The 137,824-nt window shown below is 43.0% G+C and overlaps 7 protein-coding genes across 10 annotated transcripts; 1 reads left to right on the top strand and 6 right to left on the bottom strand.

Moving 5' to 3' along the window:
• Positions 1-2,523: 2,523 nt before the first annotated feature.
• Positions 2,524-10,838, bottom strand: rhbdl2 (rhomboid, veinlet-like 2 (Drosophila)). 3 transcript variants are annotated; one of them, XM_066717548.1, is made up of 10 exons: positions 10,773-10,790; positions 10,191-10,294; positions 9,161-9,241; positions 8,376-8,553; positions 6,944-7,092; positions 6,424-6,536; positions 5,866-5,966; positions 5,621-5,681; positions 4,954-5,015; positions 2,524-3,566 (listed from the first exon to the last, which is right to left on the bottom strand). In XM_066717548.1, exons 3-10 carry the CDS (start codon positions 9,223-9,225, stop codon positions 3,384-3,386), a joined length of 912 nt encoding a protein of 303 aa, XP_066573645.1. In that variant the 5' UTR covers positions 9,226-9,241; positions 10,191-10,294; positions 10,773-10,790; the 3' UTR covers positions 2,524-3,383. The 3 variants fall into 3 exon arrangements, with proteins under 3 accessions (XP_066573645.1, XP_066573646.1, XP_066573644.1); XM_066717549.1 differs by lacking the exon at positions 10,191-10,294 and having other exon boundaries at positions 10,773-10,838; XM_066717547.1 differs by lacking the exon at positions 10,773-10,790 and having other exon boundaries at positions 10,191-10,555.
• A 2,377-nt stretch (positions 10,839-13,215) lies between these two features.
• On the bottom strand, positions 13,216-24,845 carry akirin1 (akirin 1). The gene is made up of 5 exons (XM_066717545.1): positions 24,219-24,845; positions 16,984-17,130; positions 15,593-15,727; positions 15,176-15,247; positions 13,216-15,051 (listed from the first exon to the last, which is right to left on the bottom strand). Exons 1-5 carry the CDS (start codon positions 24,421-24,423, stop codon positions 15,041-15,043), a joined length of 570 nt encoding a protein of 189 aa, XP_066573642.1. The 5' UTR covers positions 24,424-24,845; the 3' UTR covers positions 13,216-15,040.
• A 9,395-nt stretch (positions 24,846-34,240) lies between these two features.
• Positions 34,241-44,410, bottom strand: cnr2 (cannabinoid receptor 2). The gene is made up of 2 exons (XM_066717543.1): positions 44,286-44,410; positions 34,241-38,802 (listed from the first exon to the last, which is right to left on the bottom strand). Exon 2 carries the CDS (start codon positions 38,683-38,685, stop codon positions 37,594-37,596), a length of 1,092 nt encoding a protein of 363 aa, XP_066573640.1. The 5' UTR covers positions 38,686-38,802; positions 44,286-44,410; the 3' UTR covers positions 34,241-37,593.
• A 14,144-nt stretch (positions 44,411-58,554) lies between these two features.
• pnrc2 (proline-rich nuclear receptor coactivator 2) lies at positions 58,555-62,494 on the top strand. Its single transcript, XM_066717542.1, has 3 exons — positions 58,555-58,761; positions 59,154-59,359; positions 59,865-62,494. Exon 3 carries the CDS (start codon positions 59,888-59,890, stop codon positions 60,311-60,313), a length of 426 nt encoding a protein of 141 aa, XP_066573639.1. The 5' UTR covers positions 58,555-58,761; positions 59,154-59,359; positions 59,865-59,887; the 3' UTR covers positions 60,314-62,494.
• Positions 62,495-64,215: 1,721 nt separating this feature from the next.
• LOC136763493 (serine/arginine-rich splicing factor 10) lies at positions 64,216-70,279 on the bottom strand. Of its 2 annotated transcripts, none has more exons than XM_066717541.1 (6): positions 70,102-70,279; positions 68,550-68,654; positions 66,216-66,319; positions 65,854-66,007; positions 65,560-65,616; positions 64,216-65,298 (listed from the first exon to the last, which is right to left on the bottom strand). In XM_066717541.1, the coding sequence occupies exons 1-6, from the start codon at positions 70,164-70,166 to the stop codon at positions 65,073-65,075; spliced, it is 711 nt and encodes a 236-aa protein (XP_066573638.1). In that variant the 5' UTR covers positions 70,167-70,279; the 3' UTR covers positions 64,216-65,072. The 2 variants fall into 2 exon arrangements, with proteins under 2 accessions (XP_066573638.1, XP_066573637.1); XM_066717540.1 differs by having other exon boundaries at positions 65,836-66,007; positions 70,102-70,278.
• Positions 70,280-73,967: 3,688 nt separating this feature from the next.
• On the bottom strand, positions 73,968-78,580 carry fabp10a (fatty acid binding protein 10a, liver basic). The gene is made up of 4 exons (XM_066717537.1): positions 78,422-78,580; positions 75,742-75,914; positions 74,705-74,794; positions 73,968-74,115 (listed from the first exon to the last, which is right to left on the bottom strand). Exons 1-4 carry the CDS (start codon positions 78,495-78,497, stop codon positions 74,065-74,067), a joined length of 390 nt encoding a protein of 129 aa, XP_066573634.1. The 5' UTR covers positions 78,498-78,580; the 3' UTR covers positions 73,968-74,064.
• A 3,656-nt stretch (positions 78,581-82,236) lies between these two features.
• On the bottom strand, positions 82,237-136,047 carry myom3 (myomesin 3). The gene is made up of 37 exons (XM_066717536.1): positions 135,887-136,047; positions 134,654-134,782; positions 127,837-127,941; positions 122,296-122,446; positions 121,355-121,512; positions 118,182-118,277; positions 116,923-117,011; positions 116,210-116,254; positions 110,716-110,856; positions 110,344-110,505; positions 108,977-109,118; positions 105,303-105,502; positions 104,687-104,740; positions 104,100-104,227; positions 103,101-103,284; positions 101,772-101,946; positions 101,195-101,316; positions 99,198-99,385; positions 96,357-96,483; positions 95,519-95,700; positions 94,262-94,376; positions 93,277-93,433; positions 92,745-92,851; positions 92,581-92,625; positions 91,717-91,853; positions 90,551-90,695; positions 89,785-89,844; positions 89,034-89,101; positions 88,794-88,904; positions 87,928-88,015; positions 86,836-86,874; positions 85,820-85,925; positions 85,438-85,601; positions 85,277-85,313; positions 84,819-84,841; positions 84,385-84,440; positions 82,237-83,712 (listed from the first exon to the last, which is right to left on the bottom strand). Exons 2-37 carry the CDS (start codon positions 134,758-134,760, stop codon positions 83,446-83,448), a joined length of 4,281 nt encoding a protein of 1,426 aa, XP_066573633.1. The 5' UTR covers positions 134,761-134,782; positions 135,887-136,047; the 3' UTR covers positions 82,237-83,445.
• Between the last annotated feature and the right edge of the window lie 1,777 nt (positions 136,048-137,824).

The raw sequence follows: 137,824 nt of genomic DNA, 5'->3' as shown, positions 1-137,824 counted from the left end.
TAGTAGCTGCTGGTGATCAGTTGTAGTGCTAAAACAGGAAACTACACTAATCAATACACTATAGGATTCCAGAGCAAAAAAAACAGAACTAAAAATATTTGTACATATACTCTCATTCTCATTTTTACATATACTCCCAGACAGGGGAGTGTTGTTCTGGTTTGTTTTGTTATTGTACTTTAATATATAAAAATAAGTAATGTTTGCATGACATTAAAATGTTCTAAGCATATATACACACACATCCTGTTGGTCATTGTAAGTTGTACCTCCTATAGGGCTCTCAGGCCTGGGTTTGCAGGGTGATACACTTTGAGCATCGATACGTTTTCACCCATGCTTTAATCAATCGGTCATGTCCGATTTCATAGTCAGATGGATCGCGCTGGATGTAATTAATTTATTCCTCCCAGCAACAGTGTTGTTTTATTCCATTTACTAGAAATCAATCACTGTGGCTTTTTGCATTTCCACCCCATGCAGGTTCATTTTAGCAAGGGGCAGCCTCTGTTTTATAAATGGGGAATCTTCCCTCTTTCCATTTTGTTCACTTCAATGGCTGGTACGGTCTTACTTTTCTTTATTTACCTGGTAGAGATATATTACCATTTGATGAATTTGAGACACACCTTTGCTGGCAGAGTCTTTGTTATAAACGGCAAACCCTCTCTCTTATGAAGTGTACGGTCACGCAGAAAGCAGTGAAGAATTTTCACATTTTGCAGTTGACTTGTATGACACTAATGTACATTTTATTCCCCCGTTTAACCTTTTCGATCAGCAGTGGATCTTCCTGTGCACTATTTTTAAATCCGAGGTCTAGATAGATGCCTTCAGATTAGTACCGGACCGATAAACGGATCAAACACTGAACAAGCACAGCAAACAAACGGACGAGACCGAGCAGATTTTCCGTCAAAAGCCCCTGCCTCGCTGCTGGATTTAAAAGGGGTCATTGTGCAACAAATTACTGAGAAATAGTCAGAGATATGGACAATTGAAAACCGAGTCGATACGCTGACTTGTTATTACTCGACTTAGCTTATAGACAAGCTTTCAAGCCATTTGGCCTTAGTGTTTTTCTGTGGGATGGGGGTGCTTAAAAGACAATAACAAACCCCCTATCGATATAACAATGGAAACAATGGAAAGTTTCACACAAATTGGTGGCAGTGGAGTCTGTTAGAGCACCAGGATCAATGTTCTCCATTAAAGCTCTCAACTAATTAAAAGCGATGGTTGCAATAACAAAATGTCACCCAGGGTTAGAGACAGCTGGCATTTGAGGATTGCAGTACCGAGCATCAACCTGGGTTCAACATCACAATGTTTGTTTGCTTTTTTGAATGCCCTTCTGCTGTTCTTAAATATTAATAATATAATATAATGATACATGAGCAGCCTTGATAGTGATCTGGATCCTTGAGCGTGAGGCTGGACTTGACACAGAACCACACAGAAGGCTGATATTTCTATTTTTATATTCATTTTTGTATACATATATAAAGCTGGGCTGTGTGTCAATCTCTCAAGGGGAACCAAGGGCAGTTTAAGAAGCACAATTTAACATCCCCATGTTAAATTAGTCCACTGAGAATTCAAATCCAGGCAGAATAAACAAAACCAGCAACAGGACAAAATGTCTGCCAAATACATTACAAAAACATGACACAATGAGAAGAAAAAGATCTACATCTACGTGAACTTCATGCATAACCATGTTCCAAAGGTTTGAAAGCTGAGTTACTAGTCTGAAGGATTTTATAAGCCATACAACACTTACAACAAGTATCTTCACAGCTGTACCATCATGGAAAGATATCTGTGGATATAAATCACTCTGTACTGGAGTAATGCACAACCAACGAGCTTGTAACAATATGCTTGGGATCCCCAAATTGGATGAGGTGTAGTTTCCCCAATGCACTATATTAACTCAATGTTTATATTATATATAAACAAAATGAAACCTGGGCATTACATCTCACATGTCGTCATATGGCACGACATAAACAATGCCACTGAGGTGCGAATCTGCTTCCTATACAACACACCCTTTTGTTAAACAGTAATGCTGCGACTCACATGAAACAATAATGTAAAGACTGGTCAGATTAATCAACATATTAATAAATGCATGACAAGATTACCAGGAAACAAAACACAGTAACCATGAAAATTAACTGATTGTCACTGGCACCTTCTCTAGCTTTTTAATTTATAGGCATTAGCCACACACAAAGCAGAGAACCTTATTTGCATCTTTTTCATCCTCTACATTTTTAGTTTCCCAATTACAACCCACTGATGGGAAGGTGTCAATGTGCCGATGATACCGTGCTGAACATCATCATACAAAGGGAAAAAAAAACGAATACTGGTAAGTGCTGCCCTCTACTGCGATTAAACACAACACACTGTAAACCTTCACCAAGTTAAATGTGATGCCAGTTCAACCTCCTTCCCGCCGAACAGATCAGGCCGCTGTCAGAGAGCAGACCAAAGAGAGAACTCAGATCGAGGTCAGCATTCGTACAGTTTATTAAAATCTGCTTCCTTTGGTTTATCCATCAACGTACAGCGAATCAACAACACGGTACAGGAAATGTGCATTTACTTTAATAATCACTGAACTGATAGACTGTTTGGCAACGATTGCAAAATGCAAACTTCTTCAGGTTTGAAATCAATAAACCTTCAGTAAACCAAACTGGAGACCTGGAATCAACATCCGTGTCTTGTATAAAAGGAGACTTGTTAGTGCTACACTACCCACTGTGGGGAGTTTGTTTTACACCCCATTTACACAACACAGGGATAACCTTCCCAACAGCTTATACCCTGTATGGAGTATCATAATTAAGAATAATTTCCCCCAGTTTTCACTTACCCCCCAAAATAACTATAGTGTCGGTTTTCAACAAGATTAGGTGTATTTTTAAAAGGTAGTATTCCTAGCACCAATATCTTGGTGAGGTAGATCAATAATAGTCTTCAGTATAAAATAAACAGGAGACAAATTAAGACCAGCTGAACATGCAACAAAAAAATGCTTATTAATCCAAGACACACACACAAAAAAACTATTCTAAAATCAGTTTTACAACATCATAAATTCAACAAAGTATTTTACAGCTGGTTGTTTTATATATAAAATTCTGGTCTAAAAGTCCAGACTTTTAACAGTCTAATTAACAGTCCAATTTAATGCTAGAATATCTTCCTGAGGAGATGGAAAGGGCATCGTCTGGAGGAGAAACGCAGACACAACCGGGTCAAATAAAAGTGATCTTGTCTCGTATGACCCGAGAGTTTGTAACACAAACTTGCTTCCAAACCTCTCCCTCTTCCTTCCTGACGATGCAGATTGCAGGGAGGGGAGGTCAGACTGGAGCTGGAGATAAAAAGATGTTGAAAAGCACGGCGAAGAGGAAGAAGACGATGTAGCCCACTATGCAGACCCAGAACTTGGGGTCTTTGAGGAGTTTCTGGTTGTAGTTGCTGAAGAACACGTAGCCCACCGTCATTCCAGCCACGCCGCCCCCGATGTGAGCCACGAAGGACACCTGCAAGATGCGAGGGGAAAATGAGACATCTCCTCCATCTGAAAGAGTCATTACTGCAGCTTCCTGGTTGATAAAGAGACTTCCCATCCCCCCATGATTTTGACATCACAATACAATTTGCCTACACATCCAGTGTGCCTATTCAACAACTGTGTGTAAGAGTTTTTCAGTTGTGTGGGGAGAGGGGTGGCTCTAATCGTTTTCCTCCAGAGTGAATTGCACTCCTCGTCTTCTGAAAATAACACTTAACGTTTAAAAGGGCACCTCCAGCAAAGTAGATATGCAGATATGGGACACAGAATGAATTGATCAGTCAGTTTATGTAAACAGAGTTGTGAAATTGGTGCCAGAATGGGATAAAGTGCGTCAGGTTCAGAGCCGGTGCAAATATCTTTCAAAACTGATATTTTCCAACTGCACACATTCTTCAAGGTTAGGATTGAGTAAAGAGAAACATCAGATGCTTACCTGAATGCACTAAAGCTGCAATAGTGTAGGACAGTAGCAGAGAGCGAACCGAGAAGACCGCAGATTAAAGGGATAGCTTTTTCATTTCGGAAAAAGGAAGAGAAGGTCACACAGGGGATGACTACCAGGAGAAGAAGAAAAGCAGCATTGGAGGAAATACAAAGTCAGTTTTTAGGAAAGCAGTGGTCAGAGGAGGCTCACTATGGTTGCGTTTTTTCTCATGCATTTAGGCACAGGTGCCTTAATCGGAATGTGACTCATATTCAACATGACACGCCCGTCAGACAGGAAGGGTTCGAGCAAATACACACTGCGCTACGAGCCCCGTGCGAGTTAAATCCCAGGGCTGACCTTACATGAAAAGCATCCTTCAGCGAAAGCAGCGTGCGTATAAACGAGTTCTCCTGGAAGCTGTGGTTGTTCATGTGCGGACACGTTTCTGCGAGATGGCAGCAGCACAAACACAAGAGCCCCAGGAGTGCGACCAAACAGGTTCTGCCTGCCCCTCCCTGCCAAATCTTTCCCTTTGTGTGTACTTTTTCCCCAAAACTTTATTTGCATTTCAAGTGGGCATAGGGGGGAAGGCAGAAAAATGGCTGAAGCGAGAGGGATTGGGAATGCGTGTCAGTGGGGTAGAGTTCAGGGTGTCGGCAGGGGGACGTCTGCTAGCGAGTCCGTGTCATAGCGGTCGTTCCATCCGTACACAACGACAGCGCATTGGCTTCAAACCGTAGAGCTGTCAGATATACTAACCAGCTTTGTGGTTCTGCAAAACTGCCATCTGTCTGCTATTCAACGCCTCGCTGTGTTAAAACTTGCATTCATCTCCGTCACTACACACAAGGACATGAACTTCTTCAACAGATGTCCAAGGATAGTAAATCTGACTCTTCTCGGGTATATTCTGTGGTGTTCTTACCGCAAGTCCGGCCTCGTGAACCACAAATCTCCTGTACAGAGCGAATCCCACATCTGTCCCCACTGGAATACAAATGGAACATCGACAGGAGAGAGATTACGACTTTAGTCAAAGTAAATAAAATAAATAAATGAAATACACTAGTGTTTTTCACATCATTTTTCACTCTGCTTTAATACCATTAGTTGTAATGCCTCATCTTACTTAAGATAAAAGTAAATTCTCAATTTACTTACTTTCCTAATAGTCATTTTGTTTTTCACACTGGGGGCACGACAGAATAACCCACAACCTAATACAGCCTTTTTCATGTCAACAAAACTGAGTCATTAGAAGTGCTTTAGACTCTGAGGCAGAGCTGACAGACGCATCAAGTCGCAGGTAATTTCCTTGCAGTTTCGTAACATCCTTCATTAACAATAAAAGGACTGTGGCTTGTGCTTCATCGCTGGGATAAGGAGACAAGCTTTCACAAACACACAGGTTTAAAGATGAGGCTTTTCATTTCATGTCACACCCCGTTTATGCATTGATATGCATACAAATAATATTGTAATGAAACAAGCTTTTAAGTCATCTGAAAGATAACATAACAAAACCAAAGCTTTTTATAAATGCAGGTTTCAATAAAAAAACTAAAATAGTACGGCATTTTAAACACACATACCGATGAGAACAATTGCTGAAATTCTGAAAATTCCAAGCAGCGGAATCATCTCCCTGAAATTCTGGAATAGAAATAATGGCAACACACGTCAGTAACAATTGTCATTTCATCAGGACTACAAACAGCACACAACCATCCCAGTTACCAGACTGTTAGCTTGCAAATAATGGTCTTAACCCCAATTGTCATCAAATAGAAAACATATTTGACTCCTACATTCATAACCAGAAATAAAACAGACTTACCACAACAGCATTCATAAAGTACCCCCCCATGAGGGCGTACACACCGCCTGATGCCCCTACGAGGGCATTTAAGGGGTCAAAGATGGAGCTGGCAAGTGAACCTGTGTGAAAAAGAATGAAGAAATAGGGAATTTTAATGCTTCACTAAAAAGAAAAACCACACGAGATGATAATGCATGTGCTGCGGAAATGCAAAAGAGACGGGATGACAGGGTTACGATTACCGGGGATAATCAGAATAGAATAATGAATCGAGATAAGTGGGTACATTAGCATGTTTGAAAGGGATCGGCAATGAAGAGTAGTGTGTGAGATATTAAGCGTTTCCCAGATTGAATTCCCTGTGTGAATTCAGAGACAGTGGCTTAGGAGGGAAGGGAATCGCCGGTAATGGAGGAATTACCGGTGGTGGGTTGGATTTGGAGTGGAAGCCATGTCATCAGCTCCCCTTGTTATTGATTAAGTAAGAAGTTGTCCCTTAATGAGTATACTATTATTATTAATAACAACCACCACCCTGAACAGCACCCACAGGAAGCGCCAGGGTTCGATCCGCACCTGCGATGACTCCCGAGAGGTACACCATGCCCACTTCGAAGCCCTTGTGGACGAGCTCCAGAGGGATGCCCAGCAACAGCTGCATGATCAGATTGCCCACAATGTGCTCCACCCTGTCAAGACAAGACACACCACATCTCAAACACGGATGTCTTTGGAGGGTGGAGAGGGAGAAGCTGTTGGTTTGTTATTGTGGACTGATAATACAGGAATGGTTTCCAAAACTGATTCAGGATTGTAATGTCATGTTGACCAGTATGGGTTTTAAACTAAATTATTAGGTTGGGCGAGACACACAGGACTGCCGGTTTGCCCGCTGGATTATTCAGCTACAGCCTGGATGCATTTTACAATTGTCTTCTCCAGCCAAAATAAAACAAAAACAATCAAGCCCAGGGGTGGCAACCACATCATGCTTTCAGGAAACAAGAGTTTATTTTGAATCTTCCGAAGGGGAAATGTTTGTTTACATAGTATCCGTTTAAACCCGGACAAATGTCATTTAACTACATGGCCTTACCCAGCGTGGACAAACATGTACGAGACGAAGCGCCAGGCCTCCTTTCTCATATCCGGCCGGTAGGTCAGCGGACTGTTCCAGATGCCCACGCCGAGGGTGATCCACTGCTTTTGGGGCTTCCAAACAGCATAGTAGATAAACACGGCCAGCTGTGAGGACAAGGAGTGAGTCTGTGACTTAAACATCATCATCATAATGAATTTGGCCGATGCCTTTGTCCCCAGGTGACCCATATTGAAGAAGGAACTCGGGAGGCAGTAAATGTTTACACCACCTGATCTTAATTCAGCTCATTTAACTGGAATCTTCTCTGTTCTCTCTAGGCTGCGTTAGACCGGGTTAAACAAGCTTTAAAAACATGTCATTCATCAATGAGTATGAGGCGATTCCCACTCAGCCAGAAAGGAGGCATTGTGTTGCATAACCACCTCCTGGGGGGTTTTCAGGCCTGATCACTTTTTTTATTAGGATTTATTTTAATGTCCCTTCAAGCGGTGATGATCAACCTGAAGTGGATCATCCTTAGTGTAGAATTGAGCACAAGGGCAGTGATGTTCAGACTGTACAATGCACTAGTTAGAGCTCATCTGGATACTGTGGACAGTTCTGGGCTCCACACTTCAAGAAAGATATTGCTGCTCTAGAGGCAGTTCAGAGGAGAGCAACCAGACTTATTCCAGGTCTGAAGGGAATGTCCTACTGAGAGACTGAGGACCCGAACCTTTTCACCCTGGAACAGAGGAGACTACGTGGGGACTTGATCCAAGTCTTCAAAATCATGAAAGGCATCGACCACATCAAACCAGAGGAGCTTTTCCAGATCAGCAGGGACGCACGCACCCGGGGACACAAATGGAAATTGGGCTTCAAGGCATTCAAGACAGAAAACAGGAGACACTTCTTCACACAGAGAGGCGTCACAATCTGAACAAACTCCCCAGCGATGTGGCTGAAGAGACAATATGGGAACATTCAGAAACAGACTGGATAGGATCCTTGATCACTTAGTTATTAATGGACACCAAACGAGCACGATGGGGCGAATGGCCTCCTCTCGATTGGACACTTTCTCATGTTCTTAAGTAAAACTGATTTGGACTAGAAAAATCACAAAAAGTAACATGGAGGGACATCCCACAAAAAAATACACACACAGGAATATATTTGTGGATAGATGTTGATGAGATCCACAAGAATCTGTCAATTTGCGATCTGTAGAGGATTTGAAGGAGTGAGAACGAGGAGTTATGAACACGCATGTGGGACTTGGGTTCTTGGATACGGTTACATATTTCAAATCACTAACTGAATGACCGTTTCCAGTGAAGGGTGTGAAAACTTTCAGGCACGACCAATAAACAGACTACTGGCCTGTGACTCAGGCGGTCACAGTATTCGATTCAAAGTTGACTTAAAATGGAAGAGAACTCACCTCCGCGATGCTGATGAGAATAATGAAAATGGGAGGGGGGAAGCAGTTGGCTCTTTCCAGATACCTCTCTCTGTGGTCTTCCGGAAGAATCCACTTGGAGACAGAGATGTGGAAGCGTTCGCACCACCCACACCCTGCATCGGTCTCTTCCTCGGGGTCCGTACGGGTCTTGGAATCCCTGGAATATCAGGGAAAATCACATCAGACAAGTTACATCGCCACGTGTGCAAATGACTTCTTTATTTTTCTCCCCAACTATTAGGGTTAAACATTTCCCCGGCACATTTATTATCAAGCGTTACCTAATGGTTAGCACTAGTTTCCTGTTTCCAGTCAGTGTATATTATTTGTAGCCACTGACCAAGTGAAGGTTGCATACCGATTTATTTAGCAGAAAGTATACCTGGAAAACTTGTGGTTTGCCGAGGAGAAACGCATCATGGGTGGCCTGAACAGATTATAGCAATGCTAAACTGATGGTCAGTACAGACAAACTAGTTCTGTTGTTTGAAAAAGTAGTTTTTATTTTACAGTACAATTTCACCAGTGACTTTGTCTTGTGGTCGTTCTAAACATCTCATTTCAGTCCCCTGCAGTTTTAAAGATATATTTTTCCTTGATCTAATTAGAAAGCACAGCAGCATAATATTGTCTTTGTTCTGTGTCCACTAATTTAGTGTGTGTAGGCAAATGTGTTAATGGGAAGCATGTGCGTTGATGGGTAAAATGGTCATGGACAATCAGGGAAAATTCGTGGAATTCTACATTCCCCAAAGCGTACGAACCCGACATCGTCCGCCTCGACCCGCTCTGCGTCTGGAGTAAATGGACTCCCTTCTTCTGGATCCATAGTTCCTGGGTTAATACTGGTCAATAAAAAACAAAAGCACATACTCTTACTTCAGTAACAATTGTGTTTTATTCTTCACTAGAATAAGTTTGCTTATGTGGGTGTACTGCTACAGCACGCTCCACTTGTGCATACGTGTTACTCTGTAAATCACAGCAGTCGTATTTGCTCCACAATTTATCAGAATTTGAACTATACCTCGAATAACCAAGAGAAAGTTCCTCTCCTCCCTAAATGTGTGTTATGCTGAGGTTTCTACATTGGCATACAAAAATAAAAGGTTAAATCTAAATATAGACAAGCAGCTTTGATGACAGAAGCACAATTTAGGATATATTTTACAAAGCAGGCATCTGAAAAAGGCATGAATCACACTCAGCATGAGTTCTGGGGATTTTGACAGAAAGCTCTTTTTTGGTTTTGAACAAAAAGAGAAGGAATAGAAATCTGAACTCTATTACATTGAATGTTAGATTTTTCCACTGTACTTTGTTGTGGAACATTATTATTATTGTTTTTACTAATTAGTATTCATCTGATGTTTCTTTAAATGTGCCCAATGAGTAACTAGATCCCCCCCAAAAAAGCTACCTTATCTTTTGGAAAAAAATGTTTTGCTCTCAGTTCCTTATATTTGATATCTTGAAACAACTTATATCTTGTTAATAAATAGATAAACTTACTAACAAAATGCCATACTCAGTCACAAAACAACATGGGTTTCCTTTAAATACATGAATGAACTCTAATACAAGACAGGAGCACAGCCAAAGCAAATACCACTCTGAAAAACAGTGTGTACTGTGCAATACCCGTTTCATCACAGACAATTACCCAAAACGGCCACCTTTCTGTAAAATGAAGTTTATCAGACCAGGGTGCATCAGTGGGAAATCCGGCGACTCCACACTTTTGAGCCTCTTTATCTTTATTCCCGGAGAGCAGAGGAGGGAGCGGAGACTTACCTTCAGTCCAGACGGCAGACTTTTACACATGCAATCCCATCCCTGTTCACTGCGTTTGCATCTGATAACAATGATTCAAATCATCCTGCTATCTGGGCAGGAACCTACACACACAGGAGGACCGCGTCAGGGCTGATACTTTTTTTCCTTCTTCCTGCCATCTTAATTATGGGTCCTGGCTGTTTTTTCCTTGCAGTTTCCTCCCCCTTCACACACAAACAGGCGACTGTTTGTTTAGCCTTCCCGAGTACAGCTACAGAGCCGTGCATTTCCCTTTGCACAGACACACACGGATTTATGATGAAGTCGCATTAATGAAGAAGTTATTTGGATGGAATACTTTTGTAAAAACCCGGCAAATGTCTGTTCCTCTTGTTTCTCCCGCGGAGTAACTTAAATAGACTGTTCTCTCTCTCTCTCATACACACAATCATACACACAATCATATATATATATATATATATATATATATATACATAGACATGTTTATAATGTCACTCGAGAATCAATACCCGCCGATAAAGCGCTTATTGATGCAATATTTATGGGTTTTTTGCATTTCATTTCAAGCGGCAGCCTCACCTGTTCCCCGCGGCTCTGAACAGCAGAAGACACACCTGTACACGTCACTCCCAGGAAGTGGAGAGGACACGCCCCCTCCCAGGTAGTCCTCTCTCCACACTTCAGCTGCTGCTCCAGGGCCACCCGCCACCAAGCCCAGAGAGGAGACCCGCCACCAAGCCCAGAGAGGAGACCCGCCACCAAGCCCAGAGAGGAGACCCGCCACCAAGCCCAGAGAGGAGACCCGCCACCAAGCCCAGCGAGGAGACCCGCCACCAAGCCCAGAGAGGAGACCCGCCACCAAGCCCAGCGAGGAGACCCGCCACCAAGCCCAGAGAGGAGACCCGCCACCAAGCCCAGAGAGGAGACCCGCCACCAAGCCCAGCGAGGAGACCCGCCACCAAGCCCAGAGAGGAGACCCGCCACCAAGCCCAGCGAGGAGACCCGCCACCAAGCCCAGCGAGGAGACCCGCCACCAAGCCCAGAGAGGAGACCCGCCACCAAGCCCAGAGAGGAGACCCGCCACCAAGCCCAGCGAGGAGACCCGCCGCCCAGAGAGGAGACCCGCCACCAAGCCCAGCGAGGAGACCCGCCACCAAGCCCAGCGAGGAGACCCGCCACCAAGCCCAGCGAGGAGACCCGCCACCAAGCCCAGCGAGGAGACCCGCCACCCACACAAAGTCAAGCGCCAGTCAACTCTTGCCCAACTCATGTAAAGACCAACAGTGCCATATAAACAAAACAAAATCTGATACTTTTCCAGAACAGACATGTGGAATTTGTCCGTAAACACTGTCCTGCAGCTCACACTCTGCACGCCCTCATACATCAACATGTACATAAGACAGGAGAGGGAAAGATTTTGCTTGCTTTGTAGACTTTAAAAAGGCATTTGACTCCATCTGGCACCCAGGACTCGACCTTAAAATCCTTCAGAGTGGCATAGGGGGCAGGGGGTCTGATGTCATTAGATCCACGTCCACACAGGGACCACATGCAGTGTGAAGATAAACAGCAGCCGAAGTGAGCTTTTTAACATCTATATTGTAAAACCTGGGACCTTGACCTCAATCTGGACAAAAGTCAAATGAAGACTTTCCCCAAAAATTCCACATTACAGGGGAAATTATACCAATTTAGGATAAACAACCACACACGGCAAGTTACTGCTATCTGGGCCTGTTCATCAGCTCTTCTGGGAACCTTAAATCACTGACCAAAAAAGCATGCAGGGCTGAGTCATAAAGAAAAGGATTTATGAGCTGAAAGCATCAGTAAAGATCTGGATTAAACTCTGGCAGTGCGATTGCGTATATCCTGTTGCACGGCAGCGAGGTCTGGGACCGCACTCCAAACTCTGACTGGAAAAAGGTCCAGTAGAAAAAATAATTTTGATTTTTATACAAACATCCTGAAGCTCCTCAGATACGCTGTAAAAAATGGATGACAAGGCGAACCCGGGTGATTCCCACGCTGTGTCTCAGTCCAAAGAGCCCTTAATTACTGGCTGCACTTGAAGCAGGGCGACCCAGACTCCTACCACCACAGCTCTCCCAAACATCTGGAGATCAACCGAGAAAGGGACTGAAATACAGACTATGTGAGCACTGCCTGGGGGTGAAGACCAGACAAACCTGGAGACACGCTTTGCCCCAGACGGTGTTGAATACAAACAGGACAGATGCTTTAGAAATCCCAGTCAGGTTCCCAATTTCTCAGCTACACAAAACAGAACAAATTAAAAATAGTTTGAGGGGAACAGAGACCGCTGACATTGCAGAAGAGGTAACAGCCACAACACGAGGGAAAATGTAGCCACAAATGCACACAGGTCTCCAAACTGTGCTCGAGTTTCTCCCCTTCCTTTGAACGTGTTGTATTAATTATTCTTGTAAATGTACAATCTGTATCCTACATATTGTTTTATATCGAATGTTACTTTTGTTTTGTAACAAATGCGGGCATGCCAATAAAGTGGTTGAATATACAGCTCTGGAAAAAAAATCAAAATCTGAATTTTTGTATGTGCAATATGGTGAAAGTGTCTCTCTTCAGCTGCTAAAGCTGCCTTTCAAAATCAACACTGAAAAGTATTCTAGTGGAATTCAGGAGACTTATTTGAATGTTGACCTTTTGGGACTGAAACCTGTGGAGACACCACTGACCCGTGGAACTAGGGGCACAAAGACCCTCAGAATCAAAACCAATTTGGAGCCTTTTCTGCAGAATTGCGAAGAATCTAATTTGCAACATGGAGTGAAGTGCATTATCGCAGCAGCAGCGGGGGTGAAGGACTATATGCACTCTAGTCCAAAGAACCGATTTGAGTAAAACTTCAAAACAAACCCTCTGAATTCAGACACCAGATGAATGTCTAAATAAACCAAATTGCTCTAAAAAGTGTTAGATACTGCTTTAATTAAATGACTTTACACACACAATTAGACAAAAACACACCAAGCTGTAGTTTTTAATGTATTTATTTTTTTTCGCTCAACTAAACCTGTTAACACTACACAATAAAAAGAAAATCTGTACAAAGAAAAGGTCGCTGTTTTTTGGTAAGATGTCCTCCAAAAGCCATCGATCGGTAGGTGTACATCGCTTCCATCAACCAAAGAAACTGCATCCACAATCCGATGTGATGGCATCGTCTGCTACAAAATGACAGCCTGTCCTCCCCCCCCAACTACCATATGCATCAAATATATATATGTACACACTACAATTCAAATAATTCCATTATCTAAAAACAAACTGGGGGAAAATAAAAATACTGCATCATTGAGACAGAAGGCATTGCTATGACATTGTGGTCCTTAAAGTTTGTTTGCATTGTTACAACTATACCTAAATGGCCTTTTTAAAACCCAGCTAGTCTTGGTTGGGGCTTTTAAACTTCAAGCTGCATTAATGCTGGCCTGAACAGAAAGCAGAGCATAACGTTTTAACTGAAGGTATACAAGGTAGTCTTGTTTACATTCGAGAGTATGATGTCATAGGGACATTTTCTTCAGACTCCAAAACAAAATAAGTCAGTGATACCGTAGCACTCGAGAGGAGTGAAAACCAATACTGTTGGAATGTACTTCACGGGCAGGTATAACACTTTTACCCGTGTAAATACATTCCAAACTACAACAAAATAAGTAGAAAAATGACATTCAATTAATGTAAAGTGTAAGAAAAACAAAATACAAACCGAAAAGAAAAAGCATACAAACGTATCCAAACTGGGTTCACAGCGGTTTCACAAACACTGAGGTTTGTCAGAAGGACCTGGTCCCTGCAAAAAGCCTCAAACAAAATCTGTACACATGAATCCGTCTCTGAAGCCAGTCGTTCCTCTCTCGCCTCGTCGTGCCGTTTCAAGATCGGACTCTCCACTGGGGTACATTCAAACTGTCCCTTCCATCGCAAGCCCACGGCCCCCGCAGCAGGGCTTCAACACCAGGCCCAGCTTTCCGTTTTTGGTTGCGTCACACGTCTTAAAAGGGCCTGTATGCACATTTAAGAATCAGTCCTTTCCCAACTTGTGATTCTGCAGTTTATGATAACATGTTAAACAATCCCCCCCCCTCCCCCCTCCCCCAATCTACACAAAAGCACAAGACCAGCCGTTTCCAGATCGTAGGAGAACAGAGCGACGTCGAGGTCTTGGGTCAGTATTCACCGAGAAGCAAGCGCTAAAAACCTGGTATATGCTTGAACCCTAAAGTTCAGATAAGTATTTCTACAGCATTAGAACAATCATTTAAAAGGATGAACTTCAATCTCGATATAGCGTGCGGTCCTCCCTTTCTTGGCCAGAGAAAGATCAAACAAAAACGAGGGGAAAACTGTACAAGTAACTGTAGTGCACTGAATTACAGAATCTGAAAAAGTATCTACATAAAAAAAAAAAAGACTATTTGCAGAGTAAAAGGAAGGGAAGAATCCACATCTTCAGGGTGACCTCCGACATAAAAAAGGCTGCAGCAAAACCAGTGAATTTGGCAGGTTATAGAGAAGAGTCACAGTAGCAAAAGTTCGAAGCCTTGGGGTGGGGGGGGATTCGCTCCCTCTCTCTCTCTCTCTCTCTCTCTCTCCAGTGAGCACTCTTTTAGTTTCCTTCTTTTTGGTAACATGGGCAGCAAATTTTTATCTTCCAGGAATTAAAAACGTGGATAAATCATGGCACCAGACAGTTTGCAAAAATAAACAAGAAAAAAAGAGGGGGGTGGGGGGGGAGAAGTACAGCAGCCATCTTGTCGAGGTGAGAGCCGGTACCTATCGACTGACGGGATCCTTCAAGAGACGTCTGCAAGAGAAGGAGAAATCGGATTAAATCGATGGCAGATGTAATCCGAGAGGGGAGGGGAACACTTAAGACATTTCAGTCTTTAACGTTAATGAATATACCCATACGGGACGTTTATACTTACAACTGGCCGGCCTCGCTCCGTATCGCCGCATGATCTGGTCTTGTGTGAATTTCACAAACGATTCATATTGTTCTGATTAAAAAGGAGAGAGAGGGTGAGAGTCAACTGTAGCATCTCAACACACATCCAGGGACAGCACAGACTACAACCGATCAGATCAAATCTGTCAAATGGCACCTAGATCTCTGTTGCCGCTATCGGGGCCGGACTCTCAGCCCATCTCTGCCGTGCGACAAACGGGGAGGATTGAAGCACGGGAGCCAGGGCCGCTAAATCAAAAGGACAGGATGGGATGGTGTACGAGGAGGAGGAGGCTGACCGTGTGCATCCTCGGCAAAAGCCGGCACGTTATGGAGGGGGGGGGGGCGAGACACGGATGTTAGTAGTTGCCGACGGAGCCAGAACCCCTTGCCATACCTGCGAGCTTCGAGTTTAAGATCTGCTCGTACTCTTCACGGATCTTCTCTTCGTGGTCTTTGAGGAGCCGTTCGCACAGGAATCCCACCTGCCGCAACGTGAACGAGGGCTGGTCCTTCTTAACCGAGGGGGCACCTGGGCACAAACAGCACACGGCACTCAGAGGTCGGATTTGGGTTACGGTCCCATTAGGGATGAACATCGAAGTCCATCTCATACTTAGTGAAATCCTCAGCAACACAAGGATTCACTTTGGGAACCCCTGGTTCATGTAAATACAGGTATTTATTGAAGGCCTCACAGGTCATGGTTATTAAGGTTTCTGCTGCCATCTACTGGGCTTTCCAGGGAACTCACTGAACTGGGATATTTCCTGCGGTCACATCCGGTTTCTTGCGAAAAAGATGTTGTGACATCATGAATTAGATTTTTACTAAATCCATAGGGTAGTAATTGTGTATTAATATGTACCTCTGGTTACATTTCTTTATGTAATATCAAATCACAGTAAAAATGTGACCTTTAAAAGGCTGCCACCGGATTCATCACAGCCCTGACTGTACTCTGAAACAGCGGAGGGGATTGGTTTAATTGGGTTTGTTTATTGGCCAATTATGGTGGGGCTGAAGGAGAGCAGGATGTACACAAACTCTGGACTATGTTAACATAGCGCTTTTCTGTAGTTAAGAGGGTATCTGGACTTGTGGAAGGAATCAGAGGGGATAAATATCCTGGCATAAGACAAATCTTTGCCCCCTTGTGCGTTATTAAATAAAACTGATCTCCTGCAAGAAAGGAAAAACTCTGGACAGGTTAAAAGTGGGAAAAGGAGGCTGTAGCCACTCCTAGGAAAACCTTAAAATCAGAAAATATGCCCTTTAATTTCCCCAACACAAAAACAAATGTAGCTTTATAGCAATGCCTTATAGTGGAAGCTGCACAGAGCACTACAACTCCACTTGCGCACAACATTGCGAGACAGCCGCCCAAATCACAGAACGGGAGCTTTCTTTGGGAGAGAAATCAGGGTGACGCTGCCAACACCCAGGGCTGTGAAACATCCCTTGGCAGGACCCCAGATGGGAATGTCAACTCCCATCAACGGAGCAACCACAGAATGAGTCCTAAAGCTCAACCTAACTAACACATCAGCTCCAAACACAGGGGTTGAAAGAATAAGCGTGTATTAGACATCAGCTACTCGCCAATTATGGATCATTCCCTTGTGTGAGGCTCAAACACGAGTCTTATAGCACGTGCTGAAAAACAAGGTTTCACTTATACGTAGGACTAATCAAGGGACGTGTATAAGCCTCCAGTCTTTCAGGCGGTGAATGAGAAGCAGGGGTTAGCCCTGCTGCACGTAGGCATCTCTCCCTCCGGGGTCTCACCTGGGGGGGAGCTGGGCGAGGGGAGCGCAGCGCTGTGAGAGGGTCCGTCGCCCGAGCTGCCGCCCTCGCTCTGGTTGAAGGACACCTCCAGCTGCCGTCTCCTCTGGTAGCGGGTGTACTCCTGCTTGATGTTCTGAAAGATCTGTTCTGTAAAAAGCAGAGAGAGAGAGAAGAGAGATGAGATCGAGGAGCCGGTGCCTGTTCTGCGCCGTCTCGGCCGTGCCCCGGCACTCCCCCACACGAGGCGAGCGTCCAGCAGCTCGGATTATAAATCACGCCAGCGTATCTGGAACAGCTCGAGGGCTGTCGGCGATAACTGATAGTTATTTACCTGGGAATCCATAGCGGAGGATTAAGAGAAGGGGGGATGCAATACCAGTACATGCAACTACAACACACTGGATATGATGTCCACGGAAAACTGCAGGGCGAACCTGTGCCATCATGTCAAAGCCACACTAAACTACACTCACCCACAGGACTAGCCTGCAGGTCTCATACAGACATGCTCTATCCAAACAGGTGACCTAAACAACGGTGTGGTTTACAGGTATTAACTGAAAATTATTTGATTTGTTGAAGCCGGCCATCCCTGCCTTTTAACTAGTATTCCTGCAAATCTGTAAGTGGAACCCTTGAGCCCCGAGAAGATGCCAGGCCGATGCCCAACCTCAACCGATCCAGCACTGCAATGCGGACTACTGTAACTCGGCACCATCGCGATACCTTCTTGTCCTGGAAGGTTCCCCCCCACCCCATTAGAGATGTCAATGGACACCACACAACCCCCCACCGCCCCCAGCCTGAATACTGCATCCTCTCACTCACTTCTGTTTTATCACATTTGCTATCAGGTGAGAGAAACCCAACACCAACTTAAATAATGCATGTCGAGAAAGCAACCACTCCCAGATAAAATCAGGATTTCAGCTGATAACAGGCTGAGGATGCTCCCAGAGTAGTGTGGAGGAAAGTGGGCCGTAGAGACACCAGCCAAGCAGAACGGACACTGAACACACAAGACGCAAACAAAGGCTGCTTCCTGCATCTATACAGCATCGCTCGGCAGTGCCAACCTGTCGGCAACTTTCAGGTCTTGGGGAATGCTGGGCTGATAAGTGCACCGTCCCTGCTTTTTACTGGAGAAGCAGGCCTGGCCGTCCCCCTCCCCTCACTGGAGCTGCCAGTGATGCCCGACACATACAAACCACCCGAGTCTAGCCACGCACAACATGGACCAGCTCTCCTGTGGCCGGACCACACATTCCATCTGTGACAGTACCAGCCAGGGCAGGCGGGGGAACAGTTAAGATGGTCTGAAACTGCGCTAAACAAACAAAAACTTGTCAAATGAGCTAAAAAATATACACATTATAGTGGCACAGTAATTAACGGGTTTCTCCCACCACCAGTGTATGTTGTGCCATTTTCTCTGGGCCAAATAAGAAATAAGTGGATTGCGGGGGGACTGCGCACCATTAGGATTTGAGGCAGATTCTTTCCAGCCTTTTAAACAGCTACAATATTGAGAAACGGCCAATTAAGTTATCTTTTTGGGCCGTGTAATGCCCCCTAATCCCACCTCCAAAGTGAGAAGTCTACCCGGTCGGTTTTGGCTGGGGGTTAATGCAACACGCTCCCAGGAACAGCGGCGAGGCGTTTCAGTGGACGTCCCTCCCCCGCGCACCACAGCCCTAGCAACAGGGTGACCTCCCAACGGTCCAACAGGAAGATCAATCACAGACTCTTCCACCGAGAGAGACTCGTGATGCAATGCTCCATGCAGAAGAGATTGGCAAGATAAAATCAGACTCCAGCCCCCTCCCCCTCTGAGAGAAAGCCTCACACTCATTTTCCCCCTGAGTGCTGAAGCAAAATGAGGGGAGTTTGGGACACTAAAGAGTTCAGGAAGTGTTTTGTACTGTAGATCAGGCAAGAGTTCACACAGGCAGAGAAAAGGACTGAACTGGAAATCCGTCAGTGCTGACTCAATCACTGTCAGTTTGCACAGTACAGCACACCGGCACTGGACTGAGGTTTTGGGTTTCAACAATTATTCATGATTAAATTTTCACTTGGTTCCCCCCCCCCCCCCCCCCCAATAAGTGGAAATTAAACCTATAACACCATTTGGATACGGCTGCATCTTCACATTAACTTGATGATCCCATATTTCGATGAACTAATCTTAAACGCAGTCGTCCGATTTTCCCTCGATTGTGACTCTTAAAGAAAGGAGGAAACTGCTAGACCATGAGGCATGATGTCATTTAGACAGCAAACCTAATAAGAGGAACAGACTGGTTTTTAAACTGCGTTACAGAAGCTGTAACTATATAGCTAGAATCCAAAATGTAACCATATGGAATAGTTGAGATGCCTTTAAATAGTTTTTTGTATCTTGCACAGTATTTTGCAATCGGGTTGCGAGGGAAGAGGTAGGAGTAATTCTGGCAGTCTTAAGCCAGAGGCAACAAACTCATCTGTCATTTTTGCACAAGCATGCCCCGACTGGAGTTGTGGGAATTCAGAATATTGGGCCAAAATGCAGAACGGGCATAAATCAAGGAGACCATTAATCTCTGGAACAATATACATTACACAGACCTATTAAAAGGATTTGTTTGTGTACAGGAAATTACACGCCTTTTTAAAAAATATGACGCATGTTCCAATTAGGTTGTTAGAAAATGGGGAGTTCTGGACATGTAGATTTAATTTTTAAAACTTCCTCCAATGTCAGATAAAGGGTTTTTAATAATATATCTCAGCTATCAGACACTGGATTTAAATCTAATGTGATGCTATAAACCACATGATGGAGCAACACCGCCATTAGGGCCGTGGGGGAGAAGCTCGCATCTGGAATTATTCAGTGCAGGGCGAGATCCTGGGGGTCTCACCTCCTGGGACGTACTCACAGACACACACACCTGAGAGCTGCGATCTCGGGTTACAGGGGGCTCCGCCAACTTACGCACATCTTAACTGCAACTAGTCTTTCACAGCCGGCATTTTCATTTGAACAAGAGGAAGAGAAATAAGGCCTGGCTCCTTTGCGATCGTAAACGAATCTAATTGGACAGGAAAGATACGGATCTCGTAGCATTTCAAGCACGTTGCAAGGCCACTATTGCAAGACATGATGAAGGACTTTCCAAACGCAATACAGAACCCCTGTACTGCGGTCAAGTCGCACAATAACTCGAATGTGTAAAAGGTGGTAAAAAGCCATCTTTCTTGCCAGGAACATCTCCATAGAAACCGAAGCAATGTAATCTGCTGCTACACAAACCTCTCCTCGTTTCAGTTCTGGTATTACTTTCCAACTCATGATCAGTTTGCTTTCAATTTGGATTTTAAAACTAGTAGCAACACTCCCCTGCCAAGCACACCTCGGTGTAGAGACTGAAAAACATGCACACAATGCACAAAGGGGGTTTACACAATAAGCTCAATACATAAGAATATAAATATACCCCGAGGTTCATACCAGCAGAGAAATACAAATGACCTCAAACCTGAACACATCAAAACGAGTGCGTCACATTTTCCCCGGGAACCTGACTGTTGAGCAGCCAGAAAAGGAGGACGTACTGGTACCAGCAAGAAACCTCAGTCCAGTACGTGACTTCTGCGGGAAACTGCAAGGGCACTGGTGCTACGAAATCTACTGCAACCCTTTCCCTAAAGCCAGGCCTCCACCTATCGGGCGAGTTACCCGTGCCACTGCTTGAAGCACAACAAGCACAAAGCACCGGCCCGGCTACAGGAAGCGATCACACATGCATTCACAGAAGTGCACCAAAGGAAATGCAACGTTGCATCCTTCCGCTGGAGAACGAAAGAAAAGCCTACATATGATCATAGAGAGCTAATTCTGCCTGCTTGTGCGAAATCCTATCTAGGCAGTTTTGATTGCTTACTCTCCAGGCCTGAGCGTGGCGAACAGACACCGTTTAAATACAAAAAAAGCAATACAACCTGCCAAAAACAAACATTAGTGACCATCCATTTCCGACTTCATATAAAGCTCATATCGTTGCATTTTATAGGCCAATATAGCCATGTAACTGCCATGGGTATTTATGCCAAACATGTTTCAACACAATTAACAACCATCCCTCCCAGCGGATGACAAGATCTAGGGGGACCACTGGCCATAATAGACAATCGGATAATGGACTATAAAGATGTTGGTGTGGGGGGGGGGGGGGGGGGATGCAAGGAAGGAGGTGAATTTATAAGCAGATGTTTCATGGTCTTATTGCTTGAATCCTACTGCTTTGCAAAACTCACATTTTCTTTTGTTTTGAAGAATAAGGGGAGGGTTTGACAATTATGCTACACAGCGTTGAGCAGACCTTATCACCAGTACTTATGGATACTGAAAAATTACAAAACATCACAAGAGCTTGGTTTGTAATCCGTCACCTGATTATAAATAAAATTGCATCAACAAACAGAGTTTATGTACAAATGTACCAATTTAAATTTCTAAAATCTGAAATGCATCAACCTTCTTACCAAAAAAATGCCTAAACATTTAATTCAGCCTAATCATAATTGGATAAGCATTATTCTGTCCAATAAAGACTCTGTGGGGAATTTGCCTCAAGTAGGGCATCCAAACTCATCTTTGAATTCCTACCACTCACCCCCCATTGACTACCATTGGCAAACAAGCCAGTATATTTGCAGATGTTTTGACCTCCCCCTTCTCCCGAACAAGACTGTGAAGTGGTTGCCATTGCTACATGGTTAAATATGTCGAGGAGTGGCCATTGAGTCCCACAGAGCCGATATAGTACCCCTGTGGGACTGACACAAATATTTATTGCGCCGATGCTGAACAGCCACAGAAACGCAGTAAACTGGATAGCAGCAGAGGAGCGGGACGAACTCAAACATCAGCAGATCACGAGTCAAGTCGAGTCCTAGGGGTTTATAAACTCGGGGTCCAAATAAGAGAACCCCAAAACTGAACTGACTTTGCCACCCAAAACTCAAGACACACCAGAGCCTTAACGAGTTGTCCGTCTTACATTCGTTAAAATCCCTCCTGCAAGATTAGCCTTATATCAAAACTGACTATTAGGAACGGGTGACCGTTTTTAAAAGAATCTCTCTGTGATGCGAGGAGCTCTTATTCACACTAAAGCAGGCCCCGCACCCTCCTTTTCTTCCTCTTAAAGTCCTTTAACACTAATTGCCAACCCTTACTGCGGTGGCTGGCTAACATGCTAATTCAGAAATCCATCAGTGCTAAATTAAAGCAGATGTCTCTTCGCCAATAGTGGCCTTTTCACCACAGAGAAGACGAACTGCGAGGCCATGGTTTGTGCATTCAAACCCCACACTCGCCGCTTATCGGCACGTCGTTACAGCCCTCACTGACTAAGACAGCATCCGAGTCCAGAGAATTCCAACACACATGGCACTAGGGCAGAAGAATCTAAAAAGTTATTTATAATTCCAATAATATTTATTTCAGTCTGCTGGATAATGACTAGAATAAAACTCTGAATGACAGTTTTGGCTCTGGCAGTTGCCTCTCTCGGACTATAGTGAATCCTTCTTCAGTTCTAGTCAATGTAAGTTAAAGACTATCCTGATTTAAGATAACAAAATGGTGTATAGAAAAACTAAAATGTCCCTGGGATTCAGACTGGGGTGGGTGAAGTCCCTGAGGAATCAGTCCTGCCAATAAGTCTTTTGCACATTTATTCTCCAGGAACTCTTCCGCAAGATTCAGGTAATTATCTCCAGCAGCTCCGGCCCCAGTGGACTCCCATCCGTCCAATTCTCACAGGAGGCTGCTTTTCATAGCGCGTGGGCAATGGGGCTGAGAGAGACACCATCTGAATCATGGACGGCGAGAATTAACTAAACAAGCTCCTAAATCAAGCAAATGTCAGCGTGTCTGGAAAGATAGAGCAGTGCACAGTTTAGCCAGAGAGGACATCAGCTGCAGATGAGCTACAGTCAAGTGGAAGTGACAAGACACAACAGCCCAAGGACTGAGCACAAGATCAGCTACTCAGCGTCATATTGATCGCCCACTGTGACCCCACCACCCTGCAGACGGGCTGGACAATCGTTTAGATTTTTAAAACACGGTAGTTGGGCACCCTTTATTGTAATCCTTTGTAAACTGTACACATATATATATATATATGTGTACAGTTTACAAAGGATTATATATATAAATAAAAAGAACGTAACAAAAGAAATCAGCTTATTAAAAAGCAGCAACAATGCATGCTTTTGTGCAATGACAAAACCGCCCTCGATGCCAGACTATTCTCTCCCACGAATTGGCTCTTCTTCCCTCAAACTGAATCGCATTGTGCGCCTCCAATGCACGGCACAGAAAGGCCGGAATTTAAAGTGCGACATTCTTCAAGTGCAGGAAGAAGCGGCTGAAACAGAGCCGCTTCTCCACCCCACCCCCACCGGCCTCCATTAGCACCCACAGCAGACGCGCAGGGCCGGCTGGAGTCGCGGCTGGACGCCGTGCAGAAGGAGAGGCTCGTTTGCGAGACGAAAAAGCGCTTTCCGAGGCGGCCGATCAAAGCCAGGCGCGGAGATTCGAGAACGGACGCGGCTCTATTGATCTGTACCGAGGCGGACTGAAGGGCGGCATTCATCCAGGAGGAGGAGGGGGGGCAAAAAAAAATGGTTTCGATTGCACAAATGCCCGTCTCGGACCAGTTTCATTTTGGAGCATGCTTTGTGAAGTTTGCACCCCGCCCCCCCCCCCAAAAAAAAAAAAACACTAACCCGAACAAAGGCCGCCGGGGTGGAGAAGTTTCGATTCGAGCAGCACGGGAAACTCTTAATGGTGCAAATCAGGGTCGACTTCCAGACGCCAATGCAAGAGCCCGAACCCCAGCATCGCACCTCCTGGTCGGGGCAAAACGACAGCGATGCGGGCTAGTCTTACCCTGGAGCAGCTCAGAAAAACACCCACAATGCACCCCGGCGAGCCAGACGGTTCGGGAGCAGAGTCCAGTCGGGGACGGACGGGTACAATCTCCCTCCAAGGGGCGAGCAGAGATAGTCCGTTAACAGAAGCTGCGCGTCCAGCGTTGCGACCCCCCCACTCCACTCTACTCTACTCTCTCTCTACTCCACCCTTACTCCCCTCCCCCCCGACCACCACCACCCCAGCCAGATACAAGTCACTTTACGGTCCGTACGTTCACATGTAAATAAACAGGTTTGCGTCTTACCCGGAGTCAGCCGGTGCTCCCCCCCCATCGGCTGGGGCGACATCGAGTGCTGGGGGCTCTCCGTGGCCCCGCGGAGGCTGCAGCGCTGCGGGGACGGGGTGCCCGGAGTGCCCGGCAGCGGGTTGCACCTCCGCCGCTTCGGGGACTGGGGGCTGAGCAGGGCCTCGAACTCCATCGAGCGCTTCAACGTGGCTCCGCACGCCATGACTGCCGCGATGAACAAGGGGGGAGCGACGCGCAGGGATCGGCACCGAAAAGCGGAGGGTAAGAGCCACGACCACCTGAGGGGGGGAAGAAATGAGCCAAACTCCCCTCCGTCCGCCTTCCCTTTGCTGCCGACAATGGCGTCTCCGGCCGGGTTGAGCTGCCAACTGCCGAGCCTCTCACCAAAATTGACGACGTCACAATGGAGGACCGAGCCACTTCCGAGCCAAGGGGGGACCAGGAGCGTAAAAGGAAGTTCATGTAGTTGTATTTGTCTCCAGGCGTGAGGTGCTGCTTTTCCACCACAAATTGAAAAGGTGTATGTGGACGGAGAAATACTAATATTAAAAATAATCCCTCTCAGAACGAGTGTTGAAATGGGTGGAATGAGTGCGCACCCCCCTGGAGGAAGTGCTGTTGTTCACGGTCAAACTCAAACTGTAACTCTGGAGGCTGAAACGGATTTAAATAGAGCCAGGTTTACTTAGCGAGGTGTGAAGTGCATTGTGCGCGAATTGGGACATTGTGTCAAATCCACATCTCTTCACGGGGCTTTCAAATCGTATGACCTGTGTTTATTTTAGCGAGATCGTCATGTCGGGGGGGGGGGGGGATGTCAACTCATCTGAACCCACTTGTCCCTGCTGGCGCTGGGAGCTTGAATCGTTAGTATAGCAGAGACAACAACATAACGCACACAAATGCCACTATAAAAAATATGTACATTTACATGAAAATGGATAGGCCTATACATTGTTATTAATATGAGAAATTGTACAGCCTAGGATATCAATAAGAAATGAATTAATTAATTAATTAATTAATTAATTAATTGAGAAGTACAGCTACATCACTGATGCGATATAGGTGTTAATATATTAAAACTCAAGTTTAATTACGTATTTTCTCCAGTACAGTAGATCCATTTAGGTCACTGGTTGAGTCCAGTTAAACTTTTATTTTCTTAACAAGGGAACAATATAATGAAATGACGTCTATGAGAATTTGTGCATGTGCGTTTCTGTAAGAGTACCACAGCCCCACATGTTTAAATGGGTCTTTGTGATGCATGTCAAAGGCATGCCAGACGAAAGAGTGGGCTGAATGAATGGAGCTTCCCCCCCAGACCATGAGTTTTTCAAATGGGCGATCCTCTCTCTCTCTCCCTCTCTCCCTCCCCTGATTGATGGGGGTAGGATGTATTTGCGGCAGGGAGTTTTTCTTTAGAAAGCAGGGCTGTCTGTGGACTCGCCAAGTACTTTCTCTTACTCACAGGGTCATATATAACTGTTTTGTCTGATGTGTTGTGCTCTGTGTCTATTAAAGGGAGAGGAAAAAAAACCAAAGGTTAACAAGATGCCAGGTTTCATGCTGTAAACAGGTTAATGACTCGGCCTGGTTGTTGGCAGAGCAATATGCAACTTATGACTGCATGGAGGGGGAAAATATGCTTTTAATAATAATAATAATAATAATAATAATAATAATAATGTGTTCAACCTTGAGAAACATCAACATTTGTACTGACAGAGGAAGAACAGAACACACAATCAAAAAGCTACTCATCCATTTCTGCTCTTCAAAAGGTCTAAAGCAATGATCTTTGGTGAGCTTCTCCTATATCAGGATCAGTGACATGAAATTAGGACTGAGACTTAAGAGCTGTAGTACATTTAGGTCTCAAAACCTGCACAAATCTATTCTTCCCATTATTTTCTTTACAGGATGTGCATCATGGTGAAGTGCTTTCCAGCAGTAAAATCCATAAACAGCATACTTTAGAAAACTCTAAAAATATTTTGTCTTCCCACAGTCCAAGGAAAACACGTCACCCATCTGTTCTAACGCCCACTCCAGAGTACCTCCTTTCCTGCAGAGGACGGTCTCTACCTCTGTGATTACAGGCCGGCATTTGGACGGATAGACAGGTAGTGTCAGTTTCAGTACAAAAACAAAACAAAAGAAACATACTATTCTCACTGGGTAATCATCCTGGAGGAAAAGCCCCAGAGAAGAACTTGTCTGCTGAAGTATTATTCTAGTAATTTTATCATCATAATTTAGTTACTTATTCCCAATAAGATCAGAGTAAATAATCTGGGGTGTCACAATACTCATGTTTGATTGATGAGTTGTTGTAATAGCAGAGAGATGTTGCAAGGGCCGGCATGTTCTCTGGAAAAGACCAGTTCATCTGCAATCTCTTACACAATAGCTTATCATTTCATTTTATCAAGACAACAAAATGTGAGAAACATGAACTGTATACTCCATTATATATGTGTCATTAGACCCAGAAGGAGTTTCTTTTTCTTTTAACATACAGAATTGCAGAACCATCCCGAACCACTTTCATTTTGAAATTGTCTAACACTTAATTGTACACACTAGGCAAGTGGTAGGCATTTTTTGTTAATTAAAATCAAGAAAATTGGGGCATTTCATACAGGACTGCCAATGGAAAAAAACATTTTAATTGCTACTTCTAATCAAAACATCTATGAACTGATAGGAGTCTGATAATAGAGTGGAAATATTCCCCAAGACCAATTAAGCAGATTTTAAATCATAAATCTGACCCACTATCTTCATCCCAAATTTCAAGTGGGTCCACATATACTTTTACAAATCCATAATCTACCAGTTTGTCAATTACCCAGAGGGCAGTAAGCTTCCTGGGAAAGCATTACAATACAATTGTGACTTATCTATTTGTAAAAAACAAACTTTTTGTGACAAAACAAAACAGCAGTCACTTCAGTCATTTTAAACTGATAGAAAAACTTTATTAATTCACATTAGGATCCAAGTCATAGTCAAGAACATATCCCCTGGGCAGTGGCATATCGTGACCATTACAAAGACCAGGGACTGTCGCACACCAACCCCTCAAAACATTTACAAACCTCACGAAAATGCGCTGAATCAAATTGATTTGTACTTGTTTTATCGCATTCTATGTTGTTTTTAAGTGAAATGGGTAACTATGCCTGACAGTATTAGAAAAGTGCAGTAGATGTCAACTCTATTTTAGGTAAGTTGCTTGATCCACATAACCTCACATATCAGGCAAATAAAATATCTTAATAAGAGTCCAAAATGCGTAATATTTATTGAGAATTTCTAAACCTAAAGAAAATGCTTCTCACATTATCAACGATCAACGTGTTTTGAAACCCTAAACGATTCTTGAGAAATTAGGAACATTACATGAAACATTATGACACATATTTGTTTTAATTCTGAGCAAATACAGTTCATCTAGGAAACTAGTATTTATTTTCTTGATACTTTCTTGTAACAATTAATTGCTCTGATACATTGCTGTCATACAGGACATGTACAGCACACTTTACAGTACAGGCATTAAAATGTGATGTCAGCATTTTGTAATTCACGACCGCAGTTGCAAGTGGGGTGTTTCTGTCTGTGAATTACATTTGGAAAAAACAAAATCCATGGCTATAGCAGAGACAATAATTGTGGATGTGCACACTTTGAATCCTCTAATGTCGAGAATGATTTCACTTCTTCACTTTCCACAGCCTCCCTGGCCTATCTGTTCTAGTCTTTGTTTTACATTCATAAAGCTCTCCCATGCCTCTGTGTAATTGTAAGCTGTGTTTTACTGTCTTTCTTCTGAATAATGGCCCACAAAATAAAGCAATTAGGCTCTCCTTTATGATATATCTCCCTGTGAAAGAATGTCACTGGATTCACCTCCGATTTTAGGGTTCCTCACACCGTTGCATGCAAATGATGGCCTGGTATTTGTTTTATGACAGCAATAAAATAGCTGGCTGACCAAATCACTTTGGCATTTGTAATTTCCGCATTGGAAGTTCCACGGAATGGCCCATATAGTTTAATTTGAGTTAAGAATGATCACCTCAAAAGCACGATTTGCTGTTAATTGAGCTGGAGCGTAACTCATTATGAAAAGGAACTGAGCGAGTTTAAATATAGCACGGACTTGTGATTAGTTCAGTCAAAGTGAGTCATTTGTTTTACGCATGAATCCAGTTTAACTGTGAAATTCTATCCGCCTTTTTCTCATGGGGCAGTGTTTCATGACTTTGAAGGTTCACAAGTTGTTAGTCTCCATTTCTTGCTAATGTCATTAAGTCCAGGGCCACGCTGCACAGCTAGCATGATCTACACCAGCATGGTAATGAAAAATTGATTGGGAAAAATCCTTCCAACAACTGCTGAATTAGATCTTTCTCCCTCCCTCTCTCTGGAGCTAGTTTAAATCACAGTATTACAGATGGATTGATAATGCTAGGCTCTGGCAACTGTGATGGCTTAGGACAATGCAGGCATCTCTGAGCAGGACATATGCCACATATCATATTAATTCCATTAATTCCCAAGACTCTTCCAAAGCTGCCTGTGCATGAATCACTATGACATTTTGTGACGCCCTCAGACATCACATTTGTGGTCGGTAATCCGGGTCTTAAATCAAATAAATAGCCTGGGCTTTCTTTAATTCTGTGTCTGAGGTGTCTTGATCCACTAGGAGATGCACTTCCGGCCCCTGTTTTGAGTTGTGAAACTTTCTGAACGATGTTGAAATCGGATGACGTGTTTGCCGTTGCTTTCTGCTCTCCCACTCTACAGTGTGTAACATCTTGTTCGTCGTTAATTTGACCCTTCCGCGTTGAATGTGAGTCTATATGGACAAAGGCATCAGACAAATAATAATAATAGGAAGAAGAATTAAAAGAAGATGATAACCCAGAGGGAATACTTTCGTAGTGATAATGTAATAATATTTATGCTTAAAAAATAGGAGAGAGGGCTGGGATGGTTTCTAAATCCAATGGAAACTGGAAGCAAGACTAGAAGAACTGGAATGTTAAGCTCAAGGTAAACTGACCATGACTTTCTGTATACGGGCCTGAGTATACCATCTGGGTTAGTGATATGTGTAAAATAAAGCTCAAAACAAGCTTGACGTGGTATCCAGAGGGTTAAGAAACGTAAGGCGAACAAAACTGTGTGGAATCCAGAGGCCGTAAAGATATTCCGAGAGCTCAATTGTTGCAGCCCGCGTTCCTGTGCCAATCTCATTATCCCCTGGCATTATCCTCACCTGGAGCTGGCACACTGCGGCACAACACCGGTGCCACATACAGTTTCCTTCACAACCTCATTGTTAACACAACAGAAGGAAACTGTGTCGAGTTCCTCAAGACGGGCGGCTGCAGTGTTTGGATTGTGCGATTAGTTTGACGAGTGGAGAGAGAAAATGACACGAAGCATACCGGATCGTCAGTGTAATCCCGTCGGGTTACGTTTACAAGATTCCAAAAATGAAATGCCAGGATCACAGCTTACACCTTTAAACTTCATTTCATGTTTCTAACCTCTTTGAACCAACCAATGCCACTGAGATAAAGACCTTTTCTTTCTCACAAAGTTGGGTTGGGCTAGGAAAACATATGGGAGGAGACTGCATGGGGACTTGATTCAAGTCTTCAAAATCATGAAGGGCATCGACCACATCAAACCAGAGGAGCTTTTCCAGATCAGCAGGGACACACGCACCCGGGACACAAATGGAAATTGGGCTTCAAGGCATTCAAAACGGAAAACAGGAGACACTTCTTCACACAGAGAGGCGTCACAACCTGAACAAACTCCCCAGCGATGTGGCTGAAGAGACAGTTTGGGAACATTTAAAAACACTGGATAGGATCCTTGATCACTTAGTTATTAATGGACACCAAACGAGCACGATGGGGCGAACGGCCTCCTCTCGACTGGACACTGTCTTATGTTCTGATGTTCTGATATTACCTTTTGTTGGATTTGACCACGATTCGTTTCTCATCACCAGTCTTGTGAAAAAAAAACACACAGTGGGGATCTTTAATATCCAAACTTTAAACCATGAACTTTTAGGAGCAACACCTTATGAGAAAGCTTCCTTCAGGGCTGCAGGAGGGGAGTCTGTCACAACACTGGGGAATGGGTTCGTCCTTTGTGGTCCAGAGGGAATAGTGCCTCCTACTGGCACATCAACACCACAACCACCCTGATGTGCATGTGTCGTCTACCACCCCCGTGCCTTGGTGGCTTGGCCCAGATCAGGTCAGTCTAGGCCATGAGGCGGCGAAGTTCAATCCTTAAACCACGTGTTCATATCCACAGAGGGATGTCCTTGAGAAAACAAACTGAGAGGAAATCAATAAGTGTTTAAAAAACAATAAGACACTGCAGTAAATACCAAATGCGGTCTTATATTCCTCATCATAAAATGAAACAGCTTATTGAGTTAAAGATCTGCACAGTGATGATTTATCCACCTCCTGCTGAGCTCCTTCAGCTGCCAATGTCTCTTCCTGTACCTCTAGATTGACTTTTCACTTGAGCGTGACAACTGCCCGACAAGAGGTATTCACACTTTCTTACTTAAAGTCTCACCTAGCGCTGTTTGTGGCTTTTAGCGGCTTTATTGACCTGCAAGTTGATAACTACTTCTTAAACTGCTGCTTCACATTTGGTTACTGCTTCTTGAGGAGATAGTAAGAGGGGTTATGATGATGTCAAAAGTATTTAAAACAATTTGGTCAGATAATATCAACAACAACAAATTATCATTATAATTGTAACGGTGGACAATGTCATTATGTTACACTTGAAGGAGAGAAGCTTTTTTCTTTCTTTCTAGAGTTTTAGAGATGAGCAATTCAGTAGGAGACAGAACCCCCTGGACGTGTCACATATTTGTCAAGTGCTTTCTGTCTTCTTGCTGTCCAAATTGTTTCTCTCTTGCGCTCTTTCAGTTTGCGGACAGTCATGTTATTCCAGGACAGTTCATTTTTGCGGCCGAATGCCTCACAAATCAATCCATATGAACAAAAACATACTTCTCCCTTTAATTCACTCTGGGTCAAAGGTGCTTGTGTTGTGGTATTGTTTTGATGGGAACGCATTCAGTACTGCAGAGCCGAAGATAGATGTAATTGCAGCAGAATGGAGCTTGTTTTTCAAAAGGAGACACTTTGACAGTTGGCATTTCGAACAGACTTATAGAAAACCAGATAGATCCTGTTCTAGTACAGTATTCAATGTTGTCTTTCCATTACAGGCCAAGTAAGACTTTGATTCCCATCGGGTTTTATTTTAAGTCTAAGGCTGGGATTAAATAAAAACTTTGACCCACCCACTAATAGCAAACTACAGAACTGTACTCAGTTGTGGCTTCATTTTTATTAAGATGCCACTTTCTTCTAATCTTCTATGATGTACAGGTCTGTAGTTTGCTATTAGTGGGTGGGTCAAAGTTTTATTTAATCCTGCCCTTTGTCTAAGTCTTACTTTTGTCTGTCTTTAACTGATTTAAAAATAATCTGTGAAACATTCTCATTCACTTATGTAGCTGAACTTTCACTTATCAAAGGACGTGATCGGTTCTAATAACTACATTTAAAAAGATTACACGTATACTGAACAAAAATATAAACACAACATGTAGAGAGATGTATCCATGTTTCAAGAGCTGACATTTAAGGTAGATTAGGGCCTAATTCATTTATTTCAGTTGACTGATTTCCTTATTTGAACTGGAACTGAGTAAAATCTTTGAAATTGTTGTGTGTTGCATTTATAATATTCAGTAAAGCTAATTAAACGGAAAATTGGAGCAAGCTCCCCAACCGCATAGTTGAAGTCTAAGCCCTGGACCGACATTTGGAACAGTACTACTAAACAAAACATTCGTTGATCTCTTTATAAAATGCGGTGACTTGTCGTCACATCAAGACAAACAGGATACCGTCTTCCACACACGTATGATTTGTGGCCGTCTTGAGGAACCTTTGGAATACGCAAGCCCACAAATGAGAACCTCCAAGTCAAAGTCTTCACCACGGCTCCAGGAACTCGCTCCCACACGACTGCCTGCTTTCCTGGCACTCCCGGCTCGGCAAGAATCAGGCCAACGAGAGGAGAGAGCTGCTAGAAGGAAGTCCATGTCCCTCAGCGGCTCAATCCATCAGCCCCTGTAAATGGCTGGGATCTGAAAGCACAGCTCATTAGACCTGGTGTCTGAAGTCCAGGAGGAAGAAAGCTATAGACTCTGGCAAATGGAGGCCAGTGCCACACAAAGGCTGTGTTGCTTTTGGATCCAAATACAAGCAAAACAGTTTGTTTTCTTGCATTGATTCCTGTATATGGATTACTATGAAATGTGTTTTATTTCCCATTTCTTTGTGCTCTTGAGGGGCTTTCTCGCAGGAGAAACCTATCTATTCCTCTCCTCTCCTCAGTCCTCATCCTCCTTGACCTCTCCGCAGCATATGACACCGTCAATCACTCCATCCTCCTCTCCTGCCTCGCTGACCTAGGTATCTCTGGGACTCTCACCTGGTTCTCCTCTTACCTCAGCACCTACCAAGTGACATGGCGAGGCTCCTCATCCACCCCCCAACCTCTCCTCGCAGGCGTACCCCAAGGCTCCATCCTGGGTCCCCTCCTGTTCTCTCTCTACACTCGCTCCCTGGGCCCCCTCTTCGCATCCCTTGGTTTCTCCTACCACTTCAATGCAGATGATGCCCAGATATTCCTGTCTTTTCCCTCTTCTGACCCTCTCATCCCCTCTCGCATCTCTTCCTGTTTGTCTGCTATCTCTGCCTGGATGCACTCACACCACCTCAAGTTTAACCTCTTCATATTGGATCTCCTCTTTTTTCCCCTCTTCCTCACCCTCTGCTGACCTCTCCACTTCAATCCCCTTGGAATCCACCACACTCTCTCCTTCTTCTTCGACTAAGATTCTAGGAGTCACTCTCGATCCTACGCTCTCCTACACCCAGCACATCACCACGCTGACACGCACCTGTAGATTCTTCCTGAGCAACATACGCCGGATCCGTCCCTTCCTCACCGACTACTCGACTCGTCCAGTCACTGGTCCTCTCCCGCCTGGACTTCTGCAACTCCCTCCTGGCCGGCCTGCCTGCAACTACTACCTGCCTACTACTACTACTACTACTGGTGCCAGAAGACTAACTCTGCCTCCTCTCCACTCCCCTTCCTCCAAAGCCACTCCTTCTCATCCCTGGCCCCTACATGTTGGAACGACCTGCCCACCGAAGTCAAAACAGCAGTCTCTGACCTCATTCCAGCGCTTACTCAAGACGCATCTTTTCAGACAGTACTTGTAATTTTAGTCCTTTACTCTCCTGTAGGATAGCACTATACAACATTTTATCATGCTTGTACTCCTATTATTTTGATTTTCCCTTTCCTGTAGCCCTTGACCTAAGATCTTGTCCGCACTTAGCTTGTACTATCCAAGATGTAAGACCTCATCTATTGAATTTGCTTGTGTAAATTGGAATTTGTAAAATGTATTATGCTTTGAATTGCTTTGTATTATGTAAATCTGAATTTGCCTTGTACTGAACTGTATTTTGGCACTTTTTTGGCGTTCTGATTTAAGTGATGTGTTATCTCTGTGTTAAGGCAGGGCTTCTGGAGCACACAGGGGACATTTTCCAGAGATTCTCATACTTGACTTCTCATCGGGACTGATTTGCCCGTCCTGAACCAACATGACATCAGCCTACACTGCAAACATTGAACAGCAGCTCCCCTCGTCGACAGGAAGCCTGTTTGTTCGCCCTGCTGTTTATGGGCAGGACGATTATATGTTGTGGCAGAAAGTGGCCAAACTGACCAGACTAACAATATACTTTATTTCTATTTACACACGCTTTTCCTATAAAACAATGACAAAACACACACACACACAGAAATACCTTTTAAAAAGGCAATGTTACTGAAGGTCAGAGAGAAACCAAATGTAATTTTCAAAAATGTCTACTTTAATTCCTACTTTAAACACATCCTTTTTCACAGTATTCCTGTGCACAGCTGGTTTAATAATCATCACCATCCCTATCATATGCAAATGAGCACTTCCAAAGACAGTTGAATCGACCAGTGTTTGAAACTCTTCTACCTGAGATCAGTCTGAATGTCTGAGTGTCTGTCAGTCCGTGCGTGACACACAAGACTGGGCTACTGGTAGCTCTGTTTTGTGCTCAGTGTTGTGTCATCTACATATGATCTCCATATAGCTCCCTCTCCTCTCTCTGCAGCGGGGGAGTGAGTTGCCAGTGAACATTAGGACTGTGGTGTCTTACTGCCTTTCGACACTTTTAAGATTACTCCCGTAGGCCATCTAATTTTTATAAATGAATTCTGTTAATTATGTTGTAATCCTTATATGATTGTGGGTATGTAGTATGTAAGCGATTGTTCATGCAAGTGTGTTGCGTTGGATAAAGTTGAATACTAATATGCAGTAGCTAATGTAACAGAGACTGCTCATTGTAATATGACATGGCTCTGGGATCATAAAGCTTTGTAGGTACTTCCAAATGAAACTTTATAAAATAAACGATACAGTGTTTTAAGACAATGATACACTGTGGTTTATCATACATGGGAATACTGAAGAAAGTGTAAAAAACTAAAATATATGTTTTTATATACATCATCATCATCATCATCAGCCCCAAACAGTCCACTGCTGGATGAAGGCTCCGCAAGATGGTTCCACTTGCTTTGATCTACAGCTTCCCTTTTCCATGTCACGCCTTCAAAGTTTATTATTTTATCTTCCCTTTTTTCTAGGTCATTTTTCATCTCATGGGATGTGTTTGTTCGCTTCGCTTTGATCTGTTCTTCTTGCAGTGTGTCCGTCCCAGTGCCATTTTAACATTGTCACTCTTTCAATGATGTCACATTTTGGTTTGTTCTCAGATCCATTCATTTATTTTTTTCTCTCTTCTCTTTATTCCAAATATACATCTTTCCATGCTCCATTGTGTCATCACAGTTTCAGTAACATTTATGCATTAAGTGACCTGGTTTCATAAGTGAGCACTGGTAGTGTGCATTGAAGAAATACTTTTCTCTTCAGGAAAATGGGTAGATTTCCTTTCAACGGTGTGCTACTCCTTACAAATGTGTGTGTATATATATATATATATATATATATATATATATATATATGGGGCTCGATATACAGGCGGGGTCTAGGAAGTAGCAACTCAGACAGGGATGCAGTGAAAGGAGGTGATATATTTTACAGTGAGGAGGTGATCAAAATAGAAGGACATAGAAAAACTAAATTAACACCTAGTGCCTTGTTGAGCCTACCTAAACACAATGGGTCCCTCTCTAAACATGTGCCTTATTTAACACAAACAACAAAACAGCAACCAAGCCAGCATCCGTAGTCCAACGATCCAGTTCAAGCCCAAAGTTGGTTACCAGTCCATTCCTGTTTCTTCTTTTCACTGTACTTCCGCAGGCCCTCCGTGCTGGCCCATCAGGGGCGTCCTGCAAGTCAGCCGTTTCTCCTCCGTGATCGTTCTAACTATCTGGGAGATGTAGTGCCGGGCAACAGTCTCTCGCCCAGCCCATTGTGCCACGCACCCTCCCCCTCACGGGAGAAGCCAGCGTTGAGCCGTCCGGCGGCTTTAGTGGGCCACTGCATCCTCCTGGTCCTGGGGGTGGCCAAACTGCTGCCGTCTTTTCCTTCTCTTTTGGCCTAGCGGTGATGTATATATACAGTAGGGTGCAAGAAGATGTACTAATTCAGGCTGTCAAGTTATGACACACAATAACATGCCGTTCCAGAGAGCTCAAAAGTATCCAACAGGCACGAGTGTCAGGGGCTAAACCCACCTTTGGGTGTTTAAATTATTGCTCTGAGAGAGGACAGCTGTCGGGAAATTAATTCTGTGTATGTCAAAGAAATAGAGCTGGCACTAAAAAAGCCATTATTTTTATGTTGCACTACACAAGTGTAGCATCAATCTCAAATGAAAAGATCATTTTCGTATAAAGACTAATTGTTTTGTTACCATTTAAATGATCTGATACCAGTTCTTGTTTATTTTTTTACTTTGCGTATTGATCATTTTAAATAGACCAGTTGGAAAATTAATTCTGTACGTTTTAAATGTACGTACAATGTTGTATTATTCCTACTGCAACAACTATGACAAGTTGTGAGAAAATTGTTATCCCAAAACGCGACCTGTAGCTGGACCTACAGTCTGAAAAATATAGTACTTGTACTTTTCAGTGTCATTACAGAGTGAGTTGTTGTGTTGCTGTATCAATTAATCTGAACTATGGTAAAAGTATACATCACTACACAAACATATAAATAACATATTTCACCACAACATACATATGTAGTTATACTTAAAAGGTTTAATATCGTTTTAAACGTCTTCTAATACTGACAGTATTGTGTGGACTGACACAGTTATATACACAATATTGTATTTCTAAACCTTTTGTAGCAAATAGCTTGATGGTAGAAGTTTTTTGTTTGTTTGTTTTTGAAATAAATAGTATGATCTCCTTTAGGAGAAATCTGCTGTGTTACTGAGGGACTGATAAATGGTCTTGAAATTAAATACCACTATTAATTACTAATTAAATAACTACTATTACTACTACTAATTAAATTGCTATTTTCTTGGATGAGAAGAAAGAACCTATAACCTTTAACCTATAAAATGTACTTACATTGGTCAGGGTGGTTAACTTACTATTAACAACAAGTTATATTTATATATTTAATTTGATCTCTAATTTGTAAGACAATAACGAGCTCATTTTTGTTCTACTGGGTGTAAATTACCAAAGTAGATTTTATATTTAAATAAAACGATGGTGTTCGAAATCATATAGGTGAAAAGGATGGTATAATAATAATAATAATAATAAAGGTATGACGAATAAAAAATAAAAAGAAATATAAAAGATTCTCTTTTGCAATAAACGATAAACAACAACATTCACTCTGAATAAAATTATATTAGATGTTTTTCACCAGAATTTTTTTTTTTCTAGGAAGACGTGGTGAGTCTGTAGCAGCCACTGCAGTGTATTTGCATGGGATGCTGTTTCCAGACCCAAAACTGTACAATTTGTGGGACCAACAATCGTTTCCACATGTCCTTGTGGCCCCATGTCAACCACAGGTGAGTGACCCCTGCAATGGCTCTCCAACGGAGATCTGATCTCAACCCCACTACTGCGGCACTGTTTATTTCTAGAGAAAAGTCATTCCTTGGGGTTTCGTGCACCAACGTAACACAGTCCTGGGTTTTCTTCTCGCCCCTTTGATTCACATCCCGTCAATATCCATCTGTTGCTTCTCCACCCTCTCGGACACCGTGTCCTGGTGGGGCATCTTGTTTTGCCCCTCGGACTCCTGGCTGCTCTCCATGAAGACACCCGTCCGGTGACAGCAGGGCAGCAGCCCGAGCATCACCTCCCGGATGTCCCGGCTGCGCAGGGCGTAGATGAGGGGGTTGACGGAGGAGTTGACAAGGCACAGGGTGCTGCAGAAGGCGAAGGCCCGCTGCTGATCCACGTTCAGGAGGGTGAAGACGTCCACGAGCATGAAGGAGAGCACGGGGACCCAGCAGGTCACCAGGATGGCCAGGATCAGGCCAAACATCTTGGCCAGGCGGATGTCCATCCTCATCCGGGCCTGGCCGGGGCGGATGCTGTGCCGGGCCATGTACACGGTGTGCTTGTGTGCTTTCCAGAGGATGTGGATGTAGGCATAGACGATCAGAGCCAGCAGGGCCATGGCGAAGACCGTCCAGCAGGCCAGGTAGCGGTGGTCCACGTACGGGAAGAGCTGGGAGCACAGCTCCATCAGATTCATGCATCGCCAGCCCATGAGCGGCAGGAAGGCGATGACGGTAGTGAGCAGCCACAGCACCAACAGGCACCAGAGCGCCCTGCGCCGCGTCAGGATGGTCTTGTACTCGGAGGGTCGACTGATGCAGATGTAGCGGTCCAAGGCAGTCAGGAGCAGACTGCCCACCGAGGAGGTGAAGGCCAGGGTCACCCCCCCCAGCTTGAAGAGGTAGATGGCCGGGTTGTCCTTGCGTTTGAACAGGTGGAAGTCCAAGAAGCTGAACGTGAAGAAGATGCTGGCGCAGATGTCGGCCAGAGCCATGCTGCTGATGAACAGGTAAGAGGGCCGGCGTCTCAGGGCGGGCGTGAACAGGATGAGGCAGAAGACCAGGAGGTTCTCCAGGAAGGTCAGCGGCCCCGCGATGAAGCAGATGGTCCCGATCACCGTTTGCTCGCTGTTGGACAGCACCATGTAGCATGTCAGATCTGCGCAGGAGTGGTTCGCCATCCCCGTGTTGCTGTTGCCGTGCCCAGCCGTGAAGAGTGCCTCCGGCCGCGCGTCCTCCATGGGGTCTCAGAGACGGCTGTGTCCCCCTCTGCCGCCACGGGCATGCGGCTGCTGGAGCCGAGAGCTGACAGATGCAGTCCCTTCTGCGCCGGGCGGAGACTGCGGAGGGTTTCCTGCCTATGGGGGGGATAGAAAGAACAGCTGTGCGTAAATGCAAAGTGGTGAGAAAGCAGTGATTAATAAGAGATCGTCCACAATACGTCTTCTGTCGCATTACGCTGTTCATATAGGATGGCCCGGTGTTTCATTACAACGCAGAATCCCAATCTTGCATTTGATAATGACTGATTCCAAGGACCTGTTTGTTTGTCTTTTCTTGATTAAATAAACAAATACGGTGCTCAGTGATTTGCTTGGAAACTTAAAACATACTCCCACTCCTCTTGATGTAAAGTGTGACTCCTGATGTGTCATTTGAAAACCCCAGTTACCGACTGTATATGCTCTATGAAAAGATTGCATTGAACACAGGCTGTTGTACAGAGTGCTGTGTGTGTATTTTTATTGTTACAGCGCCCCACACTGTGCCAGTCTTCACACTGCAAAGCTGATAATATCTATGAACACCCAGAAATGACGATCCTAAGTAATACAAATTGTAATTGGTTTTTGCTTATAGTATTATACAATGAAAGGAGTAGTACTTTTGAGCAGTATTGTTGGGTTTAAGAGACAGTCCATGCGAATAAGGGATGTTACACTGATGGCAAAAATTGCATGTTTGTGTTTGTTAGACACCGCTGGGAAATACCGAAGATGCCTGTAGGAAAACCGCAATCACTCGATTCTCATTGCTCGCACATTTTCCTGCGAAGCAACAGAACCCACTTCCTTCAAATAACCGTTTGCACCAAAACAAGGCCAGAAGGAATAAAACACGCCTGGGGACTGATGGAAAGGAAATAACACCTACAAGATATATTGTACGTGTTTGTTGAAAGAATATACAGCGATCTGCAGGGCGATGCAGTGTACTGAAACACCGGCACAGTAGATATACGAATCTCCCCCTAATAAAAATAAACAACGCAAAAACACAGAGCACATCACGGAGAAGGCACAAACTCCACAGTATCTAGTAATCCTTTTGTATTCCACAGGGCGCTCTCTCTCTCTCTCTCTCTTTCTCTCTCCTGTCTTGACAGAAGTTTATGACCTGGTCAGTGAACACAATCATGTCTGATCTTTTGGCAGTAGAGCCGTGTTTAGTTTAGGCCATGTAGTGCTTCATCTCTGTGACTCTTCTCACGCAACGAGTGTGAAAACTGCAGACGTAACTGTGGAAGAACAGTCGCTCGGGCCAAACTGACTGTCAGATAGTCAGCAAATGATGTTACTGTGTTGTGCAACATCTAAGAATGATACGGCGTCTTTATAACATGTTCAATATCACGCCCAGCTTCTTATTTTTTTATTACGAAAGCTCAGATTCAGCTCAGGCTCGGGCTCTGAGACCTGGAAGAGTCTGGTCTAACCTCTCCTTTGTAATGGAGGCCGTGCTGTGATGCAATGTTTGTCTCTCCTACACATTGTACTGTACACATCTGCGAGCTCGATTGGTTTGTGTGTAACGTTTGTGCTTCTGATCATTTTCCTGTTTCCTGTTGCAGAAATTCTTGTCTCACAAGTGACAGTGGTCTGAGCACCAGACAGGTTGTTTATATAGATCTGTCATCCGCTGTACTGAAGCTCAAATCTCACATTGCGGAGGATTCAAAGGACTCAAAAACGAAACAAAATGTGGAGAGTGGGTAATGTTGCCCTTGATGGTTGCTCTGTAACTGAACTGAAGAAGAGCAGGAATAATCTCCAGGACATTTTGAAATATCACTTTGCGATAAACCTTCCTGGAAGACAAACCAAACAGGTCTTGGATACTTGTATGACAACAGAAAGAAAAATAAATAAACGAATAACACGCGAGTTAAACAAGTTGTTTTGCTGCTACCCTGCTGAAGTTAGACTAGGACAGATTATTGTAGAATTTAATTAAAGCGAGCCAAATTAGTGTGACTGAACAACACAATTACCACCGCAGCATAAAGTTAATTGTCTCAATTGAAAAATGTCCAAGCCATCAAGATAATTAGTGCTGTGACCTTTCTCGTAGGAAATAAAAAGGACAGTTATGTCAGAGATATCAGATTCTACCTCCAGACACAGTATCACAGTATCTTCTGGACTTGGTCTGATTTCCAATGTACTGCTGCTTGATGTGCCGAGTAATTAATGAACCGCAATGTTCCGTGTGAGCAGCCGGGAAAGTGCGCCGCCTGGCGGGAAATGCACACATTACTTGCGTCAGTGATGAACAATAGTATGTGATAAGAGATAAGACTCCTTTCTGGGGAGTTCCAGCTCGGTTATTAAAACTGCTAACGGGTTAAGGCCAACGAGAGAATAAAAGTGCTTTGGTGATAATAATAATAATAATAATAATAATAATAATAATAATAATAATAATAATTGAGGTCTAGGGTGGTCACCCTATTAACCCATTCAATACACAGTGTCTGTAAGTTTTCTATTGTCCCAGGTCAAGCAGTAATATAGTTTTGTTATATACTGGCAGTGAAAAATGTTAAAAGTATATATATTAGATGTTCCTTTGATGTTTATTTTACATATTTACATAGATTTAAAAGGCAGTTTTCTCATCAAATGTAATTTTGAGGCATCATTTATGTGTTTTATTGTTTAACAATTTTACTGATGTAGGCAAGATGGGCGGGACTCACTTGCATGTTAACTAAGCCTTTACATTTAGATGTAACATTTGGATTTAAGCTAAACATTTATTTAAAAGCTCAGAGAGTCAGAGATTAAAGATTTAAGTTATATATTTATTTCAAGGTTAAATGTTTAGGATTTAGTAAAATATTTAGTCAAAGTGGAGATGTAGCATCTAATTAAGTATTTATTTGAAATTTTAAAATATTTATAAATGTGGGGGGAGAATACTTAAAGTTAAATCTGTGAAACAAGACAATGAAAAAAAAAATGTGTGCCCCATAGGTTAATTGCAGAGAAACACATGAAGAGTGAAATTAAGTGGCTGTTTCTTATTAAGTAAAATTGTTATTAAGACAACTGCACAATAAATTGAAGAGGATCATCTTGAAGAAGTTGGGAAACTAGGAGCTCTCTTTGAAATATAAGTGGCAGTTAATCTGTTAATTACGCTCACATATACACATAGATTTTGGCTGTATTGAGAGCACGTCTATCAGAATAAATATATTACGTATAACTAGCCATTGCGAGTGGAACATTTGTGCAATATCCAGCAGTGCCCTGTGTGTAGAAATGTGTATTGGGAAGTGGTTAGTAATAGCAAAAAATGAAAATGGCAATATTTCCCTTTTTGACATATTGCAATATCCTCATTAATCTGACAAAGGTTTTAGTTTCCAACTCATGATATTTTCCCTAAATCCACACTGGATTAAATTACTTTAAATTAAAATTAAATCATGAATAGTAAAAACTGTTTTTAGATGAATGCACTAGCCTTCCTAGTTAGACCTTAAGCCCACTGAACTGTTGTGGGATGATCTTGACAGGAGGATGACGATTGCAGCGCATGTAGTCATTCTCTGGGCGGATGGGGCGTGTTGTACTGTAACAAATATGTGATTTAATGGCTAGTATAGTTTAGTTAGTATAGTTGTGATTCCTAAGCAAGCAAAGACAGCAGGGCATGTTACAGCAACTCCTCACATCCCGTGTCGTGGTCTGATATTCCCTCCTGAAGTTAAATATAGCTGACAACGCCAAGATGCTCCAATAAAGTGTGCCACGGTGTTCAATTATACATGGAGATCTAGCTGATGTCACGAGAAGCATTTTATACTTAACAGATTGAGATGTTTTAATGGGTAGCTGGGTTTAAAGGAACAAAACCCTGGTACCTTTACTCCAAACCCCAACAATATGGGGGTACTATAAGAAGCACGTGTCCGGTGACCCTCTGGCCCATGTCTGAAGTGTCTGTTGCAGGATTCAGAGACTTAACAGGCTGATGACTCAGATAACCACATCAGTCTCTTCTTTTCTTTTTCTAAAATATTGAAGAAGTGAAGCCATTTAACGTCGACTGGGAACCACGCATGAGAGCACAGCTTCTCAACTGAACGAAGTGCTCGGGAGGAGGGGGTCCAGGCCTGGCGAGAGTACGGGGAGGTCAGATTTTCTGGGACAGCGAGCTTCTGCGTTTGGAAGTGAAACTGGGAAAAGCGCCGTCTTTCTCTTGGGACGGCATTCACGGCACTAATGCTCTCGACATGCTTGCATCACCGAAGTGTGATAACTTGCAAGCCTTTCCGCACACGCTAGTAATGGTTGCATATGGCATCTCAGATTAAACGCTCTTTTGAGTTTTTTTTTTTTTTGAGGTTGGATGTTCAGGTTAGTATGCAGAGGTTTCATACACACATGCAGGCACAGAAACACACATACAGGCACACGTGAAACGGACCGTTCTCTAAAACTGTGGCTGAATTTCTTATTTTTTTAATCTGAAGAGCATTGTGTGTGTGTGTGTGTGTGTGTGTGTTGCTTTTCTCTATTTTTGAAGGCCATTCATGTTTAATTCTGTGGTGATTCTGCACAGTCCAAACTTTGGCCCTGTCATGCACCCACTCCAGATCACTTTGGGCGCTTCCTCTGGTTTCTGTTTCCCAGCACTTTCATTGCAAACTTTCAGTCTTTGCTCTGTAAAAATGAAACCCTACTAGAAATGAAACGGTTTGACACAGACTTTTCTGAATGAAAGTTGTGGGCTGCATTCCTTTTTTAGACAATGAAAGAACCCTATCAAATGTCGAGACAGTTTCAGATTCAAAGGCACTCATCTCCTCACGTGTTTGCTCCATACAGGTGTCTCAATCAGTAAAATAATTACCCAAATGTAGAAATAACACTGTGTGCGAAGCTTGTTTAAAATGTTCTAACTCTTTTTTTGAATCAGTGCTGTGGTTAAGATGCATATTGGAGTGACGCTTCATTATGAACGATTATTCATACGAAGCTTGTTTTCTAATGGATACCAAGGCAGCTAACTGTTTCAGCTCTCTTTCTCCTCACACCTCACAAATAATTATTTTAAATTCAGGTAGAAACTGTGCTTTGGTTTGTGTGGTATAACTCGAGCTGTCTCCACCACACAGACACTGTAATCGGTGAATCTGAAGAAATGTAAACCCAAAATAGATTAAAACCCTTTTCTCGCACCGGAGAATAAACTATCTGACATGAACGTACTTAAGACACTACTTATTAACATCATACACACTGGGAATAGTGATAATTATTCAGTCCCCTGAGTTTGAAACTGTCCAAATTCCCTTTAACTGCCTTAAAAAACTAAAAACCATCACCAACCCCTTTGCATTTCGAGTGTTGAGCTGTCTTTTGCACAGATGCACCTGCAAAATCACAACTCAATTATTGAATCTCAAAGGGATATCTTCATCAATATGTCAAGTAATCAATACAATAACACATGCAAAGGTACAGTTTCCATTCAAACTAAACGCTACTGGTACCCACCACCTCTGCCCTTTTGCTCAGGGTGCAGATTCAAACAGTCAGGTCTTTACCTTGCGCTATTGCTAGACTCTGGGTCTGTCCAGTGTTTCACGCTGCACTCCTCTGGTCTCCAGCAGATGAGTCGTCCTTGTGCATTTTGTGTGAGTCAGTCTGCTCAATCGGGTCTGATTTCTTCTTAACCAACAGGAGCAAGAGTGTGCCAATGTTTCCTGTAGCAAGCTAGCTGTAGAGAGAGAGAGTGGAAAAGCCCTCCCGCCCTCCCTCCCTCCCCCTCTCTCTCTCTCTCTCTCTCTCTGTGTGTGACACTGACCGCACCAACCAAACGGTTTTATTCATTTGACTCTTTTATTGGTAGCACAAGTGTAGTGTGTTTTTTCTTGAGGTTTTTAAGGTTGGACATGTTTTTGATACATCTTGTTTTTTATATATTTAACCTTTTGTATGTGGTTTGCTTATGGGCAAAGGTTGTTTTGGTGTTTTGTTGTGCATATTCAGTCGTAAGGCTTGTGTATGTGTAACTGTGCAGAAATACTTTAGCTACGCCCTCCCAAAATCCATAAAGCAACTGTGACATTTAATAGTTACAGCTACGATAAATCACTTGAGATTTCACAACACACTTGAAGTTGCTGTGCAGTATACTTAAATCACATTATTGAGCTATGAAGGACAATGTTTGTTTCCCATACTTCATGGTCCTAATTTGTTAGTATTACATGACAATTGCTATAAAGTAACTTAAAACTGAGTCATTGTCAAAATTATAGTTTTAAGTGGCGCTCAGAAAATGACTGTTGTAAAATAGCTGATGCCATCCATGTTCAATATGTTGATTTTGAAAAATAAAATAAAATACTGAGACCCTATAAAATAAAATAAAACCATGTTCTGTTGCAGTTTTTCCAGTTTTAAACATCTTGTACCCATAACCCGTGTGGTTTTTCTGTTTCTGTAGATCCCTCGCACTTACTGTGGATGTGTGTAAGCCAGTCTCTGTGTTTTGGCCATATTTAGTTTCTAGTTCATTCATAGTCTGGTGTAAATTACAAATTGAAGTACATTGATCTGACTGCTGAGTTTATTGTGCGCTTTATTCTCAGAGTTTAAGGAAGACTGTTTACACTGTACCCACTGTGAATCTCTGTAAAGATAGATTGTGATAAAAATATAGATTGATCGGCAAACAGATCGTTAAGACTGTTGTCAAGACTTCAAAATTGTCTTATTTGATCATTTTTATATCTCCAAGGACCGGTATTCAATTTCACCATCCTGCAAGAGATTTAAAATGTTAAAAAACGTGCAAGAATGACGGTACTGTAATGTATGTTTGTGTGTGTGAGTGTGAAAAAGGCAGGGTTTCTGTTAGTTTGTGGGGGTTTTTTAGATGCACTTTTCAGTTGTGCACTCCTTGAGAGGCGTACTTGTTTGTTACAGCAGAAGCAGATGTACTTTTTGTTGTTTTGTGATAAAAAGACACTCCTGAAAGTTTGGCCTTTTTGCGAAATAACTGCATATATTGCGAACTCTTTGTGGTCACCGCTGTGCAAGAGCCCTCTCTGCAGCAGTCTGTCCCTGTGTACTGTGGCACCGGTCTCCAGGTGTCCCCCCTGTCCTGCTTTCTTATATTTTCCCACAATTCACTGCCAAACAGTTGATACACCTGGATCAATTATAATCAATCATCGCAAGCTGTTTGTCCCAAGAGAAGTTGACCACTGCTTTGAAATACACAAAGTAGCACCTACAGCAGCCTGATCTTGTGCTTCAGCAACTTTTTAAGATGTGTTATTTCTTTTGAACACAGAGAGCAACTTCCAACTTCACGTGCCGATAGCGGTTTGTATTAAAGGATTGAAAATAAGAGGAACTACTGTCCAGAAAGGGCTGAGCGGAGGTGTTCGGTTTTCTGCATGAAAGTCTAGAATTTATTTGCTACTATAAACCCATCTAGCAAGAAGCGCTGAATTTTGCATGCCTCTGTATTATCTTAAAATAACCCTCTTAAATTGCCTTGGATGAATAAATCAAGCCAAATAATAATTTTGAAATAGGCACGGTTCTGAACACAGTCTAGCACAGTTTTCACTGGTTCCTGCCCTGGGGAACGACATGCAGACGTTTTATTTTCGCAGTTCCCAGGTGGGTGGCGCACAGGGAATAATAGCATGCGAGGGTTTCAAATGCTATGCAAAGGAGTGCAGTTTTAAGATGAATGATTAAGTGCAGGCCAGGAGCCGGAGCACGAGACGTCCCAGGAGCTGGACGGTGGAATAACGGCCCGAGAACGAGGCCAGGGGTGAAGCTCCGAACACCAGGGGTGGATATGAGGAACTGGGCTCCAACCAGGTCTTGACTTACAGCTGCAGAAATCTGGGTTATATCTCCACTGAACCCAAGCCATCATGTCTTACTTAAGGCATTTCCTTCCCTGCTCTCATGTACATGTGCATCTAAATCAGGATAGTTTAAGCCATGAATACATACCAAAAAAGGCTGGAGCCCAATCTGGAACTCAAATGTGGGTCGCCCTGTGTTTACATTCAGTTTGCAGCTGAATATTTTTTCTGAGTTGTGCCGGTACTGGTGTCCCCACGCTGTGCAGAAAAGCACATTTAATGGCACTAAAGGCTGAGTTTATACAGCCTTTATATGGTGAGGAGAAGAGATTGCTGCTGTGTGTAGTCGTTTTGTAACCTCCTAGCATGTAAGCCATAGACGTAAAGGGAACTGAATTGGATTATCAGTTTAATACACATTTCAACAGATGAAGTAAGCGAAAAATAATTGATTAAAATACAGAAGTACAGAATTAAAAAAACAACAAAGTGCAAAACCGCCGGTGAACAGTTTTTGTATATAATTTACCCTGGATAATGATAACACTGTGATGTACATTAGTAAACCTTCAGAAAAGCATTGTGACAGCGGTGTGGTATATTATTTTTAGGGGAGTTAATGGTTAGATTTGCATATTATTGTATTGTGCTCTGTGCAAACTCTCAGGCAGAGCCTGGGGCTGACACTCTTCAACGTTCTCCTATCTCAGTGTCTCAGTTCTGTTGTGAAATAGCTCACAGACTATAGATATTAACACCGCCACAACCCGAATATATCCATGAACACCGAGGTCAACATGCTGCATAGCTCTCAAGTTGTCAAAACGTCAATGCATGAGATTCAAACATAAATGCGGTGACTGAAACTGCTCCCACTGTCAAAAACTGCAGCCTGCCATACTCTACTATGTTTCATTTTACACAGTAGTGCGTCCACACTGAACTGGCTCAGCGTCAAGACCGAGCCTGATGCGCTCGCCTGTGGGAGCCAGCTGCTAATGAAGGCTGGGTTTTCTGGGGAGCGCGCCAGCGTCTTGGGACACGTCTGAAATCTGGGAACATCACGGCCTGTCACTGGGGGGTAGGCTCTCATGCCCAGGCTTGGGGAGAGCCGCTGTGTGTGTGACGAAGACTGGCCGTCCCATGCAGGAAGGCCTGTCCAGACTCATTTTCGCCTCCAGCTGTCCGTGCTGAAAGTCATTGTTTTAAATCAGCAGCAGTTTAGCCACCATGGCCATGCTGAGACACACTAAGTGATAGTGTCGCTTGTCATACTTGGAGAGACTGAGGGAACTGGAAATATTCACCCTGGAACAGAGGAGACTCCGTGGGGACTTGATTCAAGTCTTCAAAATCATGAAAGGCATCGACCACATCAAACCAGAGGAGCGATGTGGCTGAAGAGACAATTTGGGAACATTCAAAAATAGACTGGATAGGATCCTTGGATCACTTAGTTATTAATGGACACCAAACGAGCACGATGGGGTGAATGGCCTCCTCTCGATTGGACACTGTCTTATGTTTTTATGTTCTCATTGTGAAATAAAATATTGTCTGCTTATGTGCATCGGACTGATGACTCTAATGTCAGATGCACACACATCTTTGTACTACACTGATGATCCTGGAAGATGGACAGTCGTATGTCCCAAAATAATTTCCCAATCCCATTCTGAACAACAACAAGAAACACAAGGCACATATCACCTTAAATATTCTACTAATAATTATAATCCAAATAGACAGAGAATAACTGTGACAAACCAAACCAGAAGATAGAAAACATTTCCGTTTTGTTAGCTAAGGGAGTTGACTTCTCACACGCTCGCTCCGCACGTAATTGTACTTATTGTAGTGACAGATATAAGACATCCTGCTGAAAATAATTACCATCTTCGTTTAAGGTGAAGTTGTACTGGCAGATCACCGAATGTGGTCTTAAACTCTCATAGCAATATGACTGAATTAATTTGGCTTCATCTGTGGAGATCTGTCAAGTTATAGGTATAGAATAAGAATACATTGTTGCCAAGCCTTTAGACAACCCTTCATAGAATACAGGATGTGCTCACAGACTTGTGAAATGTGACTGTTATTGGGTTTGCTCTCTCCCATGCTGATCTCAGTTAGTAACGAAGCTGATGCCTTTTTAGATAGTGATGAGTAGAAACTGCAAAAATTACGGTTTCTAAAGGTTTTCATAAGTGTTTCAAACAGGACTGTCACTACAGGAAGCTGAGGGGGTCACGTTAATGTGTTGATTAGTGAAAATGGAGCGTACAACATCAATATTGCTGTCTTGATATCTTTAAAAGCCTATAATTCCTATAATTTCTATTATGTTTAGAATTTATAGTCTGCTCTCCAAAATGCAGATTTCACAGCGCCCTACAGCATCACCATATAGATCCCCAGAAGACTAACTTAGAGCATCTTATATTGAGACCCACTGACTTACAGCAGAAACCAATACAAATAGCCACACAGATCTTTCAATACTTGGACTCAAGAGAAACGTTTGCACCTGAGTTTCGGAAAGCTATTGCAAAAGTTTAAAGGTGTGAATCTAGAAACAGACTTTATTACCAAAAGTACTGGGACAACAGACAAATATTAAGTATACTGTATAGGTTCTGTGCCAACCCTTGGTCTTAATAAATCCTTTTGACGGATAGATTGAGTAACTGTGCCATCCTCCACTATGTGACATCATCAGCTTTATGACCTGGTGTTGTCGTGCTGATAGATGTGTGGGTCCATAAAATAACACTGATACTGTCAGTACCGTGTTGTCCAGATGCTATCCAGACACACACCGGCTGTGCCACACAAACACAGCCCGGCTCCGACTGGCGGCAGTCTCTCACTGTAGGTAACCGATGCCATTAGTTAAAGCGCTGTGAGTAATTACAATGTCAGGATTCAGAACAGTATAATTAGAGGCGAGGAGATTCATTATTGAGAAATGGCAGAGTGGAATCCCAGGCTGTGACATACACACACACACACACACACGCACACACAACACACGCACACACACACACACACACACACACACGCGAGCTGGGATTCGTCTCTGGGTGGCACTTTGGTGAAGTGCACAAATTTATTTAAACCATTTTTTCCCCACATAGAATTACACAGTGTAAAAAGTTAAAACCCAGCAGAGTTTCCCTAAAAGTGTTTAATACAGACGAGCACATCCTGCAGCTGAAGTTCTTGGAGCTGACCTAATTACATCCCCTTAAAGCTACCTGAGATTTCTCTGCCATAGAATCCAACAACTGCTTTAAGACATCAAACCGAACTCCGTATGAAGACCTGTGTCCTAGTGACACGACCCGGCTCGTTGTCCTGATGGATGTTGTCTCTTCCCGGAGATCTGAGCCACAGAGGGGAGATAAGAGAAAATTAAATCACAAGCAGAGGAGCTGGCGGTACTGTGTCCCACTGTTGCTGCCCGGGGCCGTGCACAACTCAGACAGATTATCAGCTCATGTGCGCTAAATGAAACACCACAGTGCTTAGCTGTGTAAATGCAGCTCCATTACAGCGGTAATGTGTCATTCGAGAGATGGAGGATGCGAAGTACATAATATAATAACATCTGTGCCCAGCTTTCGTACTTGGGTGAGGTTAAGTTAAGTGGATCAGAGGAGCAATCACATGTCAAGGCAAATTGACAGCGTGACCCTGCAAAAGAAAATCTTATTTAAGAAGTCTACTCAAAGATACTGCAAAACAAGGGTCGCACAACTAATGGCAGGTGTTGGTGAAGCTTCCAGTTGGGTGTGTACGCTTTCATGTGCCTATGTGTGTCTGTATGTATTTAAGCATGCGGGCATGGAAAAACATCCGAATGACCTCGTCCTCGTCCTTGCTTCTTCTCCGGCTCAGACTGGGTCAGGGCAGATCCGTCCTGCCCCAGATTCCAAACATAGCGTCCCCGGTGAGCGCAGTACAGACCCTGATTTGCTTCAGAGGCGGAGGGAAGAGAAACTAGGCTAGGATGTTATGCACAAACTTTTAAAATGATAAATATCCCCCTGCAACTCTCACCACAAAGGTGTCAGATGGGAAGAGAGATTGTCCTATATAGCAGGGAACAGTGTAGTCTCTGTACACGGTGTGTCCTGTTATTCTGTTATTACTCCGGGCAATGGGCCTGGACCATTGATTGACGGTTGTCAGATGTTGTGCACCGTGTCTGGATGTGCTGCAGAATCTTTGACGCTAGACCTGTTCCTCTGGTAGTAATAATCACCTAAAAATGCCCAGGTGCTTGTGGTTAAAATGTTGAAATCTACTGTTTAACCTATATTATAGCGTGTTTCTGTTCCCTACTGGCAATGAGAACAGAATGTGTAAGAAGCCCTCTGTGTCAGAATCACTGTTTTGTTTTATTGTGATAGGATATAACTTTGTAGATATCACGGAAAGAATCACATTTAATAAAAGGTTAAAAAAAAAAAACATAAACCAGACGTGATCTAAATCAACAGGATGTTTCGTCTGGCTGTCCCATGTAATTGAAATTGATCTGACTAAGATTCACAGCAGGCTTTTCTTGGCTTTAGAGATCGTGACCATTAGTGGGTGGGTGCAGGGGATTCGGTTATTAAAAATATTTGGGGAATTAGAGCTGAAAACAGTTCTATTAATCCAGCACTGATTTCATTCATATTATCGTGGGATGCGCCCCTGTTATACAGTGACATCTGCTGGCAAACCACAGCACAGGTTGCAGGGACAGTCTACTTCCACCCTGAACTTGGCAAGCCATAGACATCATATGAATGCGACACAACAACAGGCATTAAGAGGAGCTGTTACAGACAGAATCTGACAGGTTGGACTTCAAGCGGGGCGCTTTGTAGATGCTTATGCAAAAGGGTAAAGTTCAAATTGGCAGGATAATACTAGTGCATACTTGCGATTGCCTACTCTGTTCATTTTCTGCCAGAGATTTGGAAGATTTGGTCTGAAGCTGGGTACAGTCTCACAGTCTCCTTCTCACCTCCCACTTCTGTCAGTTTCCCTCTCCCTCGGGGGAACGCCATCGTGAAATAAAGTGTGCCTGAGCAACAGCAGACAGTCTTAATATCACACGGTGGCTGGAACACGCCTCCGTTTCAAAAGACCAGCTACCGTAGGCCCCGCTCAGCATTGTTTTGCCTCAGATCCAATTGAACAGCTTTTATACGCATTTAAAATTAAAAATCCTCCAGAAGAGTTCTGATTGAAGACCAACAACAAAGACACAAAAGAAGACAACAATCAAAAGCTGGGTGCCCATTCAACCCCTGAAACAAAGTGCAGTTACATTTGTTCAGTTTCTGGAAAATGGTTTATCCACCATAACTTGAATAGGTTGCAGGTTTTATTGTTTACAGCCATCCCAGTGTAATCTGAAATATAAAGAGCGCTGTTACTTATGACAGTGAGCAGCCCTGAGTAAAGAACAAACTCAAAGCAACCGCACGAACAGCTGTAGCAAACAGCTTGTCATTGCAGTCTGTTCTCCCTGATGGAGAGCCTCTCACAGTAGGGTAATATTTATACCTCCTCCTTAGTCAGGGTGTGGTTTTATTATTACTAAGAGAAGTGCAGATTTGTATTTTATTTAAAGAATCAACAGTGAAATGCGGAAATGCAGTTCTGATTCCTGCAACTCAGGCAATGAAAGAACGCAGTGTTTCGCAATAATACGTGTGCAGCTCAAGGTAAAGAAAGTGAACAGATAGAAGAAGAGAGGATAATACTTTCCTGTGGAGACTCGCAGAGTGAGAACGGCAGGGAAACCACGAGTCTGTTGAATTCAAAAGTGAAAACAGGTGCTATTTTTAAATTCGCGATCACAATGATTATAATAAACATATAGTTCATTAGACATATTGTACTTGATTTTGCTCGACTGATTTATTTAGTAACAACAGGGGGTTTGGGTTTTAAGTGAAGCGAGATCACCCCCCCTCCTCATACAAGATGCTTTTCTGCACTTTGTTTATTATGACAGTTAACTGATAGACTCATTTCATGCCTGGAAGCTCTTTAGCTTTTTTAAATTGCTGCAGGCACGTCATGATCAAAGAGACCAGAGCTGTGATCGAACCCCTAACTGCCCCCCTGCAGGTATCCCACCACCTGGAGAGTGGGGAACAGTCTGCCTTGGATTTTTAATTGTTTTAATTAAATCATAGGGAACGATAAGGGAGTGTGACAGAACACGAGGTGAAGACAATCCACGAGTCCCAACCCCATTCACAGAGAGATCAAAATCAATAGCTGTGCTTGAAAAACTTCGACATCCGTTTGGCTTTGGACACAAAACGAAGTCTATCTAATATTGCCGTGGGCTGAAGACGCTTGATGAGATTACTTAAATGTGGAAAACCAAGATGTGCACCGGCAGCAGAGGATGGGACACTTTATATGTGTTGTTTTTAATTGCAAATGCTGTACAATTGTCTGCTGGGTGAATCACAGCCAGCACAATTGTGCAGCCAGTGTTGTGGCTCAATGCTAATGTGTTTTTGCTGGAGGTGACTCAGAGTTTTAGTGCCTGTGGTTCAGATGCTGCAGCTCAGATGGTTTCACTTACAGATGCTAATGTGTTGCTGCTTCATGAAGATCAAGTTGTATGCAAGAAATCCATTGCAATCATTTCAAGATGTTTTATTTTTATCAGCATAAATAATACTAATAAGACCAATTCTTACCCATTTGTAAGTGGCCACATCTAGTGGCACACAAATAGTATTACAGCCTGTAACTATATGATGCAAGGTTGGGGCCAAAACAAGTTTAATGTGCGTTGTATTAATTTAGAAAGTTCCCTCATATGGTAATAATCTAATCTGTAATATTAAATCTTAAATATAAAATAAATGTTGTAGTTGTTGTTTTAAATTCAAAACAAATGTCCTGTGATGTTTAATAGGGGGAAATTATTTCAATATTTGCCCAGTTGTTCTATAGTAGACTGACATTTCAGTTAAACTGCTGTAATTATTTTTTAAAATATAATAAGTGTTACAAAATGACAGTAGCACATGTGCCACATTCCTCACCAATACTGTCCAATGCACTGAATGCACTTTCTACTATTTATTAATAAAAAATAATAAAATAAAATAAACTTTGTAATTTGCGATTCACATTTGGGTCCAAGTTTTGATTTGGTCTAGCCTTTAGTCTCAGAAACTATTGTTGATAGGTCTGCAAGAAAGTGTGTTGTTAGAAATAAACTTCATATAGGCTACAGGGACTCTAAGAATTATTATTATTATTATTATTATTATTATTATTAAGAAATCACATATGACTGAATACAGAATTGTAATGTAACCTGAGGTATGAACACACTTCATGTTTGTTTTCAACCACCTGTAACTGAGTTTCACTTTTGGATTGGTCACTGATGAACAGAGTCACTGCATTATTCATTGCTGCACCTTTGACATGCAGATGTTTAATTACCAGAGCAGTTGCTAGGTACTTTAAATAGTCATTTGCTACACCTGCCCAAGATTAGGCGTGTTTTCCTTCTTATGGTTAAATGGTCTACAGGGGAATGTTTTAATATGCTAATTACCACACTCCCATTAAATAAGTCAATACATACAGTGCATCCATGCATACATAAATATGTAGCAGGTGATTTAATTGTCTAATTGTTCTGGCTTCACTCTTGGCGGTTTAGAGCCTTTTAAATGACACAGGGCCATTGGTTCAGGGAGGGGACCGTGCTGTTTCATTTCAGTCTCACCGCTGCAGGTGCTGTGTAATACTCTGCGCATGTGCAGTTGTAGGTCCTGACTGATTGCCCAGCACTGCACGCATGCGTGAGGAGGAATTGGCTTCCCTGCAACCCATATAACTTAAAAAATATTCGCATTGTTTTGCACATAATTTAAATCTAAATCGCACACGTTCTGACAAATTAAAATAAAGCTACATTGTGATCTTAATGATTTTAATGACTGTTCACAATAGCAATTGTCTTGTTTGAAACTGCGCATGCGCAATCTCTCAAGGGGATGCGGGATGCTGGAGATCACACCGGTAAGAACAACGTCACATCTTACCTGCTTTTAAGTGCTTTTATTTTATGTTATGTTTTGGGTATTTGTATGGTGAACGAGTCGGGGAGTTTAAGTAGTTTGATATTTTTGTAGAGTTGTTTTAATACGAGATTTGTTTGTGTTCTTTTTTATAGATTTTGTGCGTTTTTATAATTTCTTGGTTTGCTTCAGAAATGCTGTGTGTGTATATATTTGTATAGTGCATTACTACAATGCTAATAACTTCGACTGTATCCGTTTGTGGTAAATAAATGTGATGTGAAGTGCGGCTAATTGGGAGCCAGTTTGGACCGCCTGCCCTGGTGTCGCTGCCCCCTGGTGGCCGGGAGGTGCGTGGTCATTGGTTTTGACTTCAACAGGATTAAGATTTGCTAGCACGAACTGGAACAAGCACATTGATGGTATTTTGGGTTTTGACTGGAAGCACTTCATCTGTATTTGTTGATCTTTTATTTTGAGCATGTTTTATTGGCTGCAGTGGGTCTAGAGATGCTGTGCTGACTCTATCGGAGAGATTCCTGTCCCATAAGAGCTGGTAGTTCCCAACACGCACACTTGTAATACAAAAAACAAGTTTGCTTCCATTTTGAAGAATGTGCGTTGCCTTGCCTACCTGGGGCACGGCTGAAACTATGCACTTACCTTTTCTATGTATTCTTCCATTTCATTGGAAGAGATCCAAGATGACAAAATAGATCTATTTATTTGCAGTTCCCTCTAGTCCTTCAATAATTAGAAGATGGTGTAGTCGTCTCCATGTAGGCTGGGTGCCACAATCATGCATACAGAAATGTTTGTCTGGATCTGTTCTAGTAAGAGTCGGAGTCTTGACACTAAATAGTTCATTTGAAATATTCTGGAAAAACATGCAGTGCTTTACAGTTGCAACTAACTAAACTCTGCTATTTAATTTGATTATCTTTGCACTGTCTTTATAGGTTGGTATAGGTGGACAATTCAGCTAATTTAACTCATTGTAGGTGATGTGCTGTAGACAGACTCCCCAGTATCCGGTGTTAATCTAGTTGTTTTTCTTTTTAAAATGCCAGAACTTGTTATGAATAAATCTGTGCTTCAAAGGCAGAACGACTCCTTTTCATATGAAAGGAACTCTACTTCAGTTTTATAAAATTATCATTTGCATGAAGGAGAGGGCTTTGGCAAATGCACAGTAAAAGCACCTTAATCCATTATCACATCCCAGATTGAGCACTAATGCACTCCTTTCTATTCCTGCCCTTTTATTATCTGTAATCTTTCAGGGGAAAAACATGATTTGCATAATAAACAACCCCCCCCCCCAGCATGGACATTAGTTTCAGCTCTGCATGAGTTCCCGCTGTGTTTTGCATCACATTTTTCTTTGCAATGGACTTGTAGGAGGATCATGCTTTAAAATCTGTTTGGCTGAGGTGTGATTGCATTAAAGGCAAGACCATTTTCACTTCTAAACAATGCAATATAATTGTTGTAGATCCTATCAATAGCACATATTCCTAATAGGGGATAGATTCCTGTCAGCTCTTGCATACTATCCTTCAGAGGTGACTGATGGCTTTCTGACATATTTGAATGCTTGTGTGAAGGCCCTCCTGTGATTGTAACACATTTAAGGTGAAGCACTGCAATATATTTATTGGTATGTAAACATGGCATCTGCTTTGCTTTCCCATGGAGAAGTGAACAACTTGCTTTAGAATCTATGCAGCAAATATTGACCATCGTCGAAGAAAAATAAATGGCACTAGACGCAAAAACTAAGCCTTGATTTCGACAGCAGTGCTGGTTATAAATGTGCAACAATGTGACATGCACTACCTAGACCTAACCTGCACAAACTGCTAAGGGAAGCACATGTGCAATCTTCCAACACTTGTAGAATATTTTGTGGTGCTTTCCTGGCGATGCTAATCAAAAGATTAACAGGTGGTGACTGCTATTGCCTGACTGTGTCTGTCCTACTGCAGCTGCTGTCTGCAGAAGTGCTAAAGCGGCAGACGAACGGGATGGCATTCCCTGCTTTATTATCATCTTTTCATTCCCAAAACCCCCCACAGTAAGGTGAGCATTGTAACACAGAAGAGGGGAGTGGGTGAGGAGGCAGGACCTTTTGTTTGTGGGCTTTTTTGATCTCCGTCAGCACCCGCCTTGTCCTCTCGGGGAAGTCTGTCTCAACAGGGGGTTTCTAACCGTTTGCTCCAGACTTCCTCATTCAGATGAAACTAGAAACTTCCCAGAGCCGAGCAAGAATTTTTAAGGCTGATTTTTGGTGGACACCCAAGCCTGGGAAAGTACAACGGTTGTCCTCCATTAAGGATTGAGATTCACACCAAATACATTTTTGTTTCTGCCGTGACTCTTGTCTGGTTGTGTTCGAGTTTAAGAGACAGCTGTTTAACAAACTTGTGGCTGCTGCATCAGTGCTGTAGTAAAACCCTGCTGAGTGAAACCTCACAGACAGACGGTTATGCACGAATGGCCTCAGCCCCCCAATTGTGTGCTTAGTGTGAGACGCGGCCCCTTTACAAGTGCCATTGTCTGACTGCTTGTGGTAATCTTGTCTAGAGAGGCGGGGGTGCACTTGTTGTTCTTCGATTTCTTCCAAAAGTTAAAGTATCCCTTAATCTTTTGGTGGAAAACTAGATCCCTTGTGGGAATCTAATGTCATTATATATACAAACTTTTAAATGGAGGTTTTAATGGTGTAAGGCTAACCTTTTAAGTTTAAAAAAATAAATTAAAAATAAAAATTCATACATCCTTCATCCTACATACATACATCATACATGTAAAGCCTTTGATTATAGGTGATCTAATGAGTACAGTTCTGGTTTATGTAACTTCAACATGTCTAGCAAAAACATTGATATCCGTCTACATGATCAGGATCAAAAGTCACACACATGTCACCGAAATTAAAGAATGTATGATGGATCATTATTATTTATGTCATGTTAACTCGCATGAAGAAACTGAAAATGTGCAGTTTCTTCATTTAATTTACAATGTGCATCATACATGATACACAACCCTACATACGATTTTGGGTTAAAATAAATTTACAGTTTAAAAACAAATCTCTCAAAAGACCAACAACCATTTATGTCTTTATATTAACCGAGATGAACCCTCAGGGCTTTCAAAACTGAGTGGACAGTCTTGTTTAGTTAACTTGGTGTTTGAAAGCAAGAATTACTGGCGATAAAATAAAGTATTGACATGAAACAGATTTTATTTTGCTGTGTGTGAATCGTGTTGCCAAAACCCACTTTTCTGAAACATCCAACACACCCAGAAAACGGCATGTAGAATCAAACGACACGCAACAATGCATTTAATTTTCATTTGATAAAACTATTTTTAGCAGTGTTCGTCTAGTTTGTCAGTAATGTCAATATTAAACGTTTAAAATGTTGAGGATTACAAATCATTATCCAATGTTGAATGCGCTGGACTGTGGCTAAAGTTGCACTATTATTAATAACTTATTTAATCACTTTCTTAAACTGCCAAAGATTTGAATGCTGGCTGCTTTGTTCCGTGCAACAGGCGCTTCCTGCTCTCCTCCCCTTTTTCCATTACTAGTGGGGGAAAGTCTAAACTTAAACACGTGCAATGTAGAGAACTGAAATAAAAGCACAGTAACCGATATGTCGATATGCTCTCCCGATATAATGCACTGTATTGTAAATGAAAGCAGTTTAATAAGAAAATATCCAGCGCCTTTCCACTCGAATCTGAGAGTAAACACCACATCCGGGCTCCGGCCCCAGCGCCGTGTTTTCCCCTGACGTCACCGGTGTGGCAACAGGCGTCTGCGCGAAACAAAAGCCGCTCAGCGATTGGCTGGCCGCCCGCAGAGCCGCTCTCCCATTGGCCGGCGCCGAGGCACTGCTTGGTACATGATCGGAGTCGGGCAGCCATTTTGTACCAAACAACTCGGAGAGAGGAAGAAGGAGCAGCACTACAACTTCACTTCAGTGCTCAGCGCTTCCACTGGGGTTTATTCTTGTACACCGACCACCGCACCAGAGATATACCTAATCTGACACAACACCGCCAGACGAGGGGATCCGTGAACGGCCAGCCTGAGGAAGTCGGTAAGCGGGTCTCTGCGCTGCCGTTGTTGTTGCTGTGACACTTGGCCGCCATGTTGAGGAGCCCAGCTCTTTGTTTTGGTTCGGTGCCAGAAAGTATGACCTCATTTGTTTTGTAGGAAGGAAAATAACCTGTAAAGTGCATTTATAGCGCCTTACACCGTGTCCGCAGTTCAGTGTTGAGCTCTGAATACGTGACCGCTTTTCAATGTTGTTTGAACCCTTAGTTTTTGCGTGTTAAAGGGGAAACTGTCCGCCAGTCGTTGTTTGCGCGGCGGAGGACGTGTAATGTCCGTCTCTGGCGCAGGAGATATTTCGGTGTTTCGGTGGCAGCCGTCACTGAGCCTCCGGCAGCTGCGGCGTTAGACTAACCCCCGTCCCGTCCTCCCCCTCAGTTCCGCGGCTTCTGCTACAGCCGAGCGCCGGGAGGATTGATGTTCGGCTCGGCGGCACGGCCCGACACCGCTGTACGGCACATGAGCGCCCCGAGTCCCGCAGGCCCCACAAGAGCAACCCGAAGCGGCTTCATTTCGACATCGAGGACCTGGAGCCCGGTGGGAGAGGAGAAATTAAAGCGACCCGACTTCTGCACAACGAAGAGGTGAGGGGGAGGGGCTCTTTGTCCGGCCAATGCGGGCCGGCGGGGCGGCGGCAGATTAATAATAATAATAATAATACACTGAGATTGCCATGTGCTAAAGATCAGTCCTGACAAAGGGACATTACTACAGTCTTACACTGTACACCAGTGGCTACTGGTCCCGGAGGACCTGCCCTCCTGGGGTCTGTTCCAAGGGAGCCCCCAATTACTTAATTGGACCCTTAATTGAACTTGATTTACTAAACCAGTGCCAAGTATAGAATTGTATACGTTTTATAAAAGATGGTTCTTTAATTACACTTTAAAAAGTCCAATAGAAGCAGATTGTTAGTTCAATTAAATCATTAACAGCTCTGGACCCAGCAGGACCAGTGCTGGGAACCGCTGATGTTTATGATTCCCAACTGCTCCCTGGATGTAGGAAGACCAATGGCAGGTGTCCGTTTAGCTGTTTTCATGCCTGGTGTGAATTGATGAACTGAGCAGTGCTTTTCTTCCCTCCTAGGTGACAGCTGGTATAAGAGCAGGATGGGAGGAGGCGAGAGATACAACATTCCAGTTTCCCACCCGGAGCACGGGCTGCTGGTGAAGAACCACCATTTGAACGGCAGCAAGCAGCGCCACAAGGACCAGAACGCGCCGGTGGCGAGAGCCGGTCAGCCCAGGAAGGGCCTCCCCCGCGGGGCTGACGTGCGGCAGGCCGCACACGCAGAGAGGAACACTGTGCGCTTTGCCACGTACAACCAGAACTGGGACACCGCCATGGCCCACTTCAACACTCTGCTTAAGTCCCAGTGCAACCAGAACTACGCCGGGGCCAAGTTCAGCGAGCCGCCGTCACCAAGTGTTCTTCCAAAGCCGCCCAGCCACTGGGTCTCTCTTCCCCTAGCGCCTTGTGATCACCGTGAGGTCATGACCTTCCAGCTCAAGAGCCTCCTGAAGGTCCAGGCCTGAGGAGCTCGGTCAGTCGATGCGACTCTCCCATGTGTCCGCCTGCCAGTAACGCTGCAGAGCTGTGTGTGGATGAGTGTGTGTGTGTGGGATGAGTGCGTGAGGCGTGTGTGTGTGTGTGTACAGATATTTGACGGTGTGGGTAAAAAAGTTCGGTGAGTCTCAGTCTCTGAGCGTTTTAAACTGTGTGGTTTAGTATTGCAGCGGCGCAGACTTACTGACTGGTCAGCACCGGGGAGAGCGCATTCTCATTAAGAACTGGATTTGCTAAGCTTTTGCTTGCCTTTTCTTTCCCAAACTGGCCATAGTTACTTAAAGATGGAGGGTAGGCTTCTCAAAATCTACCCCCCGCCCAATCTTTTTCTTTTTTCTTTTTTTAATTCTCAGATCAGTTTTTCAAACCTTGGATTTTATTCACTTAAATGTAAAGAGAGAAAAAGGAAGATGGAAAGCATAGCAACTCTGTCCCATGAACTTGAACAGGGCTCAAAATTAATATTTTCCTTAGATGGGTAGGTAACAGGAGCCACTTGACGATCACAACCAGCAGATGGTAGACGAGCTCGCTGTCCCGTGCACAGATGACACTTTAAACCTCCGAGCTGACGTCTCGAGAGCCTTGCCTGCTCCACGGACTCACTGCAACTCTTGTATTTTTATTTTTTTAAGGCGCTGTGCGCACTGCACTATAGGAGTTGCTTGGGTACAAGTCTGTAAGTGTTCTGCAATCACTTCCCCTTTTATCTAGGCCAATTTATATCAAAGTACACGCACTAGTGTGTTTACCAAAGCAATACACGTTTCCCTCTCAGACTCAGTTTGAAGTGCCATACAGACCAGTACTGAAATTAGAGTAAGTCTAGAGTTATTTAAGCCTCTGGGACTTTGTGTGTTTTATCTTTTGTATATTTTTTCCTTTTAAAAAGCTTAATCGCAGATAATTTGCAAGAGGACACGGTTGTAGAGATGAACTCTGTCAGCACGGTCTCTGCAGCATTGTTTGCTTTCAAGCATTTTGAAGGGAATGTATTTGTGTGAATGTTTAATATGGCACAGAGGACTAAAGCTGTTGGTTGTGAATTCAGCACTTACGTTTACATAAGACGGTCTCAAGGTGGCTTGCCAATATGCTCTAACTTCTCACTGCCTTGAACTTGTATTCTTCTTGCACTGGTATCGGATTATGTACAAATGCTAGCGTGCTCAATCACCCCTCAGAGACTGTTCTCTCATTGTACGAATCCCTCTAATAACGTTTTAATTTTGAGCCTTGTAAACCAGAGTTGGACACGTGTCTTTTCTTTGCAAGTTGGTAGCTATTGCACCCATGAAGTGCAAGCCTGTTTCTAAAGAGCCATGTAAATGAAATGTAAAACTTGTAGCATATATATATATTTTGCAGGGATTTTGACCTGCAGCATAAGTATTTTTTAGTAAGAATGTAATGGTCATGCCAAGGACGTGACTAGAAAAAATGCTGAAGATATTTTGTTTATATAAAAAAGAAAAAAAGAAAAAAGAAAAAGATTGCGATGAGCACGTGAGCTGATGCCCCTGCACTGTGTAGCGTTCCCAGCGCTCTTGCACATACGTTTTTTAATTTTTAAAAGATGTTTTGTATTGTGGTCAGTGCAAAAGTTTTTTTAAGTAAAAATGATTTTTAACTAACATTTTGCATGTATGAAAAAAACATTTTATCAGCCCGAAAAATAGCACAAAAATCTTTCGCTCACCGTCGAGTTGATGAGGACCTATGCTGGAATTTTAACAATCTGTGGCCTTAGTGTGTCACTGGCTGTCGGGGCGGGTTAGTACACTCGATCCCAGCCGCCTTTTATAATGAGTTTTTCATATTGTAGTGTTTTGTAGTTGTAGCAATTAATTTAATTGTTCATCTTTTGGTTATTAGGGTAGAATTGTAATTGTCTGGTGAGTTCAGCCATCACAACACTGAAGTACTTATGTTTTTTGTTTTTTTTGTACTTGTTCTCTTCATACATGCGAAATAGCGTTGAAAATGTAAACAATTGGCTGCAAATTAGAATCCCCAACTATTGTCACATCGATGTAAACCTGGGTCCCACAACCAAATTCGTTTCAAAATCTAAACCTCAATTGAAATATTGCACTATCGATTTAAATTGGCTGCTAAAATCAATAAAATCCCTTTCCTTGCCCCCCTAATACTTGTCTGGTGTTTCATTGTGCTTGATGTGATATTTCCAGTCCATTGATTTGGAGCAGCAGCCTGGAAAAGGTGAGTCGTGGTTTAAGTGTGTATTGATCAGCACCTATATTGAGCATCTACCAGAGAGGAGGGGTAGTACTGAGATTGCAAGATAAAAATACTGAAAGAAAGGTACAGATGGCAAGATTAAAAAACGTTTTTATCTGTAGGAATCTGTATACACACACAATGGACTGCTGCTGTATACACTAAGCAGCGCCATCATTGCTTATTAACATTCAGAAAATAATACCATCTGTACTAAACACACACATATATAATTCAGTGTGTATTTATATGTATATACACACACGCAACATGGTCTATGGTTACATGGTCATTTCTATGTAACTCCCAACTTAAGTATACCTTCCTTCTGAAGATTTGTCATTTTCTTAACAATCATTTCCATTGGTGTGTAATAAAGGAATTTATTCATTTAGATTTCCATTTAAAAACGGTGGACAATAAAACATGCGTAGAGAGAATTGTCAAGAAAAACCTTTACTGAAAGTTACAGAGGGTGACAAGACAATTCTAGGACAAGTATATACAGTTGCTGCAAGCTCTTGAGCTTAGTATGTGTGTAGAAAAGGTCCACTACTGTACAGTTGTGTGTATATATATCTGCACTGATGGAGAGTAAAAGGAATTCTTACAGGATGGAGGCAGGCTTCTATCTACAGGAGATGCATTGCATAAGATCTGCTTTCCTACACAAAAAGTAAAGTGTGAATATTTACAGTGTTCTTGTGTTTAAGGTAACCCAAACATTGGATACTCTCAGCTCTTCCATCACAAGTTATAACGTGCCTGCCCTTACGCTCAGGAGTGGAGTCGATTGCGGAACTAAAGCGCAGTTTGTTGTGAGAGACTAAATGCACGATCCGGTGTGAAATCTTTAATGTGGTGGAAATGAGACGCGTGTTAACCAGACTGCGGGTCCTGGGACCAAGTGGAGTTGTTTAATTTAGCGGGCAGGTCATAAAAACATTTAAAATTCGATGTGTACAAGGTATTTCAGAAGGATGTGGGGTGTGTGAAGATTGAGCACTTGTGTCCTGTACTATAACAGCCCCTGGCCTGGGTCTGCAGCAGCAAGAGTTAACTGTCATGTTTATTATCACAAGGTTTAATATATTCCAGTGTTTCACCCCTTTACTCCATACACCACCCTCCCATTCAACCCCCTCCTGTAATCAAGCAGGGTTGTAGTTCTCTCCTTGAATCGATACACACTTATAGAACGGGGAAGTGTTCTTAGATGGGTCCTCTTAAGCCAAAAAGTCCAATTAGGCCACAGTGCGAATGGAGAGCTCTGCTGACGCTGCAGCTTGGGGTTGCACACCGCTGGTCTACACTCGATTAGGTCTGTGGATTACTTATTAATAAAGCAGACCGATTGTGATGCACAGAGCTGCTGTACTTCCACATGAATGCAAGAGCTCTGAACATCAGGATGGGTCAGTATTTTGCCCCTTTCCAAAACAATCCCCAGCCCAGATTTATTTTCCTTTCCTTTCGCTTCTTCACAAATCATTGGCATTCACCCTGCTGAGGCCACTGAATCTACACATTGAGAACTTTCATCCACATCCCCCTATTAAACAGCACCACGGCCATTGATTTAAATCACTGTAACTGACCAGCTTCCGACACACGCGTATGCCACACACTGTAACTGAAAAATACAGTATTTTAATAGATTGAGTGTTACAAAATTGAAAATCTCTCCCCCAAAAACTAAAAATGCAATTATGGAGAACAAACAAACAACACTTGAAATCAGCCCCAGCATAATCTCCCTCCTTGTCCCAGGCTAACAATATAGAGCACAACCGAAAAACAGGAATATTCATCTTCCTACTTGAATTCTTACATAGATCTCTATCATTTACACAAAAACAGGGGCACAATAATGAATACAATTAAGTGAATACTTGTCACAATCTAGGTATATATATATAGATTTATATATATAAAAACAAAAAAAAACCTGTTCATTTTAAATGGAAGACCACGATTCCGTGTTTACACGAAGCAAAAGACAAAAAAAAAAAAGTTCCTTAAGTGTCGACAGCTGTAAAATACTTTTAAATGTAGCCTCTTTAGGGAATAGTCTGTTAAATACAAACATATTTTACGTTTGCACACAAGGAACCAAACATCATACAGGTTAGCATAAAAGGTGGCCCATTAAAAAACAACCGTACAGTTTAGATTCCAGCTCCGGCTAACCGCTCCTCAGAGGTTTGTTCCCGGAAACGTTGCTCACTTTATTAATACTTCCCCGGATCGCGGTGCTGGTCGGGCCCATCTTTAGAGCAGCATTCGCTTTAAACCCGAAACAAAAAAACATCAGACCGGCGTGTGGAACAAAAATACTGCGGGTCTCCTCCGGTCCGATGCGTATTCAAGACATCGTGACACATTTGGTGGGGGGGGGAAGAAACAAAAATTAAAACCGAAGCCGTGACCGATACGTCAAAACGAAAGCAAATGGGTCAGGGGGTGGGGGGGGGGATTAAGATCCGTCTAATGGCCGCCGGACTTGCGACCCGCCCAGGACCGGGACCTGGAGCGCGATCTGGACAGGGACCTGGAGCGGGAGCGGGAGGGCGACCTCAAGCGGGAATCTTTCTGGGACTCGGAGCGGGAGCGGGAGTTGGCCGCGGGCTGGAAGTCCTCCACGGGCGGGGTCGGGGACTTGGACCTGGACCGGGATTTGACCTTGGCCTCCTTCTTAGCCTTCGATCTGGGTCTGGAAAGAGAGAGAGAGATCTGGGTTTGGATCTGAAGTGAGAGAGACAGACGTTCCTCCGGGCTTGAGACCCAAATCAAATCCAGTTCCTAACACACAACCTAGTTATTGTGGAACGGTTCACTGAGGGCCACTTTAAAGACGCGTTCAAACCCAAAATACGGTTTTCCAATAACAGGATGTCGGCGTCACAAAAAAAAAAAAAAAGTACAAAATCCCAACAATTCAACAACCTTCAAATGCTCCAAAAGGAGAACCTACCTCTCATTCTCATGGCTTTTGCTTCGTCTGTGTTTCCCGTACGATCGGCCGTGGGAGCTGGGGAGAGAACATTAAAATTCAGACTCAGCGCAGTCGTTCTTCGGCTCCACGTGCAAGACGAGCGGAATGTTGCACAGACCGATTAATTCTTATTTGGAACATGGAAAGAATGCAGAACAAAAAAAAAAAAAAAAAGAGGGGCTGCATCTGAAAGAGGCGAGAGAAACCGTCTGCGATGGTCATCTCTCGCCTGCGCGGAGGGAGAATGGCTCTTACTCTCCGGGGCTCTCTGACCTCCGCGGCCGCCTCTCGTAGGAGTGGCTCCGGGAGCGTCTCCTCTCGTAGCTCCTGCTCCTGGAGCGCCTGCGCCGGCCATCCCGGTCGTAGTCGTCATAGCGGGAGAAGCTGCGCGGGGATCTGCGCTCTTTCATCTTCATCTGATTGGGCGCTGTCGGAAAAGAGCGAAGCGGGAGGAACTCGGTGAGGGAGGGCTGGATTTTTGGGGGAAGGATTCATCACCCAACGTCTTCCTGGTACTGTAATTGCTCTGCTTTTTTTTTTTTTTTTTAAATGATTGACAAGACCTAGGCCTGCATATCAGACAGCACAGAAGAGACTGTGGAACGAGGGAAGAGAAAACAGAAGCGTCTCCTTACTTTTTCGGTCGCCCTGCGCAAACTGGATCTCGATCTGGCGGCCGCACACCCACTTCCTGTCCAGATTGTGCAGAGCGTCTTCTGCATCGCGCACATCTTCAAACATACTGAGCTGTTAAGGCTTTATTGTTTACAGGTTTTGAGATCATGGGATGGGGGTAGAATACTACGGTTGCACACACACAACTACACACTTAACAGCTACAGGTTTGGGGTGTTGCTTTATCACTACGCCACTGGTTTATACAGAAATCATTAGACATTAAACATGCGGTTCTTCTGGGGATTAAAGAAAAGGCAAACAGGTTTTATAACAAACATTCTTGTGAAGTTTAAGCTCCATTAGGGCTCACTTTAGGAAAAACAACAGAATACAAGAGGTTGAAATAAAAACAATAGGTAGTTGAAAAGTTACGGGGCTCGTGAGTTTACGGTTCATAGTTTACAAACTCCAAGGTTGTACAGTATCTAAAGTCATCTGCAAAAATTAACAAATTAAATATAATTTTGGGTAGGATACAAAAATTAGGTTTGTTACCTTAAACATGCTTGACTTTCACCTTCATCTTGACCTTTAACTCTTTAAACGCTTTCCAGAAGAACTTGGTTTCCTGCTTGGCTTTGACCAATAATCTTTTTTTCTCTTTTGCAGACAAATCGAAGCCTTGACGCCCATTTTGGTCCCTTTTTCCTCTTTGTCTCTTCAAGCTTTAAATTCTCTTTATTTTCAACCTTTCCCTCTCTCTTTTCCTTGAGGCCTGATCCTTAAGTGGTCTTTGGCTTGTCTTAATTCTTGGAATCTACTCTAATAGGTTCTCGCTTACTTTCTTTGTGGGGTCTCCAGAACTGTAAGGCTTTATATAGTCTGGGGCAACAACAGAAGAAATTTAAGTTAGGAGACAGGACTTGTAATTTTCGTTTTGTGAATCCCTAAATACAAACACAGCTACAATCAATCATTCATAAAACACTTTCATATTCCCCTTTTCCCAACCCACCCCCATTACCGAAATCATGTAAAAACTACTCAACCCATGAACAACATTTATCTCAGTCCAAATCCAGGGATGGAAATCTCATTTTATACCACACTGACTCATTACAGGTTTTAAAAGATGTAACAAATGTAACCGAATATGGTTTTATATACAAACGGTGACAAATTAAAGGAAAAACCTGAATAAATGAGTGGAGGAACATAGTGAATGCACCTCCAAACAGGTGTACTGCATGATACAATTAAGCAATTAACATCCTATCATGCTCTGTGGCATGTATACAAATGCTGAGCATGCCCAGCTGACCTCAATTTTGGATCAAGGTGCCAGTGCATAAAGCCCTCATTACAAAGACAAATTTGAGAGTTCAGTGGTGCAAAAACTGCACTGGTCTACAGAGACGTGGAAAAAAAGTGATCTGGTCAGAGGAGTCATCCTTCACCACATTCTGGACAAGTGGGCGAGTGCATGTGTGGGCCACCAAGAGAACGGGACAGGCCTGACTGCTGGACCCTACAGTGAGGGGGTCCGGAGGCTCTGTTATGCTGTAGGGGGCATTTTCCTGGCATGGTTTGGGTCCACTTGTCCCCTTAGAGGGAAGGGTCACTGCAAATCATGACAAAGTTACTCTGAGTGATCACCTTTATGTGGTGACACATTTCTATCCTGATGGGAGTGGTCTCTTCCAGGATGACAATGCACCATCCATTGGGCACGAGGGGTCACACAATGGTGTGATGAATATGAAAATGATGCAACTCATATGTTATGGCCTTCACAGTCACCACATCTCAACCCAGATGAACACCTATGGAAGATTGTGGACCGACGTGTTAAGACAGCACTCTCCACCACCATACCGAGACACTTTAAGTTGGTTTTTCGTTTAATTTGTCACCCGTTTGTACATTGTGGTTACTCTGGAAGTCTAAGGTTGGCAGGTGTATGAAAAATGATATAAATATCAGAACCAGTTATTGACTTAAATTACCAACAGCTATTAAGACCTGAAATGGGTCACCCGGCTTTCCAATTGTGTTCTTTCTTCCATCCCTGAAAGCAGCCCAACTTTTACGATTATTAATTTTTGTTTACAAACTCTGCCTTAAGCAATTCCCACATGTGTCTGAGAGTGGAAGCTTGAATCAATAAAGCTTTAAATGTCAAAAAGACAAACTGTGGTTAAATATATAGGCCTATATTTACCTAAAAGGGAAAAATCTCTAGACAAGAAAACCAAAACATTTCACATTTTGCATCACATCCCCCCTTGCAGATAAAATCATTGCTTTTACCCCCTGCAAAGGTTAGTAGTTTATTTGTGAAGAAAGGATATTGAATGTATGCAAATCCTCTTGACCGGCGAGTATAGAAGTCAACTGGAATGTAGACATCTACTATTGGCCCATAACGACCAAACTCACGACGTAAATCCTCAGGCCTAAAGCACCGTAAAATGATAGCAGCTTTATTTTACTGGTTGGTACATAATGTGCCTTATCAGTGAAACACATCTACACGGTTAGTGGTCCACAGGGTTCACTTACCACGCAGAGGAATCACACACATGTGGACACAAGCCCATGCATTTTTTTTTATTTTGTATTTAACAGAAGTGCCAGCATGCCAGTGTCTGAATGTCAGATAATGCAGTTTCCACAATCATATTTGACTGATATGCACTGCATTTGCAGGATTTCAATTCTGCAGTTGGATGAACGGTCAATTCCCCATAATAATGAGGGGTATATGGGACATTCCAAGTCGTGAAACCACTGTACTTTTTATTGGTTTGATTTTGAGAGGGAGGCGATGGTTTTAAAGATGAATCATTGCAAATGACGTTTGTGTCACTGCATGCAGTAATAGATTAGGAAAAGTGCCTTCATGTTAGATCAAGATAAAAATAAAATCATGTCACTGCACACCACTCTTGTAAAGTCCCACCCATGTCAATTTCTGATCACATATCTGCATGCCTTGGAGTCCCAGTGAACACAACCCACCTCTCCCACCACCCCACTGTCACCAACCCTCTCGCATTACAGCTGTTCAACCAGATCCCCTTTAGTGAAACTGAAGCTACTTTTATACTTCCTACGTGCACAATATCACGACGAGTGGCCGAAAACTATATTCACTTATTCTGCAGAATCGTGGTTGATTATTCTTAACATAAAACGGTTTGTGTCTGTATGTGTCAGACAGAGAGAGAGATGCTTTGTGGTGGATATTAATCCGGTCAAAGCTTAAAATAACAGGGTCGCTACTGTGCACTGATGTACGTCTTTGGGCATGCAAGTACAGGCAGACGCCCCCTTCCCCACTATTGGTGTAACGCTCGTTTTAATGAAGGCAATCTGCTGGTGCATTGCTTCAGCGGAGATCTACACTTTAATATAATACAAGCATCACAAAACACGCACAAGCGATGGTTACTCGCTCGGTGTTTGTAGAAAATAAGAATAAAACGCAGATTCACGGATTCCCAGCACTTCTTCAATTGATACATCGATAATGTGAGATTTTAAAACGATGGCCTCCTAACTGCACACTTGCGAGGCGGAGAAAGTGTTAATGTGTGAATGCGGGCCTGCACGCGGCGGGAGATGCCGATGCCACGCACGCACGCACGCACGCGCGCCCCGCACAGCACGCGACTGCGCGGCGGACAGGAGCGCGCGGGTCCATGCGTGGCCAAAAAGTCGTCCTGCGACGAATAAACACAGAAACACAGGAACACACGAACACACGAACACATACAGCCGAGTCCCTCCCGCGTCACAGGCCCTCCGCCCCCCGTCCGACCGAGAGGCCCGCGCCGCTGCAGCCCGGGCCCGGTCACATTCCTGCGGAGAAGAGCAGCACAGCGCACGGCCATCGCTCACCTGGATTCGTCGGAGATATTCCTTATGAACAGAGACGTGTTTGGAGGCCGCAGGTACCTGGCCATGGCCACAAAAGTCTCCCCAACGAGCGCTATCGGAGCGAGAGAGGCCGGCGCCGAAACAATCGCAGTTAAAAAAAAACACAGCGAGGAGCGCACTGCGCAGGCGCGGTAAAGACGTAGCGCAAGGGCAGCGGAGACACGTGATTTCCGCTGCAGAGCCGCAGACGTTGGAATGTGGGCGGGGTCAGTGTTGCAGGCAGCCAATCGCTTCGCAATGACGGCTTGTCACTCATTTGTTATGCGACCAATCCCCTGCAGAAGACTCCTGTCAGTGCTTTTTATGCGGCCAAGGTTTGTCTATATGTACGGATCGCCGTTCGGGACATACGGATGTTAATGCCACTCTTGTCAAAATGCGAATTCTAGATGCTTACTGTAAAACGACACTATAAAACATCCAAAAAGTGCACAAAGCAATGTGCCAATAGTTGTTAAACTTATTTCTGTGTGGAAATAAATGTATAATTTGATAAATGTTTAATGTTGGTTGATTCCCTTTATAATCATTAATAAAGTACAATATATTTAGCTGATTTAATATGTTGTTTATTTTATTCAGCCTTTTTTGCTCAACTTTAATTTTGATGGTGACTGAGAATAGCTATTTTGCATTTTATTTATGATAATAGTTAATGTATGTGGTGGTTCTCTGGTGCACAAGGTAGGTCTACAAAATATGTTTTATGTTAAGGAAACATAGGCTGCTAAAACTCAAATAACAATGTATCATTATCTGGCAAAGTGACAGGATTTGGCATCTGCTGTGTCCCAAACCAACAGTGCCTATCTGGTGCTCAATATTGCCAGGTGACACTATTTGGCATTAAATACCTATTAGCTCAATCGGAAAAGCACCAGACTCTTATCCTCAGATTTTAATATTTTAAGATTAATTAAATATACCAATGCATAAATAGCTCTATATATGTATCTGTCCTCAATAAGAAGTTCCCAACTATAAATTCTCTCAGAGGGATATATACACTGATCAGCCATAACATTATGACTAGTGACAGGTGAAGTGAATATCACTGATAATCTCGTCATCATGGCACCTGTCAGTGGGTGGGATATATTAGGCAGCAAGTGAACATTTTGTCTTCAAAGTTGATGTGTTAGAAGCAGGAGCTACTGTAGGTCAAATTGCTGAACAAGTGAATGCTGGTTCTGATAGAAAGGTGTCAGAACACACAGTGCATCGCAGTCTGTTGCGTCTGGGGCTGCGTAGCCGCAGACCAGTCAGGGTGCTCATGCTGACCCCTGTCCACTGCCGAAAGCACCTACAATGGGCACGTGAGCATCAGAACTGGACCACAGAGCAATGGAAGAAGGTGGCCTGGTCTGATGAATCAGGAGTTCAAGGTGTTGATTTGGCCTCCAAATTCCCCAGATCTCAATCCAATCGAGCATCTGTGGGATGTGCTGGACAAACAAGTCCGATCCATGGAGGCCGCACCTCGCAACTTACAGGACTTAAAGGATCTGCTGCTAATGTCTTGGTGCCAGATACCACAGCACACCTTCAGAGGTCTAGTGGAGTCCATGCCTCGACGGGTCAGGGCTGTTTTGGCGGCAAAAGGGGGACCTACACAATATTAGACAGGTGGTCATAATGTTATGGTTGATTGATATGTATATATACAGTGAGGGAAAAAAGTATTTGATCCCCTGCTGATTTTGTACGTTTGCTCACTGACAAAGAAATGATCAGTCTATAATTTTAATGGTAGGTGTATTTTAACAGTGAGAGACAGAATAACAACAACAAAAATCCAGAAAAACGCATTTCAAAAAAGTTATAAATTGATTTGCATGTTAATGAGGGAAATAAGTATTTGACCCCTTCGACTTAGTACTTGGTGGCAAAACCCTTGTTTGCAATCACAGAGGTCAGACGTTTCTTGTAGTTGGCCACCAGGTTTGCACACATCTCAGGAGGGATTTTGTCCCACTCCTCTTTGCAGATCCTCTCCAAGTCATTAAGGTTTCGAGGCTGACGTTTGGCAACTCGAACCTTCATCTCCCTCCACAGATTTTCTATGGGATTAAGGTCTGGAGACTGGCTAGGCCACTCCAGGACCTTAATGTGCTTTTTCTTGAGCCACTCCTTTGTTGCCTTGGCTGTGTGTCTTGGGTCATTGTCATGCTGGAATACCCATCCACGACCCATTTTCAATGCCCTGGCTGAGGGAAGGAGGTTCTCACCCAAGATTTGACGGTGCATGGCCCCGTCCATCGTCCCTTTGATGCGGTGCAGTTGTCCCCTTAGCAGAAAAACACCCCCAAAGTATAATGTTTCCACCTCCATGTTTGACGGTGGGGATGGTGTTCTTGGGGTCATTCCTCCTCCTCCAAACACGGCGAGTTGAGTTGATGCCAAAGAGCTCGATTTTGGTCTCATCTGACCACAACACTTTCACCCAGTTCTCCTCTGAATCATTCAGATGTTCATTGGCAAACTTCAGACGGGCCTGTACATGTGCTTTCTTGAGCAGGGGGACCTTGCGGGCGCTGCAGGATTTCAGGCCTTCACGGCATAGTGTGTTACCAATTGTTTTCTTGGTGACTATGGTCCCAGCTGCCATGAGATCATTAACAAGATCCTCCCGTGTAGTTTCGGCCGATTCCTCACCGTTCTCATGATCATTGAAACTCCACGAGGTGAGATCTTGCATGGAGCCCCAGACCGAGGGAGACTGACAGTTATTTTGTGTTTCTTCCATTTGCGAATAATCGCACCAACTGTTGTCACCTTCTCACCAAGCTGCTTGGCGATGGTCTTGTAGCCCATTCCAGCCTTGTGTAGGTCTACAATCTTGTCCCTGACATCCTTGGACAGCTCTTTGGTCTCGGCCATGGTGGAGAGTTTGGAATCTGATTGATTGATTGCTTCTGTGGACAGGTGTCTTTTATACAGGTAACGAGCTGAGATTAGGAGCACTCCCTTTAAGAGAGTAACTATATATATAACTTTTTTGAAATGTGTTTTTCTGGATTTTTTTGTTGTTATTCTGTCTCTCACTGTTAAAATACACCTACCATTAAAATTATAGACTGATCATTTCTTTGTCAGTGGGCAAACGTACAAAATCAGCAGGGGATCAAATACTTTTTTCCCTCACTGTAGTTATTGAATGTTTATCAATTGTGTCTTGCACTGCCATTCTTCCACGCTCAGACAATGGGATTCTGCCAGCAATGTATCCAAGATGTTTTCTGGTTTTCACTCCCGTTTAATAACCACTGTATTTCAATCGAGAGCAAAATAATGAGATGAGTCCATTCTTAAGTAAAGCTGTACATTGATCATGTACCTTCTTGTCAGCGCTTTTAGCTCTGTGCGTTTGGCGCGTCCCAGGTGTCCTCACTGTGTTAGAGCTTGTTAAAATTTTCTCCACAGGGAAACTGAGATTTGTGCATGTCTATATATGGCTGATGTTGCCACCCTGCCTTATTTTTATCCTCCCATGGTGTGATACAGTCTGTGAGATGGAAATTCTGTTCACATCCTTACAAATAAACCAAAATAAACTATACCATTAATTTATTTGAGCAATTAAAGCAATTCATTTGAGCTTAAAGTTGTAACTGTGATTGATAACAGACCTTTATTGAAGTTATGTTTTCTGTTGGTTTTATTCAGGGAGAGGAAACTAAACCCTGATGTGCAACAAATGCAGTGTCATCGAGGTGTTTATAGTTGGAGGGGGAGTGCCTCAGGAATGGTGCCCTACATTTGTGTTGCTGCAGCGTATTTGAAAGGGGTGTCGTTTATCAAAAGGCTGAAGACAATGAACTCGTCCACACTTTTATTGGTATCATTTAATATGTTTTATTTATTTGCCTATGAAGTCACCCTATACTCCCAGCATTCGGTGTAAGGTCTTGTGCGTTGGAGATGTCAGACTTTCCGACTTCTTCGGGTCAGGGTGGCAGATCCAACAGTTAAATTCTAAAACGAGAAAATTGAATTGACTGAAGAGAAACAACAACAACAACAAAGTACTAAAGCTATACATTGCATAGAAATATAGCATGCAGTTCAATAGATGGAAGATACAGTGATAAAGCAACTGTAGAATGGATATAACTAAGAATTATACAAACGTGTTTCATTTCAGTTTCACGTTAGTTTAAATGGTACCTTGGGTTCAAAATGCTAGGTTTGGGAAAATCTGCTATATTTAATATATCAGGTATTCAGTAATATAAGTGTTTTAAACAATTAAGTACTGTTATTAACCAATGTTAAATAGAGATGTGCTAGTGCTTTTTATACCGTTATATAAATAAAAGAGTACTGACATTTGTTTGATGGTTTAAACACTTATCATTTCACTTACCTGACTGTGTTTTGTGTATATAAGGGCACACGGCAAAATCAGGTTATGCGAAATGTGTATGAATCCAGGAACACTGGATCTATGGAAAACCCCGTCCACACACCCAACCCACATGCACACCCCTCGAGGCGATGCTTGTTTTAAATCTATAAAACTTATGGAGCTCTGCTTTGAATTCTGATTTGGACTCATACTAACCTCCACCATCTCATCCCCCTGGATCTCTTGAATGTGGGAGAATTTCTCTGACTGGCAAATCATCTTCCCCCCCTCCATCCTGACGGTGCACTGCCAATGAGAAGGACATAGTCAGCGATCCATGCATGGCAACTATTTAACCATGCTCTGAAGTCAAATCCTTGTCATGTGTTGCATAAACAGACACATGCTAGTCAAACACAGATACTAATGAAATAAAAAATATAGTACATGTTGCAGAAACATAAATACATACATATATTATTTGTCTACAGGAGGGATTCCCAAACTGGTCCCGTTGATTTTTGTTCCAACTGAGATCTTAATTGCTTAATTGAACTAGCAAAGCACTATAAGGCTCAATTATGTAATTAAGAGCTCAGCTGGAACAAAAAACAGCAGGGCAGGGGGTCCTTCAGGACTGGTTTAGGAATTCCCGATGTATGGCACATTAAAGCAAAAACACTGGCAAATTCAACCAGTCAATAGTAACTAAAGTTACTCAAGTTTGCTTTGATACACTCCTACTAGGTGTCGATCTTGCCCTAATAACGTAGCTTTGCCACTAGAGGGCGACGTGTTGTAAGTTTTAGCTCACAGCTCTCAGCAGGAGAGCCAGGGACGAGCACAACACACACGTCCACACGAAGCCATGCGGATCAAGAGCTTTTTAAAAGAAATCTGTCATGCATGCCTCCGAGCTGTCACTGTGTGAAAAGCACAGGTCCTCAGTTTCACACACATCCCCGAAACATGCCTGTCGTGATGTCTGAAAGTAAGCCGAAAACGTGTTTTCTGTGATATAAAGTAAGCGACTACAAATCAAATGTGTATTATGGGTATTTGTCTGAACTGCAGTGGTTTTAATCTGGAAAGAAATGGCAAAACATAATTCCCCTTAGTAACACTATGTAGACCAACATCTCGCGATACTTCGGTAGTAAAACCAGTATCTATCAACAAAATGGCTTCATACACTGAAAACTCCATCAATGACATTCTCTAATGGGGTTAGTGTGAGATCGGGCAAACCCCACCTTGAGCTTCTTGCCCGCCATGGTGGTGATCTCGGCCTCCTTCCCGATGGTGAAGGTATTGGTCACGGACTGGCGCGGCGTCTTGGATGTGATGACGAAATGGTCTCCATCTTGCTTGATCTCGGTGATGGGCTTGATGTCCTTTGCCATCTTGATAACCTCGTCCGGTAACGCTTGAGGAGAAGAAAGCAAACGGCTCACCTTCAGCCTTGTGCAGCTGTAGTGGAGAACTATCTTTTATAGTTCTCCTCTGTGTTAATGTATGTAGGAAGGAGAAACTGCTATATAAAGGTTACCTGCTATAAACAATCATACTTGAGGATATGTAGATTCACAAATATTGTGCTACAGTAGCAAGGGTTGATATAATTGATATTTGCAAGTCTTTTACTGCAGAATTAGAGTTAAAACCCCAGGGCAATTTCCACATGTTCTGGGGTAGTAAGATCCGAGACAAAATTAGCAATCCCTCACTGTTCCCTACAGCAGCGGACCCCCTACCGTGCTGATTTCTGTTCCAGCTGAGCTCCCAATTACTTAATTGCACCCTTAATTGAGCTAATAATTTCTTAAATCAGAGCCTTTTAATTATTGTAACAGCAGGGGGTTTCAGTTAAGTATAAAGTTGTATAAGGAATTAATAAGTAACCAACTTTTGATACACAATTCAATTAGTCAGATGTAAGCAAATTACTTCAATTAAGGGATCAATTAAGTAATTGAGAGCTCCAGCAGGGTAAGGGGTTGGGAACCCCTGCTCTACAGTGCCTACCATGAAAGGAAGATTGTACCATTTAAATATGCCCCCCCACACACACACAGACACATGTTGCCATGCACAGCTGAGCTCAACCTGAATCACTTTTTTCCAAACACAATTATAAAATGCTGTTTTATTTTCCCTTTTCTCTCCCGACTGAAGACACTACAAGCATTTCACTTCCCACATGTCAGGTTTTCAATTATGGCAGCCTAACTATAAATCCACTTAGCTTTCAAGTGAGATGAACGGCACATTCCTCCTGTGACATTTGGCACCGAAGATTGACAGATTATTTCCACATTTCAAATATCGCCTGACATTTAAGAGCACCTCATGGAGGAGGCCTGACAGCGCTTTTAACAAGCCTCCTGCGACGTGCAACTCGGGCATCATTGTTTAAGAGAAGAAACAAGGGAGTGTAATTAAATTTAGTGGTGCCATTGGTCTGTAAGCTACGAGCGTTTTATCACATTCAGAATCCGACAACGTGCTTCAGGGCAGGAAAGAAATATATTGCCAGACGACAGCCAGATGAAGGACTTTTTTACATCTAAAGGTTGATGTATTAATGTGGTTGAGGGCTTTTATATGATGATTTTTCTATGATTACTCTCTCAACTATACTGTACTCTTACAGACCACATGGCACTGGCCTCAAACAGGACAGTCAATGTTATAGGAGAAAGTAACTGCAGGGAGTTTTTCAGGAGAATTATGCAATCTATCCAATCCTAGACTTTCAGAGTTTAAGTTTCCAAAAACGTCTTTCTGGACTTTCAGAAAAAGGTCCTAACATCGGGCCACAGAACACAATCCACCCTGACGGATCTGTTACTGTCTTTTCAGCGAAATGCGCAGTTGGCAGTAAATATACATAAAGAATATTTGTCTTGGGCATGTTGAACAGTGTTCACTTTTGTCAGTTTTTTTAAATCATGTTTTTAATCCTTTTCATCCTCTTGCAAAAAAAGACAAACAAACAGATCAACCCTTTTATTTACTACTTTCAGGCAAATTCAATACAGATGGTTGACTAAGGTTTAGATTAAATTAGATGCTGTCAAGCAATGATGCATCACAAACACAGTATCGAGTGTTTTCTCATCGGGTCAAATGTAAGCAGCTAGTCTGAATCTGAAGTCCTACCCTTTAAACCACTGAAATCTTTCACTAAACGTTGTGTCCTTGATCTGTCTTTCGTTGTCCTCATCTTGAGGGCGGTGTTTTATTCGGCTGCTCGATCAGAGTGCAGGCTCGTCTTCATTGTTTGTTGTCGACCTAGGCAGACCTGGCCGCTGGAAACGATGGCTTTTGTATGAAAAGTCTAATTTCAGAGTTTTTATTTTGTGATCAAAGCAGTGACCCGAGTCGCACCCTGCACTGTTCGCAGCTGGCGGCCCTGTGGGGTTTTGTGTGAGGAAGTTTTGGATGTGTCCCAGAAAGCAAAGGCATGAGATGGATTTATTTTTGGAGCGAGATTTAACAGTTTGTATTCATCGAACTGCTGAATAATTAGAAGACTACAGTTTTGGTGCTTTGCCACCATGCACGTCCAATTAAAACAAGTTCTGAAAACATAGAATAATTAAAGCTCACCTTGTCCCCAACAAATGTAGAGCAGAACCAACAGAGTGACAATTGAATAATAGCTCGGCCCATTTTGTAACCTTTCATCACAAAGCTGCTGTAAATTATTGTTTTATTCAGTGCCGTGCAATTATCCTGGCATAATAGTTCATTTAACCTTCTGCAGTTGAACTCTTGTAGGTCAACTCTTATCATCTCATCTAGTTAATGATTTATTACCACTTTCTTATTATTCCTTCATTTTAAATGTTATTTCACTCCAAGTCAGTGCACCTTGAGTAAGACACTTAATTAAGCTGCAGAAAGCATCCCTCAAAGGGCGAGACTCACATATCGCTCTCAGGAACTCCTCGTAGTTCTCCTGAGCGTAGACCTGCCATGTCCCGTTGAACGCCATGCCTGCCATCTGTCGCCTCTGCTCCTACGGGAGGGTGTCTGTGGGGCGACTCAAAGCCGTGTGAAAGCACAAGGATGTTGCGCACCCGGGTATTTATATCAGCGTTGCACGAATCTCTCCCTTTCACCTAATCAGTAACCAATTGTCTTTGTGAGAGAGTGTGTGTGTGTGTGTGTGTGTGTGTGTGTGCTAAAGCGATTTCTAAACAACTTATTTAAATAACCTCAAGTTCACTTGCATCACCTCGGTGCAGATGAACCCTCCCTGGCATGTGACGCCGTGGAGGGATGCGACTCTGAGAGCGGCTCTCGTGTGAGGGAGAGAGTCCGGGGCGAGCTCGGGCGCTCCAGCACTAAAAGCTGGTTGTGTGATGCACTGCACTCTTTGCTTTAAGCCAGAGTTGTTGCCCAGAGACTGTTGGTTCCCATAACATCAGCTTTGGCCCTCGTTTCCCTGCAGGCCGGTAACGAGGGAGAGAGAGGGCTGGTAGCCACACACATCTTTGTCTGAGATGAATAGCGCTCTTGCACAATGTATTATAGTGTGTAATGAGCCATTATGGTGTGAGGATTTCGTTTCATGCGATTCTGTGCTTATGTCCATTATCAATTGTATACCTGGGCCCAAGCAAAGGTCTCGTGAGTGTGCCAGGTGTTGTGGGAAAGGGATTGTGCGGTTTGATCCCATTCACTGGTCTCTATGTGAGGGAACAAGGGGGTGTTTGTTAGTCAGGCTGCAGTTACAGATCTTCCTGGCAGCGTTGCCCGTGCTGCTCGGCGATTGTTTCGGGAGGAGCGGGGGTTATTTCCGTCAAGGGCTTTCGACTACAGAAGCTGGAGAACAAACGACCCAAAGTGAGCCGAGTGAAACGGAGCTGTTTTGCATGTAAAGCGGTTAAGTTACATTTTGAAAACATACATTGAGATAGGGAGGCAATTACTGAATTAGCAGCTGGGTGCCTGGTTGCTCTCGTAATTGTATCCCAATTATCTCTTAATGTTTTTAATTAGGTCTCCAGCAGGGCTGAAAAACACAGAGAGTGTGCTTATCGCTGGTGTTGTGAGGAGGAGTAGCAGCAACGCAACAGAGGATCCTGCAGGGAATTCACACACGCCATGAAGCCGTCCTATAGGGAGATTATAATACACCGAGGCTCAAAACTCAACCATTGTCTGGGATGTTTAACTGTAGTGTTTAAAACCGCGTTCTGTTAGAGTGGACTGTGATTTCATAATAATGATGCAAACTTACTCGGTTAGGGCTTGAATTGAACTTGATGGGCTTTAACCAGCACTACACAATTGCTAAGCAAATGCATGCAGGGGATTTATGCCGTTTGTAGCAAATCATCTTCGAGGGCTTGATATATATATACACTATGTGACTCAGAGGTGTTTTGGATGCCCTATGCTTATTGTTTGTCATGTATCTTTATGTGTTGGGAATCTGCAGTTATGTTTTCCTTCTGTATCCTTTGCTACAGTCCTGCGTATGTTGTCTTAACTGCTTTTTGGTGCTCTGTTTTAAAGAAAAAAGGCAAACAAAGTAAATACCCTGGCCCTGGCCCTCTGCACAGCATCCCTGCACTCCAGTGCTGAGTGACAGTCATCCTAATATGACTAGAGCAGAATGGCGCCGCTTAGTGGCGACATCACGAATAACAGACTGGGATGAAATGGCTGTGAAATACAATGAACCGCTGTGTTTTTCGGCTCTGTGTGGGACCTGGACAGCTTTTCATAACAGCATCTTATTGCAGTGGAGGCTAATGTGTATTTTCTGCTGTGCTGACCCATTAATTATCAGTAATACAGTCAGCTACGCATTTGGTTGAACCTTCATGTGCATTATCATGAATATACACTCACCTAAAGGATTATTAGGAACACCATACTAATACTGTGTTTGACCCCCTTTCGCATTCAGAACTGCCTTAATTCTACGTGGCATTGATTCAACAAGGTGCTGAAAGCATTCTTTAGAAATGTTGGCCCTTATTGATAGGATAGCATCTTGCAGTTGATGGAGATTTGTGGGATGCACATCCAGGGCACGAAGCTCCCGTTCCACCACATCCCAAAGATGCTCTATTGGGTTGAGATCTGGTGACTGTGGGGGCCAGTTTAGTACAGTGAAGTCATTGTCATGTTCAAGAAACCAATTTGAAATGATTCGACCTTTGTGACATGGTGCATTATCCTGCTGGAAGTAGCCATCAGAGGATGGATACATGGTGGTCATAAAGGGATGGACATGGTCAGAAACAATGCTCAGGTAGGCCGTGGCATTTAAACGATGCCCAACTGGCACTAAGGGGCCTAAAGTGTGCCAAGAAAACATCCCCCACACCATTACACCACCACCAGCAGCCTGCACACTGGTAACAAGGCATGATGGATCCATGTTCTCATTCTGTTTACGCCAAATTCTGACTCTACCATCTGAATGTCTCAACAGAAATCGAGACTCATCAGACCAGGCAACATTTTTCCAGTCTTCAACTGTCCAATTTTGGTGAGCTTGTGCAAATTGTAGCCTCTTTTTCCTATTTGTAGTGGAGATGAGTGGTACCCGGTGGGGTCTTCTGCTGTTGTAGCCCATCCGCCTCAAGGTTGTACGTGTTGTGGCTTCACAAATGCTTTGCTGCATACCTCGGTTGTAACGAGTGGTTATTTCAGTCAAAGTTGCTCTTCTATCAGCTTGAATCAGTCGGCCCATTCTCCTCTGACCTCTAGCATCAACAAGGCATTTTCGCCCACAGGACTGCCGCATACTGGATGTTTTTCCCTTTTCACACCATTCTTTGTAAACCCTAGAAATGGTTGTGCGTGAAAATCCCAGTAACTGAGCAGATTGTGAAATACTCAGACCAGCCCGTCTGGCACCAACAACCATGCCACGCTCAAAATTGCTTAAATCACCTTTCTTTCCCATTCAGACATTCAGTTTGGAGTTCAGGAGATTGTCTTGACCAGGACCACACCCCTAAATGCATTGAAGCAACTGCCATGTGATTGGTTGGTTAGATAATTGCATTAATGAGAAATTGAACAGGTGTTCCTAATAATCCTTTAGGTGAGTGTATATGCATTTATCAGCCTCTCGTCGGACTGGTTCTAATGTAGGGAGCTAGTGTTTTATTTAAGGCAAACATTCAGGTTAAGAAAGCTAAGCTAAAGATAGCAATTTGAATCTTACCCTTGGGCAGTGTCCAACTCTCTCCCTCTCTCTCACTTTCTATCTCACTCTCTCTCACACACACTCACTCACTCTCGCTATCTCTCTCTCTCTCTACCTCTCTCTCTCTCTCTCTCTCTCTCTCTCTCTCTCTCTCTCTCTTTTTATCAGTAGTTTTGATTGTCTGTATCCACAGTCCTGAGTGCAGTGTTAATTTAATCTGCTTCATTCCCCCCTTTCCCCAGTACATTAACGAGTTATGCAATTTTAGACTCATTAATATACTGGGCAAAGGGCGGACAATTAACAGATTAAGTTAATTAATTAATCAGGTTCGCACTGCACTTCAAGCTGCCTGTGTTCTTTTATGTGAATATGTGGATACAGACACTACAGATTCAAAAATAAAAAAAGATCCTGGGTACTCTCGTGTTTGACCTGGACGAGTTGAACGACCCAGAGATGATGCACTTTGCTTTGTCAGGAGTGAGTTAACAAGCATCTGAGAAATAACGATGGCCTACCAGAAATAAAGTTGAAATACTCCAAAATGAGAGGCAGAGTTCTTCAGTCACATAGTTTCATCTTTATTGGAGCAGACAGACAACAAAACGGGGACATTTTCAAAGTCGTCGATGAACAGCGGCTTGATTTACAATGAAGTTAACTGCCTATAACACCTGAAAGAGTGCATAAATTATATCAATCAAAAGAAGCAAGCGAGGCACGTCTTTGTGTTTAATCTAATCTGTCCTGAGTGCATCGCAACTGGTTTTAAACCACATCAGAGTAATTTAGCTTTAATATTAGATAGCACAGAGTCTAATTGAATTCTGAACAGGGGTGCGTTTCCAAACACAAAGAGACTAATGCTGTTAAAGTGCCATGTAATTTGCTATTAAAGGCGAAGAGAAATCACTCCGGATGAGGTCTTCTCAACTGTCCAAGAGTATTAATCTTTAACTTGCATATTATTCTCCGAGACGTATTAAGTGGTGTGGCTTATTTAGTATTAGTTTATATTATGTCCTAAAAAGAAAAATGAGAGATATTAACTTCATCTACCATTTCTTTGTTTCTTTGTTTATATATTTATGCTGTGGGGAAATCAGTAAAATCAGTTTTCCATAAAGTAATGCTCATGGTTTTTACTAATGATGATCTGCACTTAACCTTTAAGGAATGAATACCTATAAAAACCTATAAAACCAGACTTTTCTTTCTCAACTGCAATGCCAATAAAACTGGTGACCTTAATTCTGGATTTAAATCTGAATTATAACTTTGTTTAATTTTCAAATTAAAATAGGATACCCTACCTTTAATGGTTACTTATTTGTTTTGAACAGTTATGATAATAAGAAATAAATAATAACCCATGGATCAATGAAGTAACCCAGAGCTCAGCTGGAGAATCGAAGGGTTAGGACAGGAGAAGGAAGTCTCATAAACCTGTATTCTGATGTCACTAGTAGTGCCACATGCATTATGAATTAAAATGGCCACTTAAGCAAATAAAAACACATCAACCAACCACACAAAAGGAGTCCTAGGGCTGGGCTACATCAAAACATTGACCCACCGCCTCAGACAAACTACAAACCTGAACTTGACAGAGGTTAGATTTCGAGTAGAATAACAGTAAAGCAGCCGCAGCTCATAGTTTTCTATTGACTGGGTGGGTACAAATTTGGATTTAATCCCAGCCCTAGGTTTAGGTTCCTTCGGGGGCAAAAAAAAAAATCAAAACACCAACAACCTCCCCCCAATAAACCACCTCCTACATCTCCACGGCCCCCTCCGCGGGCATCTCCCCGTGCTTGTACACGCTGACGGTGACGTCGACCGTCTCCGAGCCGTACTTGTTCCTCACGAAGATGCTGTATTTGCCCGAGTCCGCGGCCGACACGCAGTTGATGATGATGGAGCTGCAGCCGGGCTCCACCGTGATCTTGTACTGGGCCCCGGAGACGATCTCTCTGTCGTTCTTCAGCCAGAACACCTCCGGGGCCGGGTCCCCCGCCAGGAAGCAGGTGAGACACAGCGACTGCTCAGGTGAACAACAAACTTGCGTCAGTTTTTGGGCATCCTGCTGACGAAGCCCTGAAGAGAGGGCTTAACCAACTAGCTTTAATTGCTGCCGTCTCCCAATTGTCTGATTAAGTAGTTTGAGAAAAACCCCACCAAGACTGATATATTATATAATAAAACAACACTAAACCATTACAGTGTTGCTTACAAATCTTTAAGGATGAGTTTTAGTGTAGAAGAAAAACCTGCAAGGATTTTTATTGATTAAACTGATGACCGGAGGGAAATTTGATATCTGCTTGAATCCGTTCAAATGACCTCAGAGTGGATTGTAAGCTTCTTATTTAACAATCAAGTATTGTGGTCATGTATACAAAACAACAAACCGGTTGTATGACTTTAGGTTGGTCTAAATAAGAGGGACATTAAAGGACCAGTCCTTTGATCATCACCTGTGTAAACTGCGGCCTGAAAACCTTGAGCTCTGCGATTCGCACATTCCTCTTTGTGATGTGAATGATTGAAGAGCCGATGATCTGAACAGTATTCAGTACAGCGTTTAGCTGATGAGGCCAGAACGAGCTTAATTCAATTGAATGCCTTTCAAACTGCCACACTTCAAAGCAAGATCGAGTGCTACGCTTTTGTGATTTTGTCTTTGGGATAATAGAATATGTCACAAGTGTACCTTGTCTTCCATAATCGCCACCACATCCGGCAGGCCCTTGGTCACCTTAGCTCGGTCTGAAACAACACATTTGTTTTGCACTTGTTATATTCGACTGTCGCTTTTGTCCATGGTGATTGACATTTGACTAGGAACTGAGAGAAAGCGATGTATTGCAAAGGTAATATATTAAACACATGGAATATAATATGAAATTCAAATACTAAGACACAGGACAAAATGCGTCTCAATGCACAGCAGTAGAGCACATTCGTTACAGGACTATATTGTCCTTCAAACACAGATGTGAAGAAGTAACAATCACAAAGCGACCTCAATGCAAACGATTCAAGTATGGCTGAATTGTTTGCATCGTATAGTCAACAAAGGAGAGCGAGCTTCTATAGAGATCCAGACATGCAGTTCAGATTAAACACGACAGAAAGGTGTCTTACTCTTTTCAGCAAGAGCCGCTTGCCTATACAGAGAAAAGAAAGAGAAGAAGGAAAATGTAGTTTATCTTTACGGTTATATATCTATTCCCAGTCTCAATACTGCTACAGTTCCCTAATGGTAATGTTAATGAACACATAATGGGTCTCCAGACATCTCCTAACAAAGACTATAGATTTTTGTTCAAATTAAACTGGTAAAGTGATCTTATGGAAGTTTTACATTCAAGGTCTGTGAAATGATGAGTCTCTGTATCTGTTTGGGATAATAGAGGAGCGATCGGTTAAATGCAACTTCTTCTGGAGACATGTATTCGCTTACCAACGTCATCTAGGAATGGTCTTGTTGTCCATTAGGGATTTAATGTATAAGTGTTGTGTTCTCATGTTAGTCTCTTTCCCAAACCAAGTGTACAGCTGATTGTGTTCAATATGAAACCCATTAACAACTTGGCACTCACTTCAGTCTTTGGTATTCTGTCATGGCATCGGCAAATGCTTGAAAGAAAGGGGGAAAAAGGAAAGTGCTGTGATATTGATCAAGGGTTTGAGCACTACTAATACACCTAAACACTCTTGATCTATAAGAGCTCTTTCCTCTAATGAAGTGGCGCTCTTCTACCTTGGCCTGAGAGGTCCAGTGTCCTCTTGTGGGTCTCTCTGCCATCAAACATCTCCAGTGTGTATTTGCCCTTGTCCGACTCCGTGGGGTTCAAGATCTCTATCCAGACCTTCTGCGAGCTGCTCCCGGACCTAGTCCTCGCCCCACTATCCATTCTCTTCTCTCTTGATGAGGAATACGATGGCTGTTAGACACTGAAACCTACTGTGGTGGTTGTTTCATAGTTTAACTCCTGATACAGTTCCAAAGATATGTGAAATTGACAAAGGGTAAAATGTTATATGATCATATAGTATCAACCAAGAATGGTGTCTGCCAAGGAATAAATAAGAATAATGATCAATTACAGTCTTATCTGGGTCAGGGCTGCTCAAGAACTTACTTGAAATACCAGCTGGTTTTCATGTAATCCAGAAAGTACTTCAAAGAGCAGTACAGCTTAAAACCTTCCGCGGTGCTCTGGACGGCCAGCGGACTCGCCGACAGGGCTGCGGGAAACAACTGGGTGATTCGGGGGCAGTTTTTAATCAAACAAAAATCCAGTAGGAGTGACTTTCGGGTTGACGCTTGGAATGGCGAAACAAGATGGTTTAGAAGATTGACAATGCAGTAGCTGTCAGGGGGTTTTGATCTTAAACTTTCTTTTACGCTAGAGAATGGGGGATACATGAGAAGACTGTTAGTAGAAGACTGTTAATTCCGCACTATTTGCTGGGCTTCTCTCAAAAGTACACCAGGGTACGAATTCTCATTTCGACATGAAGATATATTGGAAAGAGAGAAAAAATGACATTTGTAAGGTAAGATCTTGACAGTAGGTGAGGATGACAGCTTTACAGTTGTGCTTGGGGCTGTAAATCAGTACAATTAGGGCTTGTTTTAAGTACCTTAAGCTAACCTGCCAATTATAAAGTTACATCCATTGGGTGTTGCTGACAGTGTGACTGTTGGGCTGTCATTACTGGGACTCTCGCTGTCTGCCTGAATATGAATGATATGCAAATTGTAGATCTCGGTATAAAGTGCTGATGTGCAGAAAAGCTGCAGAGAGTAGTAGTCTCCAGTGAAATGAAATCAGTTACTTCACTCTGGTACTATACCGTACAGGCTGTGACATAATAGTGACATCTGACTGAACGTATAGTCAAAAAACACACTTGCGTCTGAACATCACAGGAAAAACACCAGAATATTTATGTTAATATGTTTTGATGCACACTCGTGTAACCTTCACCCACCCCCAAGTCCTGACCCTGACCATAACCTATCCCACATACAATGAGTTACAATGAGTAACACGAGCACTGGGAGGGAGTGTGTAAGATATACAGGCTCTATTCCTAAAGAACTGTTCTTCATTGTGAGTAACGATGTTATATAGAGCGATAGGGAACTTACCACATTGCCTACACAAATCCTTCTGCAACCTCTCAAATTCTGCAACACAAGAAGGACAACACAGAAACTCACTTTCTAACGCACATGCGATACACGTTTAGGCCCCTCCCCCTGCACTCATGCAAACTGCCATCTTGAAGGCAAACACATCGGACTTAAAGGTTTTAAAACCCATCAGGATGGGATCAATAAAAAGAAAAACAAACAGGGTATTTTTTTGGGAACCCTGCTACTCTCTCAAAAAAAATGTGGTTTGTATAAATTCAAAGACCACTCTTCCTTGTCCCCCCCCCACATTTCCTGTCCTCCCCCTGTTGAAGGATTTCTTCTGCAACACAAGCCGACTGATCCTTTTTACATCCAGTGTATTTTCTGAAAGCCTCTTCCGATCCAATTCCCCCGACAGCCGCCAGAGTCCCAGAGATGAGAGGCGCCGTTTCGTCTTCATTAGCCGAGGTCTCCGTGTGACAATTGCGCCCAGCGAAGACAGGATGGGGGTTCCCGCTCCAGCCGCGTGCGAGGCGGCCGTGTTTGTTTGTGCTCCCAATTCACCTATGGAAATCCGCTGATTTGCAGAACAGATATCGGTGAAAGGATTCAGCTGGCTCTGATTTCTAAAGTGGGCTGTAAAGGGAGGTTTTCACCATCATAGAATTAATCTGCCTCCGTTTCTACATCTAAATCACTGTCTCGTCAAAAAACTCTCATGTCCTTTGAAGCAATTTTGAACACCAGGTCTCTTTTGACTCTTTATAACATCATAATCACGCGCTGAATTGCAGAGGCTAGTGTTCAATGCGATTTGTGCCACACGGTCCCTGTCTGGCACCTTGACATTTTCAGTTGGGAGGGTGGAGTAAATGACCTAGATAGGCTGCCAATTGTATCGCGCTCTAACGGTCACTGTTTTGCTAAAATGTTAATATGACAAGAAGAAAACAGAAGTGAATAAATGTGGGAAAGAAAGGGTCTATGGACATTTGTATATTGACACTTTTGTTTTTTTAACGGATACAAATATCAGAATTCGTTATAACTAAGATTGCCGGAGAAGGGTTTGTTTAAGCTGTGGCGTAATTCGGTTTATCTCACCTTCATCCAGTAATTCAATGACACTGACGTCCTCGCCTCGGTCATCAGACAACACAGCTTTATACATGCCCACGTCTTTCTTCATGATCTGACGGGACAGTGAAACAACACAGTGTCACAGGTACGCCACATATGTCAATAAGGGACACCCCACACTTACACATCCCAGTTTTGTCTGACTCATAAACAATTACAAAGATGGGGGGACGGGGATGTGTTCCACCTCAATGCTTTCCACGGTCTTAACTTGAATGTGATCAAGAGGCATCTGGAGAGTGAACACAGAAAGTCCCTCTCTTTAATGAAGCAACATGTCTGTCTGTGTGGCGTCGGGGCTGAAACACGGCTGGGCTTCTGCTTTATAGTCACATCCGTTTTGTTCACACACAGCATCAGCTGCTCGCTGGGTCAGACGCTCACTCACAGAAACGGTAATTAGCAGCTCCCTGTCGGAGAGAGTTTTGGCTGCTGTTCAGGTTCGTTTGTTTATCCAATAAAAGACAATTCATATTGACAGCGTACTGTCGGGTGCTTGATCATGTCAGGAGTGATGAATATGCCTCATATGCCATTTGGCTTCAGAATGTTTATTTTGTTTTGTACCCACGTCTTCGGTGTGGGGCATCGCCGACTGACGATGTTGAGATTGGGTCTCTTTCCGCAGTGTGGTGTTCTTGAAAACCAGAAGCTCTATGGCCCTCAAGGACAGAATTTGAAGAACGCTGCCATAAAACACATTTTAAAACCAGGTCAACTGTCTCTCCTTTAAAACTAAAATGAAGGTGGGACCGCACTCCCCCGAACAACACTGTTTGTAATGGTGTGTAGAGCAGATTGGTCACTAATTCTGTGTGTATTTGGGTTACCTGTGGCATGGTTAGGGAACTGATTCCAGTTTGAGGATTATAATCGATTTTGGGGATCTCTCTTCCATCCTTGGACCACTTCAGACTGGTTTCCTTCTTCGTGTTGGTGGCCTGTGTAGGGATAACAATTGGAAACCATAAAAGACCAGCCTGAATGGAAAGACCTAACTGTAGAAAACTCTTCAGTGCTAGACCGCTCATTCAAATTGTAGAGGAGGTACACGTTTGCTTTCGAATTACCTTGCATGAGAAGACAACTTCACAGTCCTCGGTCACTTTCCAGGACATGAACTCCAGGAAATATGGCCCTGGGACGAGGAAGCAGGAAAAAAAAAAAAATGTTTAAGATAATTTTTTCCAGAGCTGTATATCTTTTATGTTAGAAAACAATACTTGTTTAGCATTCCCTGTCCGTCCCTCCGTCGTGGCCCCCAGTGATGTGTGCTACACAGCAACCCCGATCCGAGGCAGCACTGTTGACTCCCGAGGACCCATCAGTGCATCCAAAGACCCTCAGGACCGAGCAAGTGTCGTCTGCCTCGCAACACCAGCCCAGGCGTCACCTGACTAGGTCTCGGTATTAAACACAGACTGCATTGCATACAAAACACACGTCTTAAAATAAACAAGCCCAGGCTAGTGCATGTACACAATTAGAAGCAGCCCATGGTAGACGTTAATATATGTGATGGGTGCAGACTGGGTCGAAATCCTGAGCTGGTTATTCATTATGTGCATTCATTGCTGTATTAATTATTGCTACAATATTCAGTGCCTGGCTGACAGAGTTTGCCCAATATGCTATTTTCTTTAACGGTAATCTAACTGTCACTAACAGCAAAGGCCACCAGACGCTTTTCAAGGGCAGCCACTGAGAGAAATGCAGAGTTGACTGCGCCCGCAACGCTGTACCTTGCCCTGTTTGAAACGTGCCAGCGGGGCGCAGGTCTCTGCGGCTTTGTGAGGGTCAGTGACCTCCAGGGTAGCTCACCTTGCTTTCTCGTCCAGTCCCGCTTGTTGCTCCGCGACTGGGCCAGCGTCTGCCTGAATTCTGCAGAGAGAACAACCCATCAATAACGCGCTGCCCAGATTTGGAAATTCACCTCCTACTGCATTGGTTGAAAGTGAACGAGTGTGGAAAAAGGATGAGTTTTTCTGAGCATCTAGTTTGTTTCTAGTAAAAGCTGTAATAAGTCCCCCCCCCTCCCCCCCGCCCCCAAGCTCCAAATTCACTGTGTTAGGGAGGAGAAGAGATTGGAAAACAGGGCAATTTTCATTCCACATCTAGGCAGCAGGAGAGAGATTAGATAAGAATGGATTTTCCAGATTGGGAGGAAGGCTGAACATATTTTAAACTAACAAAAAAAACAGACTCCTATTGATTGTGCATGAATAGGCTTCTGCAGTCTCCATAGATACCATTTATTTCCCTCAGAGCACTGAGAGAAACTCCTGCTAAGAGTTTCAATGTTTCACCTCCCTGCTCTGGAGCAATCACACCAGCAACCCTGAAATGAGTGTACAATCCTCAATGCTTGGTAGAAGTTGTGTGGCTGAGAAAGTTAACACTAGTGAGTTGCTTTCGAAGAGTCTTAACCTGTGAACATGAGGAACAAATGCAGGTAAAAATAAACTAAAACAATCATCTCTTGTTGCAAGTAGACAGCTAAAATATCGGCCTCTGTATTCTGTAATTTAGGTAATAATAAAACCGAGGTGATCTTTAAATTCAGTGCCCAAACGTCGGATCCACTTACTCTCATCCACCAGGACCAGCGTGAATTGATTCTTGGCTCTTCCATCTCTCAGCTGGGCCGTGTAAGAGCCCTCGTCCGCCTCCGAAAACGGGTCGATCAACACCTCCACCAGGCCGCTGGCTCTGTCGAAATTGACCTTGCGATTCTGCGAATGAGTTTCAGTGCTGGATCAGTATTCCTCCTCACCGCGTTGTGGTGCACGGAGCATTTAGTACCTTTTATATCAATCTAGTGCGCTTTGGAAACTCAAAACAGCTTAGGGGTAGCCGCTCGGGTTTCCATGTGAACTTCTGTGCTACGGAGCCCTGCTGTATGAAAGTGGTCAACCGTGATGGCGAGATCATCTAGACATAATGCCCAGCACAAAACGGAGCAGCTGTTACCATCTTACCATGGGGTACAGAGAAAAACCTGGGCAGATCTGGGGAGGGTGTTTAGTTCAGTGTGTCTGATGTGACAGTGGCATGTGTAAATGAGAAATTGTCATGCCATTCACCCTCCCCTTGCCATGGGGAAAGTCATTTGTGTTTCTGCAAGTGTTCATTCAGTGGTGGAGGCTTGGGACCCTTTTTTGCCGTAGCCTTCACAGGCAGCGGCTGTCAGGTGAGAGAGAGGGAGCATTGAATTCTTTCCCCGTCAGCGAGGCAGGGGGCTCTAATAGACACGGCTGTCACCCAAGGCATTTACAGCAGCATACAGAGCACCCCCTCGCTCCTGTTCCCTGATTTCTGATGTGTTACCTCAGCCAGCAGTCTCAGAAACCACATCACGGTGTTTGCACGAGTCAAGCCTCTGATTTGCTTGTGATTTGATGTGGTTGTTATGAATGTATTTTAAGTACGGAGGATGCTTTCATGTGGTGCACCAACCTAAGAGTGCGGCACGACTTTTTTAAATGTTTCTTGTTTAGTTGGTTGTGGTTTCTGCTCTTGCTGACAGTCACACAGTTCTGGAATCGAAGCCCTTCCTGGTCGATCTCTATTTGACATTAGGATAGTTCAACTCCTGTTTCCCTCGTCCCTTAAGCATGGGGAGTGTGGTGGAGGTGGGTATGACAGATGCTGGTGTGTCGAGACTGAGCTGTAACCTCTGCACTGCGTCAACTTGTATTCTTTCGCGATTTACAATCTGCTGGGGTGTTACACCTTCTAAAGAAAATAACTCACCGGGGTGCTTGTGATCTGCTTATCGTTGAAGATCAGTTTCAGCTCTGCGGCGGGGCTCAGCGGTTCCACTCGCAGCGAGAGACGCACGTCCCCTCTCTCAAACACCTCCACGGTCCAGCCTGACTTCAGACCGATCACTGCGTGGGACAGGAGATCAGAATCGGTGGCAGACCTTGTTCATCCATGCTAGGTAATTGTTGTTTGTCAAAACCAAAATAAAACCTTCCATACTGTTGCCAGAATTAAATGTGTTAACTGAATCCTTACTTAGGCGACTCCCCAACCCTTAAACATTGGTATATTGGCAATGCTTTACAGGTCTGGTCCTGTACCCCCCGTGCATTTGGTTTATATACATTTTTAAAAAGATAGACGAGGTGAAACTCAAAGGGTCCTTATGTAAATACTTTTATGTCCCTTAATGCATATGATGGATGTAACAAAGTTGCCAAGTGATGATTTTCTGGATCTATTAGTGATGTAACAGTGAACAATTCCTTATACAACTGGCAAACAGCTTGCAATTCCTAAGGGGGTGAATAAAAACAATAAAATAACAATTCTCAGACTTTCATACGAGGACTAGCTGCCACTGCAAAGGTTTGTGGCCTGCTTGGCAATAATGCAGCACAGCCACTGTTACAAAAGTATATGAAACGGGTGAGAGGCATCTGTGTTTCGTTATGTGTTTTTCTGCTACAGTCTGGCCCCTCTCTTGATCTGAACCTTAAAAAATGTCCAGTCGCTTTCAGAAAGGGGGCAAGAGTACATATTCTCTGGAAGAATCATTCTGCATTATTCAGTCAGTCTGATCTTGTCAGATGTGTCACCGCCTCACGGGAATATAGATCAAAAGCAACTTACATGGGTTTCTCACTTGCCAGCTAAGGTCCAAAAGTCTCTCCAGGTCTGTTGGCAGAGAAACACAAAATGAAAAAGAGACACGATCCGCAACACAAGTGTCTGTCTAAGCTGTAAGCAGGCTGGTGGCTATAGCAGACTTCAGCAAAGGCGTTATTGCTGCTTACCTTTATCTGTGAAAGTGATGCTGGAGGAGATGTCGTTAATATCGCTGATCTCCACGGTGTACAGCCCCAAGTCTTGCTCCGAGGGATTAGTGAAGGTCAGCTTTGATCTGAGGGAAGGAAAGGGAGGAACAAAGATCATATTAAAAAGGCATGGGGGTCTCACATTTGGGGAACTAAACTCTAACAATAGTTCCTCTCCCCAGTGAGTTTCTAGTATCGATCATCAACTATATTGAACTTGCCATTCATTCATTCGTTCATTCATAAATAAATGTATAAATGTATAAATGTATTCCAACCAATGTCTGACTGTTTTAAAGGATGTTTGTGGGTTTTGTGGTCTTATACAAAGTCAAGTAAAGTACAATTGTAAACCAGTGAAGTGTTTGGAAGTGTTTGCTAAACAAACTCAAACATTGCTGAACGCATCCAAATATTCATCTGTGTTTTCAAATATTTTCTATTGAAGTAAGCATTGGAAAAAACTAAAATAAAAAGATAATTTTCCATGATGCTTGTAACAAGAGATTACTTGTTATCTGTGGATTCAATCCTGGCTCTCCCGCTGTCGATGGCATCCCTGTAGTTCTTGGTCCAGACGAACTGGCTCGAGTCGTTCATCTCCGGCGTTTCGAAGGCCAGGAATATGAATCCATCCTCATCAACCCCGATTTCAATATCTTTCACACCTAATGAAAAACAAATGTGTTCGTATTGCTGTGAGAAGCAAAGCACAAATTCCCTGAACGTGAGGTTATTGGATTACTCCTGAAAACAATACCACTTAAGGTATAAACAAAACCAATACTGCGTCAATACTGCTGTAAATTAGCTCCGAGTTAGAGGAAGCTTTGATTTTCGTTTATTGTCATTTTGTTTTTGTTTTTTTTCATGGTCAATTTGCTTTAACAACAAAAAAAAAATGTTACTGGGCCTTCTTTTGTGAAATGGAGGCGAGGTCTTCAATACAAAGCTGATTTATTCTTTCTAATCAAATAAAGGCTTCCCAGCAACACAATTTCGGATAAACCAAACTAAACAAAATAGTTCATTTTGCTGTAACGCGCTGGAAAGTGACAACAATACACCAAATTGTCTGTAGCTATGTTTTGAAAGTACAATTAGTCTGTGTTGGGAAAAAGAGAGAGAGAGAGAGAAAATGTTTGGGTTCTTTGTGTTTGACTCGCATTTGCTTAATCGCCTTCAGCGTGTCTGTGATTGATAATGTCCTAATGTTCCTTAAATCTAAATGAATGTCACTTTAAAGATAAATAACCGTAGAAACTGTACATCAAGCAGTCCTGTAAGACAAGTGCTTTATTTTCTCTCTTTTTTTATTGTATTTATACATTAAAAACACCATGCTGTCGTGATTGGTGTAGAACCTTGGGATTTAGTGAATGATGCAAGTGTCAGGATGGGATGGATGGGTAATATTTGTACGTTAAAGTGCTGTGGCCCTTCTGGGGGCCTCCCACGGCCCCACTGGGCTCTATCTGTCAGGCGCTGTGCTTCACCTGGTTTTGCTTCTGCTCTGATCTCCTCTGATGGCAGGGAGGGCTGTCCGACCCCCGCAGAGTTCACCGCAGACACTCGAAATTTGTAAATCTCGCCCGCCTCGAGACCAGACACCTGCGAACGTGGTAAAGCACGCTGTGTACTGTGTTTTGGAGAATGCCTTTCATTTTCTAAACTTGTTGGTCCTCCCACCCACCCCTGCCTAAAAATAAAGATGCTGCTGTTTTTCTCCCTCTGAAAACAGCGCCTGCATCACTTCCACAGAATTCTCCGAGATGAGTTTAAAACCATGAGCCCCCGGCTGAGGAATGGATTAATGGATTAACCTTGTGCAACTAAGGAATTTCTCTCAAGATTTTCTACAAACGTGTCGTCAGGATCCCTGCTAAGAAAATACCATGGCAACGCAGCAAAACGGTTGAGATGTCGGAGTGATAATACAGTCGCCACAATGGAGACTCGAGAAGTATTTTCAAAACCTTGTAAAAAGACGCTCTTCTATCTGCATTGTGCGTGTGTCTGGAACACAAAGAGATCCTGCTTTCAGGTTATTTAGAAATCAAAAACACAAATATTTGTACTATATATCTGATAAGAACATAAGAACATAAGAAAGTGTCCAATCGAGAGCAGCCCATTCGCCCCATCGTGCTCGTTTGGTGTCCATTAATAACTAAGTGATCAAGGATCCTATCCAGTCTGTTTCTGAATGTTCCCAAATTGTCTCTTCAGCCACATCGCTGGGGAGTTTGTTCAGATTGTGACGCCTCTCTGTGTGAAGAAGTGTCTCCTGTTTTCTGTCTTGAATGCCTTGAAGCCCAATTTCCATTTGTGTCCCCGGGTGCATGTGTCCCTGCTGATCTGGAAAAGCTCCTCTGGTTTGATGTGGTCGATGCCTTTCATGATTTTGAAGACTTGGATCAAGTCCCCACGTAGTCTCCTCTGTTCCAGGGTGAAGAGGTTCAGGTCCTCAGTCTCTCAGTAGGACATTCCCTTCAGACCTGGAATAAGTCTGGTTGCTCTCCTCTGAACTGCCTCTAGAGCAGCGATATCTTTCTTGAAGTGTGATGTGATACATCTGTTTGGAATGGGAATTCTGAGAAATTCACCAATGAAAGGTGTGTAAAATCATGGCAGGATCACATGCAACCTACACACATTACTGGAGTGTAATGAGTTGGTGGGGGTCAGGGGGTCCCTCAGTAGACCCCTGAATATTCCCCTCATCCAGCAGACAGGTTAGATTGGTCGCTGACCTTAAAGTACGTCTTGTCGGTGGGCTCCTCCATCAGTGCTTCCCAGTTGTCCGCACCCTCCCCGCTGCACATCTCCACGAGGTAGCTGGTGACTGGGCTGTGGCCGCAGTACAGTGGCTTCTCCCAGAGCAAGACCAGCGAGTTCCTGCGCACCTCTCTGGGCACCACGTCGTAGGGGCATCCTGCAGAGCACACGGGGCAGAAACAGCTAAACATCATAATTGGATTTATTGTGACAGCTGTAAGTTACTCTGGCTAAGGGCCTCTGCAAATAAATAAATAACAGCAGTACCAAATGTCATTCATACTTAAACATTTTAGGATTACAAGATGTAGTTTAAATCAATGGGTTGGAAGATTAACCAGCCTGTCCATACACAGAAGATCAGTCAAGCCTCTCGTGAGCTCTCCCCCAGCTGAGGTGATCAGAAGCACAGCCACTATGGACAGGACAAGTGGCTTTGCCTACCCCTTCACTTTCAGCAAAAGTGGAGTAACTCATGTTTAACAATCATTCCTTTCTCAATTATTAACGACATGGCAGGAATCCAGTCCTTATAATTAATGAGGTGTACTGAACAAAGTGGATAGGAATAATCACATCTGCCCGTGGCATGTTTTCCAGAATTAATTTGCTCAATGTCAAGAATGAGGAGGAATATAAGGTCAAGAACACCAAAGCTTGGCACATAAACACCCGCACCTCAAAACACAGTGCAGTGGTCCAGCGCTCCCCCAGCACGGTATACACATTAGCTCCTCTAATTGAGCATCTGCAGCAGATCCTGTGTAATAGAAAAGGCCAAATGACTTCATCAGACACAAGGTGACTCATTACCGGGTTCAGGCATCTTCCATTCTTCGCACAAGAACGGGTCACTGGGCTTGGAGGGCTTTCCGGTACCGACGATGTTCATGGCAAAGACCCTGAACCGGTAGAACTGACCTTCTTGCAGGTGGCTAACCTTGAAGATAAGAGGGAGGGAGAGGGGCAGGTGACAAAGAAAACATGTCATGTGAGGTCATAGATGATGTGTGAGGTTAGAGCAAAGATGTCAGGGCAAGGAAACCCGTCAAATTGAATTTCAGAGAAACGAGAACCTCCTTCTTCTGCCCTGGTGTGAATGTCACTCTTTACCTTTGTTGTTCACAGTGCGCCCCTGTCCGTGTGTGTTCTGTACATTGCGTTCAGGAATAATGAAATTTATGTGGACGCAAGGCTGGCAGATCTTGCCCGGACCACATCAAAGCTGTGAACCCCCTGCCAACTGCAAATGAAACCACAGTGTTTTCTTTGTAAAAGAAAATGATAGAAAGAAGAATTGTGCCAGAACAAAATGCTGTCCTTATTGAATCTGTAGTTTGCAATTGGCGAATGGGTCAAATGCTTGATTTGGTCTCCGTCAACGTTTTTGTCCCTCGAATATTGTTTCTAATTTTTGCTATCCTGCTTTCAGATGGCTGTGATCTTTACTACAGTCAAATAGTTATTGTTTCTGTTGCCAGTCTGAGTGTCCATTCACTTTTTTGTTTTATTGTAAAGACAGTTTCATATTTCCTTTACTGCCCAATGAGATGCAGAGGGCCACGTCAAACCAGAGGAGCTTTTTCAGATCAGCAGGGACACACGCACCCGGGGACACAAATGGAAATTGGGCTTCAAGGCATTCAAGACAGAAAACAGGAGACACTTCTTCAGACAGAGAGGCGTCACAATCTGAACAAACTCCCCAGCGATGTGGCTGAAGAGACAATTTGGGAACATTCAAAAACAGACTGGATAGGATCCTTGATCACTTAGTTATTAATGGACACCAAACGAGCACGATGGGGCGAATGGCTTCCTCTCGATTGGACACTTTCTTAAGTTTTTATGTGTCCCTCAGGGCCCTTCCTGCCCAGACACAGACTCAACACATCACTGCCAGTGATGGTCTTTGCCTAATGCTTTCAGATGTGTGTAGAAATGAGTAGCAGGCTTATGGAACCAGACGCCGAAATGAAAGGTTAAGTAGCTGCCAGTCTTATAAGAGATGAGATTTTTTTGTGACAGAAGCATGTCCATATCGGAACTGGGGGAGAGGGAACTGTGCCACAGGAATACGTTTCAACAGTGAGCTAGTTTGACAGTCGAAAATTATTAGAGCTATCGTATCCTAGATCTCTCCTTTTTAACATAACAATGGATCAAAATTGTGCATTTTGTACCCCCTGTAATTGGATTTGTCATTAAATGTGCCTTTTGTTGTAGTATATCTAAATGTTTATCTCCCTATTCGATGCAGTCTGGTTATGTAAAAGCTGCAAATTTGTTCCTGCAGTGTTGATTTAGAAAAATATTTAAATATATTCTTTGTTTGGGTATGTCCCTGCATTGTGACCCCATCATCTTTGTGGGTTTTAAGATCCGACTACTCGTGGCCGCTAGGGGGCATCAGATCCCTGCAGAATCCCATCCCCGGAGCGCTAATAAATCCTAATTTACTTAAAGAGAAACAAATCCAATCGCTTTGCATTACAGCCCCTTTTCTAATGAGGCATGATGGGCTCGTATGCAGTCTGACTGTTAAACGAGAAGAAAATGTAGGCGAAATTAATTTACATTGATGGTGAAAAAGCCAAAAACGTTCCGAGCGGCATGTTTGAAAATCGATATGTTTAATTATTTTTATTTAATTTGAATAATCCACAGAGAGGAGGGGGGGGGGAAGAAAAGAGTCAGCTTATTTTAGAGTCAGGAGGAATTGATTACCGGGCCACCAGCTCAAATTAAACCACAATCTCGATCCCGGTCTTTTCCAACGGAGGGCAGTGCAGGGAAGGCCAAGAGACTCGGCTGAGAATGAGAAGCTGATAATGACGACGACTGCATTCAAAGGCCTCCGGGATGATTGATTATGAGTACAAAAGTGTGGAATCCACTGTATGTACAAATGATGTGGACCTGTATCATAGGTGAGGTGAGCCCTACGCTGCACTTTGTTCTCAGTCTTATCAAGCCACCTCTAACGACTCAAGCTTTACTGGCAGGCAGAAGACAAGCTGGGAAAATGAATTATCCATCTTCCTTTCCAGAGGTAAAATGAGTTCCTACTAGCTCTCGCTCTGCAATATTACAGGGTCTGGAGGTGGAAAAACTGAACTCTTAAACTATTACAGTATTTTTTTTTAAAATAAGTGTGCATTTCCCAGTTCTGAGTTCAGGCTTGCAGTTTTATGTCACAAAAAGCACGCAGGGGGCAGAGCCGTGTCAAGGCTTTGCATTAAATAGCAGTGGAAGGCTTTTAATTCCTTTATTTGGATGTATGAAGAGGCCTCTATGTAAAGCACTATAAAGCTCTTTTTCATTGTAATATATGGTGATCATGTAAACGGAAAGTTTTTAATTCTTACTGTTTGACTTCCTGCCTTCCTTAAATGGTGCATCAACTGTAATGAAATCCAAAGCCTGTTTTTCCCACCTATTCCAAGCAACCGCTGTTCAACAATAGCAAAAGTCTTCAGACACCCTATTCCTGCCTCAACCCAGTTCACCCTTCCATCTACCTGGCTGTGAGCATCTCAAGTAGTGTCACTTTCACTTCCAAATCACCCGACTCAAAGGTTTGAATTTGTTGTCTGAAAGTCTCTTGTTATCCTACCCAGCGTGACGCAGGATTCAGAGATATGTTTACTGCACCTGGAAGATCCTTTTCGCGATGGGTTTCACATTCACTTCGTGCCAAATGCCCTCCGAGACGTCCATCTGGTCTACGAAGTAGCCCCGGACAGCATCGCCACCGTTGTTGGCCGGCAGCCTCCATCCGATCACCATATCATTGCTGCCGCAGTTCAGGAGAGCAACGCCGGAGGGAGGGGAAGGAAGGGCTGTTGGGAAGAGAAGAGAAATCCAGGATCATCACAGACTTATAAATACCCCAAAATAATTACAAGAATTGAATCCAATCCCTCTTTCAGGTTGTTCCATATTTGGCCATGTTCTTAAGTCTTTCACACCTGTTTTTGCCTAAACCTAATCATAAAACAAACAAATCAAAGGATAATATTTAAATGTAGGAAAAATAAGAGTCTCTTTTTCAATTTGTCCCTTTACTAGTTCACCAAGAATGCCAAATGCCAAATGCATGGAATCCTTTCCTGATTGAATAAAAAGGGCATCACAGGACCGTAAACAGAAGATTTCTGTGTGTTTTAGTCTGGATTGGTTTATTGGACTAAGTTTTATCTATTTATTTTCCCCAAATGGCTAATTTATAGTTTCGATCAAGTAGTGGACAGCGTAAGGTTATAAAAGATGACAACAGAGAAGCTTTTCAGTGCCGTAGTGTGGTGAGAGCAAAAGCTAGTGAGCTCAGAGGTCAGTGCTCTCTCATCGATGCCACACACGCGTCCGAGCAGGGTAACATGCTATTACGATCGCAGCATTTTGATTATCACAGCGTTTTCCGAGGAAGAAGGAATCGCTTCGCTCTCTCCCAGAGACTCTGGGTATTATTTTAAATGACAAGACATTCCAGTATTGGCAGTAGCATTCGTCATGCGAGGGGCGCCCGTCAGTCATCACTCTTTCCGATTCACTTAGGGTGGAGGGGTTTCAGAGTGAACTGGCCACGCGGGTTGGAGGGTGAAAGAGGAGACGGTGAGCAAGGCGGCTCCCAGCTGTTGAAAGATTTATTAAAGGAATTGCTTAACCTCCGGCCAGTCTTCACTTACAGCGTCTTCGCTTAATAATGATGACCGCAGGGAGACGGCCGAGCTTGATTTTCACGATGACGTAAGCAGAAAGACTGCACATCGCAGGTGCACCTTGCTTTCAAAATCTTGTTAAAACACTAGGTATTTATTCGTCTTCAGAATCCAAATTGAGAAAAGCACCGGTTTATTTGCTTCCAATGGCCTTTTCCGTTTCGTTATACGGCACCACATGGTAATCTTTAGTTCTTTTTCCTTTGTAGGAATAAATAATTGGAATGAGATGTAAGACAGGGTTGGAATGAAATTTTTTTCATGCCCAGGAAAGGTCTCGAGAGCAGGTTTAACTCCAGCGTGTTTTTATTCTGGATGTGTTTTCTCCGTCTGGATGCCGGGCCGGTCTTGGCTGCCTTCCTGCAGTGACCGCCTGGAGGTTGGGTAAGTTTCAATTGGATCTTGGTCGACTCGGTGTGAGGAAATGAAGGCGGTTAATGGCTCGGCTTGATTGATGGATTGATTTGTGCACAACGTTGTCCGGATGTTTTTGTTTCGTTCTTTTCTTGCGCGGCTTGCGATGGTTAAGTTCTGCACACAGACTGGGAATGGGAAACAGGAAATTTTACTGTGCTGGAATTGCCCAAGGGAAATGTCAGTCAAATCTTGGCCATTCTCCAACAGATGCACTAGAGATATAGATACATCACATATTTCTGTACTTACTACAAACTATTGTGTTGGACACCGTAGTGTGTCGAGAAAATCTTTAACGGCAATAAATCTTCACGGATTGCTCGAGGGGTAAAGAGTTTGATTATATAATTGGGGCATTTGTATTCATATTCTGTCTCTGGTATGAAATCATTGTTGGGTTTTCCCGAGGGAACTATACAATTGGTGTGAACTCTCAAACTAATTCCTTGTCCCTTTCGAAATCGGAGGACTATTCGGAAAACCCGACTGCAGTAAGACGTGGTGATCACTTACAGATCGCTGCTTTGACGGTCAGGGGTGTCGACTCCTCAGAGTAGTCGCTGACGCCTGCTGCGCTCACCGATTTCACCCTGAACACATACTTCTTATTAGGCGTCAGGCCATGAACTGTAAACCTGCGGGGGGGGGAGAGGGAGAGAGAGGGAGAGAGAGAGAGAGAGGGAGAGAGACGGAGACAGACAGATAAATATTCCACAGGCGGGAGTGTCTCGGATCAGGATTCTGTACAATGTCTTGATTATGTTGACTTCAAAAACAAAGTGAGGTTCATCCAAATCCTCCAAACTTGAAAGGAAGAAATACTATCCTCGCCAAGATACTAAATTGAGCCACGTGGCATTGTTTAATACAAAAATAAGTGATCTTCTATAACTTTGTATGATTCTGATCATGAACAAGTCCGAGGGGGTGAATACTTCCTATCGCCACTGTATATTGTTTATTAAAACATTGCAAAGTAAATGGCAGCGCAAAGGATGTGCATTGGAGATCTATAGCAGAACCACCAGGAAATGAGAGAGTCGATGTGAAGCAGGTTTCGTGGCTCTTCAGAGGGCGTTCTTGGTTTTACCTGGTGCCGGTGGCCGGCTTGTTGTTCACTGTGACCCAGTTGTCAGTCCCAACCTCACAGCTGTAGATGTAGTAGCCAATGACTTCCTGGGCCTGTTTTGGTAGCTCCCACTGCAGCACCACCGAAGTGTTAGTGTCTCGGCTGGCCAGGACACCGTGAGGAGGGGGCGGCGGTGCTGCGAAGGAGAGCACGGTGTTTTATATTTCAATACGTGGGTTTCTTAACTTGTATCATAGTGTAGCACAGGTCCGTGTGTCCCCATCTTGTCTCTTTGGTTGTTTTTTTTTGGTACCCTATAGAAATGTGAATTCAGAATTGAGCGATTGCTAGGGTGTTCATATTGTAGCGGGCACTTTGAAATCACACAGACAGAAAGCATCGAGGGCTCGGCCACGGCACCAATATGGACAAACGGACCCGGGGACACAAATGGAAACTGGGCTTCAAGGCATTCAAGACGGAAAACAGGAGACACTTCTTCACAAAGAGAGGCGTCACAATCTGGAACAAATCTGGCCACCAAATGAGCATGATGGGACGAATGGCCTCTCATATGTACACTTTCTTATGTTCTAATATGAGGTGCCATCTTGCAAGTGATTTAATTGGACTTGAAAGCTTAGCATTACTCATCAGGATGGGAAAAGGGGAAATGAATGTGCACCTGACTACCTGCTGTGACAGACAATTGTATCTAAACCCATTTCTGATACAAATCACAATTAAAAATGTGTGTGTATGTGTGTGTGTGTGTGTTCGTTCCCAAGCGTGGGATACTTGAGGCAAGTACAGTGACTTTCATTATCTGCTGTAATTTCCCATTTGAACTCTGTTTTTTGGCAAATGTTTATTTCTAATAGGTTCGTCACAGCTGGAAGCAAACTGTCAGCCCAGTTTATATATTAGATCAACAGACGTGCGTTGGGTGCACACTTGAGGGGACTGGGATCTTTTGCGTACGTTGCCATTTATGTGTCTTCGTTAATCAAGATCGGAGGGAGAAAAGTAATATCTACATTTACACCTTTGAGATTTTCTAATGAGTCGAGTCCTTTTTAATTAAAATGTACTAAACATTTTTTTATTTCTGAATTCCCAAATTCGTTTTATTCCCCCACATCCTTGTAATCAACTTTTCTAAGTTGATTTTGTTTTTCCAATGATGCCGTTGGACCAATTTGAGTCCAGGCCAATTACATGTCACACGTTTGCTTAATTTATTGTTTTGCTGCTGAACAAAGGAAATGATGCAAATACTTAGGAAATGCAAATGCCAATGATCTTTACTTAAAATCAACATCTTTTTTCCGGGAACAATGCGATAGTTACCAATTTTCTCTCTCAGAGAGACGGGTTCGCTGGGCTCCGATGGGTCGCTCACTCCATACTTATTCACGGAGCGGACGCGGAAGACGTAGGACTTTCCCTTCTGGAGGGCGAACTCTGGGAATCTCAGGGAATTAACAGACGTATCCAAGTTGGCCATCTGCCAGCTGTTGCTGCCTGCTATTGACTAAACAGGACAAGAAAAACTAGTTCAGTAGGTTTTTTTTTTCTTTTTGCAGCACTTAAAAATTCAGTTCAAGCTGCTGGGAAAGAATAAACAAAACACTTAGTAGATTACTGTGAAGCAGTGCAACACAAAGGTAAATACAATGTGTTCTTTCACAAACCTGAGAGGGTCAAAGTTTGCTAAGTAAGCGGACAGGGTTGTGCTTCTTAATAAACACTTCATAATAACTGCCCATGAACACTATGTATCTTCACTGTGATTACACTGTACACATACAGTTATAATAAACTCTGTGATGTAATTACCCACGTTTCCTTGTCAGTTGTCATTTGGCCTAAGTAGGAGGTTGAACATGCATAATAACACACGAAAACTTATGCTCAAAATCATGAAAGGCATCGACCACATCAAACCAGAGGAGCTTTTCCAGATCAGCAGGGACACACGCACCCGGGGATACAAATGGAAATTGGACTTCAAGGCATTCAAGACAGAAAACAGGAGACACTTCTTCACACAGAGAGGCGTCACAATCTGAACAAACTCCCCAGCGATGTGGCTGAAGACACAATTTGGGAACATTTAAAAACAGACTGGATAGGATCCTTGGACCACCAAACGAGCACGATGGGGCGAATGGCCTCCTCTGGTTTGGACACTTTATGTTCTTAAGACAGCGCCAATGGAGGCTGTCAAAGCTCTTCCTGCTTTCTATTGTGGTCAGTAGATGGGAACCAGTGTATGCCTGCTGGGAATGATGGGGCATTAAGGAAGTATTTTCCAAGAGGGAGGTATGTTTCCACGGTTGGCTTGACCTTTTCCACATAGTAGTTGAGCGGCTCCCTCCCTCTGGGGTCCGGCTCAGTCCAGCTCAGCGTGATGTAGCTGTCGGTGACCATGCTGGCACAGACGTCCGTGGGCGGCAGAGGAACACGAACCTCACCTGCAACGGAGAGAGAGCAGACCGCTGCTGCTTTAGACTGGATGTTCAGGGTGTGAGGATAGGCCAACGGAGCCTCCTGTCCCTCAGTGGGCCTTATTTACAATCAATGAGAGACCAGACTTTAATTTCAAAAGATGATCGGTTTCTTTCCGAGGACAATTTCATACGTAACGGGGGAGGAGCTGTTTTCTCGATTTAAAATTTCTCGACTGTGTCCTGAACCTGACTAATGAACAGAACTGAAGTGATGCTCAATTTGTGTTTCACCATTGAATTATTGTTTTACAGGCAAGGATTATTGACTTTTTCTAATAATCGGTGTTGGGTGCCTACCTTTCAGCTGTCGCTAACTTGAGGTTACTAATAATGGAATAATTATAAGAGCCTTAGCATACACAGTAATACAATTTCAAATACTCTCTGAATGCAATTAGTAAATCCAATTAAGAAAATCATTACCTTCGAGTTGGTCTTTAGTAATAATGATCTCCTTTCCCGTGTCTACCTTGACCACTGTAAGAGAAAATTGTACACGAGAAAATATCAATATGAATATTATTAGTGGATTATGTAATAATATATAAATCACCAATAAATGTACTTTAATGAAGAATATATATTAAGCTAATTGAAAACACAGAAAAACATGGTTTCAAAAGAATACTATTGACTACAAATGTATCCGTTCCTCTGGAATTAAGTAACTTTTGCACAATGACTCACTGCTTTATAAGACATCGTCTGACTCATATTTCATTTATAAAAATCTTTATCAAGCCACAGATGGCTAGATGTAGAAAATAGATTTATAATTTACAGAGTGTATTCTGCCATGCGTGGGCCTTAATCATTTTGTGTTGCAGACTGTCCTTCTAGATGGGGTTAATACTTAGTCCACAGTAATTTCCTGTGCTTATAGAGCAGCTTTAGATGAAGGAAAGCTTTCAGGGATTTCATGAGCCTTGGATTCTCTTGAAGAGTTTTTTTTAGGGGACAGGTTGGAAACTTGGGGCCTGGTTTCGGGGGAATTTGCGTTACAGCGAGTGTAGCGCGGCGTGTAGATGGGAGACCTCACCCATGACCCTGCTGGCCTTGGCCGGGTCGCACGTGGTCACGGCGGCGCTGCTCTTGGAGGGGCGGCCCACTCCGGACCTGTTCACCGCTCGCACCCTGAACTGGTAGATCCGGTTCTCCTGCAGGCCCTGGACTGGGTAGTGGCACAGCCGCTGAGGGGTTTCATTGCACTGCACCCACTCCCCCGTGCCAATGTCACACCTGGAGACAAACGCAGAGATGCGCCGGCCGTTATCACTGTTGCTTTTGTATTACTTTGTCGAGTTGCCGAGCTCTCCGTTACAGCCTTGTGGAATCAATCGTTTGTCTCTCTAAGCCATGTCTGATTGATGACCGTTCATGGATTGATGCTCTAGGGCCAGGTTTGCAGGCCGGTGCTGTATATGTTTGTGGCATTGCTCTACCTTAGGTAAAGCGGTATATTAAATTAAGTGGCAGTTGGATTACATGCACAGCTCATGAATCACTCCGGCTTTTACATCAGGTGTTTTCGTTATGCACTTTCAGCGGAGGAATGCCCCGCTGCTGTATATCGGCTCATCCTCCTTTGCTCCATGGACAGTAGTTCCAGTTATGTAGCACAAGATATCGCTGCCTTTGAGGTAAAGATAAGAAGGATAGTTTGGCAGGGACCTCCAAGACCGGCACCTCTCACATCACTGGCTTGTTCTCCGCTGTCTGGTGCCATCCTCTCCCATAGCTCACCGTCTCCAGACTGTCAGGGAAACACAGAGACTGCATCTGCCGTGCTTGACCAGAGGCGGGTATTGATTTCCATACTCTCCCATGGGCTATGGCTGGAGTCATGGATGGCTCTCGGTGAGATGAAGTGCAAAAACAGTGACGCACAATATCACCTTATTGTGTCTAGCAAGTGCACTTGGCTTTACCACAACCTGTTCTTAGGCTGTTTTCATAGCTGTGAACTATAGACAAAAATGAGGAAGAGTATTATTATTATTACATTATTATTATCATCATCATATACTTTATAAAAGACTCTGCCTTTTGGAACGGTCACTGCTTCTTGGGGCTAATTAATGCTTTACTCTGATTGATGAGTGCATTCCATCCTGCAGGGGTGGGAGGGGTTATGAGGTTATGGGGTAACAAATCCCTGATAAGACCGAGTTTATATCACTGTAGCCCCTCTGGGATTTGCTGCAGGGCAGGAATTAGAGTAGACAAGGTGAGCGAAAATAAAAATAAAGCAGCTAATTGCAATTTTTGTAGCTTGTAGCCTAAGGCAAGGATCTATGCACTGAGATCTATGCAGAAGTGAATAGTTTTGCTACAGAGAGTTTTCCTTTTTTGAGAAGCAATTGTTTCTCTGTTATTTTTCTCTCTCCTCCCATTTGTTTCCTCTGCAGGATATGAAAAATTACTTCCCACCAATCATGCATGGAAAATCCATTGGGTTTTAGTTATTTTTCAGATCAGATTTTACCAATGTAGTTATATGGGTTCTGCAAAAAGTGATGTCATCTATTGGGTGTATTTATTGATTTGGCAATATGCAGCTGTATCTGTATTTCATTTTCGCTGTGGCCTCCATTCTCCGAGAGGCTCCCGGTACATTAGCGGTTTAATCAAAAGTGCGCCCGAGATCACAGACTCTTTCTGAAGTTGACAATTGAGCAAACCAAGCAGTTTCAAATTATATTGAACTCTTTCCTTTTTGCTGGAGTAGCCATAAGGTCTTTCACGAATTCTTCAGCATGCCTGCATGTGCGTGTTTCTTATCCTGACCACGAACGCTGGGGTCCGTTAAAAAACGTTGCACTGAAATAGTCATTAAAAAGCATTTTGCGGGCAGCTGGAGGAGGTTTGCTATCTCACCGTAAGAATGGACGGTTCTGTACGGTTTCAGCTTGTATAATAGAAGTGACTCAGCAAATAAATAAATATTTCTCCCTGACAGGCGGCTACTGGGAACACACTCTGTCCTCTGGTCGGATTTTACCTGGTTTGACATTGGCAACGATAGCTATTACCTCTCTTGGCTGAAAATACATGGTTTCTAAGCGTGTTGCTATGTTGCCAGGCAACAGGTCAGACAATCTGCCAGCTGTATAGACTTTCCCCGCACTTATCAGATTCTTCTTTATGAAGGTTTTATCTGACATTTTCTGCCTGTTTTTACCTCTGGCAACGCTCCAAGCAGATATCACACCATCTCTGTACAGAGTCCCTCAGAGTCGCCCAACAACAACTTCTCTCCAATGGCTGAATCTGCGTGGAGTTGAGGTGAGATGAAGCATTTCAGTGGAGGGACTGGAGATGCTACTTTTGTAAATGCATCATAAGGAAGCTGTTGTACGGATGCGATGTGTGTCCCCTGTCATACAGTGCAGCTTTTGAAAGACACCAGGGAACTCGGTGAAGCTTGTGCTGGCTGGTGTACCATAATGTAGAAAAGTTTGTTCGAGGTTTGCTGTGAAGTCCTCGAGGTGTTCAAGTGGATTTCATACCATGATGTTGGTACCATGGTACCATGAGCTCATAGTTGCCTACAGAGTTTAGGATTCATGCTGAAATCTGAAATGTTGTGACATATCCTCTTGAATGGGACTGGCAGTTTTATTTCACATATCTGTAATTTCCTGTGTGTCTGTCTGTGCTGGGATTTTGCATTTCCCTCTCAATTATTTCCCCAATTCCTGCTTAATCCAGTAGATTTGGAATCATAGCTGAAGTCAACTTTGATTGCATTTCAGATATCTGAGAACCTCTTGCTGAACATCGACTGGCAATGGCGGGAAATCGAATGATGCGTCTTTCAGCTAATTGTACATGCAGAACTACTATCCACCTCCACCGTCTGAGCTGCTGGCGAGGTGGGGCGCGGCGCCGCGGTGCCGGTCAGCTCCATCTGCTCGGACCATCAGATCCACAGCAGATGGACGGCTGCTCTGCGCTTCCTCTCCTGCCTGACTTGGCAGAGCTCTGCTGCAGGATGAGACGCACACTCGGAGAGACACCTGTGCCGTGATGGAACCCAACTGCTTTTGAATTGTGTCCAGGGGTACGATAATCAGTTTCTCTGTCAGAGGGGAAGCAAAGGGAGGTTTTGATCTGGTCCTCAGGTGTGGCAAGAAATAACCAACAATATTTAATGTACTTTTTAAGTATCCGAGGACACTCTTCTGCTCGATGAAGTCATAGTTTTATCAGTATCTACTTCATGTAAGTAAGGTTTTCACATTTATGTCTTGTATAAGTACCAAGGGGAATTCTGTATAATTGTATTCAAGTCAAGTGTGAAAAATCATGTGCGCACAAACACACACACACGCATACACACACGCACACACACACAGGAATGTATTCAGGAATTAATGTAAAAGCAGGTGTGATACATTACTTTTACTTCCTGTACCTGTAATCCGATTGCCTCAACTTTTCTTCCATATATATATATATATATATATATATATATATATATATATGTATAGACTGGAAATCAGTTAAATCGCCCCATTGTGTCATCACTTTTCAACAGGAGTCTTATCTGATGTCTGGTATATTAATGTATATATCCAGACGAACATGTTAAAACACTTTCAGTCCGCCCATTTTTGGTGATTTGCTGTATATTCTGTGGATAATGAGAGAGCAGAAGTACTGAAGCGGGTGATGGAGAAGCCTGGGCCTCAAAGCTGGCCGCTTCCCTACCTGTCGACGTAGTAGCCCAGCACAGCACTGCTGCCATCTGCGCTGGGCGGCTTCCAGGTGACAAAGACATAATCCTTCTGCACGTCACTGCACCGCACGTCCAGAGGGGCCCCGGGCGCCCCTGGCACAGCTGCCGAGGCGTCTGTTAACGAGGAGACACGTTTTAGCCACGAGAGAGGGGCGGCTCCCCGCCTGCCCGTAATAACCAGGAGAGCTTTTTGGCAGGAGCGGGCCGCATCGTTTCAGGAGTTCCTTGTCACCGAGATGAATTGTATCAAAGGTTTGCCATATGGCCCCAGACATCCAAGCGAGTGTGTGCTGGCATTTCATTCTGTTCAGACTCCAGCCCTCTTCCGAGATTCAGCATGCCAAATTGTACTACTCTAACAAGTAAAGTAGAGTGCAGGTACAAATAAAATAAGCCAAGCCAAGTTTGATTCTTAAACGTCTCCTTAGCACATCTTTCGCGGCAAGGGTTTTATTTTTGTCAAAGAGGTGGAGAAGTAAATAACAGCACTATTACCAACATTGAGATGTAATTCTTGCTAACATTTTCCCGTCTTGGGAAATCAGGGCTCATGAAAGATTCAGCAGGACTGGGCTGCAGTCGAGCCTAGATGGAAACCGGCATGCCTCGTTGAAATGCTAGGAAGTGTGTTGTGTTCTTGACCCGCGAGGGACCGCACCGAGTCTTCTGTGGACCAGTTCCAAAGGATACGGTCCAGAAAAACTGTTAGAGCTTCTGTGAAGGTGAGAGTCTTCATATTGATGGATTAGATGGGAACATTCAGGGGTAAAGCAGTGTGCAGATGTGTCTGCATGCTTCTGTTAGCTCTGTGTGTGCCTGATTTAGTGCTAAACATCACCCTGTCTTGTGGCATCATTGTGATTGTATCTCTAGGGCCACAGACTCAACTGACATCGTTCTTTTGCACCACTGTTACTTGCCAAAACATATTACATCTAAAACTATACTAGTTCGTCAATGATGTCTATTTGACGTTTACAGAAACCTGGCTCACCCTAGGGGGTAATTAGTAAATATTCCAGCTCTCTGAACAGCGTTAGGACAAAAGGTAATGATATTTGTGTCTACAGCTCCAACCATATCTTATAGCACAAGTGCAAAAAGGGTGTGAGACTCTGGGGTGTTCATTGTGCTGTGTTCAAAAGTGTTCATTGTCTCTTGAATGTGACCTGATTTCAATGTAGGTTAACGCTAGCTATCTCAGTTGTACATAGGTAAAAGACACCCCCGCTTTACCTCAGGGAAAGATCACCACTGTACCACCAAGTTTGTACCTCTGTACCTCTCCACACCTGTCCAGGATTTCTCTTTTGCTATCCTGCCCTTTGCTCTCCCCCACCTTTCACGTAGACGTATGCGCTGTGCTCCTTGGCTCCAGTCATACTGGGCAGACGGACGGTATAGACTCCCTCGTGCTCCTTGTACACCTTGTTCACGGACAGTGTGGATGAGAGGGAGGTGTTCAGGATTTCCACTCCTTTGGATTCAGTCACTGGAAGCCCTGTAGGGCAGAAATCAAACCCCAGTTATTTGTGTACAGGCTTGGGTCCAACTGCTACTGAGTCCCAATACAATAAGAATAATTAGAATAAAGCAGTATTGAAGTTATAAAGTGCTTTTGTGGTGTAACACAGACAGTTTGGTGACTTTGGGAGTTTTCTCACGTTAACAGTGACTTGTGATGGTAGTAACCGACCGTTAGTGAACTGACCGTCTTTGAGCCAGATGACCCCTTGCTGGTATGGGAGCAAGGTTGAAGAAAAGAGGCAGCATAAGGAGAGCGATTCCCCTTCTTTGGCGAAGGATGGCGGGAAGGTTGTCTGGAAGTCGGCTTCCTTCACCAAGGCCGGAGCTGGGGAGGAGAATGAAGGGCTGAACAGGAGGGTCTTTAAACCCTACACTGTGAGAGAATGCGAGATCATAGTGCCAGCAGATAAGGCACCGCTGTGTAGGGTAGTCCCTGCTAACGCCAAGGCCTCACAAGTGCCTGGCAAGCTCCCGGCATTACAGTTGCAGGAGTGGATGGGGAGAGTTTGGCTGATCCCTGTCTACCTTGGCAGATGGGTCATCCCAGTCACAGCTGGCTATGACATACTCCAGAGCTGACTTCCAGCATCTTGGGTGTCCTCAGAATAACTACACTACGGTTCTTTCCATATGTTTATTCCTTACTTATGTAAGATAAAAATCCCATCTGAAATCAAAATTCAGCTTTTGGGTTTAAAATAGGTGTGGGTCAAAATCTTGTTTCTTTAGCTTTGTGTTATCAGCAAATGTCATTGTAGTTTTGTCATTTGCTTTAGGTGTGGACATCCGAGATGTTCAAAGCGTGTGATGAATATGAAGCTAAGGTACCTCTCAACACAGCTTAAATAGAAGAATGAAACTTAGCACAACTTAACGCAGCGCGATGATCAGTATGGAGGACACTGCCACTCTCAACCAGATTTGACCTCTTCTTCTGGTAGCATCTGACCTGGACTCCGGAGTGACCTGGGGTGGAGGTCTTTTTTACCAGATGAGTCTTTCACGAACCCCAGTATTGGCGTTTGCTTCATGGCACACTCTGGCTAAGCTCCATTGTGTGAGGAGCACAGCAACTGGTTAAATCTGAACACGAAAGACTCTCCTTTAACTTTGCCTTGCCTTATGTAAGCCACCTTTTTATGTGGCAGCATGTTTCCCTGCTCAATGATATGCACAGCGCGATTAATGAAATTACAAGGCCTCTCAAGAGCCCCTCCCGCCCGTGTGCGCAACTCCCCTGACCCCGCGGAGGAAGTGGCGAGCGGCTCGGCTAAGTAACGCACGCTTCGCTTCCCACGGCTCTCACCCTCACTCGCAACAGTTCTAACTAAATATTTTATTTAAATTATTTCTGTAAAGGTCAGATTGCTTCATTTTACATACATAACTCCGCTGTTTGGATTCCGGCGCACGCTCTCCTGAGAAGGAAGAGCAAAGAATCTTGCAACATCGGGGAATGGTCTCTTTCGAGCGAAATGGAGTCAGGATATATAAATAAATATATCAGTGGGCACACGTTGGCAGCGAAGATTGGGGTCAGCTTTCTGAAATACAACTAAGAAAAGAAAAGTACTTTACAAATAAACTTTTTTTTTTTAATGAATGGAAAAAGATTCGAGCAGCTCACAAGCAAATGCGGATATCTTTAAACTTCTCAAATTATTCCCCCTGATAACTTTTGACCAATCTTCACTTCTTTCTTCCTTTTCTTAATTTTAAACATCAGAGTAACTTAAACATCAATGGTCCTGCCATGGCCACACACACAAACTCCACACAGCCAAAGACATGTCTCTGAGAGGCCAGATGAACAGAACAAACCTAAAAGCAGTGGATATGAGAAGCAGTTTTTCACTCAAGGTTTTTTCCGTTTTTTGATTGATATGTAATATCCCTTAAGAACCCTGGTAATGTGTTGTCAGATGTAAGATATATCCGCATTAAGAAGAAATATGTCGTGAGGTTTCGCTGAGAGAAGGTCATGTGGCCGGTTTTGACACTGTGGCAAAGAGCCAGGTAGCTGAAAAGGAATAGGAACAAATGTGAAATTGTGAAAGGTAACATGAATCCTGACAGGCTATTTGTTGAGGTATCTGTAATATTCTCAATACCAGAATCGTATAACTGGAAAAAAAACAATGCAGCGATGTCATGCCTACGTTTACAGATGCAGAGATTTGTTAGTAGTGACAGGATTGTGCGTTTGCACAATGTTGCGAAGATGTTTGGGGGGTTAATTGCTACCTGCCTTGAAAGCTGTAATTAACCATCATCAGTCAGCTGCCCTCTCAGTGTAAGGTAGGGGTGACTATTGAGAAGGACAGGAGTTGAAATATTTCCACGATGTGTTTTAATTATCGGTTTTTTCAGAGACGTAAAAAATGATGCGGAGATTCCTCTTAAACTGATGAAAATGAATCCTGTACAATTTAAATATAAAGAAAAGGTACCCAAAACAAGTTCACTGCTCAGTACAAACAGCCAAATAAGTTTGCAGTGAAACAGGAATGCTTTCGAAAATTAAGTCTTTTAACCTCCAACCATCTCCAACCAACCAGCATCAACCAACAAGGTGTGCTGGCTTCCTGTCTTTATGCAGGGAGCCAGCCAATCAGGGACGTTGTGTAGATCAGGTGCTCCCCAGGAGTGATCATTTGTTGTAGTTGCTGCATCTTGTACTACACTTTCAGATATACTGAATTCATTATGTTTTTTAAGTTTACAATTCAATTTAGTGATTTCCCAGTTGATATAAACAATAAAGGGACTGGACCATGAAATAATTAAATTAACAATAACATTCACATCTATTAGGTTGTAGGAGGAAACCTGAGGATTTTGATTCCCTGTATCAGATTTTGTTTTATTAAAGATAAAAAAAATGGGATACATAACGGAAACCCTCCCCAACACTGCTGTCCACTTATGTGCCCGGTATGATGTAAACGTACGCTTGGTAATTATCTTAATCATCTCATAATCCTGCATCTTAAAATCCAGGCATCAATATTCAGAAGCTCGCTGCACTGATTCACCCTGCTGACTTTAATTAGGCCCGCTGCTTCTCCAGCGTTTACTCTTAGCAGTGCATTTCGAAGTGCAGGAGATAAAGGCAGTCTTGACCTCTAAGAATACAATAGATTGTGTTTAGATTTTTGTGGAAACCTGCAGGTCCTGTCAGCGCTGATGAATAAGTGTCATCGAGTGCGCAGTGGTTTTGGACGAAGACAATGTCTCGTGTTCATGGCGGGCCCATATGAAAACCAGACCTCTCAAAGGCACATGATTTTTTAATGAAATGCATTAAGGAATCCTTAATAAGCTTATTACTGGGATCCCTATTAGACAACTGAAATCAAATGCTGTGAGGCTTCAGTAATGGTGATTGGCAGTTTCTCTGTGCTGGTCTTAGAGGAAGCAGTGTTTTAATTAAATCGGTTCACTGGAAGGCCCGATATTATAAAACGTGACTCCTTGAGATTTTACATTTACATCTAGGCCCTCACAATTGTGCGGAATGAATGGACAGGCAATCCTTCAGCTCGGAGATAGCCATCAGGTACACAATCACGGATCTTTCTTAAAACACGCGCTGGCACGTGTCCCCAGCGACGTTAGTAATTTAACCTCGATAAAGGTATAAAAAGAATGTGTTTTGTCTGAACATATTAAATACGGCGGAGGAGACTGACACCCTGGGTTTTGATGAGGAATAAATAAATAAATAAGAGGACGACCGCAAGATGTTCAACTCAGAGAATGATTAACAATTACTAGGAGGTTTAAAAAACAAAATGCCGTATGTAAGAAAAGCAATATAGTGTGGCCTGTTAGTGCAAAATAATAATATCTCTTACAGCTGTGTGACATGGATGGGATACACAAGTGAATAGGCAGATGGAAATACAGGACTATTTGTCATTAAAGCTGATTTGTTTTTTGTTTTTATCCTGATAGACTTGTCCCAACTTTGAAGGGGGATGAAGAGATCACAAGTGTCTGTAGTGTAATCTTTTTTGTAACTCCCCAAGGAGTATGGTTCTCGAATACCCTTCGCTATTAAAAGAGGAATAGATCTGGGCCCGCAGCCTCCATCTGAGGGCTGGGTTTTCAAAGTTGCTTCTGATGAAAAACAGTGCGAGCGTGATTGGGGACTGCTCCCAACGGCCTGCGATTCAGTTTCCAAATGGCCCGGCGTTCGTTTGGTGTGTTGAGAGAGAGCAGTTTGGTGTCACGGCCCTGTGTCATGCTGTCGGCGATACATAATGCAAAGCCAGGACTTTCCACCTCACCGGCGACTCCATGGCGGCACAAAAAGGCAGCAGAGACCGACTCCCATCGCTCCTCAAAGGACGCGGCTGCTAAGGTAGTCGTACTGCGGGAAAATGTAATCCTGAGTAATAGGATTCCTGAAACTGTCGCAGCTGCTTTGGTTTCACTCACGGTCATGAACTTTTAAGTCAATAGAAGAGGGAGCAGGGAGTGGAGTCTATACGTTGTGATGTAGTTTGGCTACGAAGCCGAGGTTTTGTTGTCCAAGGAGATATTTGAAGCTTTGCTGGTGTGACCCAAGGAAGAGACGCTTCTAGTTTAATCTTACCAACTTTGATGTGGTCTTCTGGGTCTTTTTGTTATACACGTTCTCAGCAGCTGATGCAAAAGTTTAATTCTTTATATAGAAACATGCAGCACTAAAACAACAGTCAAATGAAAAACAAATACTATTTGCAGCATGTGCTCAAAATAATTAATCTTATTATATTAATAATATGAATGTTATGCCCTTTTAAGAAGTGGGTTTAGCTTGATGCGCTAAAGATCATATACAGAAAGTCCTGAAAGATCAGATCGACTTCTTATTCTTTTCTTAAATATTTATTCTTCTTCCAGTTTAATTAATAGCATTTCTCTTGCTTTTAAAGCTATTCTCTTCATCTCCATAAAGAATGACACAACACTGTATTCTGTGGTCTCTACTGTACCCTCTTTGTTCAACAACATCGTTCTTCAGCAGCTAATGTTATTCAGTAGAAATCAAAAGCAGGAGACTGACTATTGAAAGAAATTTCACTTGTAAGATCAATACAATGACATGTGTAATTGCCGAATCTTAACAGTAGGTTTTAGCCTTGTATATCATTGGGTACCTGTGTGAGTTTCTATTGTGGGTAGATTAGTCAAGTGCTTCTAATTGTGTAGCAAGATAGAATAGGTTCCTGATTTTCCCAACTGGATAAATAAAGGCGAGCAGTGATAGATTGATTAGATGGCACTATATCCAGTCGCAGCTTTCTTTTAAAACAATGTTATAAAGTGATTCCTTTTAGTAAATAAATAGTGTCACACAATACTCATTGCTCAATCATATCTTTTCCAGGATTTGCCCAAAGAAGAGTGAAGATTCCGGTTGTTCTGATTTTAGTTTTGATTTATTAGGCATGATACGGCATCCGCGCAGTTAATAATATAAGTAGGGTCTTCCCGTTGAATTTTTCACTCATTTGGTTTCTGACCTGCTTCGTGCTTGATGGCGTTTCAGGTTCTCAGAGTATCGAAAACCAAAGCTGGAGGAATCACATCCTTCAAAGCCCCGATCCTGCTTGTTCATGCAAAAACTTCAAAAAACGAAAGAAGAGGAGGAAAAAAAACACAATTTTGATATGACAGGATGTACTTACTTGGGCTCCGTGTGCAATCGTATCCAGAAAGTGCGCCTTGATATGCTGAAAAGAATTAAACCAGAAGAGCATTGTTTAATCTTAGACGCATCAAATATTCCCTTTAACCTATTTTTAACAACAGGAATTGAAATGTGTTTTTGAAATATGCATGGTGCAGAAAAAAAATCCCTAAGACTCTCTTACTGAGGTAGGCCCTCTAATTGTTAAAAGGTGCATAAGTATATTTCAGTGCTCTTCTATTATTACTTTGGAAAGGGTCACTTAATTTGCATATTTTGGATTGGGAGGCCTTCTTATTGTATTAATAATCAGACTTAAGCCGAGGCGGATGTATTCCTCTGAGCTAATAAATCCCACAAAATCCTGTCAATTATAAAGTGGCTCGCGGTGTTTTACTTGTGGCTGCATTTTAATTTGAAAAGCCACTTCACAGCCTCACATTTAAACCCAGTTGAAAGTGGTCCAAAGAAACGCCTGGTCTATTATATAAACTGAGAGTTAAATAGGAATATTTTAATCTTAAACGGTACTGGAATGGCTACAAAGACCAAGCAACACATCTTTAAAAGCAAAATTGTAACATCCCTTGACAACCAGACATATCTGTAAGCGTTGATAAACTAGAGGCATTTGCAAACCCTTGAGACCAGTGTTGGTGAACGGGCAGTTTCATTGTCTTGAGAAAGCATTTCAATGAGGGTTAAACTTACCGTTCACTAATACAGTGGCGTAGGAGGAGGACTGTCCCAGAGGACTTGTGAGCACAACTTTATATTCCCCCGAATCCTGAGTGGTACATCTACGAAAACACAACAGAAAAGGTGTGTTTATTTATTTTATTGTCACACAGCACAGGGAAAATATATGGTGGGATTCTTTGGGGGGCTGGAAAAACAATCAAAATGAATCTAGACGAAATAACTGAATTATCGATTTGTGTTTTGTTCATTTTGGTGACGTTCACAACTAAAATAAATACCCAGCGATGAGTTAGTAAACCAACCTTGAGGTGTTTTTTGATGTAACACAGTTGGAAGCACAAAAATACTACCTATGAACCCTTCTATATATATAACAAAATAATTAGATGACATTTACACAAAGTTTAGGAAGAAAATAGTGCTATAGATTGTTTTTAACCTTTATTGACCTCGAATAATAATAATAATAATAATAATAATAATAATAATAATAATAATAATAATAATAATAATAACAGCAAACGTGAATTTGTGATGCCTTAGGCTTTAGAAAACGGAAGGAGACAATCTGAGCGGCACAAGGATTTCAGATGAAATCCCCCTCACTGTGGGTAAAACACATAAAACAGTCTTGTGTGACTTTCAGCTTCCCTGGGTTTATAGTTATTATAAGTTTGTTTACTGCCAAAATGCAAGCAGCAACAAAACTGCACTCTCGGCAGTGGGTTCATTATTTATCTCCCTGAATACACACTCCTAGACTGTCAACAACAGGTCTCACACTGAGACATGCGGCTTTTGTTAAAAAAAGAGGCGTATACAGTTAGATAACCAATGGAGTGTGCATTGGTTAAGACGTACAAAGAACAGCAGATTGTGCTTAGAACAGTTTTGTTTCATTTCTTTCTTTGGCAGTGTCCAGTAAGCCAAGACTTTACTACAAAGCCTTTTCATCTGTTATTCCAATCCTAAGGAAACTAATAAACCCTTTACAGTTACGCTTTCATGACTGGAATAAGACGCTTAATGAACTCTAAGGCTGTTCTGTTGTTCTCAGCCGTGCGGGGGTGTTTGTGTGGCAACGCATTCCTGAAACGTGCGTTCTCTGGCACGCGCCTCCAAGCACAAGCCATTTAAACGTGTCTACCCTGTGCTGTGAGAAGTAAGCCAGCACCGCTCGATCATCAGGCAGGGTTCGAGTCCCCATGTCACAGTGTCCGTCTCGGGCATCAGAGGCCAGTGTTTCAGGGCTTCCGGTGGCAGCTTACCGTCTGATCTCCAAGGTGTGAAGGCCGAACTTCCTCTGCAGGTTGTACTTCCAGGGCTGAGGGAAGGGGGCTTCTAGAGGAACTCCATTTTTATACCTGACAGGGTGCAGACATGAAGAGAGGCTTAGTGGATGTTCACAGACCCTGTGTGGTTCCCGAGTCCATAACATCAAACGCCGATCCCTGCAGACCCCAGAGAGTCAGGCGTTTGATAGACCGCTTCGACTTGGAGGTGGTGGCTAAAGACGTTGAGAGAGTGAGGTGATATAGATACTTGGATGAAAGAGCAGTTAGATGAGGCAGTTCACCAGGTCCAAGGGTTATGATGAGAATAGTAATGCATTGGAGAACATCCTTGACTGTTTGTGTTCGGATTGCAAGGGACTTATTTACGTATTAACGGATAATTTGTATGTCCAAACTGTAAAGACTGATACCTTAAAGGATATGCAGTGGCTTATTTTCAGAGCACACCTGGGGAGTGAAGGAAACTCGCCGTTTCTGGCTAGCCCTCTCACCCCCCGACTCACGTCAGAAGTATCAGCTGATACGACAGATGGTTGATTGACCGATATGAGAGAGATCCATCTTTTCTACTTGTCAGGCTTCATAGAGCAATTAATAAATTAAATAAACAAACCTTTCCTTTCACATATCATGGCTATACCTTCCTGCTGTAACAGAGAGTGCAGATTTAAGGGGGAGGCGGATGAAAAAAGAGAAGGATATTCTCCTATTACTTTCACAAATGGAACTTTCAGGGGAATAATTTTTCATATATATTTATTTTCCCCCATTCGATTCCTTCAAACCCGCTCAAGCAAAAGATGATAAGAGCGCCGCTAAAGGTTAGCCAGCTGTAACTTCTGAAGGAAGAGATGTTATTCACTGAATTTCATATTTGTGTTTATTTTTTTAAAGCAAGCAAATGCAAAATGTAGCACAGGGAGAGAGAGTGAAATTCGCCTTCACAAGAACAGCAACCAAAAAAAACAGGCTTCTAGGGAAAGGAAAGAAGAATAGATTGCCATCTTTAATTTGCATGTTTAAGAGTTATGTTGTAATATGTAATACACTTGGATATGCTTCAAGAGCTAGATAAGGTTTCTCCAGCACTGTGTGAGAAGAAACTGCTGAGATTGTTTCAATAGAGCATTTTGTCTTCATAGTTGTGTTATTGCTCAGAGCAGTTTACCGTTTTAACTAGACTTAATGGTAATTCTGCCAAGAGGGGGAGACTGGAAAACACAAATAAAACATTTTAAAAAACAGCTGTGTGACATAATGGAGAATTGATTGGAGCAGTATTGGTTTTGATGCCTTTTCAGGGTCACCTTTGTACCCAGCTGGGGATCCCCGCGATGCCCTTATTGTATTCTGGTCTAATGAACACAGTAAATCTGTACCTTATATTAGCACAGGGAACCAGTAGATGCAATAATTCCCAAAAGGAGCTTTGCATCATTATAATCACAAACTGCGCCCCCGATACAAATCTGACCCCGCTGCTGGTGTGAGCAGAGTTCTAAACTGAAGTTCTAAACTGAAGTTCTAAACTTCTGCAGCTTTCACTGATGAAACTGCATCTGTGTCAACAATGAAAGCTGCAGAGGTCCGCCTTACAAAGCTGTGCCTCTGTTGTTTGCCCTGTAGATTCCAACACTATATGTAGTGTCACACATGCTGGGGGGCAAGTTGATTGATCGTTAAGGGCACAGGAAGAAGCTGATTTGATACTTCGGTTTGTGCAGTGTTTGCCAACCACAGCTCTGTGCTCAATCAGGAGCTGTGGCGCGGCGGTGGCCATGCTTTACTGTGTGCCGTGAGGATTGTATCATTCAATCTGACCCCAAAGGTGTTCGGATTCCTTCCACCAATCAATCGGATGATACCAGCAGCTGATCACTGTTATTTCTTTAATTGGAGAGAGAGTCTGAGGAAATTAAAGTGATGCATTACTCCAAGAAAAGCTCACTGGGGAAAAAATATATAATTGAAAGTGTTCCATGTAAATCATAATTTGTTTTCGGCCTGTAATAGCCTCGTGGGAATCAATAATATACATTTAGCAAAGGTCCATTGATATGTATGTTTCTTTCATCATAATTGGACCTGATGGTATCTCTACACCTGTCATACTTAGAAAGGAGTAAGAAAGAATGGTGCTGAGTTTTTTGTGTCATTTTATTTTTTAAGTTTGAGGAGCTGAGTTTTTGATTAATAGGCATTTCAGGTTTGATTAGCCAAGAGGCTGCACACCCACAGACCCTGCGGACTGAAATAGCCAGACAGAGGTTAATGTACAAATGGCAATGGTTGTAAATAATAAATGAACACAGTAATTGTGTTTACTAGTCCGTGTGGAAAAGGTAAGCTTGCTAAGACTGCAATATTTGAATAGGTCAAGATTATTACATAGCAATAAACATATATATATATATATATATATATATATATATATATATATATATAGTGTAGCGATCCCGAAGCCAAGAAGGGGCCAAGTCTCGCCATGGCTGTAACCCCCAGGATGTTACCATGTGTATATATACAGAGAAACAGGAGGCGCACAGACACATACTCACACACACACACACACACACATGAAAAAACCTCATAAGGCTATTATTCTCTCCTGTCTTTCATAATTTCAGTTTATGCCATTTTTCATTTTTGACAACTAAGGCCTTTATGGACAGAGATTAATTATGTGTAATATTTTATTTTGTTTACAGAAAAACACTCATCTTGACTGCACTGACACATTTCAGCCATTATTATTATATTAATTTAGTTTTTTGGGGTAATCTAACAATTTGGAGGTTTTTATAGATGCAGACAAATCCGGATAATAAAATAAATGACTCTGCTCTCATTAACTCACACATCCCCACATGGCGTTGCTCACTGGTCTTAGCGCCATCAGTTTCACAGAGTTTCCTCTCCCGAATCCCAGTACAGAGCGAGTTCTCAATTTATCCCCTTAAAGACTCTCCAGGAGCATCTAGACCTATTAAGTCTGAAATGAATGAAGCCCACCCCTCCATCCACAATCCTAACCAGGTTCTAAAATCACATTCAGGAGACACTCGTTCATTTTGCTTTCCAGAAGAGCTCACAACCTCACAAGAACAAACGTATTATCATCATGTTGGTCAGTGCGACGGACTCACCACTTGACTTCTGGTTTCGGGTATCCCTGGACCGTGCAGGACAGCTTCACCTCCATGCGCTCCCACACCGTGTGGCTCCGCAGTGGGATGATGAAGTCAGGGGGGCGCATTCTCCGGTCTTCCAGAAACTTCTTCTCAACGGCGGCCTTCTGCTCGGCCTGAGTAGGGACAATGCACATTTACAAATCGTTCATGGGAGAGAGAAGAATACAAACATCAACAATGGGGGTAGTCTCTGATTGTCCATCATCTCACGGTTTCCTGTGTTAACGATTGACCCTCATATCAATGGAGTTTGGTTATATTTGGGTTTTGACAAACGTGACATTGGAATAATGTTGTAGAAACGTATTATCCTGACCACACTGTTGTGTAATTGTTGTGCGGTAATATTAACTCCATATTCATGGGTCCATATTTGGTGATTTATATTTTGTGAAATGTTTTTAATGTACCTTTTAAATTGAGGTTTTCATGCTATGTATTGGATGATTAGTCGATATTTCTTTCTCTGGAAGATAGCTACACATTTGTGTATTCAAAGCGTTACCTTTCACCTTATTACAATATTGCCACAATGCTGTTTGATTAGCTGGGCTCTGTTCTAATTTCTTTCATTCAGTATGAAATCTATCAAGGAAAAAACACTGTTTCTCCCTAGACCACCTCGGACGTTGATTACATTTTCCAGCATTTACATTAAAGAGTGATGTTTATACTGTAAATACGAGACACATGTGGAGTATGTCTGGTGATTGATTTAATAAGAAATGACCCATTTATTAGCGGGAGAAAGTGATAGATGTGACACCGGATAACTGTGGCCTTCTCCACTGGATGATTAAATTCCCGCTCTCCCTGTTGGTTGTCTTGTTTGTCTTGGCAGGGCCCTCTGATCTCTCTGATAACAAAGACCTGCCTGTAGGAATGTTATAGCGTACCTTGTGACGTAAGGCTTTCCGGTCGACCTTCCGCCTCATGAATTTGCAGTTCCTGATCACCTCCTCTTCCACCTTCTCCATCTCGTTCCCAAACAGTGTCCTCTTCTCTCTCTCCAGCATCTCCTCTGTGGCAGCCTGCCTCAGTGTCTCCCTAGAGTCAGACAGAAGGGTTTTCCTTTCCATATGCTTTCCCGTGAACATACATGTCAAATAAACCATACACTAACTGTTGGGTGACCGCAAGGCTTCATAATCACATTATATAATAATGAATAAGAACAATAATCTAACTTGGCTGATGCCTTTTATGCAAGATAACTTATTTTAGAAAAGGTGACTGCTTTATGAATTAAGGATGCTATGTATATGTACAGACGGTGACAAATTAAAGGAAAAAATTGAATAAATTAGTGGAGGAAATAACGAATGCAGATCCATCCAAACAGGTGTACTGCATGATACAATTAAGAAATTAACAGTCTATCATGCTGTGGCATGTATAAAAATGGTGTACACCAAGAGAACGGGACAGGCCTGACTGCCGGACCCCTACAGTGAGGGGTTGCGGAGCCTCTGTTATGCTGCGGGGGCATTTTCCTGGCATGGTTTGGGTCCTTAGAGTGAAGGGTCACTGCAAATCATGACAGAGTTATTCTGAGTGATCACCTTTATCCTATGGTGACACATTTCTCTCCTGATGGGAGTGGTCTCTTCCAGGATGACAGTGCCCCCATCCACAGGGCACGAGGGTCACTGAATGGTGTGATGAGTATGAAAATAATGTGAATCATATGCTATGGCCTTCAGTCACCAGATCTCAACCCAATTGAACACCTATGGGAGATTCTGGACTGACGTGTCAGACAGCGCTCTCCACCACCATCATCATTACCCCAAAGGAGGGAATATCTTTTGGAAGAATGGAGTTCATTCCTCCAGTAGAGTCCAAAGACTCGTACTATCTGTGCCAAGAGCATTGAAGCTGTTCTGGGTCTCCTGGTGCCCAACACCTCACTGAGACACTTTATGTTGGTTTTTCCTTTAACTTGTCACCCATCTGTATGTATATATAATAAATATGTAGGACTGATCAGAATTCACAGTGAAGCACAAGACAGCAAATGAGGGGACACATGAAAACACTGGAGTTGTGTGTGCTTTTCATTGTGTGTGTGCAGAGCTGAAGTTGCATTTGTCTTCCCTATGAATTATTGCAAACATCAGAGGGGGGTGTGTGTGTCTCTTACTCGTCTTCAGAGTATGTTTTATGGGGCGCGTTGAAACTTCCAAGTGTGCATTAGGAATCAATTTGCCTGATTAGAAATCTCCATATGACATTTTACTGTAATTTGGACGGACGACCTCGCCTGGCCTGCCATCGCACAGGATTTGTATTCATTACAGCGCCGGCCTGGCTGGCAGGCCAGCGGGTGACGAGAGGCTGGCGAAGCTGCACATCAATCAATCGTGCTGTCCGGTCCCTCCGTTTGGATAAACTGAACACAAACACGACACAGAGATGAGTCGACCGCCGTGCTGGGGCGGATTGGATCACGCCGATGGATTAAAGAGCAGATAATATGCTTGTCTTTTGAGATCAATCGAAGCGGATCAATTGCAGAGATCTGGCATTGAGTTCATCGACTGGGTTTATATGCATTGCAGGGACAGTTTCTAACTCTGCCTAAAAACATGTATTCGTCTGAATTTCCCCATGCAGTGGACGATCTTAAGTGAAGAAGAGTAGTTTAATGATCTGTTCCACCCCCAGCACAGATAATTTCATTTAAAATGTCCATCTTTAATAGGCCAAAGCAATTAATCAATCAATAGTTATATATTATGGCAGTAAATGCACTTTATTTCTGTGGTTGGGCATTTAGGAAGCCACTCAATATTCCTGGGCGTCAGTGTACATGGGGATTCATGTTATTTCTTTGTTCAACTAATCGAGTCTCTTGTTCAGTCAAGGCATCTCTGGCCTTTGAGGGCTCAAGGCTATGCGTAGGTTTTTGTACACATGATTCCCTATAGATTATCTCCCAATTGAGCTGAACACCAACCTAATTGATCGGAATTCCCTTCATCATTATCGATTGAGCATCTTAAAGGGCGACTGCTTGATTGGGTCTCCTCTCAGGTACCAGGACTGGAAACCCCTGCCATTATATACTGGCTTTTGGATTCAGAAAATTACCTTCTAATACTAAAGAACATTTGATTTGAACATTTCATATTTTAATTTCCTCCCTTGCCTGACAGGTTGACACTATGGGTTGATTTGTATTCATTTCCTCTCCTGACGTGATCCTGCATTTTGTTTACATCCTTTTTTCCTTTCTTTCTAGCTCCCCCTCTTTTCTCCAAGACTCGAACCGAAGGCCTCTACGATTGTGCCGCATTTCCACCCAAATCCCCCTCCCGGTGATCAGCGTGCTCCTCACACACCTACCCGTTTAGCTCCCCTCTCTTGTCCGATGCCTCATTTATCTGCACGGCCTCACATCTCTCCATCTCCCATTTCACGCCTAGGTGCCTAAAAAGCTAAATACCCCCTTGATCCACGGATGCCGTCACTAATAATTCGCTCTGCCTCCAATTTCGGCGTTGGTGGGAAATCCTTGCCGATCTCTGCGCTGTCCCCTGAAGCGTGGCAAATCTGGCGGCAAATCGCTCCACAGAGGGATAAAACCACAGCCCACATTTTGTCACTAATTTGGTATATACTGTACGTACACAGTCGTATATTATAAATGTCTTGCGTACATTATTTCCCTACCCTTGATGGGCATTTTTAATTATAGGATCTAAAACAGCCAAGTTAACGCACGCCTGCATTCCTCACCTTATTTTAGTTGTCCTCAGACTGACTAGAAAAATAGGCCGTTTGTATTCTAGGACAGATATACAGGTATAAAGTCAGTACAATCCGATTTAACTGCTGATGAAGCCATGTCAAAAACAGGGTGGGTGGAAAGACGAATAGAATGACATTCCCACAATTTATTTTTTTATATTTTTTCTTCTCAAATGTTTTTGCTTTCATCACAGTGCAGGAACAAGTTCAGGGTTAAATCCCGCTTTGCTGCTAATAGTGAACATTAATGTCACCACTTCCTTCCTTCCCCTATTCCAGCCAATTTGGACTCATGTAATGGTGTTTTAGCCTCCTTACCGCGGCAATCCCGGCCTAAATTGATGGCAGTGAGAGCACGGCTGTAAGGCAGTGCATTTCTTAAGTGGATTGTCCTCTCCGCTCCCCTGTGGGATTGTGAAAGTGGCGTGGGTGTTATTTGACGTTGCACTTGCCAGGCCCTGTGTTTCAAAGCCAGCTTGTTAGGGCAAAGTTTTCTTCATCGGTTGCATCTGGAGGAAGCCCTCTCGAAATATGTGTTTCAAAAGGGCTTGACTCGGATACGGGCATGATGTATGCCTCATGTACGCCCACCATCCCTCTCTTACTAGCACGGTCATTCAGCTGCCAACCTGTGGATAGGGTGCCAATGGACTACCTTGTTTAGGAGATGTCTGGGAAGACCCAGCTGTCCGGCCCAGTTCAAAAACACCCTCAGCGATGCCAGCCTCGGGAAGTCTGGTTGTCGGTCAGTGGCCAGAGTGGACCAAGGACTTTGCTAATTTGCAAGCTGCCCGCAATCTGGCAGACTCCATGAATGGTATTAAATTAGCTCAGCCTCCTCCAACGGACTCTCTCCCCCACCCCCCACTCCCCCCGAGCGCGTTGCTTCTCTTCTCTCTCTCTCCGTCTCCCCCAGCCCACGGGTCAGCATTGCTTCACGAGAAGAGCAAGAATAAAAGTGCGATTTATAGGAGCGTGACCTTGTTAAGCTCCCACTAAAGGAATAACAGGATGAAAAGGTTACCCTTCATTTTCCATCGAGGGCTAAACAAGCCATGAAAGGACAGGCCGGGGCTGGAAAAATGTGTGGATCGTACATGGCGGAAAAATGACAAACAAACAAACCAACTCTGATTTCTCTGTGAGGGACTTCCAGATACAAGGTCAAATATGTGTTTCACAAGGTCTGTTGAGCAGGGTGTTTTATAAACGACGGTGCACCCAAACGTGACCGACCAGTCACAGGTGTGTAGCTCAGTTTCTCCGAGTGTGTGTGCGTGTGTGTGTGTTTAAATATTTTGGGTGTTTTTGTGTTGTTTATATTTATAGAGCTTCAGGTTTTGCTTCATATTCTCTAACCTTTTGTGGAAGGATTTCCAGGGGTGTAAATATATCCCCTCATGTACAAATACTGTGATTTCTCTGTCTAGTATTCATGAGTGTAGATGTCTTATGGATGTGGTTTATGGAATAAAATAATACAAACACTGTGGTTTCCATAATTCATCCGATTATCGACTTACTATTATTCACTACTTAATTGCTTTCTGTAAGAACACCTCAAATAAATGTTATTATTGTGGAGGAATATCAATCCTTGGGAAGAAAGCCAATTCATCCTCCTCTATTTTCTGCTACTTCACAGACACTCAGTGATTGAGAGAGTGACCCAGTTCTCCTGCAAGAAAGAAACTGCTTTATAATGTTGTTGGCTTTCTTGCATCTCCTAAAACTAAAATCCAAGCTGACCAACAAAGAAAATGGCAAAAAAGCAACTATAGTGCCAAGACCAATGACAGCATTGTGTGCTTTTATAACTTTGAAACAAAACCATAAAACATGTGCATTTTTGAGAGAGAGATAAATGCTAGACCAAACTTTCCTCTGTAACCGTGTACTTGGAAGCAACACAGCAATAACTCTGTATAAAGGGACAAAAATAAGAACCCACAGCAGTTATTAACCACTTACAAGTTTAGAAGTTTCGTGTTCAAAGTTCATGCCTCCAACAATGTCTAAACTCGGAGTAATAAAATTCCCAGCTACTGTGTCAAGTCCCCTGCTTTACAATGGGCTCAACTGGCTTCTCTTTGTATCCCATCATTATAAAACAGCTGAGACACAACTTTGAGACGGGAGCAGGTGAGCGACGAGTCAGCTGTTTGCTCATTTTACTGCAGGCAATACGTTTTAAGATCTGCCTTCTGCTTCAGAGAGTCGGGGGGTAGATATTAAAAAATATATTCCTAGACATTGCAGGGATGACATTGTCCATTATGTGTTGTCAGTGGGCTGATGGAAAGCTTTGGATTTCACTGCAGGAGTCTGTTTTATTTTATTTATTCTTAAACCGGCTTTTTATGTTCTACCGTGATCCATTGATGGCAGAAGAAGACTATTAGTCATATAAGACAGAAAAACCCTTCCAAACGCAGTGGAATTTTCCACATTTTCAACAAGGCTTCAAATATGTAAGCCTTCTCTTTTGGTCAGATGTGATACACAACAGCAAGCTACGAGATGCCTGTTGTGTTTGGGTCTGCATTTTGTTGTCTGCTTCCCGTTGTGCTGCACGTTCCTTATCTCTGTAACAAGGCTGCTCATCTTAGTACACCAGGGCTCTGTTTTCTTGCTAGCGATGACTAAAAGATGTGTAACTCCCCTCAGGGCTTTGTCTCACTTACCATGACTTTGACCGAGAGGAGGCGCCAAAGTCCAGCAGTTCCTTCATCGACATGACCTCCGCCGACACGATGGGGTAGAAGTCTTGGTAGGTTGCCTCTTCATCACTGTTATAAAATAACAAAAGGAGGAGAACCAAAAAAGGAAAAAAGCATGTGTTACGATCGGTTAATCTCCATTTGGATTTTGGTGACTCTTCTACTGTACCTTTATTTTAATGCCCACCTGTGTGCCTGATCTTTTAATGGGCAAAATGAAAATTAATGATATACACCCTTTAGTCAATTGGTTTTCTGCATTCATTATGTTGTAAGTCGCCCTGGATAAGGGCGTCTGCCAAGATATAAAAATAATAATAATAATTACAAAGGCTTAGTTTGCAGCTGTGCTTCTCAGAGGATTATTGTCTTGTTTGAGGACAAGTTCAACTGCAGTGACATTTCAGGAATAGGATTTTATTTTATTTGAATTCCCGTGCCGGCACTCTCCTTCATTGTCCTCTCTCCTGCTTCAAGGTAACTTTCTTTTGGACGCTCATTAATTCATTAGTGGCCGTGCCAAAGCCATGGATACTCTGTGCCTATATCAGTCCCCTCTCCTCCTGCCCGCACACTGTTACACACAGAGAGAGGCCGAGCTAACAGGAATAAGGTCCATTTTATTACATTTACAGGTAGGTCCTGTTTTATTGGTGCCATCAAATGAGAAATGATACATTATGAGCCAGTAAATGATCTTATCTTTCTCAATCTCTGTCCAAAGGGATAGAAGGACAGAAATATAGATCACAAATGCTATTGCAAAGTGAGCACAACACTATCAGTGCTCTGTGAATGTGCACTCTCTTCTTTAAGATGGTCACCAGCAGGGGGAGCTGCTCAAAAAGGTAATTTCCCTCCTTACTTTTTGGACGGCTCCCAGCACTGTCGTCCCCTGTTACAGCTGTTTGAAACATCTGCATGCTTTGGTCTTTCTCAAGCTGCTATTTCAACTCATTTTAGGACTTTAATTGCGCTCTGTCTTGTGGTGGTTGTGTAGTGGCAATCAAATTTAGCTTTCTGTAGTGTACACTGCTTGACATTGTATATACTAAACACGGTGCGTTCCTATGTTTACGATATGCCTATTTGTTGTGGCAGTGTGGCAGAACCGTTCACAAGGAACCCACAGAGGCGTGAGCTCCAAGAAAAGAAATCAAATATGTATATATGTGGCACTGTCCCGAGACACGGTTCTAGTGCATCTGAAGTGACAAAAGCGGCCCTAGCACTCCCATGAAATATGTAACAGCTGAAGTTGTGCCCACGCACTGAGAGGCACTCGAGGTTTGATTTATGATGCTCTCTGGAGTGGGAGCGCAATGTCATTATGTACAGTGAGCTCCTGACTTGCACTGGCTTGCATTAGCCATGGCAAGATCTTTTTAGCGAGTCACCACTTACTGGAATAAATTACTGTTGCACTGTTAGAACCCTGCGGAGAATCTGAATTTCAATGTCCTCCGACGTTGCAGCCGCTTGGATCAGCATCTCTTTCTGTGCGGGTTCTGTTTTGTTTTCTTTCTCACGGTTTGGACACTAATGCAATGCCATTTCTAGACAAGGGAAGCAAAACCACCCGTTGGTCGTTCGTTGGCCATTGATGGTGTCCCCAAAACAGACTGACCTACTGGTCATCTGGAACATCTCATATCAACCCCAGCATACTTATGCAGGACTGTCAAAGTTTAAAAGTCATTTCCTCTTTCCTCGGATGCTAAATACGGAACATGAATGGTGTGGGACCATCGGGCAAGAAAATTACAAGATTTAAGAGTTGTCAAAGAAAGGGTTTGGAGCTATAAAGGATAGTCTAGGTCTCTAAACATGACTGATTTGTTTAAAGAATTGACAACCCTTTTATAGTCCTTAGAAGCTCTGGGCAGCCTCGCATCTTTCAGTCTAATACACCTAAGCCTTCATATGAGATAAATATTGACTAGTGCTTTAAATTGTGTAACACTATCTAAGCTTTAAATCGCTGACATACAATCTGTACTGTCAATTATGGCAGCTGGGCTTTAATTAATGGAAAGAAAAGCATTGTCATGTGTTGTGTTGTTTAGTCTTGGGTTATAACAGCCCGCACCTACACGGTGCTATGTTTTAGGTTGGGAATAAAAGGTTCTACTTAAAACCTAGTCGAATGCTCCTCTGAGTGATTTTACAGTAACTGGGGGTTATGAGGGAGGCAGCCGTGCTGGAAAATAAAACCCTTATGCTTATTATGCTTTTTATTTATTTGTTTAATAATTCAAAGTAGTGCCTCCGACTAGGTAGTGTTTTATAAAGCAACAGAGCGCCGGCAGGGCTAATATTCACACTGAGGTGGGGGGGGGGAAGCGCTGCAGTATCAGACCAGGTCATTTGTAATGCTGGCCGCTGCAAACCTGGCAAACCAAGCGTGTCTGGAATTAAACCTGTCATATCTGATCTAGATTTTAATTTGCGGCATATGTCAATGAAGGATTACAAGTGATATGATCAGACAACACTTTTAGATTAGAGTGAACATGTGGCAGTAATGACGTGACAGAAGAGGGGTTTTAATCCGTGGATATAAAGTTGCTGAGCCCAGCTTTGTATCCGGAGAACAAAACAACCGAACAACAAACTGTGAAAAAATAAATGGAACGATTTAATCCGAAGGGGAATAGCTTTCTTCAGAGAGATAGTTACCAGGTGAAAATTGGTAGTTTAATCAAACATCTGCATTAGCTGGACTCTATGACTGGGTTTGAGAAAGGTGGGACAGTCAAGTGGGGGCAGACATTCGTTTGGGTGACACTGAGTTCAACAAAAAACAAAATAAAAACCCTACTTTGATGGATATCTACAACCTCGAGGAGAAGATAATGTATATAAAGCTGTCAAGAAATATCGCTGACCACAGCTGTCTTTTCATTGGGCTGTGTATTTCCTTTAGATACATTTTCTACCTTTGGGTATATTTGTTTAAAGTTCGAGCACCAGCAAAGGAAATTATATTTACTGTATCTTCTGTAACATGTCAGTTATTGATCTGTTTGTCTATATCCTTACATTACGTATAAAGATGCTGAGGTTGGGGTGAAAAAAGCTGTCTAAATCCTTTTCGGAGCTTTCTGTTGTAAGATTAACTCGCATGGAGTAGGACCTTGAGAAATGTGTGCGTCTCAGATTGTTGCACAAGGAGGTACATCTGCAGTGCGTTTCAGATGCATTTATTTTCGAAGAGAGAGAGAATCTAATTTCTGACAGTGGAACTCTTGACTGAATGCCTAGTAGAGTTATTAATGGAGAAATATAATAGGCCTTTTGTTTTGTATGTCTTCTATCACAAAACCTCCATTCTCTCCCAGAGAAGTAGATGGAGGCGAGGATGCTGAAATGGTATTTATCATAAAACCCTTCAAAAGTGCCCGCACACACAGCTCAAGGTGAAAGCCTGAGACTTTACAACAAACCAACCAAACCCAACCACCACTGCAGGTGCTGTGTAAGTCTTGAGGAAACATCTGCACAGTTTGAGGAGCTTGATTAGGACAGTGGACAACTTCCCCAAGGGACGAGTCTCTTTCAATAAGTTCTTTATGAAAAAGTGTTCTACCTTAAGAAAGGCGCAGAGTCGAGGAAAAAGCTAAGGAAAGAACTGTCCCTCTGTACGCCTAGTGGGCCAGTAGGTTTAGACCCGGGATTTTCATGTTTCCCTGGCCCAGCCGTGTGCCAGTTCGAGCTGCATGAACCCTCACCTACTTTACTACCTCCGAGCTCTGCTGAAGACCCCCCATAACGGCAGAAGATCATGTTAATCCTGAATGCTTAAGATAATAGTGGCTACAATTATGTAATGGAGAGCTGGATTAGAGTTAAGACCAGAAGCCTGTGGAGCTCTCCAGGACCAAGACTGGAGACCCCGGCTGTATTTGAATTATCTCCAGCTGTTCGGATTCAAGAGCTGAAAACAGTTTGAAGGGATGAATACAAAGTTCTCCTGCCTCCTCAAAGCCTGGATCTTAAGACTGATGTGACAGATCCGCAGTCTCCCCTTGGCACAGTGCTATAAAGTACCAACTACTCAACAGGTAATCTGTAGCACATATTATACTCTTAACCTACTTTAACACGCAATTTGTTGTAAAGATGTGAAGGACATCCCAGACGTACTGGGTGTCAACGAATTTCACTGTCTCCTTCAGTGGATGCTTGGGTTCTTCTTGGCTCTCCAAGAGCTTCAGTGATTCATTTTAGTGGCGGTTTGCATTAACTATCAGGCAGTGTTGTTGGCAGGTTGCTTCCATCATGAATACCAATTGGCCCCTCTTATTGCCCTCTAATCCGTTTAACCTTACGATCACCAAACATCAGCTCCTCACCTGAGTGCCCGTTCGTTCCCTTTAAATGATAGCGAATCACTTTAGAACTGGGCCTTTTGAAATGCCCATAACCTGCAATACATCATGAGAAAGTAAATGAAGTGTCACTAGACTGGTTGTGTCTGACACCCACTAGTGATTGGTGGCTTTTTTATTAACCAAGGGCGGATTATTCTCATGTACACTCGTAGTGGAAAGTATTCACACCCTTTATTTGAAACTATTTCAAGGGTTGATTCATCTAATTTAATCAATATTGTTGTTTAAACTACACTTATTTATCAGGTTGTGTTTGAAACCATTTTTGATCTTGTTGGACTCTGCTTAGAGGGAACTATAGAGGTTGATTGATTGATTGAGTATATAGAAATCGATGGCATGACAGTCAAAAAGCTCCTTTATAACGTGTGCCTGGAAATCCCAACTTGGCAGGGATTGTAGGTCACCCTCAAATCATCGTTTGCTGGAGTCACACAGCCATTTGGATTTGATCACTTAGGCGGGTAATTTGCTCAATTAAGTCATTTGGAGATCATCTGAAATAGAACACCCTGCAGGACTCGAATTAATGAAACGCATTACTTGCTAAATTGATCTAAATCTTTACGTTTATGAATGGGAGCTGAAGGGCGATGTCTGAAACCTCCCAGCACGTGGCTTTCTGACATCCAGACCCCCCCAATCCTTTGCCAGACCTCTTTCAATCCGTGTTGGGGATAAATGTAAATAAAAATGACTCACAACTCACAGCGTCGATCACAAAAAAACAGCTCTCCCACCCCGCTGTCAAGGCGATGCCTTCTGTGCAGTACAATCAGCACATAAATTCAGCCCCCACACCATTTTGTCAGTAAAAATATTCCCATAACTGATATCTTCCATTTGTGGTCTGATATGCCTAAAGCCAGTATTGTTTTTAATTTATTTCGCCTTTGCCTACTTCATATTTCAGCGAGCATGCTTAAATTCAGGCAACACACAACAGAAATAAATAATTTCAGAAATCTGAGCTATGAGAGAAGAGCCTTACATATCTGAAAAATTGAACTAAAAGTCGAGGGGAAGCTTTCTTGTTTATAGCACAAGATAGCTCTTTGCTCGGGTGATTTGCCATTATGAAATTACTGATGCTCACTTTTAGCTTTTTGAGTCATTTAACTGCAGTGCTTTTGTTTAAGCGATATATGGAAGTTTGTTTCCTTGGACTTTCCAAGCAACAACACAAAAGGAATCCTGGCACGGCGTTATTGTTAGCTGTCTGCACTAGAACGGTTTGCGCACTTGGTATTGTGCGCTTATTTCAATATGCAACAACACAGGAGCTCATGCTTTGGTGCCACAAACACCGAACACAATAGGAGCTGAATTGCATCAATGCTTCACTGCTTTTCTTCAAAGGCCTTCAGTAGAATTACTGAACAAGCAACATTAAGATCGAACCATTAAAAAGAGATTAATATGATTCTACACAAAAGGCCGCAATAGGCATTATTGCTTGTGAGGCAAAGCTTTAATCGCCCATAATTTGACCTTTCATTCCTCCCGATTCTAATTCTTATGCAAGTTCTCATACAATCACTGTCATCAATACGGCGCGAAGACAAGCATCTGTAAGCAGGAGGTGAATGCTTATTTCTGATACATGCTCCCTGTTCTATTTTTACAGCTGTTGGTGTTGTTGCTTGTGCTCGACGTCTCTTAATTGATGTTGAAGTCTGCATTTGTTTGGGGGGTGGGTGTCATTTTTTCAGTCCCTTTGCAGGTGTAGAACACACAGTGTGGGATTGCATGCCAGGCGGGTTTTGATTTGGCTCTCCGTGCGCTGATGCGATGGAAGCACCTGCATGCAGTTGTTTTTTCTCCAGCTGCTGGGGGACACGTCCGGTCGACAGTCCAACACACGGCCCCTGGACTGGTGCAAGCTGACGCAGATGTGGGCGAGTGCGCGGCAGCGAGAGGACTGAAAGCTCAGTAGCCGGGTGTGGAAAAGGAAAACAGATATCGACATGGAGGTGGAAAGAGACGTGATGATGTATAAAGCCATATTTTTCAGAAGCAGATGTTTAAAGCCCCTTAAAGCTTTTCCCAATATTGTTGTATTGACCCTTATGTGTTGAGGACCTTTGTGCAGACCCCTTAAAGGCAAAGGATCCCTTAGGGGGAATTGTAAACTGTTTGAGGCAACTGCTCTTAAACATTCAGCCCCCCGTTTTTGATTACCTTCCCACCTGCTTTTCGTACTAATGCCTTCTCTCTGGCTACTATGTTAGGTACTTTGCTCTGCTATTTCCCAGTATTAGGTTTTAATTTGATTGATTGTTGGTTTGGAGAAGACAACTGTGGCCCCTGTCAGTCACGAGGGCCCCTCGTCCTGTGGGGGAGTGTAGAAAAGGAGAAAATCCTTCTCGGATGACAGACTTAATTACCTTGATTTGAATTTCCTCTTTGTCGTTGTGGAAGCCATTTGCAGGCTGTGTAGCATCTGATCACTCTGCTCCTCATGACTGCGATAAAACACGGCTTTAGTAGCCATCGTCAGACGCCGGCTGCACCTCCTGAAATGAGGAATAATAAAAACAGAAAAAGGGGAATTTATCAGTGTTATTTATGCAGGTATAAAAAGTATGAAAGTATCCATGTAATGAAAAGAGAAAGAGAAGGCTTTAATACACTTAACTCGATTTAAGGACCCATTAAAGTGGAAATGGAACTATAATTCTTCGTGGGCCACCGAGCCAGCAGCTAATCAGTTCAGGTCTATTATTCAAAAGCCTTCGCTCTCAGATTATGCATCTGAGCATTTGTGAAATTGATCTGGATCAAATGAATGGAATCGTACTATTTTCTACACGTTATCGGTGTAATTTTTCAATCCGTCCCCGTGATCGTAACCCAGATTCGTGTAAAACCACAGATTGCTGGGCAGATTTTCTACATACGGTTTCAAAATGTATATTCGACGAAATACGTTCTGCTGAATTATCACCCCAAATCAGATTAATCATTCTGACATTTAATTTGAGCGTTGCTGGAGATGTTCATCTCCGCTGTATAACAGCGACGCACGCTTATTTATACATAAGAAACCATTTGATCTGCTTGCATTAATTGTCTCATATCTGTTTTCCTCAAATAACTAAAACATGGCTGTGGCACCCAGGGGGGAATGAGTTCGATCAGCACAACTTTGTTAACATGCAGAAAGTCCAGAATCAATTGTGACAGTTTTAAACTCATTTGGAATAAATAGTCATAAATAAAGATATAATTTATTCTATTTCAAATAGGCACATGTATATAACTAATATATGTGATACTATGCTGTATTACATAATCAAAATCTAAGAATAAAATCTATAACTTCCTAGTCATAATCCAAATGAATTAATTTAAACTAAAAATAGTTACCCAATTAAATATAATATTTCCAGCTGGATTTTCTTGGTATTGGTATGTATTAGTTAAGTTACACAACAAACAAGCAAAATAAACATAAAAATAAAAATATACAGCAAAGCAGCAAGAAATAATGGTTTGCATGGTTCTGGTGCACTTGTATAGGCTAACTACTCTGTTGGGACAACAACGTGTTGTTTAACAACCTCCTTCTGTAAAACAACAGCACCCCATTCATAATAATGAAAAAACAAATCACTTACTGGTGTAGGTGTCGCAATCTAGTTTCAAGGTGAAGACCCTCTTCCAACACACAGGGGACGTCTTGGTCCTGGAGAGGAAAGAGGACGGAGGTCTAGCTCTCACAGCAGGTGACATCAAACACAAAGCGTCCTTCAATGGGAGAATGCGGCTCAAACAAAAGTGTCCTTCTAAAGGTGGTAAATATAGACTCCCTCTTCAATGGCACAGCTAAACTTATAACACAGGAGGGACACACACACACCGAGGAGACAACCGGCAGGAGGGCAACACATCGCTGCTCATTTATTCAAGAACATTTGTAATGCGGGAGTCAGTTCGGCCACAATCTTTAAAAAAAAATATGGGGTTTCAGTTTTGTTGTTGTTGTTGTGGTTGTAGTTGCTCTTGTTTGTTTTGTTTTTCCTTTCTTTGTCATACAAATTAAATCACAGTGAAATTTTGAGATACAATTTAATATAAACCATACTAATGTTCTGTATGATTTGACTAATTAAATTCTGATCATGAGTTTTAGTTTTTAATGGATTTTCCTGGCTTATAAATTACTACAATTGCACAAAACTTTTCCATCATCCAACCTACGTAAAGGAATTTTATTTAGCCACAAGGAAGCTTTTAAGGGCAGTCTGAAGATGAAATATAAATGTCCACTTTCTTTCTGGGATAATAGCAGTCAATTCATAAAGCATTGACTGATCTGACTTTTTTTTTTCAATTTCTTCCATGTTTAAATCTGCTTTACTGCACAATGTCCCATAGCTGGCTATTTGTCTACTCCTTTATAATCATTGCTTTGTGAATTCAGTGTTTATTCATTCTGGGAGGATGACAATGGAAACAGACTGGCAGAGCTCCAGGAGCAGCGCTCTTGAAATGCCCAGCCCTGTGTCGTCTCAGGCCGCTTTCAACTGTGACTCACAAGCCGTGCCAAGAGTGTCGGGCAGAGTTTTGTCGACCGAAACCCACTGAAGGGCTTAATGTGAGACCCCCAATGCGGTGGCAGTGTTTGGATCTGTTGACAGCGTCTCCACAGCAGGAGTTTGCCCCGACCTCACCCGTTCTCTGCTCCAGTGTCGTGGTGACCTTTAAGAGACAGGAGGTGGCTGACACACATTTTCTTCCTGCAGAACACAGTGGGTTGTGTTGGCGCTGAACGGTTCACTCGCCTTTGATGCAGAACACAAAACCTAAGGCCTAGGTAGTGCTATAGGTCACTCTGAGTTCTTGAATCAATAAAGCCGAACCGGGTGAGTGGGGATGCTGGGATTTTGCTTCATATTGGTACGAGACAAAGATTTAGTAACCCATATCCTGTAGGTGCCATATTGAGATTATTTCTCGGTTATTGTGATGATTTCAATTGATAACAAGAAAAGATGAGACACAAGAAAAGGGAACAAACCATTTCCTAGCCACAGAAGATCTTTTATTGGGTTCCAAACTACGCCAATACATTCTAAATCGGTTTTAACACACAAAGCTGTCTGTTTTAATGGCGGCAGCTCTAACAGCCGTTGAACAAACAACCAAAGGTGGGGGTTCATTTTTTTAGGGAAGTTTGTTCACTTCCTTAAATTCTGAAGTGATGATATGTTCAAGTGTGTGGTGACAGATATCTCCAGACACAATCAAATCTCACAGTCGGGGGAAAATAACACGACAAAGAAACTGGCCGTTGCATAAACAGTTGAACGCAGAGACACCCGTGTTTGAATACTCTCCAGCGAGATATGCCAACAAGATAAGGCGACATGTTCCCTGTTCCTGATCAATCAATCAATCCATTTTTATTTGTATAGCGCCCTTCGCAGGGTAGCCACAGAGCGCTTTACAGACTGGAAAACATACAACAAAGTACAGCAAAATAAAATACATAACTACAATAAAGTAAAATAAATAAATATAAACCTGTAAACAGTTTACATGATCTAAAATAA

The sequence above is a fragment of the Amia ocellicauda genome, chromosome 11 (assembly GCF_036373705.1).
Source record: "Amia ocellicauda isolate fAmiCal2 chromosome 11, fAmiCal2.hap1, whole genome shotgun sequence".
Lineage (NCBI taxonomy): Eukaryota > Metazoa > Chordata > Actinopteri > Amiiformes > Amiidae > Amia > Amia ocellicauda.
This window is presented reverse-complemented; position numbering and strand designations above follow the sequence as displayed.

Excerpts from the sequence above, each read along its gene's own strand:
- akirin1 (XM_066717545.1), bottom strand. The coding sequence starts at position 24,423 with ATGGCGTGCGGAGCCACGTTGAAGCGCTCGATGGAGTTCGAGGCCCTG. Across the intron at positions 17,131-24,218 it reads GGAGCACCGGCTGACTCCGG|AACAGATCTTTCAGAACATC; the intron begins GTAAGACGCAAA and ends TGCTTTTTACAG. Across the intron at positions 15,728-16,983 it reads CTCGCCCAGCTCCCCCCCAG|GTGCCCCCTCGGTTAAGAAG; the intron begins GTGAGACCCCGG and ends GTTTGTGCCCAG.
- myom3 (XM_066717536.1), bottom strand. The coding sequence starts at position 134,760 with ATGGCTACTAAAGCCGTGTTTTATCGCAGTCATGAGGAGCAGAGTGAT. Across the intron at positions 109,119-110,343 it reads CGCATACGTCTACGTGAAAG|ACGCCTCGGCAGCTGTGCCA; the intron begins GTGGGGGAGAGC and ends CCTCGTTAACAG. Across the intron at positions 85,314-85,437 it reads ACTGGACCTCTCAGGCCAAG|CATTTGCCGATGCCATGACA; the intron begins GTAGAAGAGCGC and ends CTTTCTTTCAAG.
- cnr2 (XM_066717543.1), bottom strand. The coding sequence starts at position 38,685 with ATGGAGGACGCGCGGCCGGAGGCACTCTTCACGGCTGGGCACGGCAAC.
- rhbdl2 (XM_066717549.1), bottom strand. The coding sequence starts at position 9,225 with ATGGATCCAGAAGAAGGGAGTCCATTTACTCCAGACGCAGAGCGGGTC. Across the intron at positions 8,554-9,160 it reads GTCGAGGCGGACGATGTCGG|GGATTCCAAGACCCGTACGG; the intron begins GTTCGTACGCTT and ends CTGATATTCCAG. Across the intron at positions 7,093-8,375 it reads TTCTCATCAGCATCGCGGAG|CTGGCCGTGTTTATCTACTA; the intron begins GTGAGTTCTCTT and ends TTGTCCTCACAG.
- fabp10a (XM_066717537.1), bottom strand. The coding sequence starts at position 78,497 with ATGGCAGGCATGGCGTTCAACGGGACATGGCAGGTCTACGCTCAGGAG. Across the intron at positions 75,915-78,421 it reads GGAGTTCCTGAGAGCGATAT|CGTTACCGGACGAGGTTATC; the intron begins GTGAGTCTCGCC and ends CTTCTCCTCAAG. Across the intron at positions 74,116-74,704 it reads AGGGGGATGAGATGGTGGAG|AATTTAACTGTTGGATCTGC; the intron begins GTTAGTATGAGT and ends TTCTCGTTTTAG.
- LOC136763493 (XM_066717540.1), bottom strand. The coding sequence starts at position 70,166 with ATGGCCAGGTACCTGCGGCCTCCAAACACGTCTCTGTTCATAAGGAAT. Across the intron at positions 66,008-66,215 it reads TGCGCAGGGCGACCGAAAAA|CGCCCAATCAGATGAAGATG; the intron begins GTAAGGAGACGC and ends CTTTTCCGACAG. Across the intron at positions 65,299-65,559 it reads AAAAGCCATGAGAATGAGAG|ACCCAGATCGAAGGCTAAGA; the intron begins GTAGGTTCTCCT and ends CTCTCTTTCCAG.
- pnrc2 (XM_066717542.1), top strand. The coding sequence starts at position 59,888 with ATGGGAGGAGGCGAGAGATACAACATTCCAGTTTCCCACCCGGAGCAC.